At 35.6% G+C, this 144,179-nt stretch overlaps 2 protein-coding genes across 6 annotated transcripts in view; one reads left to right on the plus strand and one right to left on the minus strand.

The window, feature by feature from the left end:
• Window positions 1-29,090: 29,090 nt before the first annotated feature.
• Window positions 29,091-91,219, minus strand: LOC127873707 (exocyst complex component 5-like). Of its 3 annotated transcripts, XM_052417659.1 has the most exons (20): window positions 91,072-91,219; window positions 77,873-78,115; window positions 77,093-77,290; window positions 76,557-76,624; window positions 75,970-75,998; window positions 75,165-75,274; window positions 74,142-74,186; window positions 73,740-73,880; window positions 72,601-72,677; window positions 65,476-65,586; window positions 59,609-59,704; window positions 58,598-58,763; window positions 56,413-56,521; window positions 54,551-54,674; window positions 51,160-51,180; window positions 50,735-50,773; window positions 42,080-42,275; window positions 35,817-35,973; window positions 35,317-35,477; window positions 29,091-30,111 (listed from the first exon to the last, which is right to left on the minus strand). In XM_052417659.1, exons 1-20 carry the CDS (start codon window positions 91,099-91,101, stop codon window positions 30,025-30,027), a joined length of 2,208 nt encoding a protein of 735 aa, XP_052273619.1. In that variant the 5' UTR covers window positions 91,102-91,219; the 3' UTR covers window positions 29,091-30,024. The 3 variants fall into 3 exon arrangements, with proteins under 3 accessions (XP_052273619.1, XP_052273620.1, XP_052273621.1); XM_052417660.1 differs by lacking the exon at window positions 51,160-51,180; XM_052417661.1 differs by lacking the exons at window positions 50,735-50,773; window positions 51,160-51,180.
• Window positions 91,220-101,452: 10,233 nt separating this feature from the next.
• The window catches only part of LOC127873695 (pneumococcal serine-rich repeat protein-like), a 48,136-nt gene continuing 5,409 nt past the window's right edge, over window positions 101,453-144,179 (plus strand). The window contains exons 1-5 of one of the 3 annotated variants that reach the window (XM_052417632.1): window positions 101,453-101,570; window positions 131,050-134,080; window positions 135,337-136,133; window positions 138,468-138,630; window positions 142,179-142,347. In XM_052417632.1, coding sequence (XP_052273592.1) covers window positions 101,499-101,570; window positions 131,050-134,080; window positions 135,337-136,133; window positions 138,468-138,630; window positions 142,179-142,347 — 4,232 coding nt within the window. In that variant the 5' untranslated portion in view covers window positions 101,453-101,498. Of the gene's footprint in view, window positions 101,571-115,484; window positions 115,781-124,539; window positions 124,975-131,049; window positions 134,081-135,336; window positions 136,134-138,467; window positions 138,631-142,178; window positions 142,348-144,179 lie in introns of those variants that run through there. The other 2 variants (XM_052417633.1, XM_052417634.1) reach the window with 2 other exon arrangements.

The following is a 144,179-nucleotide window of genomic DNA, read 5'->3' on the forward strand; positions in this document are numbered from 1 at the left end:
AGTAAATGTCTACCACTAAAATCACTCGGCCATACGTGCTCATACAATGTAGGGTGTATTTTATGCTAAATATAAGCAATCCTCGTAGTTTCACAAAACATAACGACAACAACAGAACTCTCCAAGTTATTCAATCGTTTCGCGTTGGAACGCTTTATAATTTTCAAGTTTTTAAAAGGTCAAAAGCATCTTATAGCTTTTTACAGCATGGTAAAATGTTCAGTATTACTATTTCCTCACTAATATCATAACTAAAATGAAAATTTGCGATTCTGAAACAACTTTTTCTTATTTTGTCAATTTACCAAAGCGTGAAAAGGCCCATTCAAATAAATGTAAAGTAACTGTTTATTCTATGTAAATACTAATCACATATTGAGGTATGTTGGCAAATGACTAAGTTCCTGTCATTCGAATTGCAGGAATGTATCTTTTGTGTCAAGAAGCGCTATCAGCATCATAAGCTTTGTAAATGTAGAATGTGCATGCGTTCTAAAACACATGCACATCAGAAACTATTGGTTATCGGGTTGTTTACAGTTTATTTAAGTCTTTGGTTGCCGTCATTGAGGTGTATATGAACCAATATGACCAATACGGTAAAATATTTTTAGTAAAAGATTTGACTCATTAAAAACAACAACTGAGATGTGATAAACTATCAAGCAACATTTCGGTAAAATGTATGATATTTTTTTCAAAACATCGACTGTGTTATACAAATATGCCATCGAAACCTTAAACGTCAACCAAAAAATAAACAAAACAGAACAAAAAGTTTATTAATATAACTTGAACAAGTCCAGTTCATCGTTATATATACACAACTTACGATATACCATCAATAAACACATGCATAGCAATGTGAAAGTAATATACGTTTTTCTAACAGTTATACATTTTGTAATTGAATCTTTGAATCTCCAAAGCTTAAAAGTATGATAACCGATAAATAACGAATATGAGTGAACAGACTATAACTTTTCAAAGTCTTAAAAACATGTAGAAAAAGGATAATGTAATATTCTTGTGTAATGTAGAAACTATAATATATTCAGGGACATAGGTAACACAAACAGGATCGATGTCATTTAAGCTATATACATTTGATAGTGATTGGAATACTGATGCAAGTCCAAGAGATACACACTATACAAATTCGCAATGTGTTAAGGGAATTCAAATAGCAACATGACATGTTTCAAACAAAATGTGAATACGTTTACATGTTAACTTAATTATACGAAAGTGGTTAGAACAACCTAATAGCTAATAATGTGTGTACCATTTAATAAAAAATATCTAACTGATCATACGTATTCTTGAAGACATCATGTAGAGTCGATAAAAGCAATTCATATATTAGCTCTTCTGTTGACAGTATTACAAAAGACCATACGCAACGATGCACAAAGACGTAAATACAACCTAAGAAAGATATACATACTACCATAATATTCCATAGATAACGAACATATACGCCTTCAACATGCTATTAGGAAATATCCCTCTGCACAACTTAACACGACAAAAAATGACAAGAGCTTTCACGAAGCATAATCATTTGTCATCGAACATCCTGTGAATCGCTGGATTTACTGAAGATTTACGTAATACATGTCATGGAAGATGAAAATGTAGTACCATGACTACTTTTTGGAACAAAATAAATCAAAGCATTTACTTTTTTACCAATCATATATTCATTCATTAAAATAAGTGTGTGTAGACGATTGTCAACGCATATTTACTCGATGTATCCGGGGCTAAGCTTACAAACTTACGCTTGAAGATGCACTTTCAAGGCCTTATATTTAAAGAAATTCAACATTGTTTATTTGACGTAAAATATTTTTTACATGTAAACCACACTCAATGCGAAACACTGATTTAAAGTAATCCAGAACAAAATAATGCACATGTTAAGAATAACTTAAAGTTTAATACGAGAAATATGCGATTTGTAAAACTAACACACACCAGGAGCGACTAATTGAAAACGTGTTTGCTAAAAGAACTCTGTCCAAGTTAACATTTACTTCGAAGCCGGTAATCAGGCACGTTTTCATAAAAAGAGAGTATATAACAAATGATTTTGCATAAGTACAATACACGAATTGTATTATTAACAACCTCCTTAAATGTTTTTCGAAAAAGAAACCCGTTTTGATTTAATCCTAAGACAATGACGCAGTTACTGAATAAATGTCATTTATTGACTAAATAAAATCAAAACAAATGGAACGGGAATATTAATGCGAAACATCTCGTAGACATAGATCATATGAGATATATAGGGACATGTAACTACTTGAAAGAAATTGTCTGCCAAGATCTCTGAGGAATTTCATCATAAGCAGTGTTTTTCATTTTTCCGCCAGAGTGGGTTCATATACAAAGAAATAATGTGCAGAAAGCTGGCAGTTCCTTTTATTATCGAAAATGGCATATTGACGACATGCACTTTCTGTCAGATAAACTTACGATATGTATACAAGTAAACGCAAGACATAAATAACTATAAATAATACGTGATTATGCATTATTGATTTGGCAGTTATTATGTATGTTCATTGCCAATTACTGTTATTAAATGTGATGTTGCATGTTTGTGCACATGTTTATCGCATGTTCTAGTTAAGGAAGAACATTCTAGGTAAATCAATAGTTTTTATACAAACGTATTTATGACAATAATCGTAAATTAAAGTACGAAAATCAAGTATTAGAAATTCAAAAAATGGCTACATGATAGGGGCGTCCTGTAGATCTCCTCCACAGACTCCAAGTACTAGTTCTAGTCCCCAAAAAACCGGGCTCGAGAGCGTTTCAAATACGCCTAGGATTTCTATGCAATCGAGCTCAAATTAATAGATTTAAACGAACCATTTACATATTGCATTTATCAAGCTTATGATATGTAGACAACAAGTTAAACGCGCGTATGAAAATCCCAACATCTGAGTAGAATAACATATTTGGTGTTTGTTCAGTTTTATTTTAACCATATATGCAATAAATAATTCCTTATACATTAATTACAATGGAGCTTAATATTATGAATGATATGCGTCTTGTCAGTGGTGAAATATTGATTCATTATCGTTGTGTTATTATAACATTGGTTCCTTACTCATAACTTGTACTGCTAGCTTCTAGGTTCGTTATTTTTATATGTTTTGACGACCGATCATATCAGCAATGACAACTCTCGATAATCAATTTAAATTGCGTCAACACATAATTTACTGTACGTATAATGAGCTTAATATTATCTGTATTAGCAGTGTATTTGTATTTGGCCATAGTGTGACAGAGGGTCTGTAAGCACTTGTTTCATTGTAGATCATCGAGGTTTGTTGTGTTTCTTGAACACATTAAAGGACTGTACTCAGGGAAAGATCTTATAAACAAATTAATTTGTTTCTGATGCTTGTAAACATATGGCTTTGTTTTTTATTTAAGCTTCCCCATTTTTGAACAGTAACATTTACCATATACTACTATTTCGTATTGATTTTTTTATTATGTTTTAAGATTAATCTATTAAAGAAGTTATCTGCAAATTGTTAACGATATGCACAATAACACAGAAATATACACGTGAAAACAAGTATCTATGTATTGAGTAATTGATTCATTTAACATACATTTAATATAATGAGAACATCTCGGACAATACACAATTAAGGCACAGATTCTTCTATCGATTACACGTACTTTAAAATGTCTAAATGCCACACATACCGGGTCTACAAAACAATAGTAGTCAATGGATATCCATGAAACAGACAATTTAATCTCCAATTGTATACACATTACTAAAAATGTGTGGAAAACCGATACAGTACCGCTGATAGATTACGGTAAAAACAATATAGGACGTTTTGTTAAATATAAAGGCGTTCAGTTAGCAATGCCCTCAGAAGGTTTACTTTAACACACAAAAGCAAACGTTTTAGGCCTCATGTAAGCAAAATTTAATACTTTATTAATATTTACGAAATGGTAAGTTGTATAAATAATAAATATTGTATTTAGTTTTTATTTATTTACCCCAAATTTTGAGTGTTTTCGTGTTCTTCACACGTGTGATTTTTTTGTTCACATTTACGTTAATATCTAAGAGTAAATTTAAACTAGTCTTTACACTAGTTGAAGCCACAACTGTTTCGCATTGAACGTTAAACAAACAGACGTGTTGACTTCACCGACCAGATAAATATGAGATAATTTAACGATAATTTAAGATATTTTCTTAATAGTCATTTTAAATATACATATTCCTAAAGGAATGCGTTTGTTTGCAAAGTGGACTTTTTAAAACTCAGCATCTTTATCAAAAGCTATCATCCTTGAGATAAATGGGTGTTAACGATTATTAAAACCCAGAACTTAATGCATTTCTTGGAAAACAGCGTGAAACCTCGACACGACTTCATACTATTGCGTAAACAATATACGTACTTAAATAATTGGTCACTTCTTATATATAAACATCAGTTGAATGCCATAATACATGTATGCCAATGCCGACACCGTTCTTTTCACAAGCCAATATGGGCTCAAGCCTATTTTAAAGGTTCCATCTATATAAACGTAAACATGTGTGGCGGTTATGAACAATAGTTAGGCGCAGATTTGATATTAACTGTATGGTTTAAAATGACCATGGGTAAGAGTTTTGAAATCACGCCAGCTCTTAAACATGGGTAACGCCAACAATATTATACGGCATGAAAACAGGTTGAAATATGTACTGTTCTTACGGTGTTATTTTGCTACTTTCACAATGTTTATAGTCTTTATTTGATTGCTTTGTATGAATTAAATAAGCTAGACGGGTCTTCGATTTTTCTGACGCAATTCACACATACTGATCTATACTCAACATGGGCATATACGTCACCAAGAAAATGATGTTATAAATGAGTAAGTGGTTCCAACGGGCAATTAGAGGCCAGCTTATCACCTGAATCATTGGTTGAGAAGACAATAAAAGCGTAGCACGATGAAGACTGAATATATTCAATACATAGTTTCTTCTATTTCATAGACCTGCTTTATGTTCTTAAGGTTTACCTCATTAGTTTTTTCGAATCCTAACTAAACATTTTCGATAACAAGCGGTCGCTATTGATAAGTAATCCAATTTTCGTTTCGTCGGAAATACATTGCTCTTAAATATATTTTAAAAAAAAACAAATATCACATCAACGTGTCTCTTTTTCCGACCTCAAACAGTTACATAAAAACTGTCGTTATACAATAGAAATAAACATGTGTTGCTGTTTAATGTTATTTTCGTGTACTTTTGAAATTTGTTTGTGAAATTAGTCACTTATCTGAAATAAAAGACTATCAGATGGTTACTATTCTTTCTCTCTTAGTACTTATTCTTGAGTTTCATTTTTTTTTTGTATTCTTTATACGGATTGTGGAACTTGCACTTGAAGTTTAATTCAGCGTTAGAATATATCATAATGAGCCATGCGCACTGACTGTATTTTAAAAACTCGAAAACAGAACTATGTAAAAAAAATCAGGTGGAATTGCGTTGTTTGTAAGAAATTCAATAAGTGAGTACTTAACCTAAGTATATACTGAAAGTGAATATGTTCAGTTGGGAAAATTAAATAAAATTATTTTTAAAACAGACGAAGATGTCATATTTGGAGCTATATATGTACCGCCCGAAAATTCTAAATATTTTCAGCAGGAACTGTATGACGAATTTTTGACCGAATATGAAATTATGAAAGTATGTAATAACTATGGGGGATATAAATGCGGGAACGGGAAATCTCGATGATATAACATATGTCGATGATAACATTTATGATTTTATTGATGTTAACACGGATAACCTATTTGATGTTGATTTAATTAACGAAATCAATACTTACCGTTTTTTAGTTACGCGGAACTCGAAAGATAAATTTATAAATAAGGCCGGCAGAGATATTGTCAATTTTTGTAAAAGTAATGACTGTGTAATTTTGAATGGGCGAGCTTTTGAGGATAAGGTATGGGTGAATTTACTTGTCATGAAACCTCTGTTATTGATTATGTTATTTCTTCATCATACTCACTAAGACTTTTCAGCTCTTTTAAAATTGACACTTTTAATGAGTTGCTATCTGATGTTCAATGCCCCCTTATTTTCACTTTAAAGGTGCAAGATATTTGCAACAATGTCAATGTAAACCCCAAAAATGAAAAGATTAGACCATGGAATGATGGTAAGGCCAATATGTTTGAATTTAATGTTGATGATGACAATATACGAAGGGTTGTTTCAAAAATGAATGATTGTGAAAAATCAGAAAAAAAATGTTTATTAACGAAATATCTAAAGATGTAGAAAATATACTTATACATTCAGCGAAAAAAACGTTCGGCACACAAAATCGTACGAATTCTTATCATACGAAACCAAATACACGTAAGCCTTGGTTCAATGACAAGTGCAAAGACGCGCGTAAAACATATCATAATTGCAAACGAAATTATCACTTCACTAAAAATCAGGCAAACAAATCTGATCTAAACAAAGCAAGCAGGCATTATTAAAGAACATTACGCAACGAATTGTTAGTTTTTAAAAAAGAGTTTCGTAAAAAATGGAAAAGTATGAAATCTTCTAAACCGAAAGATTATTGGAATTATATAAATAGCATTAATAAGAAACAACGAATACCGGACGTTGATATAAACGTGTTTTATGATTTCTATAAGAACCTCAATGCTGATGAAACTGATAACAGTGCCGAACCAAATGTGGAATATCCCAGTATTGATTTCCAAAATAATCTTAATGCCGAAATATCAGTAGAAGAAATCCATAAAGCCGTCCGGTCCCTTAAAAATGGAAATACATCGGGATTCGATCTCATCATTAATGAATATATTAAAAACAGTATAGATAAATTAACAGATTTATATTACAAATTATTTAACATGATTCTGACAACAGGTTATCTGCAAGAATCCTGGGGTCGTATTCCAGAAGCATCTTAAGTTAAAAAAAATTCTTATACTTAAATAGGGAAATTTTCCTTAGTGGTTCATTTCCTATTGCAATAGTTTGTCATCAAGAGATACATCAAAATAACATCATTATGTCATTGTTATTTTAGGAATACCAACAGAAACACGTGATTCCTTATCTAGTAAAGAAAAACAGAACATTGTAATTTTGAACTTAAGTGAAATTATTTAAGAAATGACTTAAGATGTTTCTGGAATATATAAAAATATAAAAATAAAGGTGACGTGCATCTGCCAGAAAATTATCGCCCAATAACACTGCTGAGCTGTTTAGGTAAACTGTTCACCTGTATTTTTAAGAATAACAAACTTACTGAATATATTGAAACTGTTAATGCTTTAAACGTTAATCAAGCGGGCTTTCGAAATAAATACAGCACCATTGATAATATTTTTGTATTACACATGATTGCCGAGTATATAAAAGTTAGAAAGAATAAATTGTTCTGCGCATTCGTTGACTTTAAAAAGGCCTTTGATTCTGTATGGAGGGCAGGTTTGTGGTCAAAATTGATAAGATATAATATATGTGGTAACTTCCTAAATATTATTAAAAATATGTATAGCTCCATAAAATCATGTGTTAAAATATCTGGTAAGTGTTTTGAACTCTTTGTGTGTAGCAGAACCCTCCGTCAAGGGAAAAATTTATCCCCTCTACTGTTTTCCTTATACCTAAATGACCTTGAACATTTTATTACTACACGTAATGATAAAAGTATAGAGATATACGATGCAGATTTAGATATACTCGTCAAAATGCTTGTACTACTTTACGCCGATGATACAGTTATATTTGCAACTTCGGAAGAAAACCTGGTGTCTGTTTTGAACACTTTTTACTCGTATTGTTGCCAATGGAAATTAGATATCAATTATGATAAAACTAAAGTTATTGTTTTGGGTGATAAAATGAAACGAAAAAGGAATATAAAAATACATGAATACTCATTAGAGATAGTTGATTATTTTAAATATTTAGGTTTGATGCTCTATAAAAACAGACGATTTTTCTTAGCAAAAAAGCATGTAGTAGAACAGGCAAGAAAAGCCATGTTTAGTATATATAAAAAAGTAAGAAACCTCGATTTATCTATTGAATGTCAATTGAAACTGTTCGACAATACTATTGTTCCAATTTTAACATACGGGTGCGAAGTATGGGGTTACGGAGACTTATCAATTATTGAAAAGGTTCACACAGTTTTTTTTTAAACATATTCTTGGTGTTAAAAAAGGTTCGCCACATGTCATGATTTATGGAGATCTTGGTCGTTATCCACTATCAATTGTTATTAAAAAGCGAGTGGTCGGATTTTGGTATGACCTTGTTACAAAAGATCAAAATAAGCTCAGCGTAATAATGTATATGTTAACATTTTCTCATGCAAGTATATACGATGTTAAGTTCAAATGGATCGATAACATGAAATGTATCTTTGATGTGTGTGGAATGAGCTACGTCTGGAATAATCAATATTTTACTGGCACCAAACGTTTATTATTGGCAAAATAAAATAAAGTTCTCTTTGATCAATATATACAGCAATGGTCATCCGATATAAATTCAATGCATAAATGTCTCAACTATCGACTTTTTAAAGATACGTTTGGACTGGAAAATTATTTGAGTTTTTACCTGATTATTATTAACCTTATTTTATAAAGTTCCGTATGTGTAACCACCATCTGCCAATTGAAAAGGGCCGTTGGCAAAATATTGAACGTAACCTAAGAAAGTGTCAACTGTGTAATGTAAATGACATTGGTGATGATTTCCATTACATTTTGAACTGTCCTTTCTTTGCAAACCAACGACAACAACTACTCCCATACATTAGACATAATACCAAAAAATGCAATACTATATATATTTTTATATATGTATATATTGTTGATAATATACCGAATGTCGTTGTACCCTTATTTTCTTGCTGCATCTGTATTTGTATTTATATACAAATATTATCTGGATTTGATCTAGTACTATGCTATTTGTTAATATTATCATAGTAACTGTGTTGTACAATAATATTGTATGTGTTACCTTACCCAGACAGCTTGACCTATACTTGAATTATTTTGTAACTCACCTTTATACCTCTTGTTCACATTGTAACAAATGTGCTGAGCGTATTAATAAACGAAACGAAAAAACGAATAATAAGAACTATTTATGCCTCAAATTACAGAATGTATTAGCGTGATTTCGTGTATTTGTTGTGAGACCTCTTGACATGAAAATATCAAAATAACAAGATAGAAGTACAACATTGACGTAGTACATCGCGCAAAACATGATACTTGCTAGTCACCATATGCGCAAAAATCTCATTAATATAGCAAATAATCGCCTATTATTTAGAAATATACTCATTTCCGTAAGAATTACGATCCTATTTACAATTATATGTGCTTCTAGACGAGAAAGGAATCGCAAAACAAAAACATAGTATTAGTTTACACGTTTACAAGTTGGTGTTATTATACAATCGTACGCAAAGGATAGATACTATTAAAACGATACATCCTTTGTGGAAATCCTAGACGTAATGCACGAACGCCTGCATAGAAAAGAGAAAACGCTGATTAATAGCGTTCGAACAAATCATTTAGTGCAAGCAATAAAATATATATATTACACACAATAGAGTTCTTGCAGAACGCTTAGCTATAAATTGCAACTCTTACAGGTGGTTATACATTTATAACATATTGTCCTCTTTGATAATCCTAGAAATAATAATTTGATGTATCTTAATTACAAACGATTTATTTACGTGGTGAATCGGTAAAAATAATATTGTTAGAACCGAAGGCTATTTTTTAACTTTATAACGGGTGTATTGATAAGATAAATGACATGAAGATTTTGGTATCTTATATCTCGTCCGTGTTTTTATTCCATAGCAAGATGCAGTTTTGTAGGTAAATGCATCATTACTTCTTTCTGCTCTGAATCGGTACGTATCATTAATAAATATGCCGGGCAGTTTGCATGCTCCATTTGTCACGCTTAGATAATGCAGAAATTATGCACGCGTATCGTACATCTAAAACTCGCAATGCATAAGCTGAATGAAATATTCGATTTTTGATTGTGGTATTTAACCGATGTATGCAATATGCATATTTTAAAGTAATATGTCTTTCAGCATCACTTAACAATTATTTGAAACATATATCCACACAATGCAAAAACCATACATGTACTTGTAAATATCAATCTTATTTCCATCGCGCAATGCAGCGGAGATCAGTATATTACAAAAGAAAGCAGGACGCAGAGTAGAGCAAATCAGAGGTGAAATCTGCGGATTTATGATGATCGTTTTATAAAGCCGTTTAAAGGATTCTGGCAATAACAGACCAATAAATGGTTATGAAACTGATGATCTGAACACTGTAGCATGTGTATGTTTTTTTCAGGAAATGGTTAACCTAAGACTTGCTTGACAAACGTTATTTCATATTCTATTTATATGACAACATTGACCTTTTCGCACGTATAGCGTAAATATAAGGACCTCATTCAGAATAATTTATTTTTAAAAAATACTGTTCTGTTTCTTATACCATACTTTTTCCTTACGAATAATCCCTTCCATTTGCTATATACCGTTGAATTTATTTCATAGTTATTATGTATGTATACTTATCGCTAGAATTAAACACTTAACTGGCTTTAAATCTGTCACTGCGAATGAACGAGTATCTCTTACTATTGTTAGACTAGAAACAGGCATACATTTCTTTAAAATGCTTATGATAACCATTATGTTGTTGCTGTTTTGTTTAAAATATGTAAACAGTTTTATCCAGCGGTCAGCAAGTATATTGGTTGAATACTTCATACTGTTATTATACAAGTGTTGACTTTTCTATTTTAATTTGCTTTAGTAATTTAACACTTCACTATTGATTTCAACATGTTTACAGGGGTCATTACGTTCTTGGAATGTCTCGGAAAATTAATTTACTGATTGCTAGATATCTCTCCAACACATATATATAAACCCTAATGAGATATGTGTTTGTACTCAACACATTTAGTAAAGTAAGAAAATAGTATATTTGTCAACGAAAAAAGAAGTACTTATTGATTCAAAATGCGCTTTAAACAGTTTACAGTTTATTAACATTTGCAAACAATTACCCACCTTTGTGTGTAAATTTTCTTCCTTCTCGAAGAACAATCTTCCACGCGGGTCTACCATTGAAATTTCACATTAATATTGTATACCTTCAATCAAGTTTGTCTTCATAATCTACAAAGTACGATGTTATTAATGATTACAAGAAAGTTGCACAACACGTATTCACTTCGAGTACTTACGAAATAAGATGATGACATAGCTATCAGATAAATTGGCATTAATCTTATTGTAGCAGCTAGCAAGTTGATGGCGTTAATTACTGAAGCATAATTTACTAGGGGATTTATCCAACTCAAAAAACATGTACCTTGTTAATCCGATTTAACGCTTTACCACATAAATACGTATTTTGACGCATTTGTAGTCCCTTAGAAATTTACATTAAATTAAAAACCTTCTTTTACTAGATTCAAATCTTAAATGCCTCATTGCCATCGTTACTCGCAGGCTGTTCTGTTTTATGCTGTTTGCCATTTTAACCTTGCTTCTGAGTGGGAAAGGGTTTAGTAAATACAAATTACAATTTCATCCAAACTGACGTTTGGTGTAACATGTGTGATACATGTACTTTTAACATATTTAAAGTGATATCAAACATGATTTAAAGACAAATATTAAAATAATATCTGCATAACAACCCACTTTCGTTATTTAGCAAGATTCCAACCCCACCAAGAAAAAAAACATATTCAGCTTAAGACATTTACTCAAAGCAAAATTGTTTAACCTACAAATACAGCCATAAAAAAACAGACCAAATCCTCCGTGACAGGACACAATATAACGACCAATAAATATGAGGTAGTAATCCAATCACAAACCATTCATTCGAGTGACATGTGTTTCATAGAACTCATAAATATAATACCCACATTGAACAAAATGTCATTTCGTGTGTCCTTATGGATAAAACTGTCCCCTGACAATTTCCCGACGACAAAACGTTATTACCAAATAAAACGTCTCCGTAAATAATGGATTTAGCAAGTATTTGTGTTTTTCGCGTGCTATTAAAGACCAATTGTTGTTGAAAATGGACTGATTAAGTTGCAATGTCCCCTGCCGAAAAGCAAAACGTTACCAACAAATAAAAAGTCTTCCTCAATGATAAAGTTAGCATGTACATGTGCTTTTATTTTTTATATAATATGAACAATGGACTTACGCAGGCGTTTCATTGGTAAAAAAAGGTGTCGCCACTGAAATTCGTTGCTTGAAATAACTTGCACCCAATGATTGTCAACTGTAATAACATAAAGAAAAACAATTATGCATAACGACACACTGTAGGTCTTAACAAACATCAATGTCACTTTGAAGCAGCATTAACTCCATTATGGTGAATAAAATGTATCATAATTATTGTTCGTTCTGTGAGACATCTTTTTTAAACCACTTTATTTCAACTCATATTTTATAATTCTTGACATTGGGTCGCGAAAATATATGATATTATCTTCATAACATTTTACTTGCAGAGTGCTTAATCCTCCTTTCAAACAAGATCGTTATTTATTGAAATTACAACTGTCTACCACTATTAATATGTTAAAATTAATCATTATTGAAGACATGCGGTGTTTTAAGTCCAGAAATCAAAACAAGACGTATAGCTCTACATAGGGCTGCTTTTAACCTCGATTTGGAATAAAGGGAACCCGCAAGTAAGTTACTTATTGTAAATATACTGTGTGTTAAGATACATATATTACATAATAGTTCTTTACTTACGAGTATAGATACTGTTCATTTGTAAAATTATTGACATAGCGCGCTTGCATTTGTTAAATAATACATTTTAAAATGAGCATGAACACAACGACAGTAGAAGATAGTACGACATTTCTATTATGGAGTACTTTAACACAACACAACACAATGCCTTACAACCGAGGATATTTTAAATTTGCAAAAAAGATCCAATAATGATTTGACTTCGAAAACCAAACATTTTAACGCAAATTTATTAAGGAGGATTAATAACGCAATAGTCAGAGCATGTGGATAATTTAGTCAAACGAACTGTCTTAAGATAGGACCTTCGAAAATTGTATATATGGCGCTCGCATCAAGTGCAAGAGTAAATGGCTAAACAGGGGAAAGTTGTTCCCACATGAATTTGCTAGGAACTGAAAAGCCAATTTAAAAGTCACTCAACAACAAACAATATACATTGTTTATTTCAACAATATGTATTTTTCAAATAGCGAAGTGAGGAGAGGCGTATAAGACATTGCGGAAAGAAATGAAATTTATAAGTACAATTATTTGTATTAAATATGACTATGACAGCTTTCACTTTATTTAAGAATTTCTAAATCTCGGCCACGGTGCAAAAAATACTCATATTACGGGGAAGTCCATTTGTCTGTCACGATGCTTTATATAAACATCTGGACCATTCAATCACAAGAAGTCCAAATAAATAAAAAATAAAAAAACGGTTTGCATACATTTTGCATACAGTTTAACACGTTGCTCTGGATATGAATAGGCTGAACATTCATGCGTTTCATGTTTAGCATAAGTTAACATCTCTTTTAGTCAGTTGGAAGTGTTCAGTTTTGCAGCAGGAATTATTATGCATAATATATCTAGATATAACATGCATCAGGAACTAATGAATGAGGCTTGATTTACTGACGCATTTAGAATTCAGTTACCATGACAGCTTTTGTTGACATTTTACATTCTAAAAACATTTTTCGATGTCGATGCCCTGGCGACCAGATGGTCATGTGTTCAATCCTCTGTCGGGGAGCGTTCTCAAAATAATTCCATAGTCAATAATATTTCATTTGAAACAGCGGTAACCATGACACAAAATGCAACTCCATAAAACTGACAGCATGATTACTGGTTCGTGTGCGATATCGCGTCGAATACATAGAACGGAATAGTTGAAAGTTCACATTGCCCTGGCAGACTGTGTGTGTGTCATGAATCTTCTGGGACGAGAATATGTCTTACGGAGAAACAATCAGCTTGTGTGATTCTGGGACGAGAATCTGTCTACAGGAGAAACAATCAGCTTGGGTGATTCTGGTTGACGTTTGTAGTTATATTTATCTGTTAACTTTATCCCAATCGATTATTTTATTGTTTTAACTCACCATATACTATTTAACTCTATCCATACTTTCATTTAATCGCTTTTTGTTGCACGCTTTGTTGACGTCACAGTAAATCTTTTAAACAAAACATCCGGCGATGTATTGGTAAGTAAATTTTATTTTTTTCAAAAGCTTTATCCCGGAATAAACTTGATTTTCGGAGAACAACGAACTAATATGTGGGTACAATAAACAAGAGGGCCAAGATGGCCCTAGTTCGCTCACCTGAGAAGAGTCAGTTCATTCAATCTTTACCAAACATCAAACTTGACCTAGATATTGTCCAGACGAACATCCTGGTCAAGTTTCATCATTATTGAACAAAAACTCTGGTATATGGAGTGTTTTTGTTTTTGTAAGATTTGACCCGGTGGCCTATATTTTGAGTTGACCTCCTTTCCAAACATCAAACTTTGCTTACAAAAATAAATATTATGACCAAAATTCATAAAATCTGACACAAAATTGTGACCTCTAGAGTGTTTACAAGGATTTTGTATATTATAATGAAAATTTGGACAATCTAAATGCAATAATTATGGCATTAATTATGTTATATATATAAAACCAATCTTTTCACCAAGTTTCATGATGACTGGGCAAAAAATGTGATTTCTAGAGTGTTCACAAGCTTTTATATAAATATTAAAAAAACTGCCCCCCCCCCCCGCCGGCCATGTTATTCAACTGACCGGAACCATTTTCAAACTCAACTCTCATATCAAAGAAACAAATTTTCTGACCAAATTTCATGAAAATTGGGCCAAAGATGTGGGTGTTCACATGTTTTCGCTATGTACATATAGAGAAAAATGCCCCGCCCTCTGGCGGCCATGTTTTTTCACCGATCTGGACCATTTTCGAACTCGTCCGAGATATCAATAAAACCAATGTTTTAACCAACTTTCATGATGGTTGGGCAAAAATTGTGACTTTTATAGTGTTTACAAGGTGTCTCTATAGCCAAATAAGGAAAACTGCCCCCCCCCCCCGGCAGCCATGTTATTGAACTGACCTGAACCATTTTCGAACTCAATCATAGAAACAATTGTTCTGACCAAATTTCATGAAAATTGGGCCAAAAATGTGACTTCTAGAGTGTTCACATGTTTTCACTATATACATATATGAAAAATGCCTCGCCCACTGGCGGTCGTGTTTTTTTACCGATCTGGACCATTTTCGAACTCGTCCGAGATATCAATACAACCAATGTTTTGACCAACGTTCATGATGATTGGGCAAAAATTGTGACTTCTACAGTGTTTACAAGGTTTCTCTATAGCCAAATAAGGAAAACTGCCCCGCCCACTGGCGGCCATGTTTTTCAACGGACCGGAACCACTTTTAAACTCAACTAACATATTATTAAGACAAACATTTTGACAAAGTTACATAAAGATTGGGCATGAAATGTGACTTCTACAGTGTTTACAAGTTTTTTTGTGTTTTTTTTTTACCTAGTGACCTAGCTTTTGAACCGGCACGACCCAATTTCGAACTCGACCGAGATTTCATTGGGACAAAGCTTCTTACCAAGTTTCATGAAGATCGGACAATAAATGTGGCCTCTAGAGTGTTTACGAACAAATGTGGACGGACGGACGGACGGACGGACAGACGACGGACAAAGACCGGTCACAAAAGCTCAAAGCAATTAGGTGAGCTAAAATGATGCAATGATTATAATGCACACATGTCAGATGGAAAACAAAGTTATTAGGTGTTCAAAAAATCTACATGATAAATTCCATTTTTGATTGATTTAATAAGAAAATTCTATCAACTTGACCATTATATTGTTTCATGATCCTAGGCGTAAGCTTTCTTGAGTTATCATCCAAAAAACCATTTTACTGTGTCAAGTTACAGTGACCTTGACCTAGTGACCTGAAAGTCAATACGGGTCATCTGCAAGTCAAGATCAATGTACCTATAAAGTTTCATGATCCGAGGCATAAGCCTTCTTGAGTTATCATCTGGAAACCATTTTTCTAAGTTTAAACACCGTGACCTTGACCTTTGAACTAGTGACCTGAAAATCAATAGGGGTCATCTGCGAGTCATGATCAATGTACCTATGAAGTTTCATCATCCTAGGCATAAGCGTTCTTAAGTAAAACAATTTTACTATTTTGGGTCACCTCAATGTACCTATGAAGTTTCATGATCCTAGGCGTAAGCATTCTTGAGTTATCATCCAGAAGCCATTTTACTTTTTCGGGTCACCGTGACCTTCCCCTTTGACCTAGTGACCTGAAAATCAATAGGGGTCATCTGCGAGTCATGATCAATGTACCTATGAAGTTTCCTGATCCTAGGCGTAAGCGTTCTTGGGTTATCATCCGGAAACCATTTAACTATTTCGGGTCACCGTGACCTTGACCTTTGACCTAGTGACCTCAAAATAAAAAGGTTTTATCTGCGAGTCATGATCAATGTACCTATGAAGTTTCATCATCCTAGGCCTAAGCGTTCTTGACTTATCATTCGGAAACCATCTGGTGGACAGACATACGGACCCACATGAGAAAAACAATATACCTCCTCTTCTGCGAAGGGGGGAATAAAAAAGTGACTTCCATAGTGTTCGATCACAAGGTTTGACCGAAACCATTTTTAAACTCACCTCGTATCAAAGAAACAAATGTTCTGACCAAATTTCATGAAAATTGGGCCAAAAATGTGACTTCTAGAGTGTTAACATGTTTTCACTATATACATATAGAGAAAAAGCCCCGCCCACTGGCGGCCATGTTTTTCACCGATCCGAACCATTGTCAAACTCGTCCCAGATATTAATAAAACCAATGTTTTGACCAACTTTTATGATGATTGGGCAAAAATTGTGACTTCTAGAGTGTTTACAAGGTTTCTCTATAGCAAAAAAGGGAAAACTGCCACTATATACATATAAAGAAAAATGCCCCGCCCACTGGCGGCCATGTTTTTTCACCGATCTGGACCATTTTCGAACTCGTCTGAGATATCAATAAAACCAATGTTTTGACCAACTTTCATGATGATTGGACAAAAATTGTGACTTCTAGAGTGTTTACAAGGTTTCTCTTTAGCCAAATAGGGAAAACTGCCACTATATACATATAGAGAAAAATGCCCCGCCCACTGGCGGCCATGTCTTTTCACCGATCTGGAGCATTTTCGAACTCGTCCGAGATATCAATTGAATCAATGTTTTGACCACCTTTCATGATGAATGGGCAAAAATTGTGAATTCTACAGTGTTTACAAGGTTTCTCTATAGCCAAATAAGGAAAACTGCCCCGCCAACTGGCGGCCATGTTTTTCGACAGGCCGGAACCACTTTTAAACTCAATCAAGATATTATTAAGACAAACATTTTGACAAAGTTACATGAAGATTGAACATAAAATGTGGCTTCTACAGTGTTTACAAGGTTTTTCTTTTCTTTTTTTACCTTGTGACCTAGTTTTTGACCCGGCACAACCCAGTTTCAAACTCGGCCGAGATTTTATTAGGGCAAAGCTTCTGACCAAGTTTCATGAAGATGGGGCAATAAATGTGGCATCTAGAGTGTTTACGAGCGAATGTTAACGGACGGACGTACGACGGACAAAGACCGGTCAGGAAAGCTCACCTGAGCAATCAGGTGAGCTAAAAAGCTAACGTGGTTGAAATCAATTCAGAATCAAATACCGTATTTAAATAATTTTCAAATGCAACTGTTATTTGTGGAAAAACAGATTTGCTGGCGTTGTGTGTATATTATATGAGATTAGTTTTTTCTTCAAATTGTGAACATCCGGATGTTTATACCGTTGTATAATTCATGATAACAGAATGATGATAAATTAAAATTTAGTTGAATAGTTGATTAACGTAAAGTTTATCATAATCGGCACAAACATTAGAGTGCTCGATAAACCTCTTGCCCATCTGTTTCTAAACACCGCGTGATAAACTCATCGCTATAGAAGAATATTATAATCAGGGTTCAAAATATACCATACATAACCACGCCCCTTTAAAAGATTCAGAAAATGAACTCCGTTTAAACAAATGTTTCTGTATCGCTTTTTGAACTATATCGAAGATGCTTAAAATAAACTATGTTATCTAGTTTTTTAAGATATTTAGCGTACTAAGATGCTTACCATTTTTACATAAAAATTAGGCCTTTCAATATCGCTTTTTTAGCAGGATACTCGAAAAATTCCCTAAATATATTCGCAAATCCATACAAAATTTAACTTGATGTATGTGAATTTTTGTGCAGATCGCTCTACTAAGTCAAAAAAAAACACCGTTAAAATACCTTCCAAATATGGTGGATTTAGGAACAACTGCCGTTAAAATACCTTCCAAATATGGCGGATTTAGGCACAACTGCCGTTAAAATACCTTCCAAATATGGCGGATTTAGGAACAACTGCACTAGTATGTTAATATGTAAGAGCATAGTTCAAACAAAGTTTGCATCACTCCATGTGTTGTGGGACTCATATTAAGGAGGATAATCAAAAGAGCCTATTGTAATCGAGCACATAGTTCACAATATATCTCCGGACGTTTTCACAACTGCACTATTCTGGTTTCAAATATAAAATGCGATGTTCGTGCTGAATTTTTTCCTCTAAATTACCAAGTCGTATTGCTATGTATAGCACAAAGCCTTATAAATATATAGGTCAATACACAGCTACTTTGATGGAGAAATCGTTTTTATTTTTCAAAACCCGTTATACTTCCGAAAACCCAAGTAAGTAACGTTATGCAATCTCGCTTTTACATCAATAAGTCCATTATGGGACAGATGCTATGATTTACATGATATTCTTACCAGATTAGCAACACTGATGGGACCCCGGACGGGAGGCACAGTAAATGTAAAAAAAGCTCTACTGCTCTCTGACGCCACTGCTCTTCTTAGCTAACATATTATTTGACTAGCTATTTATGCTGAACGCCAGAAGGAATTACACTTGCAATGTCGTCTTATATGGCAAACTAAACAGGAAGAATCATCTAAGTTAAAACAGCATGTACAAAAAAGTCATCAAGATACCATACATCGTCAACAGAAATATAAACAGGAAGCCAATATTAATTTATCATATGGCACGCGCTATCTCATGTCCTACGTGACATTGTACTCATATATCAAATTCAAAAGACGCTTTTGATGATGTTGGACGTTTTATAAAGAATAGACTGCTGTGAACAACGATGTTAAATTCATGCAAATATATAGACGAAAAAATACAGCACATAGGAAATTGTTCGAATGATAAATACATTGTGCCAATAATATATACCAAATGTCTCCACAACATCCCCATAGACTTTCTTTAGTACCTCCAGGAATATCGGATAGACTGCTAGATTAAGAGGCATATGTATCATATTATAGAAGAAAGCGAATCAAACATTTCAATCGGATCCGAATTCGAATCCAAAGGCCCGGATATCGAGTATCGATTCGAATCCTAATTTGAAAGTAAAAATACGCAAAATAAATTATCATTTATATTGCTGTAACCAAAATTATGTTTTGAAAAACCAGAACTTAAATATTTCTTATGAAAACAAAAGTAATTAACTTGTATTAGTATTATAAACTTTATTACTCCAAACAGAGAACAATAATCAAGTTACAGTTTAAGAAGCCTCAAAAACCTTTTAAATAAACAAAACAATCTGCAGTATAACTAGATTAAAGTTGCTTCCAAATCAAAAGTCTTGTCAAGTTACATGTCTCTTAAAGTACCTCAAAAATACTGAAAAATATAAGTTCCTGTATCTCAAAAATCTAAACAAAGTTAACAAGTTTTTTAATTTCAAAAATACTTTTTTATCAACACATAATATTTAATATTTAGGTTGGAGGTTGTTCCGGTTCTGTATACAATGGGAACCTTACATATATGTACTTTGCAAATGGCGTTTGCTTTGTCAAGTTCTGTTGAATGAGTATGCTGATAAAACCCAATATGCTTCCACAACGAGTAATTTAATTGTTTACGTGCATCGTGAATTTTCTTCTGCGCCATTTTGCACCATCGAAAATTAAAGTAGACTGTGTACCACGTTTTAGGCAAAAAATAGCGATAATCGTGACAAACTACCTACCAGTCAGCCTTTCAAACAGAAAGAAACCATTAAACGAAAAGTATTAGGGCGAAAAAAACAATTACCGCAAAGGAAAGGTTAAACTCAAACAAGATCCGGATTCGAAACCGATTTTACTTATCACGGTTAGATCCGCGAATCCTCGTTTGGATCCGCGAATCTCGGATATTTGGGATATCCGTTGCAGCCCTAATAACAATTATCGAGCATAATATTTGGAGATTATTTGCGGCTTGTTGTTAATATCTTTCTTATTATTATATATACAACTAAAGTTTATATTTAATTACATTTAAGAGTTGTTCGTATGTATGATAAGATTGCTGTTGCTTTCATTTTCTGACGGCACAGATACATTGACATATATTAATTATCTTTTTTACTTTTTTAATACACTAATGATTTCATCACAATAACAAATATAACCGATGTAATTATTTTTGACCACATATTTTGAAATTTGTCTCATATTAAGAATGATGTTTTGTGTTTTGTTCATTAAGATAATTGTCGTAAAATATTATCAACATATCAACATTTAGCAGGTGTTTGTATTTCCTTGATATGTTCATTGTTCTGCAGCTATTTGTTATGTTGTTGGGGTTATCCGTAAAGTACGGCATGCTCCAGGGGGGAGGGGAGCGGAGGGAGAAAAGTGTGACATATTGTGACAGTGAAGGGGATGTCGCCATTTGTGGCGTCACACATGTTTTGTATTATTATTTCTTATTATTTTATTCGTAAATACAATTAGATGCAATAACAAGAGATGAAAGAGACAGAAACTCCTTGCTATAAAAAGTGATTGAAGTTGCAATCCATCACTTCGTTAAAAACGGCCTATATACCTTATTCATTGCAGCCAATGCACTGGATAAGTTGTTAAATTGCCCAAAATATCGAAAACCTCCGTTGAGCAGATAACTATCTGGTGTCATATTGACACATACAATTATGCCAGTCACCTTGATTCGCATTGCAGCAAAATCCATAAGGCTATGGAAAAAAAACACTTCAAGTACGCAGGTGAAACGTTTGCTGAAATCTGGCCACATGTGATTGTAGAATAATTTCAAATAGTTGCAGAATGCATCAACACTTATAAATCTGAATTTGATGCAGCATTACTGATATCGAATGCAATGTCATGACATAAACAGTTGCGACAAACTACGAGGCTCATATTTCTAGGTTTTACCTGCGAATATTTTCTCCTCAAATCCCAACCAACCAAACAACTGATGGACTCAAATCTACAGAAAGAGCACATGCAGATTCTCATAAATTTCCATGATTGTTTGTGGCATAAACTCTCAATTTTTATGACATTATGCCAAGATAAACAAGAGTTTTGAAGTACAACTATGTGATCTGTATTGTCCATCTTTGTAGACCAGCTTACTTGTTCGAATTAGTAACTTACACTTTTCCTCATAAACAATGTTGAAGAAATATGCAGAAAAACACAACCCTCGGGCTCGGGAGGATGTGCAAACTCAAACTGTTCCAAAATCAACTCCGATAAAACGCATCCGTGACTTCAGAATCGCTTCTAGAAGGCGAAGATAACTCATGACAGTTATTGCTAGTATAGAAAATGCACATTCAAATGATGTTGAGTCGCAAGTTGAGGATAAAGTTGATCTCTCTGCAATTATCCGTCCAAAAAACAATGATAATGAAAGATTGATGCCAGTCACTATGTTTGAACATTTCACTTAGATGGATGATAACCAGTGAATAGTTCGTATTATGAAAATTGTACGAAAGTGTGACGTACTTAAAGCGGGCGAGATTTGTTACAGTTTGTGACAGGGGGATAAGCGAGGGGTAAAAATGGTCAAAAATAGCATGACGTAATTAATGAGAAGCCCCTTGCTCGAGTTACAAAAAAAGATCATTTTGTATTTTAACTAGTTATATTACAATTCCTTGTCAAGTCTGTAAAATTTAAAGTACAATTAATAAGTGTATGTTTTATTTAAGCTTGTGTATTGCGAACAATTTTGGGTCAAGTTTAGGCGCTGTTTTCTGTTGTAACCGGTGTACAATGCTCATGCATGGCTTCATTACAGCCCTACCAGTTTCACCGAGGATGTAGGTATATCCTTCTTCCAGCATGTCTGTCCGTTCATGCTTCATTCCGACAGTCCGCAAAACTTGTTCTTGCGATTTCTAAACATTTATAGGCGATTCTTGAATGAAAGTGTATACAGGTCTATGTGAAGAATATTATCTACCCGTTTTCACCAAACTTAAATAGTCCGATCGCTGTAACAAAACAAGAAGTAAAACAAAACCTAAAATTGTAATATTCAAACTTAAAAAGAACATAAAATATTATCACGAAGCTTGGCATACACATACAGTAAAAGGTTTGCCATATGGCGATTCGAGAATTTCTGTTTACCAGTGCAAGAACTGAACGATTGAGATAAAATATTATTGTTCAGATACAGGGCAATTTCATGTTCATGCATATTTTTATTGATTTTAACCAAACCGATAGGGGACTCCTGTATTAAATGCAATTCTGTCAAAGCTGTGTAACAGTTATCTTTCCAAGGAATATCCATAGTGTTCCCCATATTTTGTTTCCTGTTTTATGTCGCGTAACTTACAGGTGATTGGTACATAAAGCATAAAGCACCAACGGATGGTAACAAGAATTTTACCGCTGATAATTCTTGAGTTTCATTATTCCAACACTAAAAAACCGTACAGGAATTGCCCATCCTGACAAAACTAATTACTAGCATTACTTTAAGTCCAGACAAAAATTGTTACGTGTACTTTGGTTTCTTTAAATTATCATAAATACTAAATAATTATTTTAATCATGTAAATACAAATAATTATTGGCAACTGCATTATGTATAAACAAAACAATTATGAATTACCACAATTATTAGGTGCATTATTCTGCAATTATTTTCTAAATAATACGATTTAGTTGTGAGCGTGATTATTTTATGCATTATATTTCCACATGATGAAATATGAGCACAGAACAATAAGTATGAACATGCGTTATTAACAAACCAAACACCATGGCAAATTAATAATTACATTACTTATACATACTCATTTGTTTTGTTTTCCTTATTTAACTATTTGATTTTATTATAATTGGAGAAAAATCACTTTGATTAGGAAATACTATAGTTTTGTCGTTTTTTTGTTGTTGTTTCATTTGTGTGTTACAATCATTTAAATGTATTAAGTAAATCCACTGGGAAAATCAAATACTATTATTACATTTATCTAGTTTTTATGTATTGAAGGATATTTTGCATCAGAAAAATACAGCGCCTTGTCTGGATGGTGAAATAACTACAGTACATGTCTTATTTAATAAAGAGTATGGGCATTTTAACCACCAAACAGCATTGGTCTAACACTTACTCAATTGCTGTGTTCGATATGTTCCTGCTGGCAGTTCTGCGTTCGGTTCTAGTGTAAATTAAACAGCATTATTCCGACTTCAAAAAATAAAACGCTCTTGATATTCATATTGAACACGAAGCAATTATTGTCAGAATGACCACAAGCAACATATAATTTGGTTTTTCAAAATGTATCAACTTCATTATTAATGGTTGTCATGTGCTGATTCCACACCTGCCAATAGCAAGTAAAAGCTTGATCGTCTGAGCTATAGCTCAAGTACCGAGTGTAGCATAGAACTATATAATGTAGGTTCAGTAAAATTGAAAATGACTTTATACTTTAATTGTAATGGTTTGTTTCAATTCTAATTGAAATTAAATTAAAGATCGACATGCGAAGATATTTGTTTTCATTATTTCCTAGACAAGTTGTATGGGCCTGTGTAACCTGTTTGGAAGACAATCAAGATACTTTATACTTAGCAGAATGCTGTTAGGTCTTACAAAATGTTTTTTTTAAATTGTTGCTTACTATCCTTCAACTAAGTTTAAGTAAATATAAGTTTGTCCTATGCACAATTTACAGTCGTAGAGCAGTTGCATTCTTTCATTGGCCAATGTTGAATACCTCCGTCGAACCCGACTAGCGTTCTGACTGCGTACTTACGGCTACCCATGACATGGTAGAATCGCAAAGGGCACCGCGGGATCGTCGTGAAGACTCATTATGTCGTCCAAAAGCTTGCGACCTTCCGGTGACTTTTTAAGACATTATCAAAGGAAATGCAGAGATTCGGCGTATTTATGAATTCCTTTATAGAATGCCGTGGCATCGCCCTTAAGACGTAATTAACGCAAAAGCAACGCGATAGAAATGCGACGAACGTGATAGGGGTGTTGTAAAAGTTGTTTTAGGTTCGCCATGGAGACGCAAAGAAATGGATCGCATACGCCCAGATACTCCACTGCGTTCCATGTACGTCTTATGACATTTCCTTTACGACCATGTCGCGTTCTCAGTAGTAATACAAACGCTAAGGATTGAATACACACACAAACGTAGCCAGCAAACTATGAAGATGCTAATGATCGCCCCACAAACGCTGAAAGATCGCAATAAACATAGTAAAAACACTTGGTGAGAACGCAACATACACTTAAAAAGAGGCCCATGAGGGCCTGAATCGTTCTACTGCTATAAACACTGTGCAAGTTTGGAAAGAATAAGATGGAAACTTAAGTACTTAACCGCGCAAACAAGGAGAATTTTCTCAAAATCAAGGGGAGATTATTGTGTACTTATTACTCCGATACTGCTCATATTCAATAGGGTTCAGTCCTCATTGATATAAAGATACAGTGCAAATTTGATAATAATTGGATGAAAACTGTTTAATTAATTGCGTAAACAAGCGGGATTTCAAAATTTTCTCATATTCAAGGGGAAGTCATTATGGACTTATTGCTTCGATATTGCTCTTTTTAAACAAGGGCTGTTAGTAAAACATGCCCCATATGGGCTGTCAGTTGTAGTGGCAGCCATTGTGTGAATACGTTTTTTGTCACTGTGACCTTGACCTTTGACCTAGTGACCTGAAAATCATTAGGGGTCATCTGCCAGTCATGATCAATGTACCTATAAAGTTTCATGATCCTAGGCCTTATTATTATCGAGTTATCATCCAGAAACCATTTTACTGTTTTGAGTCACTGTGACCTTGACCTATGACCTGAAAATTAATAGGGGCCATCTACCAGTCATGATCAATGTATCTATGAAGTTTCATGATCCCAGGCGTAAGCATACTTGAGTTATTATCCGAAAACCATTTTACTGTTTTGAGGTACTTAGACCTTGACCTTTGACCTAGTGACCTGAAAATCAATAGGGGTCATCTGCCAGTCATTATCAATGTACCTATAAAGTTTCATGATCCTAGGCCTAAGCATTCTTGAGTTATCATCCAGAAACCATTTTACTATTTCGAGTCACTGTGACCTTGGCCTTTGACCCAGTGACCTGAAAATCAGAAGGGTTTGGGTCCTCATTAATAAAAAGACACTGAACAAGTTTGAAAAGAATCGGGTGAAAACTGTGGACTTAATCGGATAAGCAAGAAAAAGTAACCATTTTACTATTTTGAGTCACTGTGACCTTGACCTTTGACCTAGTGACCCGAAAATCAATAGGGATCATCAGCAAGTCATGATCCATGTACCTATGAAGTTTCATGATCCTAGGCCTAAGCATTCTTGAGTTATCATCTGGAAACCATTTTACTATTTCGAGTAACTGTGACCTTGACCTTTGACCCAGTGACCTGAAAATCAATAGGGTTTGAGTCCTCATTAATATAAAGACACTGAACAAGTTTGAAAAGAATCGGATGAAAACTGTGGACTTTATCGGATAAACAAGAAAAGGCTAACACACAAACCGACAGACAGACACCATGCTATCCCATAATAAAAACTGTTTCCCGGACCTATCTAGTAACATTGTTAAAATGTATATATAGAAGTTGCTAGGGAACAGTCTACGTGTTGCTATGAAAAGGTGTGGTATTTGCTAGACAATATAGCCAGTACATTATTATCATGTAGCGAAATTACAGACGAAAGCAGTCGCATTCCTTCCTTAGAGAATGTTTAAGTTAGTTTGCGACACAGATACCATTAGCAATTCTATTAGCTTTGCACTCAAATATAAAACATGCATTATTCATCGGCAAACATTGTATCAATCCTACATACCATGAGCTTTATACTCGTATGGAAGTATGTCGTATGATAAATTAAAACAAGAGGACCATGATAGTTCTTAAGCACTAAACTTAATTCACTTACAACAATTGATGAAGACTTATCTTTTGATCTAAATGTTGATCCCACCTGACCCAGTTTCAAGCATGGTCTTAATATTGTAAATGTAAACATTATGATCATTTTTCATCAATATTGAGTCATAAATCTCCCCTCTAGATGGTTATCGAGGTTTTCTTTTAAGATTTTACCTGGTCGCCTACTTTTTTTTGGACAAACTTTACTTAGATTCAAACTGGGCCTTTATTTGTAAAGATATACATTCTGAAAGTTTCATAAAGAGCCATTAATATTGCTCCTAGCGTTGAAAGCACATAACCCATAATCAACTTTTGCCTAGACTTTGTCAAGACCAATTTTTATTAAGATAGATTTATACATATATATATATGTGGCTTCAAGATAGGTACCAAAGCTATTTCTAAGATTTGGCCTTGTTATCTAATTTTTGGACACACGTGACTAAGATTCTAAAAAGGCTCACATAATATCAAGATACACATTTAGACCAAGTTTAACCAAGATTGAGTCATACAATGTTGGCTCTAGGAAAGTGACAAGGTTTTTCTAAAATTTGAGCTTGTGACATCTTTTTGGACGCTTATGACCAAATTTTGAATTTGTACTATATACTGTCCATATAAACATTCTGACCAAATAAAGACTTAGTCATAAATGTTACCTAATGAATAATTACAATTAAAAAAAAAAATAGATTTGACAACAAGACCTAGTTTTTGGAGGTACATGACTCAGATTCAAATTCTGCAATGACTTTGCCCAGATAAACATTCTAACCTTCTAACAAAGTTTCATTAAGAGTGAGTCATGAAAGTGTTTTCTTGCGTGGTATTACAGGCTTTTTCTCAGATTTGAAATGGTATTCAACGCTTATCATTATATTCTATTTATCCCATTTGATTTTTTGACATTTAACATAAATAGATCTAATAACCTTAGCCTAACAATTATTTTAATTCATTCTTAAAAGCGCAGAACGTGTTTTTTATATAATGTTATGGGTATGCCGTGTGTGATCGGATGCATCAATGGCGCCCATGTTTTGTTAAAATCATTTCCCCGAGAACAGGGAACGACAAAGTACAAACAAAAACAAAAACACGTTCGAACTAGTATCTTACCTTTCATTATCCTTTAAAATCCATCTAATAATCCATTTAACTCAATAATTGACGATTTTTGCATCTAGGGTCTTTAATAATAATTTTAGCATAGTTAAATAAAGACCCTTATGCCATCCTATCACTAAATTCAAATGAGTTTATGAACTCAATAAACTTTCTTCTTCGTAACACGCTACATCATGTACTCTACGTACATTACTGCTGTTAAAATGAACCGGAGCAGTTTATCAAATAATAGCTGTTGGTAAACTCGGATGCATTTGCAGATTCTGCATACAAACATAATTATGTTTAAACTTGCACAATATTATTTATCTATGGTAAATGTCCTTATTGTACAAGAAAATAATTTAATATATAAATACACAAACAATGGAAAACATTCCATTACACAAAAGATAAATCAGTGGATAATACCCGTGTACAAAATGGGACATTCCGAATTCCAGTGTGGTGCTATTTTTACCATCTACTTTACACAGCTCTATCCCTAACGTGAATTAAATCGGAAAGCAAATATTGCAGATTATTTATGAATTGTGCGATATTTGTATGGCTTGTTGTACATTCTTAAATGTCAAAAGTATATGCATGGATTATAAACAATGCACATTACACGAAATAAGGAAAATGTGATAAATTGACAATTCAAATACTGTACGTCGATATACAGTACATGTACATGCGAAATAAGTCGCGTTTATAATAAATCGTCAATTTTTTTTTTTGGAAAATGACGCAATAAGTGTCATTTTTTGACGCCATCAATCAGCTGATTCATTATACTGATGGCGAAAAATTATGTCATATTACTAGATTTAAAGGTTGAAGGTCGTAGAATTTTGAAGCTAAAGTTTTCTCGACTTTATTTCTTATGAAAAATCATTCAGTGGTAAAGTAAAAAGTAGTCCGTGCACGCGGCAGGTAAATCCCACAAGGTTGAATACAGGCTAGTATATTCCAAAAGGTGTTATACCATCAATGTCGCGTTGAAAATGGGATAAAAGGTGTTATTCAACTTCAACAATATATGACCTTAGTAACTTATATGCAAACTTATTAATAAGTGCTTCCTCCAGTAATGACAGCTTTCTGACTTCTCCACGACCCCTATTCCTGTTACTGTTGTAATTAATTATAATATTCAGTCAAATCTATAATATTATATGTCTGCATTTTACAAAAGACTAAAACCAAGCTTACAAGAAATAATACCAGATAATTAATTTCCGAACTATTTCAATACGTAAAGACTTATAAGAACATGAAATTATCAATAAACCACAGAAGAGGAAAATACAATACTGTTATCAATATTTATTTATATGGCAAACCATTTATACAACATAAGCATGCAAGTCTTGCTATAACTTAAACAACTAATAAATCTAATATTGCACGTGGCAAGTTTGTTTAATACAATGAATACAGCTCATGATCCAGGATATATCAACAAACTTGAGGAATTCCAATTTACAAATAAGCTCCCTATTAAATATTGGAGTATTGATATTTCCTTCTTGAAATCTGCAAAGATTCATATGAAGCATTCAATTTTTACTTCATTTATTATGTATCCAACATAAAACTCATCAACAACCACTGTATTATAAGAAATTGGAATGAGACCTCAAACTTGGAATGGATGTCATTTTGGTGATTTTCCTAATCAAAACTGATCATTTAATATTCTAAATATTTTTTGTAATATTCTGTCAATACTCTTAATAAGACTTAAATTTACAGTTTTTGTATTTTTTACCATTGCAACTGAATTTCTATACTGTCTTTAAGTTTCCATATACAGTTTCATTTTTTATGTATTTTGTTGAAAAAAAAGTCCAATTTAACAGCCTGATTTGTAGTAAATTCAATTTATACAATCCAGTTATACATAAAAATGTATAGAATTAAATTTGTCAAAATTAATACCGGTAAATACGACAGGGAAAACTGCAAATTATGTTGTTGAAAAAACAAACAGTTTATTCCAAGATTAATGTCTTTTTCAACTGCATATAAAAGTGCTAACAAATTAAACATGGCAAACATATTGTCAAAGCTCTGATCACATGTGTGAATAAAGCATTCCATAATAACGTTCAGAATCACAGCACATCTTATATGGTATATACACCAAAACTCAATATACCTAACACATATAAGCATTGCCTAATAGCACAAAAGAAATCTGAATATCTCGTTATAACAATCTTTACAAACCTACACAAAAGTTTCATTTCATTAGCGTTGCTAGTTTTGCCGTTTTGTAATCCGATCGTAACTGTACGAATGAGAGTAACACGCTCTTGTCCAATCCTGCCTGCAAACCAGAAACATATTCATTGTCATAGGGAATGGTTCACAGATGTTTGCATTTTTTATTATTTCAACACATCCGTTTACTAACAAATCTATGTTGTTTGAATGGTCAAAACTAACTATCATAGGAAGAATTAAAAATTGCACCAACAAAAAATTGCCTTCGCAAGGATTCGAACCCGAGACCTCTTGGACGCAAGGGTGCTACCACCACCTTACAGAGGCTTTAGTATTCATCAACCAAACATTTATGCTATGTCAAAATATTCTCCAAATTGTCGGGGAAAATAAAAACTACAATTTAACAAACATTATTATTTTACTGATTTAGAATGATGATAATCAATTAATTAACCCCTGTTTTTTTTTTACATTTTTCTTAGTTGATTTTTATTTTGCTTGTTTTAACAAAAAAAATTTACTTTCATTTTTTTCATCTTATATGACAATGATTTTTAAAATTGCCATTTAACCAAACTGTGAAAAAGTTCCATTTTACAGCAAATATCTGGTAATTGTATGGTAAATATAAAGGCTAATTTAAGTGTGCCAAGTGTACTGTATTTTGAAATTTTAAATTCTTTGACACTTTGTTTTCCCTTTTGATGTGTTCTTGTTTATTCCTATTATACAACTAAATGTCCTTTCTTGATATAAAATACATTTTTAAAAAGCTAGTTTCTCTATAAACTCTGCTTAAGAAATTTAAAAAACAAAATGTTTTTAAAATCATAACAATAACTTGACTGTAAAATTCACAATAAAAGACAACCATTCCTAATACTAATAGACTTTTACCAATTGAATATTGATTGTTATGCATAAACCATTAATAGAATACTAGTGACCATATTGCATCTCTTAATGTGTTTCTATTGTCAATTGGGAAATCATAATTCTCTAGGAACATTTCTCTTGCAGATAAGCTAAAACAAGAGGGCCTCAAAGGCCCAAAGTCGCTCACCTGAGATAAAAAAGAAATGACCTGTTCTTTGCAGCCCAAGATAGCAATGGAACAAATGTTCTAACCAAGTATCATGAAGAATGAACAACAAATGGCCCCTTGGCGGCCATGATTTTTAACAGACTTGAACTCTTCCAAGATATGTCCAAATTTAATGAAGATTGGGAAAAAAATATGTCTTCTAGACTGTTCACATGTTGTCACTATATACATATAAAGAAAACTGCCCCACTCCCTGGCGGTCATGTTTTTTCACTGATCACGACCATTTACAAACTCGTCCGAGACATCCACATAACTAATGTTTTGACAAAATTTCATGATGATTAGGCTAAACATGTGACTTCTAGAGTGTTCACAAGCTTTTTTACTATATAAATATAAGGAAAAAGACCCCCCCCCTGGCTGCAATGTTTTTTTACCGATCCAAACCATTATCGAACTAAACTGCCCTATCCAGGTGTGGTAATGCGGTCTCCTTTGCTTACACAAATGAACCTGTCACAGGACGGTTACAAGTTATGTAACTTTGTAAGCACTTATGTAATGCGGAAATATTTATTTGACAAACTCTTATTTCCGGTCACGATGACTATACTGACTGGTTGTAATTCAATTAACTAAAGACGTTCAGTCAGGGACGCCTAAATACACTCAAAGAATTTATTTATAAGTGAAACCCAAGGCAGCTTTAACAAAAATAACTAATGTTTATTCCAAGCACTCGGAAAATGAAGAACAATGACAGAAAATTAAGAACAGGTACAAGCCAAGTCTAAAGAATCTAAGTATCGTTACAAAAATGAACAACATACAGTATATACCTTAATGAATGTAAAAATAAGTTCAAAATCTGTCAAAAAAACTGATATAAATATAAGTTACTGTTAGTCTAGAAAGTGCTTCAAAAATCTAGTTTACAAAATAGGTCTAATTTAATCTAAAGAACAATATTTATGAAGATTAGGAAACTTCAGTGAATCAAATGTAAAAATAAGAAAAATTTACTAGATTTATTGACATAGAATAGAGTCTTTCTAATTTAGAAAATGCCAAACAAAAATAATATAAATTATAAGAATAATTTATAAAATAATGCCAAAATGTCTTGATGCTGGTGTTAAAAATAATTTAGAGTTTAATTATTACAAAATTCCAACCTTTTTCAAGAGCTGTTAACTTTTCAAGAAAGCATCAAGAGGTGTTTAAATCAGCCCAAACAGCTTATTTTATACAGTTCAGAAGAGATCAATGGCAGAGTAGTCAATTTTCCCTCAGAACAGTGCAATGATCAATATCTTCCCAAATTCCAGAGCAGAACTAAAAATAGATTACTGAACCAGGTTAAACAAGGGAGATAAATACTGCATAAATAATGCAAAATCATGTACATGTTGTCTTTCTTTCAGTTATCTCTCAGTTGAAAGGCTTATCATAAGTGTTATGACTAAAACAGTTATGTTAACTATGAAAATTCTGTGTTATGAAAAATTACATAACACAGTTAATGTCACATAATATTGACATAATAAAACCAAACTTTACTACACAGGAAACCAATGTTCTGACCAAATTTCATGAAGATTGAGCAAACTAGAAAGTTAACAAGATTTTACTATAGCCATATATAGCCATATAAGGAAAAATGCCCCGCCCCTTGGCAGCCATGTTTTTCAAGCCAAGGTTACCATTTTTGAACTCATCCAAGATATCATTGGGACAAATCATCTGAGCAAGTTTCATGAAGATCGGAAAAAAAATGTGGCCTCTATAGTGTTAACAAGGTTTTACTATAGCCATATAAGGAAAAATGCCCCGCCCCCTGGCGGCCATGTTTTTCAACCAACGGACATCATCGTCCAAGATATCATGGGGATGATTCTTCTGACCAAGTTTTATGAGGATCGGACAATAAATGTGGCCTCTAGAGTGTTAACAAGATTTTGCAATAGCCATATATAGCCATATACGGAAAAATGCCCCGCCCCTTGGCAGCCATGTTTTTCAAGCAAACATAACCGTTTTTGAACTCATCCAAGATATCATTGAAACCAATCTTCTGACCAAATTTCATGAAGATTGGACAATAAATGTGGCCTCTAGAGAGTGAACAAGGCAAATGTTGACGTCGCACAACGCACGACGGACAACGGACGACGGACAAAAGGCGATCACAAAAGCTCACCATGAGCACGTTGTGCTTAGGTGAGCTAAAAAGGTGACATAATAACTATCAAGTAATATGTCATTGTCAAGACTGGAATATTTATTTCCAGTATAGATCATTTATCAGGAGTAATGTGTTTGTTAAAGTAACACTTGATTTTTGATGATGATATTAATAAAACTATTGGCTTTTATCACACATTACTTTTTTATACTCCATCAGCTTGCAATGTCCTTTAAAGATGCTGCATTTAAAGTTTTCAATTTGTTAATATGCATTAAACAATATTCGTATTTTAAGAAGATCAAATACATTTACAGATATCTAAAATACACTTTGAAGTTAAAAGTTTGTGTTAACAAAAGCACTTAACATTCTGCATGTTTGTCAAGTTATGAAATTAAGTTATGTATTTACTTATAATTTCTAAATCATATTTAAAAGTTTTGTAATTAAACTTAAAAGAAAATAAATGTACTTTTTCAAGTAGATTTTCTCATAAACACGTATGTGCTTGATTAACAATCCATTAAACATCCTTTTTAACCAGGTTGCCCTTAAAGTTTTCCAATGTGATTAACAGTATTGTATAATTGTACAGTATGATAGCATAATTTTAATATCAGGGGAATACTACTTAACCATGTGACTGTGCAAGTAATTCTGTTATGGTGATCAGTAGAATACATTGGACTCACATCATGCAAAAGTGGGTCTTATGCAATATGGACGCACCTTAAATGACTTATGCAGACATGGTAGCTTATGACCAGACTGCACGGATGCGCAGGTTAGTCTGGGGCTACACTTGCCATATAGCGGAAAACACCATTTTTGCATTATCAGGCTCATTTCATCGCTGTGTAAGAAAATCCCATTCTTATAATTAAGCAATTATTGTAAAAAACATTTGGCAAACAATTTGTTTAATAAGCTCTATTATTACGCCAAAACCTACACAGAAAAGCCATTTTTGTACAAAATAATTAATGTTTCTTGATATTTCAACTAAATAACTATAAGTATAATGATAAAAAAAGTCATCTTGAGACAGTCCTGTTATATGTTTTTGTTCAAATGACAGCTTTGCAAAATGTTAGACTTTTCAAACTGCAAAAAGACCATTAAATCAAATACATTGGGTACTGAAAGCTGATATGAGGCAGCATCTGTGGAATTACGCCATATCATAAATCTTCAATGTCTACCAAACATCCCCATAATATATATTCATTTTTATTTCCAAGAATTTCACAGCATTTGAAACTTTCAGTTTTTGTAGGATGCTGTAGACAGCGACAGAGAGTATCAACAATAATGAATTGTCAGCATATTGCATTTATATAGGTTTCTTAGGAAAATATTTCCATGGCTATTCCATCAAAATGAAATGATTTGGCATTAAGTTCATTTGCAAAGAAAACAAAGAATTTGTTCTTAATTAAACAGAAAAAAAATAAAATATAGGTGAAATATTCATCAAATAAAAAATAATAATAACTAAGATAAAAAAACTAAACATTTATATGTAAAAAGAAAATAATTCATGCAATCTATAAATATTTCCAACAAACACCATTTTAATGCTCATACAATATAAAAAAACAACAGATCAGGTACATGTAAAAGTGACACTGCATTTTCAAAATTATATCAGCCAAATTCTGTCCGCATTGGCTAATCCGGACACTTTCCCCCCTTAAATGGATTTTTGCTATGAAGAGACTTCCATAAAAGGGTTGAATTACGTCCCTGATCTGCACAGGCTAATCTCAGGCGGCACTTTATGCACATGCATTAAGAACCGTTTTCCCAGAACGCAGATCATACTTATGCAATCATGTAATCCTGATGACCCTTTCCCTACTCACCAACTGATCCCCTGATGACACTTCCCCTACTCACCAGCTGATCTCCTGATGACCCTTCCCCTACTCACCAGATGATCTTATGATGACCCTTCCCCTACTCACCAGATGATCTCCTGATGACCCTGTCCCTACTCACCAGCTGATCTCCTGATGATCCTTCCCCTACTCACCAGCTGATCTCCTGATGACCCTGTCCCTACTCACCAGTTGTTCTCCTCCACAGACTTGCTTCAGGTTCTCAGGTACCACCACTAGCAGGTTACAGAGTGCATGCAGCTTCTCAAAGAGCTGGGAGATCAGTGGAAGTCCAAACTCCTTCACACATTTACGGTACTCATTGACATCACATATCACGAGCATAGCGCCTGCAATTAAGGTTGTCTTTGTTATTGAATTTTGAATATATGTATTTATAGTGATGATGACAATGGTGGTGGTGGTGTTGGTGGTGGTTGGCAGCAGTGGTGGTGATGATCATGATGATGATTTTGATGATGACGGCAACAACAACAATGACTACGTCCACTACAAAGATCATCATAATAATTACAATAATCAAGTCAAGTGCCAGTTGAAATTTGTCAAAGTCTTGATAACTTAGACACATGACAAGAAAATATGATGCCTCAAAAAAGATATACATTACCAAGATGATTCATCTCCTTCCAAATTCTAAATGATAACCACAAGCAGACTGTGTATACCTAGAGAGTTGTAGGTGAACTGGCACAGATGGTCATAGATGATCCTGTGCAGCCTGGTCCCCAGCTCCAGAAGCACGGCCTCCACATTCTTGCCATCCATATTGTTTCTCACCGTCTGGTGCTGTTGGGTGACGAACTTCACCACCTTTGCTGAGGCCTATAATAAAACATGTACATTGCCATCAGTGCTTCTCCTGGCTAAAAATTTTCTACAGCCAAACTGACCATAGAACATAGAAATCCAGCTCATTTGGTTGTTTTATAGGTATTCTTGTGGAAAAAGTTGTAACCAACTACAATTTTCTTTTGCCATATAAGTTTTTTTGTATAAATTGGTTTATTTTCAGAAAGGTCGAGACCTTTATAACAACATGTACATCACCACCTGGTTGCAGCCTCTAGTAACACATGTACATTACCAACTTGGCTGCTGCCATTAGTAACAAATGTACACCACCAACCTTGCTGCGGCCTTTAGTTATACAAGTACATCACCAACTTGGCTGGGGCTTTAGTTATAAGTGTACATCACCACCTTGACCATGGTCTTTAGTAATATATGTACATCATCACCTTGACCATGGCTTTAGTGATACACCTACATCATCACCTTGACCATGGCCTTTAGTGATACATGTACATCACCACCTTGACAATTGCCTTTGTTGATACACGTACATCATCACCTTGACAATTGCCTTTAGTAATACATGTACATCACCACCTTAATCATGGCCTTTAGTGATACACGTACATCATCACCTTGACCATGGCCTTTAGTGATACATGTACATCAACACCTTGACCATGGCCTTGAGTAATACATGTACATCACCACCTTGACCATGGCCTTTAGTTATACATGTACATCATCGCCTTTACCATGGCCTTTAGTAATACATGTACATCACCACCTTGACAATTGCCTTTAGTGATAATACATGTACATCACCACCTTGACCATGGCCTTTAGTAATACATGTACATCATCACCTTGACCATGGCCTTTAGTAATACATGTTCATCAGCACCTTGACCATGGTCTTTAGTAATACATTTACATCATCACCTTGACCATGGCCTTTAGTGATTCATGTATATCACCAACTTGGCCAAGGCCTTAAATAATGCATGTACATCCCCACCTTGACCATGGCCTTTAGTAATACATGTACATCACCACCTTGACCATGGCTTTTAGTAAGACATGTACATCATCACCTTGGCCATGGCCTTTAGTAAAACATGTACATCACCACCTTGAAAATTGCCTTTAATGATACATGTTCATCAACACCTTGACCATGGCCTTTAGTAATACATGTACATCATCACCTTGACAATTGCCTTTAGTGAAACATGTACATCAACACCTTGACCATGGCCTTTAGTAATACATGTACATCACCACCTTGACAATTGCCTTTAGTGATACATGTTCATCAACACCTTGACCATGGCCTTTAGTAATACATGTACATCACCACCTTAATCATGGCAATTAGTAATACATGTACATCAACAACTTGACCATGGCCTTTAGTGATACATGTACATTGCCACCTTGACCATGGCATTTAGTAATACATGAACATCACCACCTTGACCATGGCTTTTAGTAATACATGTACATCATCACCTTGACCATGGCCTTTAGTAATACATGTACATCACCACCTTGACAATTGCCTTTAGTGATACATGTACATCAACACCTTGACCATGGCCTTTAGTTATACATGTACATCACCACCTTGACAATTGCCTTTAGTGATACATGTACATCAACACCTTGACCAAGGCCTTTAGTAATACATGAACATCACCACCTTGACAATTGCCTTTAGTGATACATGTACATCAACACCTTGACCATGGCCTTTAGTAATATATGTACATCACCATCTTGACAATTGCCTTTAGTGATACATGTTCATCAATACCTTGACCATGGCCTTTAGTAATACATGTACATCATCACCTTGACAATTGCCTTTAGTGATACATGTACATCAACACCTTGACCATGGCCTTTAGTAATACATGTACATCAACACCTTGACAATTGCCTCTAGTGATTCATGTATATCACCAACTTGGCCAAGGCCTTAAATAATACATGTACATCACCACCTTGGCAACAGCCTTTTGGAATACATGTATATTACCACCTTGGTTGCTGCGTTTAGTAATACATATACATCACCTCATTGAATGAGGCCTTTAGTGATACATGTATAAGCATTGATCTGAACAATGAGTAGTTTTGAGCTCATTAAAAGTATACTCTGTGCAAAATAAGGTCATTTTGCCATGGACTTTAGGAACAAAATTATGTGCATGAACTCTGAATAGCTTTGAGCTCATTAACAATATTTTTTTAACTAACAATATAATGACAGCATGTAAAATATATATTCGTGCCAAAGTTAGGTCATAATTTATTCACATGTACTTAAATAAAATACTTTTTTTGCACATCTAGATCAGTCTAAAGAATAAAATTTTATGAATTTCTAACAAGAGGGCCAAAATGGCCCTAGTTGGCTCACCTGAGAGGAGTCGGTTCATTCAATCTTTACCTAATGTCAAACATTACCTAGCTATTGACCAGACAAACATCCTGGTCAAGTTTCTGCACAATCTAAGGGCAATAATTATGTCATTAATTATATAATTTTGCTCAACATCAAACTTGACTGAGATCTTTCAGCAACTTTGATAAAGAATGCTTGAGAAATGTGAATGCTAGAGTGTTTACAAACCAAATGTGGACGGACGGACAGCGGACAAAGACCAATCCTAAAAAATCACCTGAGCAATCAGGTGAGCTAAAAAGTGTGTTTCACCGATCTGAGCCATTTTCCAACTTGTCCAAGAAATCAATAAAACCAATGTATCGACTAAGTTTCACGATGATTAGGCAAAAAATGAGACTTCTATAGTGTTCGATCACAAGGTTTCTCTCTATATTGTCACATAAGGAAAACTGCCCCACCCCCCCTGGCAGCCATGTTTATTGACCCATCGGGACCATTTGCAAATCTATTCACCAAGTTTCATGATGATTGGGCAAAAAATGTGACTTCTAGAGTGTTCACAAGCTTTTTTTTACTATATAAATATAAGAAAACTGCCCCCCCCCCCCCGGCAGCCATGTTATTCAACTGACCGGAACCATTTTCCAACTCAACTCTCGTATCAAGGAAACAAATGTTCTGACCAAATTTCATGAAAATTGGGCAAAAAATGTGACTTCTAGAGAGTTTCACCAAATATGATGGTTATATCTCAAGGGACATAGAAGTTATAAGCATTTTACAAAACATAAACGCAGATTTCGAAACCTAAAGGCGGACCCTAACTTCAAGGTCAAGGTCACAGGGGTAAAAAATTGTGTGCGTATGGAAAGGCCTTGTCCATATACACATGCATACCAATTATTAAGGTTATATCTCAAGGTACATAGAATTTATGAGCATTTTTCAAAACCTAAACGCAGATTTTGAAACCTAAACGTGGACCCTAAGTTCAAGGTCAAGGTCACAGTGGTAAAAAATTGTGTGCGTATGGAAAGGCCTTGTCCATATACACATGCATACCAAATATGAAGGTTATATCTCAAGGGACATAGAAGTTATGAGCATTTTTCGAAACCTAAACACAGATTTCGAAACCTAAACGCGGACCCTAAGTTCAACGTCAAGGTCACAGGGGTAAAAAATTGTGTTCATATGGAAAGGCCTTGTCCATATACACATGCATACCAAATATGAAGGTTATATCTCAAGGGACATAGAAGTTATGAGCATTTTTCGAAACCTTAACACAGATTTTGAAACCTAAACGCAGACCATAAGTTCAAGGTCAAGGTCACAGGGGTTAAAAATTGTGTGCGTATGGAAAGGCCTTGTCCATATACACATGCATAGCAAATATGAAGGTTATATCTCAAGGGACATAGAAGTAATGAGCATTTTTCGAAACCTACACGCAGATTTCGAAACCTAAACGCGGACCCTTAGTTCAAGGTCAAGGTCACAGGGGTACAAAGTTTTGTGCGTATGGAAAGGCCTTGTCCATAAACACATGCATACCAAATATGAAGGTTATATCTCAAGGGACATACAAGTTATGAGCATTTTTCGAAACCTAAATGCAGATTTTGAAACCTAAACGCAGACCCTAAGTTCAAGGTCAAGGTCACAGGGCTAAAAAATTGTGTTCGTATGGAAAGGCCTTGTCCATATACACATGCATACCAAATATGAAGGTTATATCTCAAGGGACATAGAAGTTATGAGCATTTTTGGAAACCTAAATGCAAAGTGTGACGGAAAGACGGACAGACGGACAGACAGACAGACAGACAGACAGACAGACAGACAGACAGACAGACAGACAGACAGACAGACAGACAGACAGACAGACAGACAGACAGATGGACCGACGGACAGTCTGATCACTATATGCCCCCTTTTCTTCGAAAGGGGGCATAAAAACATCCAACCTTGAATAACAATTAACACATAAATGAAACACAACTACACTGTATTATTATGAAAACATTAATAATCAAAGGGGAGTAACTACTGTAAACTTAAATGCAATATTTAGAAGTGTTGTCTCACATGTTACATGACCTTAATTCATGATTGTTTGCAAGCCTTTTTACTATATAAATAAAAGGAAAGCTGCCCCGTCCCCCTGGCAACCATGTTTTTCAACAGACCGGAACCATTTTCAAACTTAACTCACGTATCTAGGAAACAAAAGTTCTGACAAAATGTCATGAAAATTGGGCCAAAAATGTGACTTCTTGAGTGTTCACATATTTTCACTATATACATATAGAGAAAAATGCCCCACCCACTGGCGGCCATGTTTTTTCACTGATCTGGACCATTTTAAAACTCGTCCGAGAAATCAATAAAACCAATGTTTTGACCAACTTTCATGATGATTGGGCAAAAACTGTGACTTCTAGAGTGTTTACAAGGTTTCTCTATAGCCAAATAAGAAAAACCGCCCCGCCCACTGGCGGCCATGTATTTCAACGGACCAGAACCACTTTTGAACTCAACCAACATATCATTAAGACATTTTGACAAAGTTACATGAAGATTGGGCATGAAATGTGACTTCTACAGTGTTTACAAGTTTTTCCTTTTTTTTGACCTAGTGACCTAGTTTTTGACCCAGCACAACCCAGTTTCGAACTCAACCGAGATTTCATTGAGACGAAGCTTCTGACCAAGTTTCATGAAGATCGGACAATAAATGTGGCCTCTAGAGTATTTACGAACAAATATTGACGGACGGAAGGACGTATGACAGACAAAGACCGGTCACAAAAGCTAACCTGAGCAATTAGGTGAGCTAAAAAGAAATTAAAATCAAATAATATTAAAATATATCAACAAAGAGAATGTTAACAAGATGGCAAATATTAAAAGAATTATTTACTTGTACAGACTCTCCAAAATGACCAGAGATAGACCAACTAACATTTCCATAAAAAATTGTTTCGAAAATAAAGACTATGCAGCTTTACTTTTAAACACTTTTCCAAATGTTATTGCAAAATGTTTTCCCAGTCCTAGCACCATAAGTAACCTAAGCCCCAGAAATTAATCCCTTTATCTTGTTAACGAGCAATCTGCCAAGCAAATAAACAATAAGAGCCCAATCCATACAATTTTAGAAATATATACTTAAAAGTAGAAACAATACATTTTATTTTTTAATCCATCAATATATGACAAAGTTATAGCTGAGACAAGAGTTTTTAAAAGGACATCTGGAAACTTGTACAGACAGACAGTGCAACTGCTATAGGCCACCTTCTGCAAAAAGGCATACACATGACAAAAGACAGCAATTATGTACAGAATTAGTTGCATCCAAACTTATTTGTCCCATACCAAGCAAATAAAGAGGAGCCGAGTGCAAGCAATCTTGGTAAGTAAATATGAAACTGAATCCCTCTGACTTTGTGGGTGCAAAAACAAATATTGTCTGTATGTATTAACCCATTTATGCCTAGTGGACTCTCCCATCCTTCTAAATTGGATCAATTTATTTCCAAAATTGGGTATGTCTAGTATATTTATTTCTATATTTAGAATATTTCTTACAGTAATTTTCCTTTAAGCAAACAGCGCAGACCCTGATGAGACGCCGCATCATGCAGCGTCTCATCTGGGTCTACGCTGTTTGCCAAGGCCTTTTTTCTAGATGCTAGGCATAAATGGGTTCATTACCTGTGTACCCATCTGTGCCAGCACAGAGTCATCATCAGGCTTGAAGTCATTCTTCTTCTGCTCAGTGGACAGGATGTTTCGAACCCAGCCACAGATTGAGGTCACTGCACGGTCAAGGCCGGTGTCGATCTTGGCCTCAAGGTGCTCACGCAGGTCACGCTTCTTGTGCAGGCAATCTGCATACAGTGGTGTTGACCTGAAAATGGTAGAATTATTTTTATTATATGCGAGTCATAAAGAAAGATCTAGAACAAATTTACTTAGTACTTCACTATTTTCCTCTCCTTCTATTGGGTGGTTAAGACAGAAGTGTTCAGTACCTTTTGATGTGTTATTTATTTCATTATTATATGTCAATATCAAAATGAGGTCAAATGATATGAGTGTGCTTGTTGGTTGAAAGAATCAAAGCCTCTAAGTAAGTAGAATTGATGTTAATAAGCCAGTCAATTTGGGTCAACCAAGTCCATAAAAAAAATAAAAAATAAGTCCATGAGAAGGTCAAGGTCAAGGTCAGGAGATGCTGATGAGTTGAGAATGTTTATATATTCAATGCGGGGAATCACGTGGTCAGATTTGAGAATAAATGGCCGCCGATGCTTCGATTTGATGGAGAAATTGAGTCTTCAAACAGGTACATCTACCTTATTACTTACTTGTTTTTATTCAGATAACGCCTATCATAGGGCCAACCGGAAGCGGTTTCAGCGAGTATCAACTGTTTTCCGCTGGTTGGTCTGAGTGTGGAGATTACTCATGGAATATTTCGTGATTTCCTGAACCGTCAAACAGTTGATGCTCGCTGAAACCGCTTCCGGTTGGCCCTACGTTATCCGAATAAAATCAAGTAAGTAATAAGGTAGATGCACCTGTTTGAAGACTCAATTTCTCCATCGAATAGAGGCATAGGCGGCCATTTTTTCTTAAATCTGACCACGTGATTCCCCGCATTGATATTACATCCATTCAAATGAAAAGCTTTGTACCGTGCAGTAATGATTTTAGAGGAAATTTGGGGTTAACTATGAATATGGCTCTTCTGAATATCCACAAGTCCAAAAGTAGGTCAAGGTCAAAGTAAGGTAATGCAGGTGTATTCAAAGTTGAACAAGATGCGTTTGTGAAACACAATGTCCCCCTATATGATGTTTGACCTTGAAGGATGACCTTGACCTTGTGAAGGATGACCTTGACCTTGACCTTTCACCACTCAAAATGTGCAGCTCCATGAGATACACATGCATGCCAAATATCAAGTTGCTATCTTCAATATTGCAAAGAATTCATAAAATAAGCGATTTGGGTCACATATATTTGACCTCTGACCTTGAAGGATGACCTTGACCTTGACCTTTCACCACTCAAAATGTGCAGCTCCATGAGATGCACATGCATGCCAAATATCAAGTTGCTATCTTCAATATTGCAAAAGTATTTATAAAATAAGTGATTTGGGCCACATATATTTTACCTCTGACCTTGAAGGATGACCTTGACCTTGACCTTTCACCACTCAAAATGTGCAGCTCCATGAGATACACATGCATGCCAAATATCAAGTTGCTATCTTCAATATTGCAAAAGTATTCATAAAATGAGCAATTTTGGCCACATATATTTGACCTCTGACCTTGAAGGATGACCTTGACCTTGATCTTTCACCACTCAAAATGTGCAGCTTCATGAGATACATATGCATGCCAAATATGAAGTTGCTATCTTCAATATAGCAAAAGTTATTGCAAAATGTTAAAGTTGGCGCAAACAGACCAACAGACCAGCGGACCAACAGACCAACAGACAGACAGGGCAAAAACAATATGTCCCCCACTACTATAGTGGGGTACATAAAAAGACGTCATTCATGTAAGTTTAAAAGCTTTGTAGGAAGCATCATTTATGTAAGACAAAAAACTTTATTTTGGGCTAACAAGAATTGTGACCTTCTGATACCAAAACAAGTAGATCAATGTCACGGTTCACATGAGCTTAGTGTGAAAGGGGTGTGTTAATACCTAGTTGTTATAAATAACTAAGAATTTGAAAATTATGTATTATTAAAAATGTAGATAAATGTCAAGGCCAAAATGTTATCAAAGAGTGTGGAGTGTGGGTGTGTTGAGAAGTATCAAAGCTTTGGGGAAAGCCCATGTTAAACAGCACCCTGTACTCTTTTTATCTAAATAACTGATTCCCACAACCACGAGAAGTCTTGAATATATGCATACTTAAATCTCATCTCAAACTAATCTCACACTGTAATTTAAAATTAAACAAGAGCAACGCATAACGGGTGCCATGCTCTGCTGCAAAAGCTTGTCAGAATTTTTTTTTTTTTTTTTTTTTTTTTTAGAGGTCACAGTGACCTGGACCTTTGACCTAGCGACCCAAAATGGGTGTGGCGTGTAGAACTCATCAAGGTGCATCTATATATGAAGATTCAAATTGTAGGTGGAAGCACTTTGATTTTAGAGCGAATGTAGAGGTTTATGTTAAAGTTTTATATTAGAGGTCACAGTGACCTTGACCTTTGACCTAGTAACCCAAAAATGGGTGTGGTGTGTAGAACTCATCAAGGTGCATCTACATATGAAGTTTCAAAGTTGTAGGTGGAAGCACTTTGATTTTGGAGCCAATGTTAAGGTTTTAGCACGACGCCTATGGCGGACGGCGGACGACGAGCTGGCTATCACAATACCTTGGGTTTTTCTCCGAAAACAGCTAAAAATTCAAAGTTGATAACAAATAACTGTTTTCTGCGGTCACTTTGTTGACATGATCACTTAAGTTGCAGTTCGAGTTGCTCATCGGCATGGGCAAACATTTAATATGAATTCAAACAATTAATTGAACATTATACAATTTCAAGTTAAGGCACAAGCTCATTTCACAAGCTCATAAAGAACAGATTTAGACTGATGAAAAAAAACAATTAAAATGCATCAAGGCCATGTCCTTGACTTAGAACTTCCATCCATAGGCCTTAACCAGGTGCTGTTCTTTAAAAATCAAGAGAAGATCTCTTCTAATGTTAGACAACAATTATTTCAATCATTCAGCAAATCTGAATATGCAATATTCTATTGATAGCTAAAATAATCACATAGAAGATGCAAAGCTATTAAGCAATGTTGTTATAACTAACAGGGGAGGCAATCAATTTAAAATATACTGCAAACTGTCCAGTTATTGGATTAATGACAATTATATAATATCTGTAGAAAATCTATTAATAATCTCTGTGACCTTGACCCAAGTGACCTCAAACCTCATCAAAAGGTAGATGTCCATGCAAGGTACCTACATGCCAAATATGTAAGAGATTGGTAAAATATTGAAGGCGCTATGAGAAACTGTTACAAAAAAAGACTGAAAAGTGTGACGGAAGGAAGGACAAACTGGCAACTATATGCTCCCTGAAAATATTCAAAACAAAAACAACAAAATTTACCAAAATTTAAAAGAATGTTCCATAGTTCAAGACTACAACAAGACCTGTGTTTGGGAAAACACAGTGCCCGCTGCTGCGCTTTGAAGCCGCGAAGCAGCTTTTTATGGAAAAGTCTGAGTCCCGGAATGAAACTCACACTTCATCTGTCATCTGTTAATCATGTAGATGGACTCACATACCAAAAAATCAGCTCAATATCTTATAGAATTGTGTAAAAACAGGACAGTGCCATGCTATATGCCACCCAACCAGTGGCATAAATATGTGCAAGCATTGTTAGTTTTCAGATCCACCATAATAGCATGTTAATTATATCTTACATAGCAATTTCATTTAATTCTAAAATTACAAAGCACATTATTAACTTGCGAAAAAATGTGGCAATCATAGTTAACAGTTAGTTTGCAGAATGCAAACTTTGGCATTGGTTACATGCTACCAAAAATTCAATCACAGCAAACATGGCAATACAAAACATCATCAACAAATGCAAGAAAATGAAAACTGTGTCATTTAGTGAGAACCTACAAGAAAAGCTAGCAAAGTCCAATAATATGCGTAAGTTTCTAAACTACCAGGTCTGGCTCTAAATACATTTCAGTACTCCTGTTTAAATAACCTTACAACTTTTTTATGAATTTTAGTATGTTCGCAAGATAATGCTGTGGCCAATTAAATCCCAAATAACATAGCTCTGGGTTTTGTCCTTGAAGAGAAGACTAAGTTATTTTCCTATATTAGTCTTTATAAATCATGTGACAGTTGGGAAATGGCCATTGAGTAATCCATGTGCTAGATTTGAACAAACTTAGTAGAGGTTCACCATGCAGATGCTTCATACCAAATAACAAACCCCTGATACTTGTGGTTGCAGAGGTTTTTGAAATGTTCATTTTAAAAATCAATGTTCAGCTCAGAAGGCGTTAAAAAAGTTTAAGTATATATGCATGTACTAACAGGCAACATGGCAATTAAAAAGCTCCCCATGAGCACTATGAGTTCAGGTGAGCTAAAGAACAGCTTTATTTCATTGAACAACAACAGCAAACAGTTCAAAGTCAAATGCAACAAGAAATTTTGAAATAAATTTGAACATAAGCTGTCTTCATTATGCTTGGTACACTAAAAATCCCAAAACTTCAAATGCATGTTAACCATTTGGAATGGTAGGCTACAAGCACACAGTTATTAACATTCACAAGCAAATACAGAAGAATTTAGCACTACAGAATTATGTTATAGCTAAACATGTTTTATAACAAACTAAAGGCTGCATTTAACTCATTTAACTAATACATGAATATGGTTAAATATTTTTTTTTAACTATAGCTCATAGATTTTAGCCTCAACATGATCATTTTCATTTGAATACTTAGACAGAACTGTTAAAACTTATACTTTAGTTTCTGGACTCAACTCCACATAAATGATGAAAAAAAGATCTACTGTATATAATTTAACTTTTGAAATCTGTGCGTGTCCTTCACCAAGTAAAAATTAAGAAAACCATTCTAGCATTAAAGCGGGACTGCATGATTTTTATATGTGTTAAATTGTAATATATTGATAAAACTATGTTACAATAACACAAAATGGGCAAGAAAATATATATTGAAGATGAATTTCATAAAATGCAGCAAAGACAAATATGCGCAACTAGCCGATTATGACCAAGCTATTTCGTACATATTTTCCTACAATAACCGAAGCATTCGTCTTTTTATAAGGATTGGAGTTAGTGTTTGTGTGTCGTATGAATAGATATCGTTGCAGGAAATTAAAATGATCTGTAAAACTAAATTTAGATTCACATCGTACATGCATGATATACATGCTGGCGAATTCGACTGTACAGACATTTTCTATTTCAGAATTAAATATCTGGCTTATTTCGCATTTTTCGACACATGTTCTTCTTTACTTTTATTTTAATTTATATTGAAATATATGTATAATAAGTTTTGTACACATTTGATATAAATTCATAAATATTTGACAAAATCGTGCAGTCCCGCATTAAGTTTATGCTCATTTTAGTAAAATGTGCCAGGCTATTATTTTAGAGCCATACATGTATATAAAGTAAAACAAAGAATGGGTATACATGTAGACACTGATGCCACAGCAATTCACGTTTGGACAAATCTACAATTAAATTTAACGATGGCATAAGAACAAAGAGCAAAATCTGATTGCAAAATTCCTTATATTGCCATCATCTAAACATTCATCATTGAAACTTTGTGCAAAATCTACCAGTTAGAAAATGTAAAAACACATTTTTTTAAATAAATATTCTATAGTAAAAAAGCAGACAAAAAGCATAAATCAGCAACAACTAATCAAAGGCCAAATTCTTTTCTAACAATCTACTACGCATTAAGATCATGCAGCTGTGATAGTTTTAGTTAAAAATACAAAATTTTGGGACAAAATATTTAATAATGGAAACACAAAGGGCCATAGTTATGCCAAAACTTGTTGCAGCCCAAAGTCCTTTTTCAAAATCATCTATATCATAATATGTATCTGTATTTGTATGATTGTCATTCATATTTCACTTGTAAATGTGCTGAGTGTCATAATAAAATGGTAAACTGGTACACTGGTACACATAAGATCATTTAACTATGACATTTTGAGCAAATTTTTCCCAGTAGTTAAAGAGGTTTGAAAGCATGAAATTTCCTATAGTTACAAAAATAGACAGAAGGCCATGCTTTTGGCAAAAATCGTTACAGCCATAGAAAACAAGAGCACCGCCTTGCGGGTGCAGACCGCTCATCTATTTTTCTTTTTAAAGGTGTAGGGACCTATCTCAATTTCAAACACAAAGGAGGGAGGGGTGGAGTGGAGAGGGGTGTATAGTGTGGAGGTGTGGTCATTTATTAAATTTTCTTCAGAAAATGCAACAAAAAAAAATATTTATTATCCCCATGCTTTTTGAAAAGGGTGGGGATATTGTGGTTATCTCCGCCGTCTGTCCAGTTGTCCGTCTGTCTGTCCGTCCAGCCTGGCCACTATCTCCTCCTATGCTATTAGCACTAGAACCTTGAAACTTACAAACATGGCAGCTATGAGCATATGAGCGACCCTGCACTATTTGGAATTTTGATCTGACCCCTGGGTCAAAAGTTATGGGGGTTGGGGTGGGGCCAGGTCAGAGATTTTTACACATTTTTTTAGGTTATTTTACTATAATTTCTTCATTTCTACACCGATTCACTTCAAATTGATACTGAACCTCTCTTATGACAATACGGTTAATCTCAACTATGCATGGCCCCATTACCAACCCTGGGGCGCCCCGCCAACATAGGCCACGCCCACCCAAAATTGCCTTTTACTATAATTTCTTCATTTCTACACAGATTCACTTCAAAATGATACTGAACCTCTCTTATGACAATACAGTCATACTCAACTATGCATTGCCCCATTATCAACCCTGGGGCGCCCCGCCCACATAGGCCACGCCCACCCAAAATTGCCTTTTACTATAATTTCTTCATTTCTACACGGATTCACTTCAAATTGATACTGAACCTCTCTTATGACAATACGGTCAATCTCAACTATATATGGCCCCATTACCAACCCTGGTGCGCCCCGCCCACCCAAAATTGCCTTTTACTATAATTTCTTAATTTCTACACAGATTCACTTCTTATTGATACTGATCTTCTCTTATGACAATATGGTCAATCTCAACTATGCATGGCCCCATTACCAACCCTGGGGCGCCCCTGGGTCAAACATGCGGCGTGGGGATACGCGTCGGCCTCTGCCGCGCCATTTCTAGTTATTTTGTTTTTAGGGGGGGGGGGGGGGATTCTTGGATGGGATGGTTGGACGGTATTTCAAAAATAAAACAATAAAAATAAATATTGTGTTTTTTAACCATGTTTGAAAAAAAAATTGGGGGTGGGGTGTGGGGGGGTATAGTGTAAGGGTGTGATGGTCATTTATTAGATGATCTTTACAAAAAAAATAAAAAAAATGGGGGGGGGATTCGGGGGGGTGGGGGGGATGGTTTGGGTGGAGTCTATTGTGGTATGTCAGGTAAGAGTTGTTTTGTCAAAGTATCAATCAAATCTAATCATAAATAAGAAGTTATGGCAATTTTAGCAAAATTTAATCATTTGACCTTGAGAGTCAAGGTCATTCAAAGGTCAAGGTAAAATTTGACTTGCCAGGTACAGTACCCTCATGATAGCATGAAAGTATTTGAAGTTTGAAAGCAATAGCCTTGATACGTTAGAAGTAAAGTGGATCTAAACACAAAATGTAACCATATATTCAAAGTTACTAAGTAAAAAAAGGGCCATAATTCCGTAAAAATGACAACCAGAGTTATGCAACTTGTCTTTTACTGTCCCCTTATGATAGTTTTGGAGTGTTCCAAGTATGAAAGCAATATCTATGATACTTAAGGGGTAAAGTGGACCAAAACACAAAACTTAACAAAATTTTCAAGTATAAAGGGCCCATAATTCCGTCAAAATGCCAGTCAGAAATACATAACGTTGCCTGCACAGTCCCCTTATGATAGTTAGTAAGTGTTGCAAGTATGAAAGCAATAGCTTTGATACTTTAGGAATAAAGTGGATCTAAACACAAAACTTAAACAATTTTTCAATTTTCTAAGTATAAAATAGCTTTGATACTTTAGGAATAAAGTGGATCTAAACACAAAACTTAAACAATTTTTCAATTTTCTAAGTATAAAAAAGGCACAAAATTCTGTCAAAATGCCAGTCAGAGTTACATAACTTTGCCTGCACAGTCCCCTTATGATAGTTAGTAAGTGTTGCAAGTATGAAAGCAATAGCTTTGATACTTAAGGAATAAAATGCTGCTGTTATAGAGGAAGCTTAATGCTGTCTGTGAGGGCATAAGAGAACTATATAAAATCATAAAATAATCAGTAATTAATGTAAACTAGATAAATACAAATTTCGGTTAATATTACTAAGTATGGTGAAATTCATAAAATAAAATCAACATGAAAATAATCTAACAAATTGATATTATGGAGAAAACTGTTATGCTGTACAACAGTGAACGACATGTGTTTCAAGGTAGGTTTATGCCAATATCGTTATGTCAATATCGCCAATATCATTTTGTAATTGTATTTCCCATTTGTGATGAAATAAGACATCCAAAGGCTTGCAGCACGCAGAAACAGGGTTCAACTTACGCTTTTTCCTTTCCCTGTCCGTTTTTGGCTACAGCTTTACTGATAAAATTATCATTCATGATTTTAAACATTCAGAAAAGGTGAATTCTGCCTATGACAAAGCCAAGAGTTAAAATCAATTAAATTGATTCAAACGAGTTGTTAATGAAAAATATTAACAGTACATTAATTGCAGCAGAAAATGAAATTCAAGTTACTTACTATTCATACAAAAGAGGACATTGTTATGAGTGAAACAAAATTAAGACATTTTCAAATTCTCCCCTGATTATTGACATTATAGATCATTATAACTCATTTATTACTGCCTCATGGTTCTTAATGAAAGAATGAAACATTCTAAAATGCAGGTTGATGTAATGTCTAAATACTTTCAGGCTAGGATTATCAAGCATGTAACACACAGTGAAAGTGTTGCAACTTACGGTGGTTCGTTTCCTTTAATACTGATAAAAAAACGTCAAAGAACAAATTCAACATTCATGCGGTTATTGCAATATCATATTACTCTGTACATAACCCTTTTCATGCTGGGAAATTTGTCGTCTGCTAAAATGTCGTCTGCTGAATTTCTAAAATTAGCATTTTCTTCGTTTTTTTTCCAATGAATACTATCAGAATAGCAAACAGTTTGGATCCTGATGAGACGCCACGTTCTGTGGCGTCTCATCTGGATCCAAACTGTTTGCAAAGGCCTTTAAAATTCGGTTCCCGCACTGAAAGGGATAATTATTTCTACTGATAGCTGAGCATGCTATGTATGTGTGCATAATAAAATAAGAAAGTGATGTATGTTAACTTTATCAACACTTATCAGAAAGTAATAGTACAACACCACATCATACGAGTATCTACAAAACAAGCACAACAAATTATATGTTTTAACAAAAAGAAGCCTTTGAATAATTGTTTAAAGCATTATAAACAAACTCACAACTAGTGTGCTCTGGCTGCATTTGTGTTGAAAATCATTACCCTCAAAAAACAATTATCTTTTTAAAATTAATCTTCCGTGAAATATTCCGTCAATCAACACAGCATTAATCAAACCACGTTACGATAAATTCTGATCATTAATACAGTATACAGATAAGCAAATGCAGGTACTTTTATCAGCATGGTAGAAGAAAATTTACTGTTTACCACACAATAAAAATATTTTATAATTTGAAAAGGCAGTCCAAGTGACAGCTACATCCCCTGCTGAGATTCTGGTGAATTTGACATTGAGGCACCACGACTGACTGATGATTTCAGGTCACCTTCTGAATGACATTAACCTTTAACCTTACTATGCATGTGCTTATTGCTTATATATTGTTAGTTTTGAACTATATTGTTAGCTTTGTACATAAAACGATGAACTGGAATTGTTCAAGTTATATGAATAAACTTTCTGTTCTGTTCTGTTTTATGAAAATCATTCAATTTGTATAAGAGATATATAGCCTGTACGGAAAAATATGAAGGCTAAACTATTGACTTTCAAGTGTTACCTTAAACCAATGTGACTGATTCATGCCTTCTTCACATTGTTTCAATAACCTTTACATTGTAACCAAGTTTCATGAAAGCCTTTCAACGTGTATAGGAGAATTTGAGCAGACACAATAATAAATGGTTAAAGCGGGTATATACGATTTTTATATGTGCTGAATTGTAAAATATCGATACAAATATGTTATAATAACACACAATATGCAAGAAAAATGATACATTTAAGACGAATTTCATAAAATGCAGCAAATACAAATTAGCGCCCCGAGCCGATTGTTACGAAGATAATTCGTAATTATTTTCCTACAATAACCGATGCATTCGTCTTTTTAGTAAGTGTTCCTGTGTCGTATGAATCGATATCGCTGCAGGAAATTAAAATGATCCGTAAAACTAAATTTATATTCACATCGTGCATGCATGATATACGTGCTGGCGAATTCGACTGTACAGCCTTTTTGATTTCAGAATTAAATATCTGGCTTATTTAGCATTTTTCGACACATGTTCTTCTTAACTTTTATTTTAGTTTATATTGAAATATATGTATAATAAGTTTTTCACACATTTTATATTAATTAATAAATATTTGACAAGATCATATATACCCGCTTTAAGGTTTTTACCATAAAGATATAGTATGACCTTTTATGTGAGTTCGCGTAACTGACTCTTTCCTATTTAATATTGTATAAATCACTTATACATTTAAGCCATGTTTTATGAAAATCCTTCAATTGGTATATGAGATATGTATTTGTCACTAAAATAAATGCTCTAACTTTTGACTGCGTAGAATGGCCTTGACCTTGAGTCAGTGCATCTAACTCATGTCTTCTGCATATCGTCTAAGCAAGCTAAACATTTCACCAAAGTTTCAGTATAATCCTTCAAATGGTATAAGAGACATGGAGCAGACACAAAAGTGTAACAGACAGCTTTGCTGACTTAAGGATGGCAACAAATGACATTTATACTGTTTCATAGCATTTCCTGGTCTTTATTAACAAGCACCAGCTGCTACACTCAAACGCACATTAGCACACGCAATAAACTTTAAAGATACAAAACAACATAAAGAATCGACAAATGCTGATAACAACAGTCATTATATTCACACCACCTGAAATTGCAAGCACATTTTCAAGTACAGTGATAATGACAGCATGACTTAGTTCCAACAGGTTAAACATGCAGCACATTTCTTGTGACCTCTACAAAAACTCTACAAAACATACATTCTTCAACCTTAGGATGAAGAACATTTCTGCATAAAAGGCAATGTCAAATAACATACTACATGTGTGAGGCAACATATTGAACTAATTTCTGGGAACATATCTTTTATTTTTGAATTTCTAAGAAGACCACAGGTGTGTTAAGAAAAGAAACGTGTCACATACAATGTGGATATTTTTGTAACTAACGCATACAATCAAACAAAGAAATAACAGAATTTAATGTTCATAAAAAGGTTTGGTATATAACTTAAAATACCCATCCTCCACAAGAATTTAAATGACTTGTATCAAGATCCAAAATGGTCTTCTAATCATAATTTACTTTATGCTAAAAAATCTAATCGTACTGAATACCCTTGATGATCTGATAATATCCAATGCACCAATAGTAGAAAGCATTACACTGGTAAAAGGGACATAAGCTTTATTAAACTTGTTACAGAATAAAATGCACATAGTTGTCCATGACTGAATGCTGCATTGCAAGAAATTCACAAAGAGGGATGAACTGTTGACAGCTCCATGTTTCATCATGATATTGGGTCATATTGGTAAACTTTGTCAAACAATCTTAACATCAACAAAACAATTAAAGGGAATGTTAACTGTTAGCACAAATGTGACATCAACCAAAGACATACTAGGTGTATTTTGTGGGTAAAACCAGTACTAAAGGATATATTCAAAATGTTCACTTCAATTCCACTAGATCAGATTAGCTTATGTTTTCCATTTTAAATTGTACATAGGCCCCATGCCAATCTCGAGTGGCATATTGATTGCTATACAAAGAAAGAAAAAAAGGAATCTTCATAAGAGCCGCTCTATGAAAAAACGGGCTTTAATGCAAGTGCGTTAAGTGTTGTCCCAGACTAATCAAGGACGCCACTTTCCTCATAAACCGGATTTTTGAAAGAGATCTCCTTTAAACAATAAAAACCATACAAGCCAAGAGTGTTTTCCCTGATAAGGCTGTGTGGATGCACAGGCTAATCTGTGACAACACTTTACACACATGCATTTAACCCTATTTTCTCAAAGCGAGGCACCTACATTTGAAGCTGTGCTCTGGACTTACATTAACAGCGGCACAGCACTGTCCATGAACTGCTTCTCAAACAAGTGGAATAGGGTGTTTGCCTGCTGGACCGTGTCAAAAAAGTAGATCTGAGGCGGGGTCTTGGGCTCCCCAACAGGAATGCCTGCAATGAAGTGGAAAGGTAAGGGGCCTGCAATGAAGTGGAAAGGTCAGGGGCCTGCAAAGTAGGGGAAAGGTCAGGGGCCTGCAATGTAGAGGAAAGGTCAGGGATCTGCAATTAGGAGAAAGGTCAGGGACCTGCAATGTAGGGAACAGGTCAGGGGCCTGCAATGTAGGGGAAAGGTCAGGGGCCTGCAATGTAGGGGAAAGGTAAGGGGCCTGCAATGTAGGGGAAAGGTCAGTGGCCTGCAATTTAGGGGAAAGGTCAGGGACCTGCAATGTAGGGAAAATGTTGGGGGCTTGCAATGTAGGGAAAAGGTGAGGGGCCTGCAATGTAGGGGAAAGGTCAGGGGCCTGCAATGTATGGGAAAGGTCAGGGGCTTGCAATGTATGGGAAAGGTCAGGGGACTGGAAATGTAGGGGAAAGGTCAGGGGCTTGTAATGTAGGGAAACTGTCAGGGGCCTGCAATGTAGGGGAACTGTCAGGGGCCTGCATTGTTAGGGGAAAGGTCAGGGGCCTGCAATTTTGGGGGAAAGGTCAGGGGCCTGCAATGTTGGGGGAAAGGTCAGGGGTCTGCAATTTTGGGGGAAAGGTCAGGGGCCTGCAATGTAGGGGAACTGTCAGGGGCCTGCAATGTAGGGGAACTGTCAGGGGCCTGCAATGTTAGGGGAAAGGTCAGGGGCCTGCAATTTTGGGGGTGAGGTCAGGGGCCTGCAATGTTGGGGGAAAGGTCAGGGGCCTGCAATGTAGAGGAACTGTCAGGGACCTGCAATGTTGGGGGAAAAGTCTAGGGCCTGCAATGTAGGGGAAAGGTCAGGGGCTTGCAATGTAGGGGAACTGTCAGGGGCCTGCAATGTTAGGGGAAAGGTCAGGGGCCTGCAATGTTGGGGAACTGTCAGTGGCCTGCAATGTTGGGGGAAAGGTCAGGGGCCTGCAATGTTGGGGGAACTGTCAGGGGCCTGCAATGTAGGGGAACTGTCAGGGGCCTGCAATCTAGGAGAACTGTCAGGAACTGTCAGGGGCCTGCAATCTAGGGGAACTGTCAGGGGCCTGCAATGTTAGGGGAAAGATCAAGGGCCTGTAATGTAGGGGAACTGTCAGGGGCCTGCAATATTGGGGGAAAGGTCAGGGGACTGCAATGTTGGGGGAAATGTCAGGGGCCTGCAATATAGGGGAAAGGTCAGGAGCCTGACAGCCTGCAATGTAAGCAAAAGGTAAGGGGACTGCCATGTAGGGGATACGTCAGGGGCCAATAATCACAAAGTATACTGGGAAAACATCTGTTAAGATTTACTAAGAAAGCTTTCAAACATGGTCTCCATGTGGCATTGTTTTTGTATATTAATAAAACTTCACCAGAACTGTAACATATCTTTATCAACAAGCTCAGTAATAATAAGCAGCATACTTAAGCACGTACTTATTTCAATTGTTCTCAATCTAAACACAGTGAAACCTGTTGTTTTTTTAATAAATTACATGATTATGCTTAATGCCTGTGCGTCAGGTGTTGTCCAATATTAGCCTGTGCAGTCCTCAGAGGCTAATCAGAAACACTTTGTGTCTTAACTTGACATTCCCTATGAAGAGACTTCATTGAAACAAATAATACCATTAAAGCAGAAAGTGTCATCCCTGATTAGCCTGTAAAGAATGCACAGGCTAATCTGGGATGACATTTAACACACATGCATTAAGCCCTATTTTCTCAGACGGCGGCTAAAATCAACTAGAGACATACCTTGTAAGCCCACCTCCACAGCGTAGTCAATGTGTTCTACCACCAGATACTTTATCAGAATATCTAGAATCTTTACAGCATTGCCAGAAACATCCGAACTAACTGACAACTGAAAGATACATCCAGAAACAAGTGTAAAACTGTGGTATCTATTAACCCAGTTATGCCTAGTGGACTATCCCATTCTTCTAAATTGGATCAATTTGTTTCCAAATTAGGAATGTCTAGTATATTTATTTCTATATTTAGAATATTTCTTACAGAAATTCCTTTAAGCAAACAGTGAAGACCCAGATGAGACGCCGCATCATGCGGTGTCTCATCTGGGTCTACGCTGTTTGCCAAGTCCTGTTTTCTAGACACTAGGCATAAATGGGTTAATGTTTTTTTTGTCACACACAATAGTTTCAAATTAAGTAAGAACTAAAGTATTACTTCATTAACTCTAGCATCTATAATTCAAATACTTATTGTACTTAAAACAAATCACACAGTTCCTTCAAAATGATAAATGCTGCAATAAGAATTCGCCACCTTTTACTCAAAACTTTATAACTTGATAACTCTGGCATGTTTGGTCACCTTCTCCAACGCGATATTGAAATTTATCCTCCATAACTATCCTTGATAGTACAGAGCAATTGACAGCCGCTACATGTTTATTTAATTGATTATCTTAATTATGAATATTGGTTAACACATAAACATAAATGATACCAGGTGAATGGCATATTTCTTGTTTAAACAAGTTTAATTATAGTTAAATATATATATATCTATGTGCATGAACTTAAATTTCTCTCATAGTCTCTGACATTTGAGTTACTCTTTTCAACTTAGGATTAGGGTAAGAAAATATCATATGAAAAATTCGTTAACTTGAGACCTTTGATAACTTGAGACCTTTGATAACTCAAGATCTTCTACAACTCTAGACCTTCAATAACAAGAGACCTTCAATAACTAGAGACCTTCAATAACTAGAGACCTTCAATAATTAGAGACCTTCAATAACTAGAAACCTTCAATAACTAGAGACCTTCAATAACTAGAGACCTTCAATAACTAGAGACATTCAATAACTAGAGACCTTCAATAACTAGAAACCTTCAATAACTAGAAACCTTCAATAACTAGAGACCTTCAATAACTAAAGACCTTCAATAACAAGTGACCTTCAATAACTAGAAACCTTCAATAACTAGAGACCTTCAATAACTAGAGACATTCAATAACTAGAGACCTTCAATAACTAGAGACCTTCAATAACTAGAAACCTTCAATAACTAGAGACCTTCAATTACTAGAGACCTTCAATAACTAAAGACCTTCAATAACAAGTGACCTTCAATAACTAGAGACCTTCAATAACTAGAGACCTTCAATAACTAGAGACCTTCAATAACTAGAGACCTTCAATAACAAGTGACCTTCAATAACAAGTGACCTTCAATAACTAGAGACCTTCAATAACTGGAGACCTTCAATAACTAGAGACCTTCAATAACAAGTGACCTTCAATAACAAGTGACCTTCAATAACAAGTGACCTTCAATAACTAGAGACCTTCAATAACTAGAGACCTTCAATAACTGGAGACCTTCAATAACTAGAGACCTTCAATAACTTTTGCATTTTTGTCATCCAGGTGCGACCTTCCATTAAACAGTTTTAATCATTTTCAATTTCAAATGACACAGTGCATGTCTAAATTTTACACTTTTTGACAAATATGTTTAAACATGGATTTGATATAAACAAACTACGCCAAAAACGAATATGAAGGAAAATATCAAACCCTTGCTAGGTTCATAAAAAGTTGAACAGATCGATTATAGTTAAAATCTAGCAATCTTTACAATCAAAAGGGTGAAAGTAGTGCAATTCACACCTCTGAATTTATGAGACACATTCTGAGAAAACTGGGATTAATGAATGTGCATAAAGTGTCACCCTGATTAGCCTGTGTAGTACACATATCTGGGACAACACTTTCCTTCTACACTGAATTTCCATTTACAAGAGAACTCCTTAAAACAAAAATTTCATAGCAGCGGAAAGTGTCATCTCTTATTAGCCTGTGTGGACTGCACTTGCTAGTCTGGGACGACACTTTACACACATGCATTAAACCCAGTTTTCACAGAATACATCTCTCATGATATTTAAACTGGCTGCTACACACTTGCTGGCATCGTTTGAAGGCCAGTTTTGTCTCCTGCAGGATGTTGATGGAGACCTCCTGTGACAGGAATGTCTCTCCTCCATAGTTCTCCACCGTGGGGCCGATGTTGATGTTCATGTTCACGGTAGCCATCTTGGCCTGCAGGTGGCTACGCAGCTCTGACAGCCTGCAGAAAAGAATCCGATAGACAAGTTGGAGTCAATGAATACAAAAATTTATTTTTATAGCAATAATGACTAAATTTCAAAAGTAAATTTTACTCTGGCTTGTAAAAAATCCAATATTACTGGTTTGAGACTAAAACTATCAACAAGGATGCAAGTCTATGACTGAATACAAGGACTAAAGACTTTGATCCAAGACTATGACGCAGGACTAGGACCTAATAGTGGGCCAAAAGACAAGCATGCAGGACTATGACCCATGACTATGAATTAAGGCTAATAAATAAGACTTCAACTAAAGAATATATGAATCAAGGCAGGACCCAAGACTATGAATCAAGGCTAGAATCCAAGGCTATGACCCAAGAAAAGGAATCAAGGCTAGACCCAAAGACAATGACCAATACTATGCATCAAGGCTGGAACACAATACTATGACTCATGACTATGAATCAAGGCTAGGAACCAAGACTATGAATCAAGACTAGAACACAATACTATAAATCAAGGCTAGGACCCAATACTATGAATCAAGGCTAGAACCCAACACTATGACCCATGACTATGAAACAAGGCTAGAACACACGACAATGAATCAAGACTAGAACACAATACTGCGACCCAATACTATGAATCAAGGCAAAGACTCAATGTTATGTTATGAATCAAGGCTAGAACCCAACACTATGCCCAAAGACTATGAATCAAGGCTATGACCAAAGACTTTTACTCAAGACTATTACCCACAACTAGACCACAACTATGACTCAACTGTATGACTCAAGAAAAGGGCCCAAGACTATGAACCAAGACAACCCCCCCCCCAAGACTAGACCAGTGTGCGTACCCTCCAGACTGTATCTGCTTCTTGTGGTGGTCCTTCCCCTCATAGTACCTCTGTAGAATGGCCCCACATCTCTCGTTCAGGTATTTGATCTCAAAACTGAAATACAGTAGCGTCTAGTTAGTTGGATGAAACAGTCTGACTGGTGTTATTATTGACATTAAACTCTCAAGAATGTAGATTTAGACTTTGTAAAAAGCTTCGGCTGCACACCACACTTTTTAGCCACCAATGCGAATTGGCCCCGGTCAAATTTCTCAATAAAAAGAACATTGCTCAAGTAAGCACCATTTTGAGTGTCTAAATAATAATGAATGTCAGGTTTGAGTTGAAGTGATTTTTCTTGGATGTTTGTAAATTACCAAAACATTGGTATTGTAACTGTAGCTGCATACAGGAAGTAGAATTAATGCAATTCGAAAACAGGTGTAAAGCTGGCTCCGGACAGTATTTCTGTTAGAAATTTGAAAGGGCGTACAGACATTTAACTATTACAAAAAATCTAATCCTTTGACCCCCAATTTTCTCCATTGCTGTTTAGTACTTGGTAAGTTACCAATGTAAACACATGGTTTCCAGGCACCTTGCTTCTGCAGGAAAGTGGCAGTTTGCTGTTGAAACTGGCTTAAAAAGGCTCGGAAACACAGAATTCTGATGTTTTGATTTGAAATAATCAATACTAAAACATTTTGCCCCAACTCATTTGATTTGAATATTACTGATTTTTCAGAAGGCACAGCCTCAACCATTCTGGAAATGTGCTTGGTTTATTTTCAGATTTGCAAGGTGACCAGTTTCCAGACATTGGTTTGCTCCTGCTTGTGTACGAGATTGGCCGAGACTTAAAAAACTGCAGTGTGCCACCTTAAGGTAAAACGACAAATTTCCAAAATGATCAAATACCCATAAAACATGCTTTTGCATAATTAAATATTCCTAAGGTTTTGTTTTTTAACAGAGTGTTTGCCCATAACACTAATGTATGACCAATATTGTTCATAAATCAAGGGAGGTATTTCAGAATCATGTTTACTGGTTTCTGCAATTCTCAAACAGTTCTGTATAAAGAATGTGTTCAATTTGTAGCCGGGATGGAAAATGTACTACTCTGTGGTGAAGAAGGGCTTTATTTTCATATAATGTCAAAAATTATAGCAAAAAATATAAGAATCCAATCAAAACAATGATTCAAAATGGCCGTTTGGACAGAATTTAGTACTGTTTAGGACCTATGGCCAGGTAACAATCTTGTTAACATTGTTTCCATGTTAACATTGCACATGCTTTCGCATTGAAATCAGTGTGGAATGTCGTTTATTTCAGGTTTTAGTCGTTTGCTTGTAAGGCAAGATAGTCCCTGGAGAAGAACTAAAGTACATCAACAGCCTTGTCAGCGGAAGGACACTCCGTTGCAGTTACTGAAGGTACAGCGACATCTTCAGTGGGGTTAGGTAAATGTTGGCATGTTTGTCGGAATGTGTGTTCCTTATGTTTACCAAAATGTCCTGCGTGCTTTATTTAATCTATAACTGCGCCGTAACTTACTTTTCGCCATTGTGCGCAATTCACTGATGTTATTTATAAGCAAATAAAAAGTTATTGTGAAGAAGTGACTCTTGCAAGTGCCTCACATTGTTGTATGCCTTTTAACAATGATCTGAGCTTACTAGAAGTTTTACTTTTTCTGTTTCCAAGAAATATGGATTCATATTTATCTCAGATGTCAATTTTTAGGCAGTCATTAGTGTAATATCAGGGGTATTTCCTCAATATGTCAGCCACTATTATGTATGCTATGATTGGGTTATCTCCCTTGCATGGGCCTGTTTAAGGGATTACTACACAGGGGCCTTAAATGTTGTGTTTTTACAACAGATTACAGGTACAAATGCTTAACTTGCCTTTCAAGATCATGCTAAGCATGCAATTTATTTATATTTTTATTATTTTAAGCAAAAACAGGTGCATTTGTTGTGAGAGCTGTAAAAATCTAAGCAACGCCAAGTATTTATTGGCCCAAAACTGTGTGTTTTTGTGTTGCTTCTTTGATAAAGTTATGATTTAAAGGCTGACCAAGTCACCTGCACTACTATTAGTCATCTCATTGTGATTAAGACTTCATTTAATTGTTGCAATATGTTTCTGTGAGGTAGCTTATCACTACCATGACTTCTACAATGACCCAGAAAAAGGCATAGAAAAAAAAGGGAAAACCGGGGTTGGATTAAACGCTTTATAAATAACAAACAATCCTTCAGACTTGGTCAAGAATGTATTATATTTACTTGTTTTTGTCCAAATTTCAAGAAAACAAATCCATATTCTGCAGTTCTAAGACTTTGCTGGCCCTTAAAGCCGCACACCACACTTTTTAGCCACCAATGCGAATTGGCCCTGGTCAAATTTCTAAATAAAGAGAACATTGCTCAAGTTAGCACCATTTTGAGTGTCTAAATAATAATGAATATCAGGTTTGAGTTGTGGTAATTTTTCTTGGATGTTTGTAAGTTACCAAAACATTGGTATTGTAACTGTAGCTGCATACAGGAAGTAGAATTAATGCAATTCGAAAACAGGTGTAATGCTGGCTCCGGTCAGTATTTCTGTTGGAAATTTGAGAGGGCGTACGGACATTTAACTATTACAAAAAATCTAATCCTTAACCCCCAATTTTCTCCATTGCTGTTTAGTACTTGGTAAGTAACCAATGTAAACACATGGTTTCCAGGCACCTTGCTTCTGCAGGAAAGTGGCAGTTTGCTGTTGAAACTGGCTTAAAAAGGCTCGGAAACACACAGAATTCTGATGTTTTGTTTTGAAATAATCAATACTAAAACATTTTGCCCCAACTCATTTGATTTGAATGTTACTGATTTTTCAGAATGCACAGCCTCAACCATTCTGGAAATATGCTTGGTTTATTTTCAGATTTGCAAGGTGACCAGTTTCCAGACATTGGTTTGCTCCTGCTTGTGTATGAGATTGGCCGAGACTTAAAAAACTGTAGTGTGCCACCTTCCCTATACAGATTCATCAAAGTAAACAAAATGGTTCAGATAAAAAAATACACATGCATGAGATTATTTCTGACAATTATGTACTTTCATTAGTTTTGTCATTCAATTGATAATTCTGAATTGTGATCTCAAACTCACTTAAGCTGAACTTCCTGATAAACAAATATCATCAATAATTCCAAATGGTATCCGTTTTTATTATTAAAAAAATAATTCATTTCTTATCCCAAAGGTCTATTGGCTATGAAATATTGTCCCAACGAGAGTTTCTACAAGTATTGTTATCTATTAAACTCAAAATGTTGACAGCTGTGTTACATGTTACAAGATGCTAACTCCACTTTTTTGTGTGTTTTATTTAATTAAATACATGACTGGTTGCAGAAAAATTTAAACATACACATCCTCTATTCATATAGTAATTTGTATATAATCATAAGTATATTAGATGAAATTTTCCAATAAAGTCTACATGCAGTTGAACCAAACCACAGATATCTCAAAGCATTTGTAAACTACAAGTGACTTCAAGATAACAAAGCTATAAGCATTTATTAACCCCTGTAAGAAAATATACTAAGTGTTCCTTCAAAGCGTTAGCCCTATGCAAGCTTTCATGCACAATCAACAAAGGAGCTGTGCTCTAGAAAAACTGAACATGAAGTGAGCACAGGCTAATGAGGGACACCACTTTCAGCTTTTATTGTATTTTTCGTTTTTTCGTTTCGTAAAGTGTCTTTTCTTCACAGCAAAATTTAAATTTAGACAGAACAAGGGCTGTTTGTAAAACATGCATGCCCCCCATATGGGCTGTCCATTGTAGTGGCAGCCATTGTGTGAGTACGATTTTTGTCACTGTGCCCTTGACCTTTGACCTAGTGACCTGAAAATCAATAGGGGTCATCTGCGAGTCACGATCAATGTACCTATGAAGTGTCATGATCCTAGGCAAAAGCGTTCTTGAGTTATTATCCGAAAATCATTTTACTATTTCGGGTCACCGTGACCTTGACCTTTGACCTTGTGACCTCAAAATCAATAGGGGTCATCTGCGAGTCATGATCAATCTACCTATGAAGTTTCATGATCCTATGCGTATGCATTCTTGAGTTATCATCCGAAAACCATTTTACTATTTCAGGTCACCGTGACCTTGACCCTTGACCTAGTGACCTCAAAAACAATAGGGGTCATCTGCAAGTCATGATCAATCTACCCATGAAGTTTCATGATCCTAGGCGTATGCCTTCTTGAGTTATCATCCGGAAACCATTTTACTATTTCGGGTCACCGTGACCTTGACCTTTGACCTAGTGACCTCAAAATTGATAGGGGTCATCTGCGAGTCATGATCAATCTACCCATGAAGTTTCATGATCCTAGGTGTATGCGTTCTTGAGTTATCATCCGGAAACCATTTTACTATTTCGGGTCACCGTGACCTTGACCTTTGACCTAGTGACCTCAAAATTGATAGGGGTCATCTGCGAGTCATGATCAATCTACCCATGAAGTTTCATGATCCTAGGCGTATGCGTTCTTGAGTTATCATCCGGAAACCATTTTACTATTTCGGGTCACCGTGACCTTGACCTTTGACATAGTGACCTCAAAATCAATAGGGGTCATCTGCGAGTCATGATCAATCTACCCATGAAGTTTCATGATTCTTAGCGTATGCGTTCTTGAGTTATCATCCGGAAACCATTTTACTATTTCGGGTCACCGTGACCTTGACCTTTGACCTAGTGACCTCAAAATCAATAGGGGTCATCTGCGAGTCATGATCAATGTACCTATGAAGTTTCATGATCCTAGCCCCAAGCGTTCTTGAGTTATCATACGACAACCACCTGGTGGACGGACCGACCGACCGACCTACCGACTGACCGACCGACCGACCGACCGACATGAGCAAAGCAATATACCCCCTCTTCTTCGAAGGGGGGCATAAATATAGGATCTGGCACGAGTTGTCATATCATACCATATTTTATTAAACGAGTTCAGGAATTTTGTTAGTAGGCAAGCCTTTGGTGGGCGATGAGTTTTATCAAATATAGTATGAAATGACAATAAGTGTCAGATCTTTTTTATCACATGCTTTCAAATGAGCACATTAAATAAATATTTACGCAAACAAAATGATACATCCCGAAAGTTGTTTACATTTTGTGACGTCATTCGATGTTGCAACGTCATTTCAGCAAAATAACAAAATGCGATTGGTCAATGGAACGAAAACTAAGCCAATGAAAATGCTTAAAAAGTAAATTACACATGTGTAAGATACAAATATTCGCAATGGTTATATTACATGGGAAACAAGGTATGGCATGTAATAAAGTGCAATCCCTGATTAGCCTGTGCAGATATTCAGGCTTATCTGGGACAACACTTTACGCACATGCATTAAACCCTGTTTTCCCTAAGCAAGGTTCAAATGATACAGGCTTAACCCTTTGCATGCTGGGAAATTTGTCGTCTGCTAAAATGTCGTCTGCTGTATTTCTAAAATTAGCATTTTGTTTGATTTTTTTTTCAAAGAATACTATCAGAATAGCAAACAGTTTGGATCCTGATGAGACGTCACGTTCTGTGGCATCTCATCTGGATCCAAACTGTTTGCAAAGGCCTTCAAAATTCGGTTCCAGCACTGAAAGAGTTAAACTAAAAATCATAAATGGTCCGGTACACCAAATAAGATGTTTATTTGACATGAAACAGTTGGCCAATTATTTTAAATCAATATAGATAATTGACTCCAATTCTAAATGTAAACGACTGTCCCAAGATCAACATGGTGTTATAGATCAAGCATGATTTTTTGATCAAGCAAACAATTCAACCAACCTGATATAGTTGTCAAGGTGATTCTGAAAGATGGTCTTGGTCAATTTAGCAGCTGATGAGCTGTCAGTGCCAATCTTGAATTGCGCCAATTCGCTTGACAGCTTTGTGGTCCTGTGCAAAGGAACAAAAGGTTAAGATGGTTACTAAATTGCACATTAAATCTATTACAATCAAGGCAAACATAATACATCATCTGTGGAATCCTTTCAGGTGTTTTGTGTGAGATTAAATTCTAATCAACTGTGGCCTTACAGATAAGTCTAGCTTAATCAAACAATTGAGGGTTACTCTCTATCAATGGGGCTTAATGCATGTGTGTAAAGTGTCCACCCAGATAAGACGATGCAGGCTAATCATGGACAACACTTAAAGCACAGACATCTGACGCTGTTTTCCTCCTGCGACCTTCAATAAACTGACAGTAAGTTCAGAATGTTTACAGGAGAGCTTGTAAGGTCTTTTTTCATGTCTTGTGGCTTTTATCATAAATGCAAGAGCTACAGCTAAAACAAATTTTCTTAAGTAAAATTCATTTTAATTATTAAATACTTACCTGTTATCTCTAGCTTACCCCTTTCCCAGGGAGTTATTTCATCTGGAAAATATTCAAGCGCTGGGAATCGTCCACCTCTATAAGAATCCAAATCAGGTCAAACATAGTACAATGCAACCTAACAGGAAATCAAGAACCACAACTCATCTTTCCTTTACGCAAACATAAAAAGGCGATGAGCGGGGTGGGAGGTGGGACTTACCGATAACAGGTAAGTATTTAATAATTAAAATGAATTTTACTTAAGAAAATTTGTTTTAATATCATAAATACGTTACCTGTTATCTCTAGCTGATTTTGCAGCTGCGGCGGGAAGGTTCGCATATTTTTTCCCATCACAGCACAACCCATATAGAGGGTTTACAGCCAGAGATAGTAGAATCAAGTCCTCTTATAATCTTTGTTAGTACAGTATAGTACTTAATTCTCGGATGGCACCAGTGTACTTACGCCATAGAAGAAACTACAGTTTGAGCCACTACAAGAGGACCCAACTTATACAAATTGTCTTGTTGGCACTCAAGAGAACGAAGATAAAAAGAGGAGAAGGTGGTCGGATTCCTCCAGAAAGCAGCTTGAAGCACTTCAGATAGTGGGGTCTGATTAATATAAGCCCACGAAGCCGAAAGAGCTCTTAATTCATGCGGTCTTATCTTAAACAGGGATAAATCCCTCGATGAAAGAGAAGAATAAGCTTTCCTTATAGTCGAGGCTATCCAACGAGAAATAGAAGCTGCAGACACATCGCCCCCCCCCCCTTTTAATGGAATGAAAAGTCTCTTGCGAGAACCTCGAATAGATTTTACCTTTTTAAGGTAGAACTTCAAAGCCCTGACCGGGCAAAGGAGTCTATCATCATCTTCATGTCCACAAGTTCTAGATAGACTTGGAACTTTGAAGGGTTTGGAAGCCATAGAGGGGAGTTGATTTTTAGCAAGGAATCCTGACTGACATAACAATGTAACGGATCCATCAGAAGAGTCAAAACGAAGATGACTATCCTCGATAGAAAGAGCATGAATTTCACTTCTCCGTTTGGCTGAAGCCATAGTAAGAAGGAAAACGGTCTTCCATGTTAGGAATTGTAATGAAGCCTGATCAAGAGGTTCATAGGGAGCCTTAATAAGGGAACCAAGCACACAAGCTAAATCCCATTTAGGAGCAAGTGTACGAGATACAGGACGACTAAGTTCCATAGCTCGAACAAGTTCTGAAATAGCTGGATCAGCACAGACTTGTGAAGACTTAGTGAAAGCCAATGTATGCGAAATCATAGATCTGTATCCTTTGATGGAACTAAGAGAAAGTTTCTTATCATCAAAAAGATAAATGAGAAAATCCGCTATTCGTCTAGCAGAGGGATTGAGGGGATTAATTTTCCCTCGAAAACACCAATTGGAGAAGAGTTTCCAACGAGCATCATAGACTGCTCTGGTGGATTTTCTCCTTGCCGAAGCAACGAGGGTTGAAGCCCTGACAGAAAAACATTTCTTCTGCAAAGATTGCCTGATAACGGCCAGACGTGTAAGTGGAACATTTTTGGGTCCGCATGTAGTCTGCCGCTTTGAGACAGAAGATATGACCTGTGAGGAAGATTCCTGGGATAATCGTACAGGAGACTGAGAAGATCGTTGAACCAAGATCTTCTGGGCCACCAAGGGGCAATCAGGAGTATCCTGCAAGAGCTCACCCTGATTTTCCCCAATATTTGGGGAATTAGAATGGGTGGGGGATAGGCGTAAGCGTCCAGTTGGTCCCATGCGAACGAAAGCGCGTCGATTGCCCACGCTGCTGGATCGTAAACTGGACTCACATACAGAGGAAGTCTGTGATTGTGTCTGGTTGCAAATAGATCGACCAGGGGATAACCGAACTTGAAAAAGATCTGGTTGGTCACTTCTTAATGAAGTGTCCACTCCGATGGAAGTAACTGGTGTTTGCGAGACAAACCATCCGCCAGGGCGTTGAGGCGACCTGGTATATATTTTGCCAGCAGATGAATGTTGAGTGTTTTGCAAAGAACAAGTGATTTTCTGGTTTCCAGATACAGGGATTGAGAATGTGTTTCCCCCTGTGCCTGGATGTAAGCCACCACAGATGTGTTGTCTGTTGACACCATCACACAAGAGTCTCGAAGATGTGATTGGAAATGAGATACAGCTAGAAATACTGCTCGCATTTCTAGATTGTTGATATGAAGGTGAGATTCCTGATGAGACCACAACCCTGAAATTATCAGACTGAGAGGTTCCAGGTGAGCACCCCACCCTTCCTTGCTCGCATCCGTTATTAGATATAATGACGGTTGCGGGGGAAGAAGGGGTACTCCTGCCAACAGAGTCTCCTCGTCTAGCCACCACTGAAGATGAGACCTTAAGGAGGGAAGGATTGGAATCTGTGTTAATAGATTGCCTGGAGACCATTTCCAACAAGCTGAGAGATAGTGCTGAAGAGGACGTAGGAAGAGACGTCCCAACTGCACAAAGTCTGCTACTGAGCTCAGGATACCGTTGAGAGAGAGGAATTCTTGAGCTGTTATATGAGATTGGGACAAAACCCAGTTGACCTTCATCAGAAGGTCTGATATACGTTGAATAGACACTCTGACCCGATTGATGTGGGTCAAGAAATTCATTCCCACAAACGTAAAGTCCTGTGAAGGAATGAGGTCTGATTTGTCTGCATTGAGAAGGAGCCCTAACGAGAGGAGCTCCTTCCAAGAGAATTCTAGGTTGTACAGAAGCAATTGACGATCGAGCTGGTGTAAGAGCCAGTCGTCGAAATACTGAAGAAGAATAATCCCGTGAACTCTGAGGTGTGATCCGACTGCCGACATAAGTTTGGTAAAAACTCGTGGGGCTGTCGCCAACCCGAAAGGCATAGACCGGAACTGGTAGACTTGGCCTTGAAAGGCGAATCGCAAGTACTTTCGGTAGTTGGGATGTATAGGAACATGGAAGTAAGCATCTTCCAGATCCAAAGACACCCCCCAGTGCAGGGGTTTGATGGATTCCCGTATGAAAGAAGGAGTCTCCATTTTGAAAGTTGGTTTGAGGAGATACATGTTGAACACTTTTAAATCTATTACTGGTCTCCAGGAACCATTTTTCTTTTGAACAAGAAAAAGACGACTGTAAAATCCTGGAGAATAAGGATCTTGAACCCTTTCTACCGCCTGTTTTTCCAAGAGCCCGAGAATGGACTCTGGAATATGTGGATGCCGAGATACCAGCTCTATAGGGACGCGAGAAAGTGGAGGCCTTTTTTCGAATTGAAAAGTCAGGCCTTTTGTCACAAGAGAATGAACCCATGCGTCTGAAGTAATTTGAAGCCATCGATTTGAGAAGTGGAAAAGTCTGGCCCCGACTGGTATTTCCGGCATCGGAGGTTGTGGCGGTAGAAAGGGAAGGGACCTAGGGCTGATAAGCAGGAGGTGCGCCCCTGCCGGTAGAAGGTTTGAAATTCCTCTGTCCCGGCTTGGGTTTGCCCTTTTTCCCAGAATCTTTATTAGAAGACTTGTGTGACAAAGAAGGTCTGTTATAGGAAGACTGCCTATTAGGACCTGACCGTGGATTAAAAGAAGGCTTTTTAGAGAAAAGGTTATTTCTCTTAGCCGTCTTGAATGCTGGAACTGCTGGTGGCCTAGAAGCAGGATGCTTAAAGACCCCTTGGCGTTGTCCAGAGTTGTTTTTAGCTAAAGAAGCATGAAGTTGGTCATCCTTGTCAGCTGTGATTGCTTCTTGTATCCTTCCACCAAAAAGAAACCCTGATGTGAGAGGAGCTGTTCTGAGCGAGTTCATACCAGGTTCCAACAGAAAATCTTTAGGTAAAGAAGTAAGGATAAGATCTCTACGAATCCTTAGCATCTCGGACATTGAAGAAGCAGAAGTGTGAGATAAGGCCAGTGTGGTCCGTGAGAGATGAATTAACAAATCACGGAGTTCCTCCGGAACAGATTCCTACCAATCACACACCATTTGTAAAATTGTCGCTAGCATGAAGTCAATTTGGTTAGTCAAACCTAATGATCTACGTTCCCTCATTTCCCAAGTTTCCAACATTGAAAACGGAACAGAAACTGAATTGGAACCACTTGGCATTACAAGAGATAGCTTGCTTATGTCCGGATCTGGAACCGGAAGTTTTGAAAAATCCAACCCAGATGTTGCATGTGGTACAGGAGGTTTGTAACTTTTACTACCTTCCTGGTGTTTTGGATCAGCTAGTTCCTTAGGAATTTTCCATGTTTCTCCTCGTTTTGGAATAGTCTTATTAGCTGATTCCAATGATTGAAGAACAGATAGAACAGTAGAACCAATGGGAAGTCGTGGGTCAGGACGAGCCGTCGACTTAATAACCCTGTTGGGATCAAATGTACGAAAAATTTGTTCTGTCACAGAAATCGTCGCATTTGAAGACAGTTCAGCAGGTCTTGGACAGTAATCTTCACCAAGAGTATGAAACATCAGTTCATAGATCTGACCAATCGGAGCTAAATATTGATCCGTCTCAACATTAGATTCTGCATCTGAATCAGCCTCACTCTCTACAACACCAGCGGTTTGTATAGAATCAGCAGGAACAGAAGTGAGAATATCTTGTACCGGATTGTAATTGTCTGGTAACAGCGAATGATCATCCCCGACGTCAGTAAACTGATAATGTAAACCGGAAGAAGGTAAATTATCAGCATTGACCGGTACAAAATGTCCCGCCGAATTCTGTATCCATAGTGTATCAGCGTTCGACAGGGTAGCTGTAGGGGGTACACGACTAGATACTGTAGATGATACCCGTAGTAGTGAGATGAGCTCCTGAAGATGCAATACGTGTGGCAGTCAACGTTGGAACCGACACATTTGGCATGGAAACATGCGATTCCATAACGGAACACGATGGTGAACGACTATACGTATGGTAAGTCCGATGCTGTCTACGTGAACGTTGCCGACGTCCTCGTTTCCTGCAATGTCGAGATCTGGATCGGCTGCGCTGTCGAGATGTGGATCGGCTGCGATGAGATCGAGATTTTTTGGAATACCGTCTCCGTGAGTGACGACGTGATCGCTTATGAGCGCCGCGACGATGATAACTGCTCGACGAAGAAGAGCGTGTCCGATGTCCACTCCTTGATGAAGACGATGTATTCGACGACGAATCGGATGTAGAAGAATACGCCGATGATGAAGACCGAGTTCTTCTTGACCGGCGATTGGTGTTATCGGTGGCAGGCCCAACTGATGACTGTTGACCGGTGACCGGACCGGACCGGACCGGTGACCGGACCGGTGATCAATGACCGGACCGGTGATCAATGACCGGACCGGACCGGTGACCGGACCGGACCGGTGACCGGACCGTTGACCGGACCGGACCGGTGACCGGACCGGTGACATGACCGGACCGGACCGGACCAGTGACCGGACCGGACCGGTGACCGGCCGTTCATATTATGACCGGTTACGTCACCGGACAAAGACCGTAGAATGGCGGCTGCCATGTGGTCTGACAGTGATCCAGTAGTTCCATGATCAATGTCGCCGGTATGCATGGTGTGAGTCATAAGATCTGATGACGATCGACTGACAACAACACCATCTTGCCCGGTACCCAGTGACTGACAAAACCGCTGGTCATCCTTGACCAGTGGAGTCACCGGGTAATCAACGTCGGATGGAGGTTCGTTGCGTTTGCGGCTGATCGACGTCCTCCGGCGACCTGCTTTTGTCCATACGTCGTAAGCCCACAAATCGCAAACCGCACATTTGTTATTAAATGTGCAACCGGTACATGCCAAGCAAGTATCGTGGGAATCCCACCTTGCTTTGATATGACCACAAGAACCTCTATCCTGTAAGTTCATTCTGAAATAAAAGAAACAGAAAGAACCTACAAAAGACAAATTAATGATTATAAATTCAAATAAAAAGTTAAACCACAAAATGTAAACACAAAGAACGCTGTCCAATTGACCTCAATTACTTATTGGGGAATAGGCACGAATTCCTCGTGGTTCACGTGCTCATGACGTCATGTACATGAGCGACGATGCAAACAAAGAAACCCAGCAAAAGCAGAAATATGACAATTACTGCAACAAAAAGTATAGAAATATAAACCGAATGATACAAATAAAAGATAAATAAACTTTATCCTTTTAAACTCCGCCAAAAACACAGTGAAAAGAACACATAAGTCCTGAGCCTAAAATAGGCGTGCACATGGTTTTATCCGGAAAGGAAAGATGAGTTGTGGTTCTTGATTTCCTGTTAGGTTGCATTGTACTATGTTTGACCTGATTTGGATTCTTATAGAGGTGGACGATTCCCAGCGCTTGAATATTTTCCGGATGAAATAACTCCCTTGGAAAAAGGTAAGCTAGAGATAACAGGTAACGTATTTATGATATTAAAACAGTTCATAATTATTCAGGTTACAATGTACCAAAGAAACACACAGCATAGCAACACATAATACAGAGTTTTATCAATTACTTAAGTTAAAACGTCTAGTGAACATATACATGTACCGGTAGTATGGATAAACAATAAATGAAATTTGAAGCTACCAACCTGGTATAAATATCATGGAAGTCCTTTAGGTATTGCTCTGGGTCGTCTTTCTTGTTCAATTTATTCTGTATACAAACCTGAAATAAATATGTCAAGATTAAAACTGTACATTCCTGATCTTGCAAGATCTTTTGGCCAATATCATAGATATGTAAATGGCCTTTAAGGAGTGAAAATAGTATGCATGACTGAAGAAGACAGGTAGTTTTTTCTTTCTGACAAGTACACATAATAAAAAAAACTGCCTTTATGATAATTATAACCAATTTTTAAGATAATTTATAAATGATCGATGCTATTCCTCATTCACATTCCTTTATTATTGGCTCAAACTCTGTATTGTGAAACTAAAAAGAAATGTAACCGTTTAACCTACCATAAAAGTTATAATTTATCCTTTAATGCAATGACAACAAAGCTGAACTGCAATCACACAATATTAGCCTTATTTATGGAAATTTGGGCTCAATGCCGTTTTAGATTAGCCTGTGCCATCCTCACAGGCTAATCAGGGATGCCACTTTCCGCCTACACTAGATTTACGATAAGAAGAGACCTCCTGTAAACAAAAAATTCCATAAAAGCGCAAGTGTTGTCCCTCATGATCATTTGCTAAGGCTTATTTTCCACAACACTTTACACACTTAAGCCCAGTTTTCCTAGAACAACGCTTTTTTTCACCAACTATTAGAGTCAGTGTCTGTTCTGTCTGTTATGTTTGTGGGTTCTTAATAGGGGAGAGATGTTATATCATGGTTAGGTTTATTTGACTTCTAACGTACAACTGACAGCGGGGATAATGCAACTCAAGTAGGCATGCCTTATCATACTCAGATAGCGATGACATGGACGACACTTTTTGCACATGCATTAAGCCCAGTTTTTCCAGAACACAGCTCGTAAGATAGGCTTAGCAAATGTTCAGTCGGGTTTTCTTCCCCATCTATAAGCAACAGTACTATAATCCAAAGTACCTGGTAACTGCTGGCTGGAAGTGTTGTAATTGTTTTCACCAATTATTAGAGCAAGCGTTTGCCCTATTATTCAATGTAAACATTTCATACTGGCAATTCTGTGATCATTTACACCAACAAATTTGACAATCTTTCAATCATATAATGCAGATTCCCAATTCTGACCTGCAGTTTTGTTATGTATATGTTCTGTACCAACTTCCCCATCACAGCCTCCGGGTTGGTGAACACTTCCTGTATGAGCTCGTTGCTACGGGTACACAAGGGTAACACCTCACTAAATGGGTCTGCACTTAAGAACTTTCCCTGTAAACAAAAGGCTGCATGAAGTGGCACAATGATTTTGGTTCATCATATTAAAAAAAATTCAACAAAAAAATTGTACTTTGATAGATGTATAGGGCTTAGTAAAGTTCACAAAGGGTATAGATAAGAAACATTTAATATTTATCTAAATATTTTTTTTATAATTGAATTGTGCATCTTTTGGAAAAGAGAATTTTCAAGATCATCTTTAAAAAAAACTCTTTGTCTTGGACAAATTATATGGTATTAACATGTGATCACCTTTTGTGTTTCTTCGATGAACGTGTCAATGCATCTTCCAAGACCCTGAAATAAATAATATTTTCAGTTAACAAAAACATTGAACACTTCATTCCATCATATGCTTTAAGATATACATACTAGGAAATAAATGATAAGCATTGGTCTATTTCAATATTAAAATAACCTATAAAGACACTTGCACAATTAGGAGCAAAACAGAATCTAAAGATGGGAATATATTATAGTCTGTATGACCAAATTTCTAACTAGGTGTGAATAAAAACCAGACCTGTTTGTCTTTGTTCAAAACTTTATAGAGACTGATTGAGCGGAAACAGGCAGAAATGTGAATTTCAACTCGATTAAATTCACTTAGATCTGTAGTGTTTTGGGAAATTTTACTGACAAGTCAATATATTGTGAACAGAAACAATTTTTTATGATGTCATGCTTCAAAAAAGGTTTTATTGTCTATGTATATATTCAGATGAAAGCCACAAATTCAGTGTGATTTCCTGTTGGATTTACTTATTTCGCACAACAAATTAAGATGGTGTTCATATATTAACTATGATTGTTTTATAATTTGTAATAAAAACAAATGTTTGCAAATCTGTGTATGCTAATAATCAATGGTGTACTGACCCTGGGATAGCTTGTTTACCAATAGAAAGTGTACGTTCTATTGCCAGTAAATGCTTGAATCAGAGGTAGGGGGATAATGGTGGTAGAAAGGATTTCATGACCAGTCCCCCACACAATTTATGTGGCCAGGCTGATCCCCCACACAATTTATGAGGCCAGGCTGGTCCCCCACACAATTTATGTGGCCAGGCTGGTCCCCCCCACAATTTATGAGGCCAGGCTGGTCCCCCACACAATTTATGTTACCAGGCTGGGATTTAAACCTGCGATCTACAGATTTGTATTCCAGTCGGACTGTCCACTACCAAGTGAGCCAGCAGGCCTAACTAAAGTAATAAAGAACATACATAGTAAGTCACTTATCCCTAAATGCTTCACAAACTACTGACCACTAACCTTGAAGTTGGAGAGAACAGAGGCACACCTCTTCATCTTGCGCTTGTCCCCAGAGTGGTGTGCTATACGGAACTCTTCTATGAGTTCATTCTCGATCTGGTCATACTTATCTGCAGCCACACATACATTTATAGGGTGGCTTGAAAATACAAATGATCCTCATTCTGGGAAAATGGGGCTTAATGCATTTGGGACAAAACTTTCCGACTAGACTGAATTTTTGTTAAGAAAATACTTTCTTTATAAGAAGAACTCCATAAAGTAGAAAGTGTCGTCCGAGAATAATCCTGTGCTGACTGCACAGGCTTATCTGGGACATTTTTATGCACATGTATTAAGCTCTCTTTACCCTTAGTGTGGCTCAAATAGTGCTCTCTCAGTGTCACCAGTAATAAGAAAATAATTTGCAAATGATAAATATTCTCCTTTTTTTAATAGGTAACATTCCAAAATTGCATGTTTGTTACAGATCAGAACAAATGGCTGGACAAAGTTTGTTACCACAGACTGAAAACATCATTTCCTCATTGATTTTGTGAGCATACACAATTAAACAAGTGGCATAAGATTGTAATGTGATTTTTAAAGGTAATATCATGTGTAGCATGTTACCCCAGAATACCTACAGAATGACATCGTTAATATGAAAAGAACAGTTAATATGAGTTTAAACGTCTGTAAGTTTACATTTGAAAGGTTAATTATAAATTGTCTAACTTTAAAACACATTTCAACTTTAAGTTCCTGCAAGACATGCTTTACGTAAATGTGCAAAATTACCTGATCCTTATGATGTACAACTTACCTGCTATCTTTTTTCTTGCTTTTGAAAACCTGAAAGAAAATGAAGACCATTACATGTACAACCAAGTGAACTCTATCATGTTTGATCTATTATTTCAAATTTATAGCAGAAACCTAAGATGGAAGGTCGAATACTGAAATATTGAAAACAAGTACATGTTCTGTCTAAACAGGACATAACTCTGATATGTCTCACTGCACCTGTCTCCATGAGCTCCTTTGCCTTTGTAACACAAATGGCACGGTCAATGACTTACTTGCACTTAGTTTGTCTACATAAAGGGGCATTGTTATTCATTGTAAAATAGTAACAAAGGTAACTAGTTACCATGGATGTTAATGATATAAGCAAGATTGGGGCCTACACATTTACAGATATGCAAGTTTGTTTGTCTTAAGTCTGATTTGTTTTATGAAAGTCTAGGAATGTGTTGTAAATACATGATATTCAAGAAAGGAATTAACTGCACATGTTAGAGTCCAAAATAGGGAAGAGCCTAAAACTGACAGAGCAGTTAGTGGCACCATGTTATTTTGATGTGGTACTGTTCAAATAATAGGTGGATAAATGCCACTTAAAATACTTACTTTTCATTACTTGGAAGTTCTAAAGCAATCATGTGCAGCTTTTGTATTATTTCAGCAGCAAGTTGCAACTGAAAAGAAAGACATCTTGCCTACAACTCTAAATCTTTTACAAAGTTAGAAAAAGACAATTCTAGCCTCTGCATGTTCTATGCATAATCAAATGTATAACGGGTTGCTCAACTAAGGATTCAATTTTTATAATTTTACTTGTATTTTAAGTCATAAAAACAGTTGACATGTAAATAAATAAACACAAAAAAACTAGTAAATCCAAATAGCAGTCAATAATATTAAAGATACTTTCAACAATCAGGCTTTCAAAATTTCCTTTCTTTGTGATGGAAACATTAGCTCCATTTTAAGATAAACAAGCAGCCAGTAAAAATGTACATATGAGAAGTATGAACAAATGATTATCACGGGTTCACGGGTTGACAATTCTAACACCCCCCCCCCCCAGTAATAAAGGAAAAAGGACTAGTTAGTTAAATGAAAAATGGTTAATGTGCCACACACACACAAGTTAACTGACCAACCTGAAAGGGGTCCGTAAATATGGCTGATTTTGGAGGTTCGTCTGTAAGGAACTCTGAGAGGTAGTTCATTAGTTTCTGAGCCTCAACTGCCCGAGCCCTTGGGGTGTTGACACCCTCCAGCTGGTCTCCTAGGTGAACTACCTTCGTAGCAACCACGTTGATACGCTCTGCCAGGCCCTCAAAGTTTGAATTGGCAGCCTGAAAGCAACAACATTGGAAAAAAACATTTCTTGCTAAACCATATATAAAAATCAAAATTATTTAAGACATGCATAAATATAATCATAAAGTTAACCACATTAAGCAAGTTTCTGATTACCTAATATTTTTCACCATGACTTTGAGAAAGCTTGAGGCATTTTCTTGTTCTATGCTTTCTCCTACTCAACACCAACCAATCCTTCTCTATACAAATCTTATAAGCAATCAATTCCACAATGTCTCAAAAATCAAAAATCGTACAAAAATTATTGTAAGATAATAGAGTCTCACTCTGGTGAAAAAGGGCTAAATGAACACGCGTAAAGCGTCGCCCAAGATAAGCCTATGCAGGCTTATCAGGCTCGTCACTTCGCTTTTATGGAATTTTCCATTTATAGGAAGTCTCTAGTTAATGAAAATCCAGTTGAGGCAGAAAGTGGGTTATCTGGAACGACACTTTACGCACATGCATAAACCTCAGTTTTCCCAGAGAGGCTCATATTGTGACATAGAGCCATAGAGCCATGTCTCAATTGATCATTCCTCTGCAAGTTTCCAATGTCAGAACCCAAGTCTCACCTGATTATTCCTCTGCAGGTCGCCAATGCGTGACCAGAGTTTCCTCTCCTCATCCTTACAATCGACCTCCAGCTTGTCAATGCCCGCCTGTACCTTCTTGTTCATCACCTTCAGTTCACTGATCATCTTCTCAAAGGCCCCCAACAGCAACATCGGATCAAACTCGTCATGCTGGCTGCGTGCCTTGGTGCCCATTGTGCGCCATGCCAGCCGCTCAACAAACTCATGGGTATCGAACGGATCCTAAAATTAGACTCAGTGTACACCAAAATTCTGCATATTTCAATGCCCTATATGTAACTTAATACATGTTTGCCAAGATGGCCTGAAACGGTAGGTCTTTTTCAACCATATGCCCTAAAACGGTATGTCTATATCAACCATATGCCCAAAAATGGTAAGTCTATATCAACCATATGCCCTAAAGTGGTAGGTCTATATCAACCATATGCACTAAAACAGTAGGTCTATATCAGCCATGTGCCACCTGATTAAGGATAGTTCTTTATTCTAATTTTATATTTAACCACGTTTTCGAAGAAATGCAACAAACCAAACTTTTTCTTTAAATAAAATGCATTTAACTTAATATAATGACAAAAGTAACGATATTAGTTTTGTTTTAAAGTCAAAGTTTTTTTTTTTATGTTATTTTTATTAATGTTTTCAACAAACAATGCAGCCAACATCAAAAAGTGTGCACTTTTGTCATATTGCTAACTTTGAAAAAAAAAAATAACAAAAATATTCTCCGTTTAATAAAAGCTGATGACCAAGGTGGATTACTTACCTACTGGCTCTCAATTGGTCATTGTCAACTCGGGTACAACTTAAATGTACCCGAGGTACTCTTAAGTGTACTTAAATTCTAATACTAATTGGTTATTGTTGGCTACTTTTTTTCAAATTTATTATGTTCAGGATTAATGTCAATATTTTATTAAATGGCCTCTATAATATCATAACTCATAATCAAATAAGCAAGCTAAAGCAGGTTTTGTTAAAAAAAGAATATTGTTTTGAATTTCGTAGCACGTTTTCGTAATCAAAATGCACTCTAAATTGGCAGGGTATGCTTTAGTATATGCTTTTTATGTTCCCAAGGTACATTTTAGTATACTTAAGAGTACCCAGGGTACATGTACATTTGAGTAGTACCTGAGCCAACAATAACCAATAGAGCCTTACAGGCCCATTTGAATACATGTATGTCTTTGTCGAAAATTATGCGAACATAAAAATGACCTAAGGTTAATGTGGCTCTTTTGATAGTGTTCCCAAAAACCACAATGCAATTATCAAAAATGTGTAGAAAGCATTATAAATGTTATACAAAACGTGTTATTTCGGTAGACCTTGTAGGTACAGACTAACCCAAAGGCGCTCCCTATATGGGACTTGCATCAGTTCATGCTTGGGGCAAAAATAAATTTAAACACTATAAGAATATGTTTTATTGCAAAAAAATTGTATTCAAGTCTTATTTGCGTTTGCAAATATAATCATCAAATAATTTAGCAAAAACATGTATGGTAGAGTGCCGTCATTCCAGGGGGACCTAATTCAATTGATCTTTGTTTATCTAGCGTATTACGGAAAGGATGTCATCAAATGCATGCACTGACTGGTCTTCTTATGTCTTTCTATCAACATTACTACAAAAAAGAATAGTTTCCCTTACTTACCATACCAATTACTCTTAAGTTTTCGAACACAAAAAAATAATATAAAACATTTATTTTCGAAATTTAGATACGAAAAATAAAGGTGTCTGAAAATTATAATTATATCGAGATAAATGCAATAAATCAATGTACAATAATTGTGTTGCAATTAACTTTTCTTTTTCTGCTTAACACTTTCACCATCAGATTCAGAAGCATGTGCTTTTCAGAGCTCTCGGAAACGCTTAATCAAGCACATTTGTAAGCATAAATTTGAAAATGATGCTCATTGGAAACCAATTAAGAGTCCCTAAGATGTGCTTTTTGCATAACTGGGCTTTTCAAGTTAATCCATTAACATAAAAAAGCTATAAAGCAACCTCCTACATGTATATGAATTCAAGCCCACACAATTTTTTTCCTCACACAGGGGTTTTTCTAGTGGTAAAAGTTGCAAATTTGGGAATATTTTATCGACAAAAACGACCAAATTGGGATTTTTTTATCAACAAATATTGACACAATTATAATTAACAGGTCCTTTCTTGGCCATTTTGGGAAAAAAATCATATAAATCATAGTAATATAGTTTGTAGGATGTTTACAAAATAAAATTGAGATTAGAGTCTAATAATCATAAATCAAAAGACACTTCTCGCTTAAAAAAAATATTTTTTTGGGGGAATTGGGAAGTTTTGTTATAATTTTGTTATGGGATCGGGTCCATTTGCTTTGGGAGCGGGTGCGTTTTACGGCCTTATTTAAATAGCAGAAAAACCTCTGTCACACCTGATTGAAATCCAATTAAGCCAATTCAGTAATTTTTCATAAATGTCCGATAGTTTTCTTACATCCCATCTTCTATGGAGCTAAGCATTAATACTGTATCAGACAGTGTGAGCATGCTTCCAGTAATGTTGTATTGTTTAATGCTGTTTGAGATGGACACATTTACAGTTTTAACTTCCTAGAAAGTGGTCCCATGTCGGCATTTACATCAAAGACCTTTGATGTCTGTCAACACCATTCACAACTTGCAGGGTTTTTTAGACATAGGTTTAATTGATGTCATCAGACAAAATTGTTGTGATTGTCAATTGTGTAATTGAGTGGTTTTATTGTACAGTCAATCTTGTGCTTGCGACCACTTGAATTAAGCGACCTTTGTCTTATGCGACCATTTAGAATCCCGCCCGCGCGTTTTTACTACATTTTCATATTGAATTAAGCGACTTTTGTCAGACGCGACCAGCGCCCGCTGATTTTAGTGTATTTTGATGTCCAAGTCTTGAAATAAGCAACCGCTTTGCGGTAAAAGTGGTAAATCTGTTGACCATTCAGGTACAAATCAGTGTTAATTGTTTATCTAAGCCGATAAGATGATCAATTACATCTTTATTTTGATTTCACACCAGCCATTTTCCTTTGTCTCCATGACCGGTTCTGACCGGTGTTAATGCTGACTGTGTATCAATTTGTAGTGTTGAATAATACAGTGATGTATTGCCAACAGTCTACGGATTAAAGAGGTTATTATCTGGGACGTTAAGTGACAAATTTGATCGCGGATTTTATTGCAGAAACAATGCGCCAACGCGTCAAACATTTTCACAGAGTTCTGGAGAGGTGTAAAAAATAAACTAATAAACTATTAATCTGTAATATGTGTTGAAATCCGTTCATTAAAAAATTGTAATTGTTATTATGCTAATAAGTTTGTGTTAGTAAATTTTCCAATCAGGTCTGTAGATTTAGTTTTCAATCGAGGTGTTTTATTTATTTCCCTATGTACCATAATCGAGTAATATATATATATATATATATATTCTTAAATGCAGAAATTAAAATGTCAAAACGGAAAGTGTTAACGTTAAATGAGAAAATTCGGGTATTGGAAGTGTCGAAGAGTAAAAGTGCATGTTAATTTATCGCGAATGAGTTTGGAGTCGGAAAAACCCATTCTCTGCAGTGCAAACCGTTTACATTGTATTTAGAATTAAAGAGAACAAATAAAACTAATTTTAAGTAAAACTTTCTTTTATTCATTTTATTTATATTTAGATTCATTTGATTACACAAGCTGACATCATTGTGTCAAAAGGAGATAATCCTGCATCTGGATTTAAAATAAAAGGTCCGCATTTATCCAAAATGGCCTTTTTAATTTAGAGACCATTTTATTAAGAGACCAAGATTGACTGTAGTTTCAAATGGAAATATGATTGCATGCTAATGATAGTGTTTTGTTTAGAAAAAAGTAAATAAAAGTGTATGTAAATATATTAAGCATTTTTATGCACACTTGCATTAAGAGAGTTGTTTATTTTATTTGTCTACATGATTTTTGTATAAACAATAAAAAAAAACATAATGAGTGTGATTCCTAATGCACATTTAGTATTTGGGTTTTTAATAATGAAACCAACAATTATATTGTGTATTATTTTATATTCAATCATTCTTTATTTAAATGATTTTTTGCTGCAAACATATGAAATACTCAATGGGACTCCTATTTTTTCCTTTTGGATTCCTACTTTTTCCTAATTAGGAGTAAAAGGAGTCCTGTTTTAAAATCCTAGTGAGACCCCTGCTTTTGCAGCCAGCATAAAACCAGAACAGCCTGCGAGAAACTTACAGTCTGTTCAGATTTTATGCTGTTTGCTACTCACCATTATCTTAGGGTTGGTAATGAAGCCTTTCAAACTTTAATATATTTAGAAAGGACTTAATTTCAATTTGATATTCTAAAGGACTTCAAATGTGTCAAAGTGCTTTTATTAGGGGTAAAGGGTTAATAAAATAGATGCAACTTTACAGCTTTGCTAACTCTTGCCTGAAATGATATAAAACAAAGAAGAAAACACACATTAAACATTCTGCTTCCTTAAAGGGCACAATGTTGCAAATGATGTTGAGTGAATCCATTATTTTCAACAGGTATGCATGCTTATTTATCCAATTACGAGAATGTAATGGTTGATTGCCCTCAGGCATGCATCTGCCAGGTTTTATGACCTTAATCCACTTGTAAAAATCCATGATTGAAGTCTCACAAGAACAAAAACAGGGCTGAAATCTGTATGATAAGCGGGATAAAATATACTGTCAGAAAATTAACAGACATTAATTATGGATGAAAACCTGTGTGTCCGAAAATTAAGTCCCAAAAAATTTCTTTACAAAAAAGGGGGGGGAAGAAAACTTAGACAATTACAGTATAATCTTTTGGAGATATTCTACAGTTTCAATGTTTGAATCTTGAAATTTAAGGCATTAATTGACACAAATCAAAAGATGCCCTAAAACAAAAGTGCCTCTGAGTCTGATTGTGTCTAATTTGTGAACGAGTTCTTTTTTATATTGAATACAATTTACAGTTACACACAATCACGCATTTTCAATAAGAAAAGGCCGATATCATATTCGCCTGTCGCGGTAATTGATAACCAATACACACAGTAAATTGGGGTTAAATGTGTATTCCATCTATTGCATAAATAGCCATGGATGTCTAGACATTTAATTAGTCTTCGTATCTCATACGTGTAGTTGGGCACACAATTTTAAATAACGCGTTTTGTCAGGTTTGTTACTGTCGCCGTCACCAATCCAAAATCCGCAAGAGTTTCTAAACGCAAGTTAAGCTGCTAATGCATGTTATTTTGTTCATTTCAGTTAGTGTTAACATTGTTTGTTGAGCATCAGCAGTCAAACTACTTGTTGCCTAAGATTTGCGGAGCAGCTCTGCTAATATATTGAGTATCGCCGAATATGACAAACTAAAACAGCTGTAAACATTCTATAGCATTTTTGTCAGATTAAGGTGTTATATCAGGTAAAATATATAACTGAAATAACGTTAACACTTAAGAAAATTGGAATATTAAAGCATTTTCCACACCATTGAGTTTTTCTGCTTTAAAATGAAGAACTCTAATCATATTTTTACGCGTCAACTTAAGCGTGCAAGGATCGTTACAGTTGTAAACTGCTCAAAATGATAAATATAACCAATCATTTGTCTTAATAATATAAAGTAACACTAGTAAATAAATTGTGTGAAACACCTATTCATTTATCGGCACTAATATTCTTCAATGCAATCAAAAAAATCGTTTTGTAAGGTTCGTTCTGTAAGGTTCGTGTTCACAAATTTTGAAACAGACTATAATGATACATACTGAAGACTATACATGTTATGTGACATCATTCGAGGTGGTTATGACGTAATTTGTCCACGAATATTCTCTTTCGCCATATTTTCGATGTCAACAAGACGTGGCAGCGCGTTGATGTACAGAATTAATAGCTTGGTACACAGAGGTAAGAAAAGTTTGTTATGTGTTTTTGCAAAAGATTAAATGCTTACTAAATGCAAGTGTTTTATGTTGAGTGACTTTACAGTTTACCTTTCTTCCATAATAGATGCACATATTTACGTTCATTTGTGCACGAAGGCAAAGTAAGGTTCGTTACCTTCGGTAACGATCCTTACATACATTTAAATGATATTTATGTTTATATAATTGAACGTATAAACTAGTTTTTTATTTTTATATAGCTACTTACCTGATTTTACCAACCTTTAGTAAAGGTGCACCATTGAAACACATTTGTTAATCGCTTGTAAAATAAACTCGTTTGGATCATCTTTTATTATGTACACTTCACACCATTCGCATGTGTTTTAAATATTTACATATAGCTATGGAAACTATTGGCACATGCCTTGGCAAACATCAAACATAGTTTTCTTAAATGAGGTGTGTGCTTAACGGTAGCAGATATATTTTACAAGATATTCTATTCAGTATTGATGGTAAGGTTCGTTGTGTGTGGTAACGAACCTTACACTTTCAGTATTTGACATTGAATGTACATTTTCAGGGTTTTCTTAAATCTCATTGTTGCAGATGGGGAAGTCTGCGGCTGAAAAGATGCGAGAGTATCGTCAGCGGCTGAAAGATAATGCTGAAAAGTACGAGGCGTACCTGACAAAAGCAAAGCAGCGAAAGAAAAGAAACTATGTTCCGGTTAATCAGTTGTCATCCACAGAGAAGAAAAGACGCCTCGAGAAAAACAGAAATGATGTGCGTGCGCACAGGATTTAAAAAAGGATAGAGAGAGTGGAGATACCACAGCCATGTACATCTTTATCGAAAAGCGGATACGAGACGCCAGAATCAGCTGATAGATTGATTGTGAATATGTCTTTTCCAAATAGACGAAACGGGCCCAGGAAACGAGTTCAACGGGCGCTATCAAAGAAAAACAGAGAATATAAAGAGTTGAAGTTGAAGTTTGAGAATATAAGAAAGAAATACAGAACAAACTTGAGAAGATTGCAGCGCATTAAGAAGAAACAGCGAAACGAAACACAGCAGGGCCAAATACAAAATGAAAAACAGTTAGCGGAAAGTAACACACATAGGCGGCAGACAGATGAACTAATACGTAGTGCCGGCTTCACTAAACAACAAAGCAGAAGAGTGAGAAAGCAGCTGTTATTTGCTAATGTTGTCCAGTCAGAACTCCAAAAAAGCTGACAAAGAATTAAACGAGGAGAAAGAAGGATTCTTGGCGGTCTCATAGGCGGAAAGATCATAAGCAAGTACAGACTAGCAAGGTCAGTAAACAAATCAACGGGTCTCGGAAGAAATACACTAAGCGGCGGGCGCAGTTCATGCCTAGCGTTCGGCAAGCTACAAAAAAGAAGAAGAGAGGTTGAAAGACACAAATCACTTGTTATAGAATTCCTTACACGAGATGACAACTCCAGATGTAATCCAGGCAAACAAGATAAACTCAAAGTGAATGGATCAACGCAGCAAACTAGACTTCTAACTGACTACTTAAGAAATTTGTACGCAAAATTTATGAGCGAAAATCCAGGAATAACATTGTCGTTCACATCGTTTACTCGCATTCGCCCTGCTTATGTAAAGCTTACAAGGTTTATTTCACGAAGTTGCTGTCTTTGCACAAAACATCAGGACTTTGCTCTTTGCACATCAGCGCTGCGAAAGTGTCAAATTAATGTGCCTCTTAACCCAGAAAGGTTCATTGAAGATGCCAACAACATAGAGAAAATAAAAGCTGAAATTCCCAACGAAATCGAACTTGGTCAATGGAAAAGAGTAGCAGTTGACGACAAGGGAAAAAAGAAGATGGTGGTGGCAAGTACATTGAAGAAAGAGGACTTTTTAAAGCAGATGGAACAGCAGATAGTGGATTTCTCAGCTCATGTTGGAAGGGTGAGACGGCAATATGAACAATCTCTGAACATTAAACATAAGTTACCTGAAAATGAAGTGATTGTACATATAGATTTTTCAGAGAACTACAGCTGCCGAAGCGTAAATGAAATCCAGTCAGCATATTGGAACCAGAGCGCCGTAACTTTACAGCCTGTAGTGATTTACTATAAGACCGAGCCGGATAAGTTACAACACAAGAGCGTGGTAATAGTTTCTGACGAACTTGGACATAACGCAAGTACAGTGGTTTCATTTATTGATAACATTGTACCTGAAGTGAAGAAACTGGTCCAGTCAGTCAAGAAAATTCACTATTACACTGACAGTCCGACATCACAATACAGGAATTAAACAATATTTAGAGTTGTGGCAAATCATGAAAACATATTTGGATGCAAAGCCGTCTGGAATTACTTTGAAGCCGTCCACGGTAAAGGCCCCTGCGACGGATTGGGCGGCTCAACAAAACGTATGGCTGATGAAGCTGTCAATGCAGGAAAAGTTGCCATACAAGATGCTGATGACTTTTATAGTTGGACGCAGTCGCAAAAGTGTTCAATGAGAAACGTGCAATTCCTTTATGTTTCTTCAGTTGAGAGCCAAACAAAAGCCAAAGAAATTAATCGTCAGGAAATAAAGGCAGTAAAGGGTACAATGAAAATTCATGCCGTGATCGGAAAAGGAAACAACATCATTATGACATCACATGTAAGCTGTTATTGTGACACCTGCATGAAAGGTGAATGTTGTTCGTCAAATCAGTGGACCGAGGTGTCAATTATAGTTCACGATAAAAAAGATCAAGAGAACATGCATGTAAATCCGAATGAGATTCCTGTAGATCACACCCACGCAAATGAACATGATGAGATCCTTGAAGGACCCAGCATGACTGAAAATGAAAATGAGATCCCCAAAGATAGCCAGACACGTGATGTTGCAATTGGGACATTTGTTGCTGCAATGTATGAAAGAAAAGTTTATATAGGAAAAGTTGTACAGGTCGATGGAGATGACAACGAAGTTGAGATTACATTCATGAAAAACATGAGAAGTCTGTTGCAGTGGCCATCGAGTGAGGACAGGATATGGGTTGATAGAACAGCAATCGTTTGTACAGTTGCAGAACCTATACCAGCCGGAGAATCCAAATCAAAGCTGAGCTTTAAGCTTAGTTCGTCCGATCTCGTCACAATTGAAGCGTATAAAAATATGCAAAAAAAAAGTATAATACTGTACATTTGTGTTACATTCGTCTGTCGACTTCAAGTATACCGATATTGCATTTGTAAATACACTGTATTTTTTACGTGTATAATGCGTATATATGTGAAGTACAATGCGCAATTGATTGTATCATAATAGTGTAACGAACCTTACATTGATAAATCAATTAAGTAAACCTACGCATAATGTTCTTACTGAATTTTAAATCGCCCTACTGCATGTTGCGGTTGTTATTTTGATGAACGTGTTCAATGAGCAATAATGAACAACATGTGTGTTTAAATATGTTTTTGTGTGTTCACGTATGTCTGAAATCGCAATCATAACTTGCATGTAACATTATTAATTGAATGCACTACAAAGTTAAAAATTATCAAGTGCGTATATGTGTTCGAGTTTACTTGGTGTTAATAAAAGCATTTGAGAGTTTATTTTGCGTTATATATTTCTCATTATCTATTACACAAACTTGATGAAATTTAGTAAGGTTCGTTATTTAAAAAGCCCTGTATTCGACAAGCTTATGTGTGTTAACCTGTGTGCCTGAGTAAGCACTTGAACTTTTTTTAGCCATCAATTCCCTCATGGGTCCAATCAATGATAAATAAAGAGTAAACAAGAGTCACAGATATAAATGCAAACGTCATTAATGATGCATAATAAATAAATCCGTTTTATTTTCGAAAAGTTACAAACAACAACACGTTTTTCAATTGCTACAGTAGCGTTTAAACATAGTGTACAATATTTACAATAACTAAATCAATTATGAAAACATAGTTATAAACATTATTGGTGATATTATTCGTCTTATTTGATAATATGCTGGTTCTATTTCAATTTAAAGTTTAGTATATCCCGACAAACGAACCTTACATGCCAGACTGAACGGCTTTTTTGTCAACAGCGATATCTCATTAACCAATAGCGTCATGATGGAAATACTTGGCAACATACTCCAATACACTATTTCAAACAACAAAATGACCATTTAACGTTTATTTTTTAAACATCATATTTGTTTGATTTTGCACGGACTCTAGATTACACGGATATGAAACGGGACCGTTACGCCAAATATCTTGTTGTGTCTAAGTCACGTGACCGTGTCGTATCTGTCGATCTTTTATCGAAGCACCGATGTTATACATTTGATGTACCCACTCACGTATTTTGTTAAATTATAGTTTCATTTCTAGGCCGATTTTGACAAATTATATATCATTAGAAAGCTTACGTAATGTAGTTTTCAGATATATAAATATATATTAAGTTTCTCTTCTGATTTTGGCAGCTCGGCGAGTTATAACTTTAACTTTTGCAAATATCATACCGTTTTGGAGTTTTAGAATCTAGATTTACGGTTGACATGTTCGTACTTTATACCGATTTGTAGCGTTTATATTTGGAGTTCAGTTTAAAAAATAACATCTTGCTTAGGAGAATAGAATTCTGTATATGATAGAAAAAAAATTGGTTTAAAAATGAAAGCAAGTAAGGAATGAAGGCGGAAATAAGTAGCGCGCGGTCCTAACGAACCGAACTGATGGCGATTATGCTTTTGTTTAGATACCGGCCATTGAATTTCCTTTGCCACGATTATTATATTTTTTATGGAATATATTGAAATATTTTGTTCTAGAGACATATCCATAAAGCTAAGTATTAATGAAGCTTAATAAATTTACGATTTCAGCTCTTGATTATAACACAGAAAGGGTGTTAATTTTATGATGAAACAGCGTATACAAATGTATAGCGGACCCTCTTGATATTTTTCGGCTTTGCATACTTCAAATATAATGGGTGTCAAAACATTCATCGTTTGTTGTTTATTATCAAAAAGGTAATTATGTAAAATTATATGAAAGGTTATTAACCATAAATTATCAATTAATTAAAATTATTTAAAGATTCTTGAAAATCACGGTCAACTGTCTATGCATGTATATTGAAATATCTTTATAAGTTAACAGAGTTATAAATATATAGAATTCTAAATTAAAACTCTGTATTATTTGTATTTTTCGGAAAGATTATTTAACCCCGTTGTGGTCAAATGAGAATGCTGTTTTTAATTATGTTGTTCCGTACACTACCATACACTCTTTATAGGACTACGAAATGACGGAGTTTTTTTACCGGTACCCGCTAAATACGTTAAATGTTAAGTATTAGATTTTTTTATTAATTTATTAATTAAAAACTTAATATATATTGATATAATTATTGTGATTTAGCTGGCTGACATCTATACAGTATTTAGTTTATGGCAATCTGTATGGGCAGATGACTATAAATGTTTTCAATACGCTACATATCTTATAAACGCAAAATTGAGTATTTGGCCTTACATTCAAGAAATGACCACTAATACCACGAGAAGACATGGAGGTATCATAAAAAGTGTAATCTGACCAGACATTGCCACCTGTGGTTAGGGACCAATATACAAGTATAGGTCCCTGCTGTGGCGTATGACACCATAGTGTTATTTAGTATTGGTCGGCACAGTTTCTGATCATAACGAGATAAATGGTTTGTGCTGAACACAGGGGCAATAAAACCACAGATCTATCAATAAACAAGATTATTGAGATATCTTTTTTTGAACACCGCGATAAAAATGCTCAAACCATGGACTCTAGATTACACGGATAAGAAACATGGCAACATTCTCAGAATCATCACTGCTATATGTGTAATCACCTAACAATTCGTCTAAAAATAATTTATATATTTGAGTTGAAGACGATGTACTGTTGTTTAAGTCTGAATAAACTATCTGTCTGCCTGTCTAAATCCAAGCCGTCATCGTCCCGGTGAAAAAAAATCTGATTTTCAATAGTTGGACATGATGCCCTGATGTCAAAATACGAAATGACCCGCGTAACACGGACCGTGATTTTCAAGAATCTTTAATAAATTGATAATTTAAGGTAAATAACATTTCAAATAATTATACATAATTACCTTGTTGATTATAAATAGCAAACGATGAATGTTTTTGACACCCATTTTATTTCAAGTATGCATGCAAAGCCGAATAATATCGAGAGGGTCCGCTATATACGCTGTTTCATCATAAATTTTACACCCTTTCTGTGTTATAAACAAGAGCTGAAATCGTTAATTTATTAAGATTCATTTATAATAAGCTTTATTGATATGTTTCGTGAACAAAATACTACAATATATTCCATAAAAAATATAATAAGATGGCAAAAGAAATTCAATGGCCGGTTTCTAAACAAAAGCATAATCGCCAAGACCGTAGCATCAGTTCAGTGCGTTAGGAACGCGCGCTACATTTTCCCGCCTTCATTCCTTAATTACTTTCGTTTTTAAACAATTTTTTTTCTATCGTATACAGAATTCTATTCTCCTAAGCAAGATGTAATTTTTAAAACTGAACTCCAAATATAAACGCTACAAATTGGTATTAAGTACGAACATGTCAACCGTAAATCTAGATTCTAAAACTCCAAAACGGTATGATATTTGCAAAAGTTAAAGTTATAACTCGCCGGGCTGTCGAAATCAGAAGAAAAACTTAATATATATTGATATATCTGTTTACTACGTAACGTAAGCTTTCTAATGATATATAATTTGTCAAAATCGGCCGAGAAATGAAACTATAATTTAACAATAGACGTGAGTGGGTACATCAAAATGTATAACCTCGGCGCTTCGCTGTACGCTAATCGTAAAAGATCGATAGCCACAACACGTTAAAACGCGCTGTGGTAAAACATAAAATGTGTATTTCTTGTGTTTTACTCGCTATAAATCCATTAATAACAACGGGAATATACTAAAAGTTATATTTTTTTGAAAGAGGAATAAATAAGCAACAAGATAACGTATAAACCAATAAAATCGGATGAATAGTTTTTGCATAAGATTGAATTTACTACAGTAAGGGTCAAATACTCGATTCATCTCCTGTCAATATACACTCCGTGGATTTTGTAAATGCAATTGGCCTCTTCTTATTGAAAATGCGTGAATACGACTTTTGATGCTGAAGTCTGCATTATCACACCTGTTTTAATTCCTCAAGCGTCAGCGACATTCTAGATGTTTTTCGCTTCGTGCACAAGTAAGAACAGCAATTGCTACTGTTTACAGTTTATTTCTGCATTTTCATTTTGTACGGAAGTAAACATAAGTTAAGATTTGACAGGGGAGACAATACATCGTAATGAACCTAAAGAAAATATGTAAGCGTAGTCAAAGCGCTGAAGGCACTAAAGTTGTTCGCTGTTCCAACATGTATAATCTTAGACGCAACTCAGTTTTCAAAATTATGTTATAGCTTTTTATATCGCAAGTTTGAAATGAACACAACCCATTCAAATTTATAAAGAGTGTGTCTTAAAGCACAGGTCGAGATGTGTGTGTTTTTTTAAATCATTAACAACAAGAAATATCTTTAAAAATGATATACGGCGTTGATAGTTCAATGAATAAGATCAAGGATAGCGAATGTCTTTTTCTGTGCAGTTCTTAGCAGCATCACACGCAGTTCGGGATGTTACGCGGGGTTTTCGCGGCTTATTTTACATTATTATATATTGCTGGTCATAAACCTATAGATACAAAACAGAAAACCAGGTATGTGTATCGTATACACATACCTGAGAAAACCAAAAGAAGAATGGAAGTGAAATTAAAACATACGAGTCAACCGACCACACGCGAAGTATCCGTATTTATAGTCGCGTTCTTCGAACAAATCTGTTTTAGTGGTTTGTCGGTCATTGCTAATTGATTCGATTATTAACAGTATCGAGAATCATCGCGCTCATGCTTAATACATTAGTCAATATGGTGGAATAATTATTGTTAAGTTAATCAAAAATAATAAGTATCATTGTATGGTTGAAAACACATTAAGAATCAATTATTGACATACCATTATTATATTGCTGAATATCTTCATTTAACATATTTCTGGTCTAAAGAAAATTTCAGGTTATTGTTGAAAACACATTAAGAATCTATTATTGACATACCATAATTATGTTGCTGAATATCTTCATTTAACATATTTCTGGTCTAAAGAAAATTCCAGGTCACCTAGTTCACGGATAGCGTATTTATTATATAACGATTATTTTACTGGCCGCGAACTCCGGTGATGACCTGTATATAAACTCTGACATTCACACACTGGACGCGAATTGACCCGATACCTCGCGGGTTGAAATGCAATGCATTAAAGTGAGGCGTCGCTTCCACTGCTCTTTATACTTTTGCATGTTAACATGTTGACAGGAATATGGACGTAAGTACTAAGTATGAGAACATAGCCTTTAAGTATAAACGCTTTTGCGCTGACAATCCTCTGAAAATAAAAGGTTTCACGCACAAACTGTATTGATGTCGAGAAATGAGTGTAAAACTGTTCTATCTATTGAGCCTTTTCATTAGAGATAAAATTGTTTCATGCAGTAAACAGTGTCACAAAGACGCGGATATGTTTCCAATGCTCTGGTGGTATACTCAAATCAGCCAATGGAATAAATTAAGTGTATTCATTCGTACCTAGCCGCGGGAAATTTTATTTGAATTTTATTGGACACTTACAAAGGCCAGGTAAGGTGAAAAGCTGGCTTAATACAGCTATGCCGAAAAAAAGATAATTTTAGCTTTATTTTTGGAAAACAGGGCTTAATGCATATGCATTAATTGTCATCCCAGTACCAGAGACTCTCTTTGGACGAAAAACACCATAACATCAGAAACTGCCGTCCTTTATTAGCTTGTGCGGATTGCACAGGCTAATCAGTGTGCACATGCTAATCTTAAGTGACATGCATTAAGCCCCGTTTTCCCTGAAAGTAGCCAATATGTACAGATTTCAATGATAAACACTAGACTGGCAAATGTCGTCTTACAAGCTGTTAAATATTATTGATTTCATGCACACACTGCAGTGTGCCAGTGGTGAACTATAAACAGGTGGTGGTAATCGTTCCTAGCGTAGTAGAGCATGTTGTTTTGCATTTTGACAATTTGTTTTCATTCTTAACATGTTTAAAATGCTTACTCCGTGTCGGTCCACTCCACAACACACGGTGTGGTGTCCGTTGCGGAATAGGCACAACATTAGCATCGCAGAAGGGACAATCTTCCACAGTTACAGGAGTAGTGAAATCGTTAAGAGTATTTCTAACTTTAAATGGAGAATTGTGATGCATAATAAGAAGGGATATCTATATTCAAAATTTCACCTTATTTACAAAATAATTTATTCGCAAAATAAGGCAAGGCCTGAAGAAGAAGAAGAATTTGTTGTTTAAATCGATATTGATGCCATAGAAAATGGATCATTAATACATTAACACCAATGTAATAATTAAAGATTTAATTCTATGTTAAATGTACAAATTATTCTCAAATCAAATATTCGTCTTGTGTAAGTAAAAATGATCATCATCATAATCATCAGACTTACATTTAAACTCATGTCGACCTTTTAAGAGTGCCATCAAATGTTTGTCAACTTCCTAACCATTTAACACGATTCGCATGTGAGCTTGCGATGGCTTGGTGGAAGTCGCGTTCAAAATCGCTCAGGGTTCTTTCCCCACTCAGTGAGCATTCTCAAAAGAGTCTTCGCCGCAAAACTCAAAGAGTCTTCGCCGCAAAACTCAAATAGAGATGACGAAGAAGGGCGTTCGCCGCTAAACTCAAATAGAGATGACGAAGAAGGGCGTTCGCCGCTAAACTCAAATAGAGATGACGAAGAAGGGCGTTCGCCGCTTAAGTCAAATAGAGATGACGAAGGGCGTAATAATGAGAAAGTGCATTTTAGAATGAAAGCTTTACTCTGCAGGCTGAATTTATGAAATCGTCAAAATAGGTGTTGTATGGTCTAATAGTATTGATAAGTTTCTCATAGCTAGCGTCGCTGATAGCTATTGTTTTGTAGTCAATACATTATCTTAAAAATCGTCATCGATGTCATAAAGCTATTCCTCAACTTGTATGCCGTTGTATATGCGAGATTTTGTTATTTTGTGCAAGAATTCAATCAAGTGATCTCCAGATTGTCCAGCTACTTCGAGCATAGTCGACGAACGAAGTATGACCTCCATCGCAGACATTATGTTTGTGTTTATTTATTGCACGCTCATAAACCGTCACTGTCTTTATTTTAAATTAACAATGAATGAAACTGGGATCGCTGCCTCAGAATGGCCGAAATGACTTGGCTGAAATTACTACATTGTATCCGTTTGAAATAAAAAATGAATTTCAGTTATATAATTTGATCTGAAATATTAACTTTAGTACAACGTTAGTTGATTTTTCCGTAATAAATGCTGTGTATACGGGCCCAGAGCAACAGAATTGTATCTTTCTGAGGAACGATACAATGAAAATAAAACAATTACCAAGTACATCTTGTCTTTGATTAAAAATCAGAATGCCTTTGTGTTAGTATATGTAACAACAGTTTGTGTTTGTGTGTGTGTGTGTGGTTTCTTTGCTATTACATAAGGAATTGTACAACTAATTAAGTTGCTTTTAATTGTGATCTGTATTGAGTCTCTGGATTTACCAAACCATTTCTAATAAAATCGACACCAGTTCTCACAAGAAAGTTGGAAAATAGTTTCTCTCATCGGATATTCTCAGCTGCTGTGTAAAAGGTGACCAATGGCTAATGGGATCGACCTAAGCCATCGGCGATGCGCTTAAAAACGGAATCTCCGTTCTTCTTGCCAGTGCGAGCTATGTATGTGCTTTTATATGCAGTCTGATTGCACACATTGAAAACGAGGTATATAAAAACATTTTATAAGGCGGCTTCGAAATGCATGGATTCCGTTTGAAAGCTTGAGCAAAAATTACTTTGTTTCGCCGGTGCGCAATTTGACGTTACGCTGTGACAGGTTGCCACACAGAATCAACAATATGTGAATCCGTAAACAGTTTTCTTTTAAATAAATACTAAATGAGTATTGAGGACATGCTTGTAACAGTGTTCGATTGTGTTACATAACGCTGAAGATAGATCATTTATTGGTGAATTTTATTGGCTTAGTTGACATTTCAAGTTGGCATAATGCTGGTGACATTGTTTGACCATATATCATTGTTGACGGGAAAGATGCGCTTGGCATTGCGAAATGAGTTACACATATATGTTACTTTTATTAGCTAAACAGAATCCTTAAAGTGACCGAGCAGTCACGTTAACAATCGATTGAATAAATAAAAACACACACCATAGTACTTAATTACATTTAATGTAATTAAGTACTATGGTGTGTGTTTTTTAGATAAGAAATAGAACCTGCGAAGTTTTCATTCAATATGTGATCTGTTATATTGATTCAATGATCGATAAATATGAATTGATCTATTGATTAGAACGTCTTCACGAGTTTTCTTTAAATCCTTGTCACTCATATAGTATAGCACAAAACTAAAATGTGCCGTGTCCGTGGTAACATTTTTTAAGCGGCTTCCTCGTGATGTCATGCACTAGGTTGACAGCACGTTGTCGACGTGGAAGCTCATGAATATCGCATCTGTTTGCATGGTCGTCTAAATTGGTCTTTCACATTTTAAATGTGAATATCGACGGCTTATTCGGTAATATAATTTTAAAAGCCTTTGTTAGTGTTTTGAAATGGCATATCTGATATAGTATAAACTCTTTAGTAGAGTAATTATTTATTTTGATAAATGTCCAGGGCCGTCGTGGGCCGTCGGCCGGTCAGGCTAAAGCCTGACCACTTTTTGACAAAAAAAAAGTGAAAAGAAGGCTGAGCTATGAGATGAATTGCGTTATCACTCTGGATCAGACGTATTTAATAATGCTTTATTATTTAAAAAAAAACACGCCGATTTTAAATACAAAACTGATGCTGTTGCAAAAGTGATAAAATCCCGGTAGTTCTATCTGTTTTCTAACTTCGTTGTTTTCCGATGTTACAAACTTGCCACCGTACACTCCATTTTGCCCGGATGTTAATACCGGAAAATGCATACGATTTTTTTTCAAAGAAACGAGAAAAGACATCAAAAGAAGTAAAATGATAACCATCGCTATGTTGCAATAATCTAAATAAACGAAAAATGAAAATGCCCTTCGTTAACATATTGAAGGAAATGAAAAGTCCAAGAAACCCCTACTTTAAAGGGGCCTTTTCACAGATTTTGGCATTTTTTAATTCATTCATTAAATGCTTTATATTGATAAATGTAAACATTGGATCGTAAAGGCTTCAGTAAAAAATCAAGAATAAAAATAAAAAAAGGAAAAGAAAATTGCCCGGAGCAGGTTTCGAACCAGTGACCCCTGGAGTCCTGAAGTAAAAACGCTCTAGCCTACTGAGCTATTCCGCCGAGTTCACATACTTGACGTAATTTATACCTTATATAAGCAATCTTCGTAGTTTCACAAAATTTAACGACAAAAACAGAACTCTCCAAATTATTCAATCGTTTCGCGTTGCAACGCTTTATAGTTTTTAGGTTTTAAAATCGTCAAAAGATGCATATAATGGCTATATTAGACCATGGTAAATGTTCAGTATTACTGTTTCCTCACAAATATCATTACTAAAACGAAAATTTGCGAATCTGAAACAACTTTTTTCAATTTTGTCAATTTACCAAAGCGTGAAAAGATCCCTTTAAGCTGAACCTAAGAAAAGCAATATTGTACCGTAACTAGGACGGCACTGCTTGTGCAGATGTTGATTTCTGCCTGACGTTCAATTGAAGGTATGAGGCAGATCATCTTGAATAAAAATTCTTTGAACCTGTCTCTTCAAATTAAAAAATACGAAAAAGGACTATATCATGGTGTTCCCTCTGCACAACATATAAAACTACGGAGGCCCATTCGGACATACCTATCTTGTTATAAATCCAATCTGCTCATTTCTACTATGCATTAATGTTATATTATACTGCAAATGAATCCCAAAATTGGCAGATATTACCACAGAAATTGCCAACCTAAGTTGGCTTACCGATATTTAAAGAAAGCCGAAGGATTTATTTGAGCCAATACATGTTCCTGGGATATCAAAAAAATACTTAAAGAGGATAAATGAGTTAAGATCTATATCATCTATTAAATTCGTGGCCATTACAGCGTACAGAGCCAGGAGACAGGGGGTGTACGGTCAATCTTTCGTATATACACTTTGCCCCCCCTTCCTCAATATTAGTGGCAGAAATTGTCGTCCCTCTATGCAAAGTCTTTGTCAAAGTGTTTCCCTCGGAATATTGAAGCTTCTATCCATGAAATTTGATACTGTGGTTGACTTCATATTTCGTTTTGTTCTGGCAATATATTAAGATTTTTTAAAATTGTTTAACCCTTTCCAGAAGTTTTTTTCAAACTGAACATACCAGATGATGTCAAGCTGAACATAAAGAAAGTAAATTGGTGCAACCAGAAATTCCAACAGGGTGAACCAAGGGCCACTTGATCAGGCTAGTTAAAATAAATAGTTCTCTGAGCGTCGGAGAATTACGAAATATCTGAGAAGCACAATGTCCCAAACTAGACTCAACAACCTTATTTCTTTGCACGTTCATAAGCAAAGAACGGACGCTCTTGACTTAACTAAAATTGCAGAGGAGTTCGTTGCTCGAAGAAAAAAGGCGCAGCTGTGTATATGGAAAATTTTAAAGGTGTTATAGCACTGCAACTAGGCAAATTAACAAACTATTTTCAAACTATTTTTCCTAGTTAATCGCATTTGCAAATGATATGGTGCGGCGCCATGTAACTTAGTAATATTGTGCACTTTGGCTTCAAAACCGCCCAGATGTCACGATTTAGCCTTTATGTTTCAACATTTTTTCACGGGGAGCATGCCCCCGGACCCCCCTATTAAGTTCGCGCCTACGGCGCTCGCAGGCCTCCGGCACTTAGAGCCTGACCACTTTGAAAAGTCCGACGACGGCCCTGATGTCCCGAGACAACATTTCTGTACGAAGCAGTTTGGATGTATAATTGTAACTAGATACACATATGCGTGATAAAAGGGACGATGCTTTGGTTTGATACGTATAATTATTTGTGCCTCTTAAACGCCACTGATAATGTCTGTAGCAGTGATTTCAATAGAAAGTATGGTCCAACGTGCGATGTACGCACGCATTTGCCAAACAATTAAACGCACGATCGGCACAGTCTGGTTTTGACCTGAGGGTTTACAGTATGGCACAACGTGCGATGTATGCACGCATTTGCCAAACAATTAAACGCACGATCGGCACAGTTTGGTTTTGACCTGAGGGTTTACAGTATGGCACAACGTGCGATGTATGCACGCATTTGCCAAACAATTAAACGCACGATCGGCACAGTCTGGTTTTGACCTGAGGGTTTACAGTATGGCACAACGTGCGATGTACGCACGCATCTGCCAAACAATTAAACGCACGATCGGCACAGTCTGGTTTTGACCTTAGGGTTTACAGTATGGCACAACGTGCGATATACGCACGCATCTGCCAAACAATTAAACGCACGATCGGCACAGTCTGGTTTTGACCTGAGGGTTTACAGTATGGCACAACGTGCGATGTACGCACGCATCTGCCAAACAATTAAACGCACGATCGGCACAGTTTGGTTTTGACCTGAGGGTTTACAAAGTCGCGTATACTTTAAATAAAAAAGTCAATGACTTATACGACTTCTGATCTTATCCATTAATTTAGGTTATGTTGAATGTTGTCGGTTATAAATACAAATATAAATACATATACCGATACATGTTATTCTTACTTGACATTGTTTGAGATTGCCATGTTCGGCTGCTCACACGAGAAGTTACCATATCATAAAAAGTATATAATCACGGATTGAAAATCGGATTACCAAAATGCAAATTTTCCCATTCAACAACATTATTCAGCAACAACCCCGCCTTTAGTCGGTCGCGCATTATAGCACGGTATTACTACAATATCAGAGCTAGTATCGATCCGCCATAATGTCACTTGATGTATTTATCGGAAGAAACTCTGTTTAATACGTCCAAACTTGTCTTTGGGAAACATTAGCAGAGACTTTCACACTAGCAGTATTAATAAGTCATGTTGCTCAATTTGTGTAGAGATAAAGAGGAATTGTCGGTTATTTCGTGAGTAGTTTTATATACATATATTGATATGTTTACGGATTTTTTGTATGAGTGACTGACGTTTTGTAGCGTTTGTAGTTCCAATACAGTATTTACTCTATCAGGAACCATAGACATAATTGTGCTTCAAGCAAACGTGTGTGTCACACTGATTGCATCGAAGCTTGACGCATCTCTGATGTGTTGCTTTAGTTTCGTGTTTTTGTTGAATACTCGCAATAAGCAAGTGTAAAAGCAACAGTTTGTAATAAATGTTTACAACATCGTGATTAAAATCATCGTTAAAATGCCCTCTCATTGTGATGGTTGAATCCGTAAAATTTAGGAACATTTATATACATTCCGTGGTAAATAAGTTAACCTACGCACGAAATAATGGGTCGGCGTTTTTACGAGTCACAACAGGGTCATACAAAGAGTAACAGAACTGAACAGCGTGGCACCTTAAATTAATAAAGGTCAGATAGCCGCTTATAATCAGACGTGTTATCGTAATATTGACATGTGATGTAAAAAAAACAGCACGTGAAAAGCGTGAATCAGGAAATTTTACGTCGGAAATGTCTTAAGTAAAATCTAAAGGGGCCTTTTCACAGTTTTCGGCATGTTTTGAAATAAGTCATTAAATGCTTTATATTGATAAATGTAAACATTGGATCCTAAAAGCTCCAGTAAACAAATCAAGAATACAATTTAAAAAAGGAAAAAAGTAGCCACAGATGGACTCGAACCGGTGACCCCCGGAGTCCTGGAGTAACCTGGAATAAAAACGCAATAGCCCGCTCGGCTATTCTGCCAAGCATACTAAATTGAAGTATTTTATGCATTATATGAACAATCTTCGTAGTTTCACAAAATTTAACGACAACGACAGAACTCTCCAAATTATTCAATCGTTTCGCGTTGCAACGCTTTATAATTTTTAGGTTTTTAAATCGTCAAAAGATGCATATATTGGCTATATTAGACCATGGTAAATGTTCAGTAATACTGTTTCCTCACAAATATCATAACTAAAACGAAAATTTGCGGATCTGAAACAACTTTTTTCAATTTTGTCAATTTACCAAACCGTGAAAAGATACAGTGGAATGTCGGCTCTCATTTTATGTGTCCACGTGCTCTGTGAATGAAACAGTACACAGCGCATCACAAAACGACACCATGGCCGCATATGCATTACATATGACCCTTTTTCGCTCGACGCGACTTATGTGTTCGTCACAAAAGTACTTGCGCTCAAGAAATAGCGTTAACATTTATTTCTTTTCTTTTTTGATGTCGTTGCCACAGTCAATCATGCGCATCCGCGAATAAGATCATCAAACCTTAAGTGACTAGAAAGCTTGTCGCATATCAAAGCATAATTTTGATCCATTTTCGCATGGCGGGTGAAATGTGTGAAACCGCAACGCGGGCGTCTTAATCAAAACCGAATCTGGGATGCGCTATACCTATGGTTTGGGATAGAATGGGTGGTGTTGAATACCGGTAGGTCCACTCCTGAATAACTTATGTGTTTGTATTTATAAGGGCGCGACGCATCTTGTAGAGTACGCCTTTAGACATGTTAGTGTGCAGTGCATTATAAAAATGTAGCTTTGGGCGGACATGAGCAATTATGAAAGTAAAAGAATACAAGTATTTTCCTGGTTGGTGAATATATTGGTCATTTGAATGGAATTTCACTTTTTCATTCCAGTAAATCACTTTCCGTTTCGCACGTGCGTTCCCGCACGTAAGCTTGTGTACTCACATAACATCCTCGTTATGTATATGTCAAATTGATTGAAATCAAAACTACATGTTTTTTTTTAAATACACTGATTGAGAACATAGCTGGGGAAGTTAAGATTTGTCATAAAGAATATAATATATTATAATATAATATATTAGATTTAGACTTGCACCGAGCGAGTCATGCATTGACGCGAGACCTATACAATTAATATATCATCGATCTGTTGATATTGCATATTACTTACAACTCACTTGACATCCTTCACCATGCTATTTTAGAGAAACAGAAATGCAGAAGATGTGTGCATGGTTCAATCTAAAAATTGAATGAAACAGTACGTCTACAGCAGTCTACTTTAAAAATGTAATAAACTTAAAATAATGAATCAATGACAGATTGAATAGACTAATAATACTAGACTTAAATAAATCAAAATAATACAAATAAACGCATATAAACAAAAATATTCGTATTTTAACAAATAAACAAAGATTTAATTTAATCGAGCCCATCAACTGACGGAGAATGGAAACATTGTTTGTTTACATGCAAACACGTGTATTACAACGCCATCTGTTGTCGTTCATATTCCGCAAAATGGCGACCCGTGACGGGTCGGATGTTCGCAGGAAACCACAAGATATTTCTAACCAAAATACAAATCTGATGGTAAGATGATGCATCCAGTTTGACAATATTTACCTTTTTGTTGTGTTTTATTGATGCGCTGTAATCGTCAGTAGCTTAGTACTTAAATTGTTGAAGATAGTACGTGTGTGTGTGTGTGTGTTATTGTTATTGAAGCTTTGAAAAAAGCTGTCAGTTGGCCTATCGTTAAATGTGACCAGAGACATAGATCTCTCTCCGATGTGACCAGACAAGACAAGACAATTTATTTCGTAATTAAAGGCCACCGGCCCAAAATACAATATACAGACATTTTACATTATACATACATGAGTTGTGAATAGTTTTATGTGTGTGCTTTGCCCATAAAGAAATATATGAAAATCGCTATTTTCTTCAATTTTAGATCATTTTTCGTTTTTATCAGATTAATAAAATCGATTTCTTCTCTGTTTCCAGAAAAAAGGTACATGTTACGTTCTTTGTGGAATTTAGAACAATGAAAAAATACATGAAATTCGTTTTCAATAGCAAAAGTGTTTTCTACATTTAGACAATGTGTACAATACAGCGATTTTTTTTTGTCCAATTGGGAAAAGTACCCGTAAGGGTCCAATTGGGAAAAATTGAGTCTTGAAAACCCTCAAATTGGGAAAAATTGAGTCGTGAAACCCTCAAATTGGGAAAATGGTGTATTTGATTTTATGCTCCCAAATACTTTAAAATTGATAACTAAGTGTTTTCAAGCTGTCAATATTATAATTACCTAGATTCAAACCATAGAGCTGCACAGGGAAACTAACAAAATGTTGCATTTAAAAAAAAAAAAAAAATTTTTTGTTTACCTTAAATTGGGAATATTTTGCCAGCAATTGGGAAATTTGTAGTTTTTTCGTAATTGGGAAAGTGTCGTTTACCGGTACTTTATGAAGAAGGAAAAAAATTGCTGCAATATCTAAGATCATGATTGTGCTATACCAACATGTGGTCCAGTTTCAATAAGAAACTTATGGTTGGAACATCTAAACTTTGCAAGTGCTTTTCTATAGTAGAATGGTATTTTAAGCGAAATATATTTTTTCTGGTTCGAGCAATGATTGATACATTCTATATGTTTCGCATCTTGACGAGTCGAATAAACTTCCTGACCATTTTTGCCTGTTACAACAAATAAGGCGATCTTTAAAAAGTTGTAAAAATACATCAACATTACCAACATCCTGATAACCCAGATATAACCAAAACCATAGTTAAATAACAGATTTTTAACAGAAGTAACCCAATTGGTTCTTCCGATTTCATCCTGGCGTTTCAACATATTTTAACAGTTTTGGGGTATCTATGTAATGGCATGTGAATTAGTTTGCACCAGTATTTAATACACTTAAAATGATAATCTACACATAATTCTAATCTACCAACCTCCCCTAGAGCCATACAATTGTTGGTTTACTTATTTAGACCAAGAAAATCTTTGCAAAACTGAGTCTTAATTTGTTCTATGTTTTCAGAAATGGTATGGCCCCAAATTTCCGCCCCGTATGTAAGGATTGGCTTTGCTATTGAGTCAAAAAGTTTGAAATATTCTTGAATGTCAAATTTTCCAAAATATCCTTGGTAGCTTTTTATCGCATTAATGGATTTTTTCGCTTGCATTGCCAACTTAGCTTTATCCTTGGACAAACTTAATTTAGGAGTAAACAATAATCCCATGTATTTGTACACTGAGGTAACATTTACACGATTTCCATTATAGAACCAATTTTCATATGACCGTAATGGGCTACCATTTCTAAATACAATTATTTCGGTTTTCTTTTCATTTACAGTCATGCCACTAATTTGACACAAATCAAAAATACTACTCAATTGACGCTGTAGTTCTATAGCGGTTTCAGAGCAACTCGCTACATCATCCGCAAATAATATACACTGTATTTTTGGAATATCTTCAGTAATGAAAATTCCTTGATGGCCTCGGTCATGTAGGTAAAGGGATAACTCATTTATGAATAAATTAAAAATGATCGTGCTAGTTACGTCCACTTGCCTTGCCACTTAAAGTCAGTAGTGACATTGTTATTTATGACACGCACACGACTCCGCAAATTTGAGTACATAGAGACAAGGACCTTATATATTTTTCCTTTTAAACCTATTTTCTGCTTTATATCAAATAGTTTATAGTGCAATATCCCATCGTAGGCCTTTTGAAAATCAACGTATAAGACATAAAATCTTCCTCCTGGCCTAGTTATATATTTTTGAACCATGCTTTGTAAGACGAAAATGTTATCCATTGTAGAATAACCTTTACGAAAACCTGATTGCGAATCGTCTACTTTACCAAATTCTTCGGACCCTTTGGTATTCATTGGGTGTAAATGCAAAAATTACAAAATTTATTGATAGTATTTCATAATTGTAACAAGATATACAAGCAGAGATAAATATGATTTATTTAAAATACCTTTAAGTTATAAAACAAGATGTATGTTTATGTCATTGTCTGATAATATATTATATTATTGTTTATTACCTGGTATTAACTACTCTATTTAAAGGGGTATCTTGACAGTTAATATTTTTTGAAAAACAAGAAATACCTTTTAAAAAGATATTTGGTGTATAAATATTGTACACAATGATGGTAAAGAACATTTAACCATAAATATCACAGTGAGTATCACAAATATATTTATATAGGATAATACATAACTCAAAAGCTTATGAGCTATTGGGAAACTATTATCCGCTGGTTACCCTGTATCAAGCAGTTTATAAGGAGACAAGCAACATAATTTCTGAACGAATGCAAACAATTCAAACATTAACAATTTACCTTCATAGATTCATTTAATTTTTGTTTAATTCATGTTACAATTGTTAATTTACAGCGTGTTATACCACGCAAAGCTGATAATGCCATACACGCCTGCAATAAAATTCACTACCTGCATCTTAACCTCCTATCGAGAAATCCCACCCAAAAAGGAGAGTACTTGATTGCAATAGGCATTAAGCCAACATCAATTTTGGCATATATGTAACTATAACAAGACTTGATAAAATTAGGAATTTCAATTCAGGAAAGCGTATTTCCACTGAACATGTGTATATCACCTGTCACACACAAGAGTGTGTGCAGAGTTCTTAAAACGAAAGTGTTGATAAACTACGGATTCATCCTTCCAAACTTTTAGATCTACTGATTTTCAGAGGAATACATTTGTAATTGATTTATTGTTTTCAAGTCCGTATTTATTTGTTAAATGAACAACAAAATGTGTAGGGATTCGTGATAGTGGATATAATTCCAATTTTCAGAATTTCAAAAAGCAGATTTGAAATTATAATGAATAAAATTTTTAAATGAAAAATCATTGATAATTTTTAGCAGCAAGCGTGTGTTATTAGTTTTATTAATCAAAACTAAATGCTTAATCCATAATGGGCATCCAAAATGTTGAATTTCTGCACATATGCACTAATGTAAACAGAGATCCCCAGCCAATGATGACATGATAACACTAGTCATGTAAATAAAAGCAATTCATAGCTGCAATTTTATAAATACTTATTAGAAATAGTTTGAAATTTATTGAACTCATGTGAATATGTTTTTGGAATAAATTGTGTTCTCCTTTGGCAAGATTGAAAAGTTTTTATTAAATTATGCTGATTTTTCAGTCATTGGTCCTCTTCAGCTATTCATCCCTGACCACTACCCATAAGTATTTTATATAAGATAACAAATATATATGTTTTAAACATCAACATGTTTGTATTATATAATAAAAATTTATCTAAATAAGAACAAATTGATATACTTGAAAAATTGAAAATTTGGTTAAGTTTTGTGTTTAGGTCCACTTTTTTCCTTAAGTATCAAAGCCATTGCTTTCATACTTGCAACACTTACTAACTATCGTAAGGGGACTGTGCAGGCAAAGTTATGTAACTCTGACTGGCATTTTGACGGAATTATGGGCTCTTTATACTTGAAAATTTGATTAAGTTTTGTGTTTTGGTCCACTTTACCCCTAAAGTATCATAGATATTGCTTTCATACTTGGAACACTCGCAAACTATCATAAGGGGACAGTAAAGGACAAGTTGCATAACTCTGGTTGTCATTTTTACCGAATTATGGCCCTTTTTTGACTTAGTAACTTTGAATATATGGTTACATTTTGTGTTTTGATTCACTTTACTTCTAAAGTATCAAGGCTATTGCTTTTAAACTTTAAATACTTTCATGCTATCATGAGGGTACTGTACCTGGCAAATTGAATTTTACCTTGACCTTTGAACGACCTTGACTCTCAAGGTCAAATTATTAAATTTTGCTAAAATTGCCATAACTTCTTTATTTATGAATAGATTTGATTGATACTTTGACAAAACAACTCTTACCTGACATACCACAATTGACTCCGTCCAAACCGTCCCCCACGCCCCCCCCCCCAAATCCCCCCCCCCCCCCAATCCCCCCCCCCCCCATTATTTTTATTTAAATTATAGATCATCTAATAAATGACCACCACATCCTCACACTATACTGCCCCCCACCCCCACCCCAAAAAAATAATTTTTATGCCCCAGGTAGGGTGGCATATAGCAGTTAAACTGTCCGTCAGTATGTCAGTCAGTCTGTCTGTCAGTCCGAAAAAAACTTTAACATTGGCCATAACTTTTTCACTTTTTAAGATAGCAACTTGATATTTGGCATGCATGTGTATCTCATGGAGCTGCACATTTTGAGTGGTGAAAGGTCAAGGTCATCCTTCAATGTAAAATGTCAAATTTATGGTGTCTGTCTGTCCGAAAACTTTAACATTTGCCATAACTTTTTCAATATTGAAGATAGCAACTTGATATTTGGCATGCATGTGTATCTCATGGAGCTGAACATTTTGAGTGGTGAAAGGTGAAGGTCATCCTTCAAGGTCAAATGTCAAATAAATGGAATCTGTCCGTCCGAAAACTTAAACATTGGCCATAACTTTTTTAATATTGAAGATAGCAACTTGATATTTGGCATGCATGTGTATCTCATGAAGCTGCACATTTTGAGTGGTGGAAGTTCAAGGTCAAGGTCATTCTTCAAGGTCAAGGTCATCATTCAAGGTCAAAGGTAAAAAAAAATCATCAAAGCGGCGATATCATGAAGCTGCACATTTTGAGTGGTGTAGGTTCAAGGTCAAGGTCATCCTTCAAGGTCAAGGTCATCCTTCAAGGTCAAAGGTAAAAAATAAAATAAAATCAAAGCGGTGTTATCATGAAGCTGCACATTTTGAGTGGTTGAAGTTCAAGGTCAATGTCATCCTTCAAGGTAAAAAAATATATATAAAAAATTTCAAAGCGGCGTTCTCATGAAGTTGCACAATTTGAGTGGTGGAAGTTCAAGGTCAAGGTCATTCTTCAAGGTCATCCTTCAAGGTCAAAGGTCAAAAAAAATAATAATTTCAAAGCGGCGTTATCATGAAGCTGCACATTTTGAGTGGTGGAAGTTCAATGTCATCCTTCAAGGTCAAGGTCATCCTTCAAGGTCAAACGTAAAAAAATAAATATTTAAAAGCGGCCTTCTCATAAAGCTGCACATTTTGAGTGGTGGAAGTTCAAGGTAAAGGTCATCCTTCAAGGTCAAAGGTAAAAAAAATAAAAAAAAATAAAAATTTCAAAGCGGCGCAATAGGGGGCATTGTGTTTCTGACAAACACATCTCTTGTTTTTTTCAAACATGGTTAAAAAACACAAATATTTATTTTTATTATTTTATTTTTAAAATACAGTCCAACCATCCCACCCAAGAATCCCCCCCCCCCAAAAAAAAATAATTTTTTTTGCATTTTTTTTGCATTTTTGGAAGATAATGTAATAAATGACCACACCCCCACACTATACACCCCTCTCCACTCCACCTCTCCATCCTTTGTGATTGAAATTGAGATAGGTCCCTACACCTTTAAAAAGAAAATAAGATGAGCGGTCTGCACCCGCAAGGCGGTGCTCTTGTTACAATAGTGCTTCAATTTTTTATTGAAGTGCATGATGTTAGAATTCCACTGTAAGTGTATTTAAAAAACACAGATATTTGTTAGCAGTGTATACACATTTTCCTTACAATTTCATAAATATATAGAGGATATTTGTTTGTTCATCTCAGTGTAAGATTGTTTGTTATTTCACGAGTGATCATAGAAAATATATTTTCACAAGTGGCGCAGCCACGAGTGAAAATATTATTTTTCTATGATCACGAGTGAAATAACAAACGATTTTACACTGACATGAACAAATTTTCTGTTTCTTTTATGCCCCCTTTTCAAGAAAATATTTAACAGCTGTTTCCCTTACGCTGAAAAGTTACCCTTTCTTGGAGTTTCTCCCGCGGCGTGCCTCAATACATCTCAAAACACAAAATGACGTCATAAGTTTGACATAATGACGTCATTATACCATTAAAATTCTCAAGTTTAACTCTTTTACAATGTAAATAAACGGTGAAAAAGCATAAATAAAAAGAAAATTTGTTGGATTCGCTAGTATGTCGATTTTAATTCACTCGTGATCATAGAAAAAAAATATATAATTATTTATGATAATCTAAAAATAGAAAAAGGAGTTTAGAAAATGTGTTATTTTCACCGGTTCAAATAACAATTTGTTTATTTTCACTGCTGTTATTTCACTGCAGAAATGTCATATTTTATCATTAGGTATAAAAGAAATCATTGTTACTTGATAAAGGTATGCATCGTGAAAGGGAGTATGCATTGTTTTTTACATTGTGTCTGTATAGTATATTAAGGCTTAAAACTCTTGTCGATATGCCCTTTTTAACTTTTAAATAATTGTTTTCTCTCTCTTAATTCAATAAGTTAAGACAATTCCAATATGACATATTTAAGCTGTGCATTAATACAAGGCCTAATGGCAGCTTACTATTTAAAGCAAAGCCAAAATAATGTAATAATGTCCTTTATGATTGTTATTTATAAATTCTTCACAGCAGTTGTCAAATTAATAAAAGCTCAGAAACACATAAAAATTTGATGAAAAAAATGAGTATTTTTTGTACAGCATGTTTAGATTTCACATTCTTAATTTTGTCCCTTTTCATTTTTCAATTTTCTTTCTGAGTGAAACAACATTGTGTTATTATGGTTAGTTGGTACTACACAGTATCATCATATTAATGATTAAATAATTAAATGTATTGATAATTCTAATATATCTTGCAAACATTAGTATGTATTTTAATGTTTTGGTTGGACAATCCTTTGTATTATTTGCCATAGTGAAAATGTATACATGTATAAAATGGGTATTTGGTATTTTATGAATTCACAAGCAAAATTTGATAACAATAGCACTAGGTTGGCGCTAAGGAAAAAAACTTAGTCGCCAAATCTAGGGGTGTCTGCCCCCCAGCCCCCCCCCCCCCCCCCCCCCCCGAAAATGTTTTGATCCTAGATTGTCTGTGGTGCGTTTTGGGGTTATTTCCTGAGCAAAATTAAGACCTTTGTTTCTGAAATTTGCCCTTTTTTGCTTGAAAATTTTTCTTTGCTGGTGAGCCACTTACTGACACTTTGCAGCCAATTTATTTGTTTAAAAAGACACCGGTGGCGTAGTGATAATTATACATTAACACCGTTAAACATTTCGGTACATGTGGTATTTAGGTTTGAAACCACTAAAACAGCCCGCCCGTCTCGGTAGTAATTATACGACATTTTATGAAATCCAAACATTACTTTTGTTCATTTTTTTTTGTTTTTGAAGAAATGCGCAGGAAATTACTAAGTCAGCATGAGACGGTCATAGCATGTCATAAAACCGTGAGACTCCCGACGAAACCGTGAGACTTGACAGGTATGGACGTTTCCGATTCTGCATTCATGTCTGCACTTTTTTAGATGCCCTCCGATCGCGAACCTAACATTTGGTCATTTCCTGAGTTTACATTATTCTGTCCGCTTTCTTTTCTAAAGAATTGTGTTAATTTCTGTTGCTTCGACTTTTACATTTCGCTTGCAGCATCCATTTTTCCCTAGAATCTGCAACCCACTTTGTAATCGGTCTTTCAAGTCGCATAGCGACCGTAAAGGGAAGTAACTCTTATCTACTTTTTTAGCCAATCAAAATCGTTGTGTCTTGGGAAATTAGTTTATAGTGGCAATGTCAATGCCATAACTCCGCCCATCTGATTAAATGACAATTCCGTACTGGTCGATTCGATAACGTTGAATCATAACATCTATAGCATAGGTCATTACACAGCACGCTTTAGAGATTCAGTCATCACGTAAATCCCCAAGTAACCCAAATGTTCAAAAAGTCTGGTCGCAGTGTAAAGCGTGACCAATTATGACATTAGCCATGTGGATTATCGACCTAGGCGGTCGTCATTATCCCCTTTGGCCTTTCCGGTAGGGGTGTTATCTGTGTAATCTTAGCGATGTTTCTGGCGATTTTTACGGCTTGAAAACAGGCACTTAGACTGTGCATTTGTAAAGCATAGGGTCTATTTTTTCCAATCGCCAATTTCATAAAAATCTTATTTTTAATCGCCAGCTAAGAATTGTAATCGCCAATGGCGATTTCGGCGATCGGTAACGCTAACGTAGCAATAGCATCTTAAGGACACTTATGGATGTGCAATTCACTTTCACATGTCTGGTATGATTCAAAATCCATTAATTTGTTTTTTAATGGCCACCAATAGCAGCTATATGAACTATTAACAGCAATGTCAGTCCATAAACTGACAGCTCATACCACTATCAGTGCATGATTTTCATCAGGCAATCTGTAAATAAATGATGCGTGAGCGAGCCATTGCCTGTCAGATCCTATTTATTGGTTTTTCTCCAAACCATAAGTTAGTTAAGAAACTAAGACTGTATTGATCCTCAGTATAGTAAGGTGATTGTATTGACTCAGTTGGTGAGCAAAGCCTACATGTCAATGAAATTTGGTAATCAAGAAGTATAGGCCTTTTTGTTTAACTACTTGGCAAGTGTTTGAGGTATTCAGATTTTTGTTAGGAAAATAGGATTGCTTTAAAGATACATTTGAATAAATTACTTGATAAAAGTGGGTGTTAATAAAAGTGGGTGTTAAGACAGTTCTGTCTAAGTGTGCTTTTGTGTTGAACACTTCAATTTAATAGTTTAGATATGATCATTCACATTTCTTGCTAAGTGTTTAAGGTTGAACAATGATGTGAAGGCAGTTTAATATGAATTGTTATGTAGTGCAATTAAACAAATGAGGGAAAAATTATAGATAAAAGTATAAAAGCTCTTCTTTTACAATCTCAGCATGTTTTACAGCTGAAGAGCATCATAGTGCATAAAACCCTTATTAATCTGATCAATTAGTGTGTTTCTAAAATGATAAGTTTGCAGATATCCGATATTGACGTAAACTGAATGATCCTGTTTTCATGAAAACCTGACTTCAAAAAGGGAAATAGTAAAAGAGACAAATTTTTTCTATGAATCTTTTCTCAGCACATTATATATTTTTTTTTTTTTACTTAGAAGTGGACAAGCTGCATATTAGTTTAACACTATCCTTATAATTCCTTCAATTGGTGTGAGGCAAGCAATATGGTTTATATATTCATGTGTAGTAAAATGGGTTCAATAGAGGAATAGTGTTTTCTTCTCTGTCACGTGTAAATGCATCAGGGATTTCAGTGGCTTAAACACATTTGTCATCACTTATTTGTCGACGTAAAACACTTAATCTTATATGTCAGTTTACACTTTCATTTAAAAAAGTTCCATTCTGTCATTAAGTCTGATTTTAGACACTCAATATTTTAGAAAGTCTCACTTTTTACCGTCTCTAGTTAACATTCTAATCATTGGTCTTTGTGACAATTTGTTCAAGGACATGTCGATGTTATTGTACATTATCACATACTGTGACAGTTAATCCAATATTTACACCCAAAAAAGTCAGTTGCAGTACAAACATCATTCTTTATTCAGTTACACTGTGAGATGAATGTCACTTATGATAATTAATTATTATTTGTAACTGACAAGCACTGGTCCCTTATGTTCATCAGCTTGGTTTTTATTTGATGTAGATTTCATATGGGGTTGTGTAGCCAGTTTATATTAAAAAATTGAAACTTTTGCAAATGTCTGCAATTGCATTGACAGTGAAACTCGTGATATATGTCTGAAGTCATCTCCATACCCAGAGGCTGATTTCTCCTCTAGATCTAGATAATCTTTATCTTAATTAGGCTGAACTTTCAGTTTAAATCTACATAATATATACAAATGTATCGAGTGGTGTATGAACTTCATAGTGATTTGTCACTAATACAAAAAATTCTACTCCAGAACTTGATTTGATATCCATATCACTGTCTCTACTATAGGTTTTCAAATAATTTGGAAACTTCGCTCATGAGTTCAAGTGTGCGTGGGTCTACCAAATTAGACAGTAAAACTGAAATCTACCATCAAAATATGTTTCTAATGAAATATATTGAACCAAGTAAATATTTAAGTAAATAGCTTTATATTTATTTTATCTAGACCAAGCATATAATACCGGTCAAGATGCAGATTGTCTAAAATAATGTAGACATTAAAACAATATTGTTGAAACACCACCTGAATAACTTGTTTTTTTTAGGTACAAGTGTATAAAACTTTTGTTATTAAAGGCAATAAATTATATCATTAGACTTACAATAAAGCAACTTTAATTTCTACCTTAAGATATGTGTTTAGGTCTTTTCCTGGCGTATAATTACCTGTCTTTTAAACGGACCCATTCCCAAAGTGAAATTGAAAATAAACATTGAAAATAAGATTCCCAATCCCAAATTTATAATGATATATTTTTAGTAAAAAAGAAGTGTCTTATATTTATTATATCTCAACTGTATTTCAATTACTTTTAACAGCATCTAACTATAAGTTTAAATTATATGATTTTGTTTATTCATTTGAATGATAATGAAGAGTTATATTGGATTACATTTTCTTAAATCAGATAAACTTTTTGTGTGAAAAATGTCTCAATCCGAAATTTGCATTTTCCCCAAAATGGCCAGGAAAAGGCCCAGTGTTGATCAGCATGGTTTCAACATTGTAATATAGTTTTGAACTTGTCATTGATATGTTTATATATCTACATGTACAAGGAAACAGACAGCAATCAGTGCTTACAGACAGCATAAACATGGTTAAGTAGGTATGTACCAAACAATCAATTAAGAAAATTCAAATGAGTATCATGTACTAAATATTATTTTCATAGTAAAGTACATATATAATCAATAATTAACTAATACAATGTACTATTTCTTAAGAAAGCAAATTGTAATGAAAATGCTCAAATCTTAAACCCAATACCGGATATATTTAAGCACTGTAATCTTGTTCATTTTTATTCTGTTATCACACATTTAGCTTTTTGTTTAAAGATTGCATCCAGTATTTTTTATCACCATTTTGGGGATGGGGTCTTTGGATTGGGAAAATTTACAGCATTTTGACTAACATTGGGAAATTAGTTTTGTTGTTGTTTTGCTAAAAAATGCTTCACAATTGAGAATAAAAGTGTTTTCAGTATTATATTTACTAAGGTTTTTTTGAAACCTTCTATTGGAAATTCTTGGATCCCATTAGGGAGAAATATATACTGGTACTATTTTCCATGGGAATGGGGCCTATTACTGGAACGTTTTTGAATTAAAAAAAACACTGGCATTATTATTTTATTGTAATAATTGCTCGAGAAAATTTAAAGAAATACTATTTAAAGCAATGGAAGTTATAAAACATTTAATAAATTAAGATTTGACCAGAGTTGACTTTGGCTGGAAATCTTAAATAAGATATGAGAAAACAATTAAATAACACAATAATTTATACTTTATTTCAATATAAATCTTTGTTTTGGATATTTAATCAGTGAGTTAATTGTGTCATAATTCAACCTGATTTTCACTTTGATTCAAGTTTCACATTATTTCGTTTGGAAATCTATAAATGGCTTATTACATCCTTTAGTTATGTTCATATGTAAATTCAGACAGCTGTGTAGAAATGCTCCACTAATGAAGTTGTATTTGCTTCCATGTGGTGAATGGCATCATGTATTAGTGTATTATGAGTGACTGACCATTTCCAAAAATATTTTAATTATTATGTAAATGGTAAAGCAATGTACAGTGATGCAGGTTAACAACAAGTGTCAGCCTATCAAACACTAGACCCTGGTTGGATCCCATTGTGTCTAGTTTTATAGTTAAAACCAATCACACACGGTACATATCCCGACTTAAATTTTACCACTGCATGCATTTTTATCCCCCGCCAGAGGCGGAGGGATATTGTTTTGGCGTTGTCCGTCCGTCCGGCACTTTTGTGTCCGGAGCCATATCTTGGAAGTGCTTTGGCAGATTTCATTGAAACTTCGTATGAGTATATATATGCATAAGAGGATGATGCACGCCAAATGGCATTGTACACCATTTGTTAAAAACAGAGTTATGGCCCTTTGTATCTTGAAAAAATGCTTTTTTACTATAGGCACTTTTGTGTCCGGAGCCATATCTTGGAAGAGCTTTGGCGGATTTCATTGAAACTTGGTATGAGTATATATATGCATAAGAGGATGATGCACGCCAAATGGCATTGTTAAAAACAGAGTTATGGCCCTTTGTATCTTGAAAAAATGCTTTTTACTATAGGATCTTTTGTGTCCGGAGCCATATCTTGGAAGTGCTTTGGCGGATTTCATTGAAACTTGGTATGAGTATATATATGGATAAGAGGATGATGCACACCAAATGGCATTGTATACCATCTGTTAAAAACAGAGTTATGGCCCTTTGTATCATGAAAAAATGCTTTTTACTATAGGCACTTTTGTGTCCGGAGCCATATCTTGGAAGTGCTTTGGCGGATTTCATTGAAACTTGGTATGAGTATATATATGGATAAGAGGATGATGCACGCCAAATGACATTGTACACCATCTGTTAATAACAGAGTTATGGCCCTTTGTATCTTGAAAAATGCTTTTTTCAGTGTCAAATATAACCCTTTTGTGTCAAGAAGCATATGGGCGGGGGATATCAATTCAACGAATTTGCTTGTTTAAAAATAGCGAACAAAACATGCATTAACAAACGATTAGATAATTGCATTTGTTCATTGTTTTTAATCAAACCCTTCAAGTAGCTTCATCATTTTCAAGTCTTTATTGATGTGGCAAAAAACGTGACAGCTTCTCGTCTCATCAATGCAGCTTTGTGAGAAAGCTGTCAATAACGTAGGGTTTTGGTGAAAGGGCCAAAGTGGTTTTGATACATGGAGGCTTTGGTGTTGACATTTCAAACCTAATTTAACGCTAAATAAAGGTTATTATTCTTGTCTGCAAAACTTATTGAGTTGAAAGGGGTTTTACAAAGATCAATAGGATCCAATTATCTCAGCTAAAAATTCCCCATATAGAAAAATGCCTTAAAATTGCATGTTCTGTCAGTCTTTTTGGTTGTTACTGACTGAAAAGATGTTTTTAGTAGTCACTTTTTATTTAATATGATTAAAATATGTTTCATTTCCTATTTTATTAAAAAATTGTTTTCATAAACACACTATTCTTTGGTCTACATTTTTGAGATTTTTTGTGGACAGAGACTCTTTCAAAATATCAGGAAATGTGAAACAGAAATGAATTTACATTCTGTGGAAAGAATATTTCCCTTCATCTCCTAAACGCTCAGGTAAGATTTTTGTAATAACAACACAGCTGGTATCTTCTCAGATGATATTTGGGGAGAGTGGATTTTGTTGGAGCAGAAATAATGATATCAATCAGTATTGCTGAAGCTTTATTATCCATATGTAAATGTCAAGTCTGCAGGGAAAGAAAGGGTCTCCCAATACAAGAGGGATTTTCTTAAATTAACATAATTAATTGAAAATTCTTTGCTAAGTAGTGACAGGATTTTTGCCAATTCAGTTTCTTATATTTTATTGGTGAGCAGAGTGTTATCTCACTCGATTTGAACTCTTCTGTTGGAGTGTTTTGAATCTGGTTTATTGGCAGTGGTGGAAATTGATACCAGGATGTTATTTCTATATAACTTGCCAGCTTAGCTTGTTATACATTGAGAAAGTAACAAAATTTGTGGGGAAATATGGACCAGTTATTGCTGTGTAATTTCTGGACTCTTAATACAAATAGTGGATTACAAAATCAGTGGGTTTGAAGACAATAATTTGTAATTGTGTTCTCTGTTTTTAGATGTTAGAAGCTTGTTTATTTTAAGTGTAAACTTGTATACGAAATCAATGGTTTCATTAACTAAAAACATATGTTGAGGATTTGCATACTTCTTTTAGGATGAAACGGCTGATGTTCAACATTATTTCTGAGACAATTTGAATGATGAATTGACCTGCCAAGTATTTAATTTACTTGTTTAGAAAACATTTTGTTTCTGAAATTCTTAGTTGCAAAACTCTAGCAGTGAACAAACAGTTTCTATTGATCTGATGCTGAGATTAGTTCTTCTTCAATGCTTTTGAGCTTTTATGAGTCCAAACGTTACAGCTCCCATGGGCTGATAGATTGTTAATTGCATGTACATGTTGTATGCGAACAGTTTTTTTTATAGGTCAAGAAGCCTAATCTTCAAGCAAACATTATTATAAATATGAGAAATCTATCATGATCTAAAAAATGCTTTGTGTATTAGCAAGAAGTTACATGGATGATAATCATTTAATCATTTATTTTTTCTACCAAATGTCAGTTTTATTTCAAAGAGTAATGATTTTACCCAAGTCTAAAGTGTCAAAGAAAAAAGTTAAACAATCAGGTAAAAAGACATGGTTTTATACCAGAAACAAATCAATTAATATATCAGATTTCCCTGTGAAATAAATTGCTCAGGGGTTGTAACTGGACTTTTATTAGCTCACCTGAGCATTTGAGTGCTCAAGGTGAGCTGTTGTTATCAGTCTATTTCTAGCATGGTGTGTCTTGTGCCTTGTCTCTGGTCAGCTGTTGTTATCAGTCTATTTCTAGCACGGTGTGTCTTGTGCCTTGTCTCTGGTGAGCTGTTGTTATCAGTCTATTTCTAGCATGGTGTGTCTTGTGCCTTATCTCTGGTCAGCTGTTGTTATCAGTCTATTTCTAGCATGGTGTGTCTTGTGCCTTGTCTCTGGTGAGCTGTTGTTATCAGTCTATTTCTAGCATGGTGTGTCTTGTGCCTTGTCTCTGGTGAGCTGTTGTTATCAGTCTATTTCTAGCATGGTGTGTCTTGTGCCTTGTCTCTGGTGAGCTGTTGTTATCAGTCTATTTCTAGCATGGTGTGTCTTGTGCCTTGTCTCTGGTGAGCTGTTGTTATCAGTCTATTTCTAGCATGGTGTGTCTTGTGCCTTATCTCTGGTCAGCTGTTGTTATCAGTCTATTTCTAGCATGGTGTGTCTTGTGCCTTGTCTCTGGTGAGCTGTTGTTATCAGTCTATTTCTAGCATGGTGTGTCTTGTGCCTTGTCTCTGGTGAGCTGTTGTTATCAGTCTATTTCTAGCATGGTGTGTCTTGTGCCTTGTCTCTTGTCAGCTGTTGTTATCAGTCTATTTCTAGCATGGTGTGTCTTGTGCCTTATCTCTGGTCAGCTGTTGTTATCAGTCTATTTCTAGCATGGTGTGTCTTGTGCCTTGTCTCTGGTGAGCTGTTGTTATCAGTCTATTTCTATCATGGTGTGTCTTGTGCCTTGTCTCTGGTGAGCTGTTGTTATCAGTCTATTTCTAGCATGGTGTGTCTTGTGCCTTGTCTCTGGTGAGCTGTTGTTATCAGTCTATTTCTAGCATGGTGTGTCTTGTGCCTTGTCTCTTGTCAGCTGTTGTTATCAGTCTATTTCTAGCATGGTGTGTCTTGTGCCTTATCTCTGGTCAGCTGTTGTTATCAGTCTTTTTCTAGCATGGTGTGTCTTGTGCCTTGTCTCTGGTCAGCTGTTGTTATCAGTCTATTTCTAGCATGGTGTGTCTTGTGCCTTATCTCTGGTCAGCTGTTGTTATCAGTCTATTTCTAGCATGGTGTGTCTTGTGCCTTGTCTCTGGTCAGCTGTTGTTATCAGTCTATTTCTAGCATGGTGTGTCTTGTGCTTTATCTCTGGTCAGCTGTTGTTATCAGTCTATTTCTAGCATGGTGTGTCTTGTGCCTTGTCTCTGGTGAGCTGTTGTTATCAGTCTATTTCTAGCATGGTGTGTCTTGTGCCTTGTCTCTGGTGAGCTGTTGTTATCAGTCTATTTCTAGCATGGTGTGTCTTGTGCCTTGTCTCTGGTGAGCTGTTGTTATCAGTCTATTTCTAGCATGGTGTGTCTTGTGCCTTGTCTCTGGTGAGCTGTTGTTATCAGTCTATTTCTAGCATGGTGTGTCTTGTGCCTTATCTCTGGTCAGCTGTTGTTATCAGTCTATTTCTAGCATGGTGTGTCTTGTGCCTTGTCTCTGGTCAGCTGTTGTTATCAGTCTATTTCTAGCATGGTGTGTCTTGTGCCTTATCTGTGGTCAGCTGTTGTTATCAGTCTATTTCTAGCATGGTGTGTCTTGTGCCTTATCTCTGGTCAGCTGTTGTTCTCAGTCTATTTCTAGCATGGTGTGTCTTGTGCCTTGTCTCTGGTCAGCTGTTGTTCTCAGTCTATTTCTAGCATGGTGTGTCTTGTGCCTTATCTCTGGTCAGCTGTTGTTATCAGTCTATTTCTAGCATGGTGTGTCTTGTGCCTTGTCTCTGGTCAGCTGTTGTTATCAGTCTATTTCTAGCATGGTGTGTCTTGTGCCTTGCCTCTTGTCAGCTGTTGTTATCAGTCTATTTCTAGCATGGTGTGTCTTGTGCCTTATCTCTGGTCAGCTGTTGTTATCAGTCTATTTCTAGCATGGTGTGTCTTGTGCCTTGTCTCTGGTGAGCTGTTGTTATCAGTCTATTTCTAGCATGGTGTGTCTTGTGCCTTATCTCTGGTCAGCTGTTGTTATCAGTCTATTTCTAGCATGGTGTGTCTTGTGCCTTGTCTCTGGTCAACTTAAGCTTGATACTAATCTGGAGACCACAATTTTCATCCAATTTTGATAAAACTTTGTCAAAATAACCTTATAACCCCTCCAGAAGCTACGTTTATGACTCAATCTTGATGAAACTTGATCAGAATTTGTATCTACCGGTATACATTACAATAAATATTCTGAGTTTGAGTTTGGGTCATCTTCATCCAAAAACTGGGATACCAGGTCTACTCTTGAAAAAATATTTTTTACCGCTCTAGAGGCCACATATATGACCCAATCTTGCAGAAACTTAGTCAGAATGTTAATCTTGACAATATCTATTCCAAGTTTAAATCAGTTTCATGTGAGTCCACAAGCTAGGTCATCAGGTAATACCTTAGATATTATTTTGTCACCCTTCTAGGTGCGACATTTATTAATCAATCTTCACAAACGTTGGTCAGAATGTTTATCTTGACAATATCTAGACCAAGTTTGTATCTGTTTAGTGCTCCCAAAAACTAGGTCACCAGGTAAAAAACCTTCTTCCCCTAGACGCCACTTTTTTTTCAATCTGGATAAAACTTAGTCAAAATCTTTGTCTTGAGGAAATCAATACCATGTTAGATGGGTCGGAATGTGTTTGAAACTCGGTCACAAGGTATAATCTTTGAAAATTTGTATTCCTTTTCAGGAAAGCGATTCATGGCCATCACAGCCTACTTGTATATTTGCAACTACCATTCTACATTCAACCTTCATACGAATTTTTAAGTAGATTTTTTTTTAATGGCAGCAAAATAAAAAAAATCTTTGAGTAGCACTCTTCAGTTCTTTTAAAATCCCTTTCTTTTTCATGTTTGTACCTATGCCTATAAAAAAGACTTTAAAGATGCACTATTATATGTAATTGTGAGTGATTTAACAGGTGTGTGAATCAATGGTTACTTAAGTGGGTTAATTACAACTGCATTAAACAAAAAAGAGGGGACTTAGCATTTTATGCAATTTAAAAAAAAAGTGGTTTTTCATTAAATTTATCTGGAAATCAATTTTATGAAACACTATGAAATATTTACAGCAAATGTACTTTAAGTGTTCATACAGTTGATAATGATTGTTTATTCCAATTATTATCTTCATATGCTTAGCAAAATTCATATGTGATGTGTTAATAAAGATTCATTGTTTAAATTTAGGGGTTTCAGACTGCCTTAATAAATGCCCCAAAAGGGCAGTAGTGTCAGTATTATGTGAATATTGATGAATGAAAAATACACAAAAATGTGAGACTTTTCAAAAAGGTTAAGCATAAAAATTGGGAGGGGTTAGTAATATATTTTAAATTGCTGGTCATAACAAGGAGGCCCCTCTTCTTTACAGTTTTAATTGTGTCTTGTTCTTTCTGCTTAAACTAGATTTTCGGTAAAAAAGGTACTTCCTTTAAACGAAAAATACCATTAAAACGAAAAGTGTCGTCCCTGATTAGCCTGTGTGGACTGCACAGGCTAATCTGGGACAACACTTTACCCAAATGCATTTTGCCCAATTTTCACAGAAAAAGGCTCAATTTATCAAAATCCATAGATTAATATGGCTTATACATTAAAATATTTATAATGATTTATGATAACAATTGTAAGCAATCACATTACTAACCTATGCAATTGTATAGTATGTTTTTGCCTTAACATGTTTTTAAGTATTTAATTATTGCTGATTGTTGGTTGAACATCTGTTTTAAGTTTTTGTATAAGGCCACGACTTTTATATTTCTTGGTTTACAAAACCGCCGACCCTAATTTTTGGAAAATGGGAAAAAAAATAAAATCGGAAAATCGTCTTTTTTTTATATATTTTATTCCCGACCGCACTGAAAAACGAGCGAAACGAGAAAAAAAACCGATCCGGTTTGAGTACGGTTGCGAATAAAATCAAGTAAGTACAATCAACGATTGGTTCACATATATTACAGAGATCGGGATATTTTTCAATGTGACACAGTATGTACCAGTCCTTTTATGGGCACTTCTCAAAATTTATTTAATTACAGACAATAGGAAAATCAGCGTCAGTAAAATGTCGACCGCATCAAAATTTATTTCCGAGTCTGTGACGCAACTATATTGTTTAACATGTTTATTATATTAAACATACCCGATATTATAGTAGATAAAAAGTATTACCTTGCAATTTGATAATTAGTATAAATAATCCAATAAAACACTGCCATTATTTACGATATATGTGTTTAGGAATTTTGTAAACACGTCCGCCATAGTTTATAGGAACTGTACAGAAAGTTTGGAAATCGGAACAAATCGGTATATCTCGGAAAATCATTGATAAATGTATTTGTCGTTTTAATGCTTAGGGCCGAGTAATTTCGGCAAATCGGAACTCAACTTGCGTATTAAAAATACTAGCTCAATTAGCCGTTAAACTCCGCCTCCGTTCTCTGCAAAAGATTCGAAGGCGGAGCTATGCACGTGCTATTATTAAATTGGAGGATTGCAATTGAGAAACAAACGCACGATTGGTTCGGCATGTTGATTGCTAGACAAAGGAAGCCAATTTTGTCGGCGCGAAATTTGTCGCTTTATTGCTTCAGACAGCAAGCGGCTTTCCTTTGATGACGTCAAACTGTCAATTCACACAGACTGCACATTTTCGGAAGACTTCAACTGGCTCCTTGTTTACAATTCCAGTAAAAACACTTGCTAACATTAAACTTTGGATTAAATTATCAAAATAAAGCAAAAGCCAAGTTGACAAATATGATTGTATTAATTCGCGTCAGTTTAATAAAGACGTGTTGCGTTGTAAATCAACGAGTTTTCATGACAACAACAACTTTAACAAACATTACCGCGACGACGCGGGGATCGATCTACCTCGATTTTTTTCATGGACGATGTCATAAGTCCAATAAGAGCAAACACATACTTTGTGTATGAGTAGTTTATCTTATATAAGATTTATGCAACGGGCATCGCATTGCGTAATGGTGCGCATCGAATTACGGAAATGAAGCGCAGTTTTTCGTTTTAATGGGAGAAGAACGCATGTCATTTAATGGAGTGTTTAAAATTGCCTGATGTTACAAAAGGTGCTTTTAGGTGACTCATTTCATTTGAAGATATAGATGTGTTTCATTGCATAATTAGATTTTTCGTCTCTGTGTTAAGGTTATAAAAGATATGATGTCTTTGTTCTGATGTTATTAGTATTAACTTATTTTTCCAATGTTTTTTTTTTTTTTTTTTTTTCGACCGCCCGATGGACCATTTTCAAAATTATTTTTGTAAACCAATAAAAAAAAAAGTCGTGGCCTAATGCATGTTGAATGTAATTGCCTATGTTTTGAATTATGTAAGATTCACATTGGTAGCCTAGAGCCAATTGTATAAATATGGATAACTCTTATCCAGCAGATAACTTTTGGTTATCTTATATTTTAGGATATCTTATTTGGTTAGCAATTGTATAAAAAAAATAGTTACCCGATCAGGTGCACGTTTTGGCTACCGTAAGTTTTGGATTAGATTTAGCCAAGGTTGTTGACTTCGGTTATCTTTTGGATTGGCTAAAGTTATCCATATTTATACAATTGGCTTTTTAATTTAGGGGAACAGAATTGGATGTGCATTGACATTCTATTGTGTTAAAAATCCAGGCCAATATTTTGATGAAATTGTACAAGACAATTGTAGATTGGCAGTCTTCAAGTTTATGCTAACTCTTATGCCAAATGCCTGGGGCAGATCAATTTAAAGTTGCGAAAGTATATATTTTTAATTGATACAGCAGGAAAAGGAGCTGATTTCATTTTGTTCAACTTTAAGACTACATAAAAGGATTATTCTGGCCATTGCTCCCAAAAACGTTAGGGTGATGACTGCTTTATTGGGGTTTAATTCTAGAGGAATAATCAAATCTAGCCTGGTTAAAGCAAGCAAATGTTGTTGAGAATTGAACTTATTTACACATGGGATTCTGTATTATTAGTGAGCATCTAGTTTTTACATGCAAAGTGCCGATACTCCATAATTTTTACCAGATACTGAACTTGGTCCTATGCTATGGAAATTCCAGATTGTCATATTCATGGATCTAAAATGTCATTTGCACTTTTAATACATGAAAACAGAACATTCCTGCATTCTTTCACATTATGTGACATTATAGCACATTGAAGGTCATGTGTGGGTATTTAATGTTAACAGTGTAGGGTTACAATCAATCTGGAGTGGTATGGGCATAACCAATCATGAGCATGATATTAGTGCTTTCTGACTTGTCTGTATATGTCTGTATACCATTATGTCTCAAATGTAAGATTAACTGTAACTATATATTGATAAACTTAAAAACACACACAACCTAAATCAGATAAAAATGTTGTCAGCGTTTTTTTTCCCCAAAGGGGAAAGGTAGCTGTACCCCTACAATTGGGAATTTTTCGAGTCGTGAAATCTTCAAATTGGGAAAAAAACGAGTCGCGAAATCAATGAATTGGGAAAAATTTGAGTCGCAAAATTGATGAATTGGGAACCTTTAAAATGCATGTAATCTATCATTAGGGGCTATATTCTGCATCACAAAGCATTTTAAACTCTAGGTTGTGACAGAAAAACTACAGTACGGTGATGATATTTTGACTATCGTTTCATGTCATGTGAAAATTGTGTTATTGCCACTTCAGTTAGAATGTGCCCGTCAATTGGAAAAAAATATCTTCCAGTGATAGGCATAAGCACTGAGGTTGCATAAAAGATAATATTAATAATTTTGTTTTAGCCCTTAAAGGGATCTTTTCACGCTTTGGTAAATTGACAAAATTGAAAAAAGTTGTTTCAGATTCGCACATTTTCGTTTTAGTTATGATATTTGTGAGGAAACAGTAATACTGAACATTTACCATGGTCTAATATAGCCATTATATGCATCTTTTGACGATTTTAAAACCTAAAAATTATAAAGCGTTGCAACGCGAAACGATTGAATAATTTGGAGAGTTCTGTTTTTGTCGTTAAATTTTGTGAAACTACGAAGATTGCTTATATAACGTATAAAATACGTCAAGTTTGTGTACTCGGCGGAATAGCTCAGTAGGCTAAAGCGTTTTTACTTCAGGACTCTGGCAGGACTCCAGGGGTCACTGGTTCGAAACCTGCTCCGGGCAATGTTCTTTTCCTTTTTTTAATCTTATTCTTGATTTTTTACTGGAGCTTTTACGTTCCAATGTTTACATTTATCAATATAAAGCATTTAATGAATAAGTTAAAAAATGCCAAAATCTGTGAAAAGGCCCCTTTAAAAGTCTTACAAGCCCTGCAATGTTTCATGTGAGTTAAATTAAAAACTTAAAAACTAAACAAAAACAACAACAATGGATCTTGTACTGGTTTGACATCTTTTAACAATAGACAGTGAGAATAGTCACACGTAACCAAAATGAGTTTTTAGAGTGGAATGCTTTAACAATAATTTTCAAAGGTAAGTCTTATATTTTGTTTTGATTTTTTTTCAAATCATCAAATAAGATATTAAGATCATCTGCCATTAAATGCTTATGTATATGTTGTAAATAACTATAGGATTTTACACCCATGTCTCATCATTTTTAATTTTATGTTAAACTTTTATTTGTTTATATCCGTATCCGAATAGTTACTGTCCGGATTTGACACTTAAAAAACTATACATAGAAGTAATATGCGCATTTAACTCAATACAGTTACGTTTTTTTTTAATGTCAACGAAAAATTAGTGTTGAGAAAGTTTATTGATGTAAGGAAGACTGGTCTTAGCGATGGAATTCTTTCACGGGAAATATCGATCACTCGTCGCGGTTATGTAATCCATTCACATTTTACACAGCGGTTAGAGTTGCGCCCCATTTGAAAAGTTTTGTTTACTTTCTACGCAACAATGTCCGGCGAAAATTAATGGCCGAAAATGAAAGGCTCGACAATATCAAAAGATATTTCCAGCGAAAATAAAAGGCACTGGCTATTGGGAACTGCACCTAAAATCGTTCGGAAAGGTAGATATCGAGATTGGGAAAGGTCCGGTGCTAAAATTGGGAAGCCTCCGGTAGGCTTTGGGAAAGGTACCGTTCCCCGGCTGTAGTTAAAGAAGGAAAAAAAACGCTGGCTGTATATTATGAATTTGCATTATGGATTAAAGCTCACTTTCTGCCACACTGTCTCAACAATTTTCATAATCAATTATGGCATGCAATTATTATATGAAGCCTATTAACAACAGTGTTCAAGTGAATAATTAGTAAGAATTGGTTTAAAACAGGCAAATGGTAAGAAATACTGTTAAAATAAGGATGATTTAAGGCAGAAAATGGTAGCAGTTGGAGGATAGACTGATATAAGAGCTGAACAATCTTAGGTAATTATTCTGATTTTTGAATATTTATAGCCATAGTTGAATCCTTTTCTAGTCGTATAAATGCAAGTGTAAAGTCAGTATTTATAGTTAGTCAGCCACTAGTAGTGATTTTGCCAGTCACTATTATGACATGACTCACATAACAACTCTAGTGTTGTTTTTGTGTTAACTATTATTCAGGATAATAAAATAAAGCTCAGTAATAATTATTTTTATTAGCGAGGCTGTTTTCGGAGAAAACCCGAGGTATTGTCAGAGCCTGCTCCTCGTCCACCGTCCGACGTCTGCCGTCCCCCGGCGTCGTGATAAAACCTTTACATTGGCTCTAAAATCAAAGTGCTTCCACCTACAACTTAAAATCAAAGTGCTTCCACCTACAACTTTGAAACTTCATATGTAGATGCACCTTGATGAATTCTACACGCCACACCCATTTTGGGTCACTAGGTCAAAGGTCAAGGTCACTGTGACCTCGAAAAAAAATAATAAAAAAATTCTAACAAGCTTTCGCAGCCGAGCGTGGCACCTGTTATGCGGTGCTCTTGTTTTTTTAAGATTGGTTAAAAGAAAATCAGAACAGTTAATCAGTATAATATACAACATTCATACTTTCTTTGGTAACTGATACTTTGTAGTCTAGTCCAGAATTCGCGCAATGCAAATTGTAAATCAAATCACTGCAATACAAACAATTGGTTTGTTTTGATAAATTCTTAGAGTGTTATTATGCCCCTCTTCGAAGGAGTATATTGTTTTGCTGCCTGTCTGTCTGTAGATGTCAGTAGACCAGTAATGTCAGAAATGTAGGTAGACCAGTTTGTTTCCGATCAATAACTTGTCAATGAATTGACCAATTGGCTTGAAACATCACATGTGCATTGGCCTTTGACAGTAGATGACCCCTATTGAAATTGGGGTCACTAGGTCAAAGGTCAAGGTCACTATCACACTAAGTGTTAAAATCATTTCCAATCAATAACTTGTCAACAATTTGACGGATTTGCTTGATACTTCACATGTGCATATGCCTTACACAGTAGATGACCCCTATTGAAATTGGGGTCACTAGGTCAAAGATCAAGGTCACTATCACACTAAGTGTGAAAAATGTTTCCGATCAGTAACTCGTCAACGAATTGACCAATTGACTTGATACTTAACAATTGCAACGGCCTTGGACTGTAGATGACCTTTAAAGAAATTGGGGTCACTAGGTCAAAGGTCAAGGTCACTATCACACTAAGTGTGAAAAAAGTTTCTGATCAATAACTCGTAAACCAATTGACTGATTGGCTTAATACTTCATGTGTTTATTGGCCTTTGACTGTAGATGACCTTAAAAGAAATTGGGGTCACTAGGTCAAAGGTCAAGGTCACTATCACAATAAGTGTGAAAAAAGTTTCGGATAAATAACTCATTAACGAATTGACTGATTGGCTTGATACTTCACATGCCCATTGGCCTTGGACAGTAGATGACCCACTATTGAAATTTGGGTCACTAGTACAAAGCCCTGTTTGAAGGGGCATATGTCTCGGACCGCGGAACACTTCTCTTTTCTTTCAATTTTATATATGTGTGTTTTTTTATTTGTAGGTATACTTGAGTAGAAATTGGGTGATTAACACATTTTTAACCAGGTTTTCCGAAGGAAAAAACTGGTTATTAGATTGGCGAATGCTGGCGGGCTGGCGGAATAAGCTTGTCCGGGCCATAACTATGTCGTTCATTGTCAGATTTTAAAATCATTTGGCACATTTGTTCACCATCATTGGACGGTGTGTCGCGCGAAATAATTACGTCGATATCTTCAAGGTCAAGGTCACACTTTGAGTTCAAAGGTCAAAAATGGCCATAAATGAGCTTGTCCGAGCCATAACTATGTCGTTCATCGTCAGATTTTAAAATCATTTGGCACATTTGTTCACCATTATTGGACGGTGTGTCGCGCGAAATAATTACGTCGATATCTCCAAGGTCAAGGTCACACTTTGAGTTCAAAGGTCAAAAATGGCCATAAATGAGCTTGTCCTGGCCATAACTATGTCATTCATTGTGAGATTTTAAAATCATTTGGCACATTTGTTCACCATCATGGGACGGTGTGTCCCACGAAAGAATCACGTCAATATCTCCAATGTCAAGGTCGCCACGACTAAAAATAGATTTAAAAAAAAAAAAAAACTTACAAAGGGGGTTAATTTTTTTTGGTCATTTCAAAAGTTCAGTTTGAGTTTTCTCCCTTTATCAGATTTTTTTTTCACAATGAAAACCTGGTTTTGTGACAATTTTGTCCCTTGTTCCATTAAGAATTGAAGGTTATACAGAAGACATTTATTGTCCTCCTCATTTATATTTTTTGCCATCCCCTTTTATTATTGTATTTCTTAGTTTTTAAGTAGTCTGACTGAAGGGCCTAAAAAAAGCCAAGAAATTTAAGAACACAATAATACAAGGTAATGTATTAAGAGCAGTTAAATCCAAGGAAAATAATTGAAATGGATATAAAATCTCAGTACTGAAAGAATTATTCACCAGAAATCATATAATAAACAATATAAGCAATATGTAGGATGGGTTGTACTCGTTATCGTTATCGTTAATTTGTTGTATGCTGTATGCTTTATGCTAAATGTCAATTGTTAAGGGAGAAGACATTTTCTCAGAAAACTGATTATTGGAGTTGGTCATGTGAGGAGATGCTGTAGAGAAAATATTCATGCAAGCTATGTGGGTTTTGTTTGAGCTGTTACATTTAATGGATTTTTAAAACAGTGGGTAGGTGATGAATGTATTGGTGAGAATATTTGCGTTGTAGTTACAACTTAATGTAGTTGACTGAATATGTTCTTGTTGTTTTATTTGCATTGAGTATACAAAATTACTGTTACAGTGGGACATGTATTTGTTTAGGTTGCTGTCGTGATTTTTTATGCCCCCTTTCGAAGAAGAGGGGGTATATTGTTTTCACATGTCGGTCGGTCGGTCCTTCTGTCCGTCGGTCCGTCCACCGAATGATTTCCAGATGATAACTCGAGAACGCTTACGCCTAGGATCATGAAACTTCATAGGTACATACATGTAGATCATGACTGGCAAATGACCCCTATTGATTTTGAGGTCACTAGGTCAAAGGTCAAGGTCACAATGACTCGTTCTTTGATGCAATTTAGGACCACATTTGCAGATTATATTATGTACTGGTGTCGTGGGGTCTCCGTCCGTCCACCAGATGGTTTCCGAATGATAACTCAAGAACGCTTATGCCTAGGATCATGAAACTTCATAGGTACATTGATCATGACTGGCAGATGACCCCTTTTGATTTTGAGGTCACTAGGTCAAAGGTCAAGGTCACAGTGACTCGTTCTTGGATGCAGTTTAGAACCACATTTGCAGATTATATTATGTACTGGTGTAGTGTGGTCTATCTACCAGGGCTAGTGCTGTCCCTAATTTTTTTTGAGCCAACCAGTTTTTATGCCCCCCTTCGAAGATGAGGGGGTATATTGTTTTGCTCATGTCAGTCGGTCAGTCCGACCGTCCGTACGTCCGTCGGTCTGTCCACCAGATGGTTTCTGGATGATAACTTAAGAACGCTTAGGCCTAGGATCATGAAACTTCATAGGTACATTGATCATGACTGGCAAATGACCCTTATTGATTTTCAGGTCACTAGGTCAAAGGTCAAGGTCACAGTGACTCGAAACAGTAAAATGGTTTCCGGATGATAACTCAAGAATGCTTACGCCTAGGATCATTAAACTTCATAGGTACATTGATCATGACTGGCAGATGACCCCTATTGATTTTCAGGTCACTAGGTTAAAGGTCAAGGTCACAGTGATTCATTAATTGTGTTTGTCCAAAACTTTAACCTTGGTTAAAGTTTTGCAATATCTAAAATGGTTTCCGGATGATAACTCAAGAATGCTTGCGCTGGGATCATGAAACTTCATAGTTACATTGATCATGACTGGCAGATGACCCCTATTGATTTTCAGGTCACTATGTCAAAGGTCAAGGTCACAGTGACTCGAAACCGTAAAATGATTTCCTGATGATAACTCAAGAATAATAAGGATTAGGATCATGAAACTTCATAGGTACATTGATCATGACTGGCAGATGACCCCTATTGATTTTCAGGTCACTAGGTCAAAGGTCAATGTCACAGTGACAAAAAACGTATTCACACAATGGCTGCCACTACAACTAACAGCCCATATGGGGGGCATGCATGTTTTACAAACAGCCCTTGTTTTATAAAGACTTCTCTAAGAAAAGTCTGTGTAAGTGCACATGTTTGTATATTATCTTTTAATTTTGTCAAGGCAAGTTTTTGCTTGTTGATATAAATCTCCTTTTATAGCAAACTTAGTGGGAAAAGTGAATGATTATTGAAATTAAGCCAAGGCATAATTTTACCCCCATTACCATTTGTAATGAGGGCTATATAGGAGTCACTTTGTCGGTCGGTTTGTCGGTCTGTCTGTCCCGAAACTTTCATCCGATCTTCACCAAACTTGGTCAGAAGCTGTATCTAGATGATTTCAAGGTCATGTTTGAATATGGGTCATGCCGGGTAAAAAACTAGGTCACGGGGTCACTTAGTGCGATTTAAACCGAAAGTTTGTCTGGATCATAACTATGAAATTTATCGTTAGATTTTAAAATGATTTGGTATATTTGTTCACCATCATGGGACGGTGTTTCATGCGAAAGAAGTAAGTTGATATCTCCAAGGTCAAGGTCACACTTGGAGTTGCCCATAAATGAGCTTGTCCAAGCCATTACTTTGTCATTTATTGTGAGACTTTAAAATCATTTGGCACATTTGTTAACCATCAGTGGGTGATGTGTCATCAAAATGAATTACGTCGATATCTCCAAGGTCAAGGTCACACTTTGATTTCAAAGGTCAAAAATGGCCATAAATGAGCTTGTCCGGGCCATAACTATGTCGTTCACTGTGAGATTTGAAAATCATTGGGCACATTTGTACACCATCATTGGACGGTGTGTCATGGGAAAGAATTACGTTGAAATCTGCAAGGTCGAGGTCACACTTTGAGTTCAAAGGTCAAAAATGGCCATAAATGAGCTTGTCCGGGCCATTACTATGATGTTCATTGTGAGATTTTAAAATCACTTGGCACATTCGTTCACCATCATTGGACAGTGTGTCATGCGAAAGAATTACGTCGATATCTGCAACATCAAGGTCACACTTTGAGTTCAAAGGTCAAAAATGGCCATAAATGATCTTGTCAAGGCCTTAAGTATGTCGTTCATTGTAAGATTTTAAAATTACTCAGTACACATATTCACAATCATTGGACGGTGTGTCATGCGAAAGCATTATGTTGATATCTCCATGTTCAAGGTCACACATTGAGTTCAAATGTCATAAATGGCCATAAATGATCTTGTCCGTGCCATAACTATGTCATTCATTGTGAGATTTAAAAATTACTCAGTGCATTTGTTCACAATGATTGGACGATGTGTCATGCAAAAGAATAACGTTGATATCTCCAAGGTGAAGGTCGCACTTGGAGTTCAAAAGTCAAAAATGGCCATAAATGAGCTTGTCAGGGCCATAGCTATGTCCTTCATTGTGAGTTTTTAAAATGACTGTACATTAATTTGGTTCACAGTTATTGGACAGTGTGCCATTCGAAAGAATTCAAGAGTTAAAAGATCAAAATGGCCATAAATGATAATGGCATAATAATTCTTAAAAATCGCCATAAATTAGCTTCTTTTGTTTTGTGAAGACAGCATTCAAAATATTCTGTGTCAATGCAGTATGTGGGGGTATGCGTCACGTCTGTGACAAAGCTCTTGTTTTAGTACTGGCATAACTACTTTAACTATTATTTCGATTCAATTTCTCTCACTTAATTTGACTTATCTGATTTTCATCTTTATGATATAGACATATATGTCTACAGAAATGTAATCAATCTGCATGACTTTCATACTGCTGGTCAACTTTGTTGTGCAAAGACCAGTACAACCTCCATAATATTAAGATAATGAAAATAATGCAAAAGTTGTTATATTTTCAGACAGCACCAGATACCAAGTATTCAGAACAGGATATTTCTCCGACTGTATCATCTGAATCTCAAACTAGCTCACCAGGCATCCAAACAGTAAACACATCAACACATGGCAATGAAGTGACTACAGCTACAGCATCTGCATTGGTTCCCACTAGGGATTCAATGCAGTCATCGAGATTGCCAGTTGTTTCATCTTCATCCTCTGCATCATCAACTTCAGCTTCATCTTGCACATCCTCTAAAATAACTACAAAGTCTGCTGGGATTGACTCAAAATCAACTACTCAGTCAAGCCAGAAAAGCGCTTGTTTATCAACCCACTCCGCTGCCATAGGTGCAATATCTTTTAAACTACAGGAATCAGAATCTCCTGATGTCCCTCTTGACTTGAGCAAAAATGTGACAAGACCAGATTTTCACAAAAGATTGCCTTCGAGATTTAGTTTGTTATCCACTCTGAAATCAGCTGAATTAGACCAGGATTTTACTTGCGATGGAAATAATGATAATTTTGGATTTATGAATTTGTTACATGATGACAAACAACCAGTTAGTGCATTAGAAACATCATTAACAGAGTCCTTCACTGATGCACAATTTCAAAATTCTAATCAAAGTATGGCTAAGAGAAAAACTGCTGAGATGGAATCACTTGGGACACCTGATTCAAAAAAGCAGAACAGTTTTGCAAATTACTCTGCTTCAAGTAGTCCCAGTGTAGGGTCATCAAGAAAGTCTAGCAGTAAGAAGAAATGCTCAATTGAAAATATTGTAGCTCGCATTCGCATAGAAAAAACAGGTATGGAGACTAGCAGTTCTAAAGTTATCAAATGCTTAGACATAAGTGCAAACAATGATAAAGCTGTGGAGATTAAAGAGGAGCCAACTTGTGAAAAAGCTATTGAAAACCCAGTGGACCTCTTAAGACAGCATTCACAAAATATTGAAAATGATTTGCCAAAAGCTGACAAATGTGAAGACATAACTGATGAACAAGGCAGTGATATTGATACACATGCAAATAACATAGTAGCATTTACTAATATTAAAGAAGAATTCAAGGTTAACAATGTTAACACTTCCAAAAATAGTTCTGAAAATGGTGATTTAGAAAATTCAGATAGAAGTATCAATTTAGATCCCAATCAAACTATTGTAACAAAGTTGGATAGTAGGGTCAAATCTTTGGACAAATTGCAGAATAAATCAAATGAGGCAACAGTTAATGATTTAAAAGTAAATAATCCTAAAAAGCGTTCAAATAGTTCTAGAACTGAAACGGATGAATTGTTGCCAAAAAAGAAGCAGAAGCTTCAGCATGTGACAAAAACTAAGAGCACAGAAGAAGATAACAAGCGAAAGATCTCCCAATCTGACACTAAAGGTACAAGCATTTCAAAAACAGGAAATATTGGTTCGGTCAATAAAAGTACAATGAAATCAAAAACAGAGAGTAAATGCTCTTCTGACAGTAAAAGTGGTGCAAGCAAATCAAAAACAGGAAATATTAGTCCTTCTGGCAGTAAAAGTAAAAACAAATGGAAAACAGAAATAAATGACCCAATGCCGGAAAGTCCTACAAAGAAATCAATGAATCATGAAAATTCAGAAAAATTAAGTCCTAAAAAGAAAACAGTTGTTGATAAATCTGATAAACCTTGCAATGATGCAAACAAAACAACAAAAGGAAGTGTGAATTCAAACAGTGACAAGGAAACCAAATTGTGTCCTGACTCAAAACAAAAAAAGAAAAATGTTAAAAAGACTATGTCAAAGAAGAGCAAACTGTCAATTGCATGTGGCAGAGTTAAACGTGAGGCAAGCTTAAATGCAGCTACTCTAGTGAACATTTTGTGTGAGAAAGCACCCAGAAATATAAAACTTGCCTCAAAAAGATCAAAATCTGAGTCTGATATTAGTAAGACTCCAGATGCCAAACTGTTGCAAACAGTTAGCATCAGTGATATTGGGTTTGCAGGAAATCTTTTGGGTAAGGAAAGAGCTTTTAAAAGTCCGAAGATAACTAAAAGTGGTAAGATTTTGAAAGATAATCTGAGTAAATACGGAAGTCCAACCAGAAAGGTTAGTTTTACTGATGATATTTTTGATGAGGTGTTTGAAGCAGTTATTCAGAGAGGTCTTATAGAGGGTGTCTATAATAATAAAGAATCTAAAAAGATGAAAAGCAGCATGTCTAAACAGAAACACGTTTCATTAATTAAGACAAATACAAAATCAGGTGAAGAGTCATTATTGAGAAAAAGAAAGGGTACAATTCTTGAAAAAACTTGTGTGAAAGACAAGACATTACGCTTAGAAAAAATTAGGAAAGCAATAAAGCTGACAGTTAACACAAGATCACCTGAAGAAAAGGAAGAAGTCAAACGAAAAGCAAGTCTTGCTAGGTTAGCAAGAGCAAAAGAATTATTGAAAACAAAGAAAAAGCTGTCTGCAGAATATTCAGACAAAAGCGTTGACTCTGATTCTGAATTTGAATCCAGTGAATCAAGTGAAACAGTTGATGTGGAAGGGGAAACGAGCACGGACGCTGAAACAATCCAGCGGTCTAAAGCAAAGAAAGGTGCCTTGTGCAGATCTGCCCGGACCCATGTTTCAGTTGAATCCAAGAGTGTTGTTGAAAATACCATGCCTTCCCCTAGGTGGTGCGAGTGCTGTCAGTCAACGTATTACCCAAGCCAGCCAACCCATGGCACTCAAGTGTGGAGAATCAAGCAGCTTGTTGATAAAGGAACGTCAAAATCTCCGGAACCCATCCAGACATCTAGTCATCATTTCATTGCTGCTCATGCCAGCTGTGAGGTTCGGCCTTACACGTCACCCTCGCACGTATCCATGCTCGACTCTGGGCCCTATATGGGTCAGATTGTACCCCACAGCCATATCCAGTGTTCTGCATGTCACTCTGGGATATTTCACGCTTCCTGTCAGAACTGTCCTTTGATGTCATGTCAGCGCTATGGCAACACTTACTCTGTGTCCTACCCACACAGCCATGGATCATATATACACTGCGGTAACTGCCATTTGTTAAATACATTACGTTTAAGAATTGGATAAGCAGAAACTATTCATGGAATGGTCTAAAGTTAATATTATTTATTCAAGTAGTATTTTTTAAATTTCATTTTCTGTTTGACAGTAATTGAACAATTGTCTCATATTATACTGACCATTCAATATAAAAACAAACAAGATGTACTGAATTTATTCTTTGTTTTCAGGTTTTTAATGATATTTGTGTTTTGTTCTGTCACACAAAATGTTTGTTTTTCAATATGTCCAAACTCAGCATCTACAATATAGCATCATTGGTTTTTCCATTGGTTGGTTGCTGTCGGTCTGTCCGCTTGTGGACTAAACTACTTTTACATTTCTTAAGCGATTTAATTGAAATTTAACAATTGAAACTTAACGTTTGTCATCACCATGAAAGTGTTGATTTGCAGAACATCTTTTTCATGTCCAAATATCCACACATTCCCTTGAATTTGGCCATTTTTATGTAATAAATGTTGTAAGTTTGTGGAGCTTTCTTAAGCTTTTTAAGTTTCCGAATTGCCCATGCCATTGAATTGAAACTTTAAAAATGCCATCACCATAAATTGTACATGTGCACGACACACTTTTTCATGACAAGATATCCACACAAATCTTCGTTATGTGCCCTTGAATTGTTATATCATTTATGGCAGAATCATACAATTTTCTAAGTTTGTGGAGCAAGGTACTTCTCCAGTGATTTAATTGAAACTTCGAGTATGACATAACCATTAAGTGAAAATGATAGGAAAGACACCTTTTTTCATGCTCAGTGATCCACATGATCCTGAGTTATGTGCCCTTGAACAAAGCCTGATATGCCTTTGACAAAGCGGTGTTGGGGTATTTTTAGTCTCTTTTGTGACAAAACTCTATTTTTCTTCAATAGTGATTCTCTTTACTGCATAAAAATGGTACATACCAACGAATGAAAACATACAAAGAAGCAAGCAAAAGCTTGTGAGATTAATGGGTTTTAACCACTAAATTATATCCAATAAACAAATTACTGGGATTGTGGACATCTATTTCTTATTGTGGTAGTGGGAAGTAGCTAGCCCAACCAGCTTTCAACCCTTAAAGGATATTTCATCTCTGCCAATGGCCATTTTTAAAGAAAATATTATATTACAGGCAGCGGTAACCATTGCTTGTCTTACAAGCTGTAAACTCTAAATGGATATTTTATCTCTACTAATGGCCAAGATAAAGAATACCATTGCATTACAGGCTGTGGTAGCTGTTACTCCAGTGGTTCCTACCACCACACGGTGGGCCAAGCGCTCATCCACCAGTCTGGCATGCCCATATCCACCGAGAGCTCACTTCTTCTGCACCACCCACTGCAACCTGCTGTATCCATAACAACACTCTCCCACAGTCACTCAGAGCCCCCTGGTATGGCCCATCCGATGTCGGTGGCACAGTCCCTAAATACCGATGGTGGTCGACTTCAGTCCAGTATTCCGGGTTCATTGCCACAGTGTTGTCAAGGTGATCACAATTCATTCTCCCGAATGTGTCAGCTGTCACAAGGGGAGGTCACTAACGTGTCTGTGCTTGCGTCCAGTTCGCCTACGCATTCGGATCATGAGTTTGTTGATGTGGGTTCTAGAGACGATTTCTTGAGATCAGTGTCTTCTGTCCACTTGGAACAAAAATCAGATCATAGTGCGGTACAGTCAATTAGCTTAATGAAAAAGAAAAAACATTCAGTTAAAGATCCTGCAAAGGTAAAGACAAACAAGAAGTTTGTCAAAACACTATCTAGTACTGATAAAGAGAAAAAGAGGAGGAAGTTGGAGATGTTAAAACTGAAGGCTGAGAATCTCCTATCACTAAAGAAGAAAGGAGAGAAAGTCAAAAGCAGCAAAGTAACTTCAGGGAAATCACTAAAGAGGAAAACCAACTTTAAAGTGCCAAAGGATGGAGAGAAGGAGACTTCTGAACAAACTAAGGAGGTGAAGCGACCATGGCATGGTTGGAGTTGGATGGGGGAAGGCGTTGTCAAGTCTGTCACGAACATCGTACGTAAACTATGACACAGTGCCCATATTCACCAACCCATTCCTAGACTTAAGTATAAAGAAAATATACCCAAGAAATATTTCTCCTTAATTCTAAGAAATGGTCTATAAGTATGGGCACTGTTGCAATATTTATCGCTGCAGGAAGAGGATTTAGGAGTCACTCTGTCCACTGGTAAATTGTGGGTTGGTTTGTTGGAAAAGATGGTGTAGCAAACTACTTCTATATTTGTTCATTTGATTGGATAAGAAATGTGTAATTATCATGAAAAGTTGATGTTGAATTTTAACACACAATGACTTACTTATTCCCGAGTTCTGTGCCCTTCAGCTGAAGCTTGGGCATTGCTGCCATGACTTTTACAAAGTTGTCAAGCAGAGGTCTCAATCTCCAATTTTTAGGGCCAAAATTCGGCCCCATTCCCCCTGTGAAAACATATAAATTTTTTACCCATCCCCAGTTAAGACTAAATTCCTCCAGAGAGTGATTAAAACCATGAACAGACTTTTGTGTATTTTTAGAATCTTTTTTTTCAGTCATGAACTTGAAGTGTTTTGATAAATAAAAGCTTAATTTTATAATGACATACAACTTACATGTGCTGATATACCAAGAAAAATATATATAATTGATTTAATTAAAAAGAATTTTTGGGCTTGTCTAAAGACAAACGACACTTTAATTCCCCCACTTGAGGGTACAGGTACTCTTCCCCCAAAGGAGAGAGAGAGACCCCTCTCAAGGTGTGTTAGTCACGTTTGTACATGTACCAAAGACTTCTAAAAATTTGTTTGGTTAGTAATATTGTAGGTTCTCAATACCCTGAGGCTATATTTATTCGGTTGTCATTATGAACAAATTGCAGATCAAATTCATCATTTAATATGATAAGAAATATTTTACCAATTACTTTAAAATGGTGATTGGTTTGGTTATATGACTGACATTACAGAGTGGGGGGGCCTCCTATAACGTGACTTATTCCCTTACATTTCTTAAATCTACGAAACTTACTTTATTATCAGACACAAAGGTTGTATTCTTAAGACAAAGAATGCAATTTTGAATTGGGTTTTTCTAAAATAATAATTGACATAGTTTTACATTTTTAGCTCACCTGTCACGAAGTGACATGGTGAGCTTATGTGACCGTGTGATGTACGGCGTCTGTATGTGTGTGCGTGTGTGCGTGCGTCCGTCAACAATTTGTTTGTGTAGACAGTAGAGGTCACAGTTTTCATCCAATCTTTATGAAATTTGGTCAGAATGTTCATCTTGATGAAATCTGGGTTGGGATTGTATTTGAGTAATCTGGGGTCAAAAACTAGGTCACTAGGTCAAAAACTAGGTCACATAATAGGTCAAATAATAGAGAAACCTTGTGTAGACAATAGAGGTCGCAGTTTTCATCCAATCTTTATGAAATTTGGTCAGAATGTTTATCTTGATGAAATCTGGGTTGGGATTGTATTTGGGTAATCTGGGGTCAAAGACTAGGTCACTGAGTCAAAAACTAGGTCACTAGGTCAAGTAATAGAAAAACCTTGTATAGACAATAGAGGTCACAGTTTTCATCTAATCTTTATGAAATTTGGTCAGAATGTTTATCTTTATGAAATCTGGGTTGGGATTGTATTTGGGTCATTGGGGTCAAAAACTAGGTCACTAGGTCAAATAATAGAAAAACCTTGTGTAGACAATAGAGGTAACAGTTTTCATCCAATCTTTATAAAATTTTATCAGAATGTTTATCTTGATGAAATCTGGGTTGGGATTGTATTTGGGTCACCTGGGGTCAAAAACTAGGTCACTAGGTAAAAAAAAGAAAACCCTTGTGTAGACAATAGAGGTCACAGTTTTCATCTAATCTTTATGAAATTTGGTCAGAATGTTTATCTTGATGAAATCTGGGTTGGGATTGTATTTGGTTAGTCAGGTGAGCGATTTAGGGCCATCATGGCCCTCTTGTTTAGAATATTGTATAAAATATATTTGGACATACATGTAGCGATATCAATTGTTGAAGATTTGATCTTACAGAGATCATGATGATAGTTACATCAAATTTTGTTGTAGCATGCATTCATTGAAATGTGCAGTTTGACCAAGCAGGCCCCAAGTTTAATATTATCCATTTGACCAAGAAATATTACAGGCCTGCTGAAATAAAACTGCAATTCTTAGCAAGCCTGCCTCAAAATTTACTAGTGTTAATTTTGGTCACTGATCATAAAAAATAGAGATTATAATAGTATTGAAATTCAATAATAAAAAATGATGATTTAAAGGATAGAAATAAGACATGAGAAAATGAGCTCTCTTTGTTGTTGCAGTTTGACGGTCAGCCGATCACAAGGAAGTGCTATACCGGGATAGTCCATGAGGACGGAGATATTGTGAAGGTCAAGGACTGCGTGCTGGTGTGTGCAGGGAGGCGAGACCGGGACCTGCCCTTTGTGGCCAAGATTACTGGCTTCTGGGAGGAACAGGGCTCAGGTATGGGGGCAGTTCAGATTTAAATAATTTGCTAAGGGTCATTGTGACAAGGCATTAGGCATGGCCCCTAAGTTTTGTTAGAAAACTCCCTATGTCCTTTTTACAAGACAAATTGAAAGACCACATGTTGGCAACTGTGATTCAACAGGTAGGTTTATGGTCCTTAAAAAGATATTAATTATTTAGGGCTTAGATTCAGTTTTCATTGTTGTGATAGTGCAATCAATGATCTTGAGATCATCTGCCGACCAGTGCTTTCCACAGGCAATTTAACGGTCCCTCAGCGGGCGCTTGATTTTCAAAATCAGAGTCCCCGGGAAGCCTGAAATTTTCCGATCAGTGTATTCTGACAGTTATTGCAGCTTAAGATCAAAGCGATATCGACTTCGCCAAAAATTTTGAAAGCCGATTTACGATCCTTTGTCGCTTTACCCAACTAAAGCCCGCCTAAAGGTGGAGCATCGCTGTATTAGAAAATCAATATTGGCCAATGAGAGTGCATGCTTTGTATGAGCTTCAGCAGTAGGCAGGCAATACCTGCAGTTAAGGTAGTGCACCTCTAATGATTTCCCGCGATTTATTTTACGATCATTGTCGATCTTCAATGATCGGTTATTTCCGAGAGATGCATTTTATTTTTTTCAAAGTTCGAATTTTGTTATATGTTTACGTAATTCCTTTAGAATACATTATTTTCACAATAAATATTGACTTTGATCCAAATATCATCTGAAAAAATACGATTTCGCGATTTCTTCAAAGATTGGCGAGCCTTTTTACCTGTTTACGTATGCATATCTAATTTAAGCTTGCGCAATTGTGAAGTTGTCGTGGCCTAGTGGTTAAGGCGATGGACTATAAATCTTTTGGGATCTTCCCGCGCAGGTTCGAATCCTACCGACATCGCATAGTTTTTGCGACACGTTTTATTTCTTTTCTAACGTAATTTGATTTAATGATGCATATATGCTATGTTTTGTTGTTAATATGTTGAAATTTTTATGCACATCCTTCAATTTTTTAAATTAAAACAACGTTATGGCTAAATTGGGTGATTTACTGCTGAAAATACGGATGATGCATGTTGAATTTTTATTTTTATTTCAAAAAGTAAACGGTAAATTTGTCTATTTCTTGCTATTTTTGCTGTATTTAGTGTTTCTATAAAAACTATGTTTAAAATATAACTTAAATGGTACTATTTTGAATTTTATGACACTTTGTTTTTAACCGACCCAATTTTTACTTGGCTGAAATCACTTACATTTCATGGCGCTCTTCCATAGATAAAAATTTGTAAAAAATAAATGTCTGTGAAAGAATACTTATTTAATCTTGTTTAAATTTTAAACACCTTTACTGCATCTATACACACCAACAGCATGCCCATATTTAGAAATTTGAATGAATTATGGAACTTTTATATACCCCAGGGGTGAAAATAAACTGTACAAAAGCTGAGCGTGGGGGTGGTTTTGAAAAAAACGGTATATTTTTTTAAAAAGCACGGAAAGCCTACCTACAAATTTGCATGTAGTTCAGTGAAATGATGCTGATTAAGAAAATAATTAATTAGATTATATTTGGATATGTGCCCATTAGAGGTGCACTACCTTAAATCATGCAGACGACTCGTGACGTACATGTAATTGCCACAGAAATCTTAGCCAGTTACTTAAAAGACTGATGAGGGCAACCAGCCGTAATCCTCGTGGACAACGTGAATTTCATGCATAATTCCGTCAAAACATTTATTGGACTTGTAAAGTGTTTAAACAAATTTTCGCTGAATTTGTAGCGCAACTGTTAATATTTGTTGAAATCTCAAATGGAAATAATTAAATTTGTAATCCGAAACCCATTCCCGTAAGTTGATGTTAATGCATTTTTAATCCGAAACACACTTAATCCGAAACACACTTCTGAATGTAAATGTTACCGCAACGTTGAAATATTCATGCTTCAAACTAGCAGTGCAAATTTATTTTGTGTCGAATCTTTTTCTCAATTTAAAAGAGCGCGAAAATTATGCAGCATGTACAAAGCTGCGTCATTTGCATATAAAGCATGGGTGTATTGAGCGTTTTAACAAGCACACAACACGTCAGGGGATTGACACTAGTTCAGAGACAATATTTCATCAAATCTATAAATAGTCACTTAAAATTTATTTGATACTTTAGAAAAATGGCAAGGTTTGTGTTGAAGATATAATTGAGAGCTTTTATCGTAAATATGTACCAGAAAGTGATTTATAAAAACGGAATAAACGGGATTTATATCGGGTAATATATAAATCCCTCCCAGTTATAGTCAGAATTGATTGCTCGGGAATAACATGAAGACATAAATAGAAACTTGAAAAGTAGTAAGTATATAGTAATAGAGTCGGGTTGAAATGGATGTATTGGGGTATTGTTCGAGTCGGGAATTTAATATCTATGCGGGAAAGTTTTAAAACAATTAAAAAATATATATTTTTAAATGACTTGGGGATTTTCTTGAACAGTCATAGTGCACCAAATAACGTCTTTTAACGCTGTTTTTCTTTGAGTTATAACGTACCACAGAACATCAATTGACACATTAATTTTTTTTTTAAATTAACGTCGGGAGGGGACCACCCCTATCAGCACCGGGGCGCCTGACAAAAATTCTGTGGAAAGCACTGCTGCCGACTTATAAACTTAAATGAGTTCCCTGGGATATGATCTTACTACCGTTTTTCAAAGCAGAATAAAACAACCCGGACGAATTAAAAATTATGGAAATCATATACAAATACAGTTTCATTGTTGTTAAATCCCCATTGTTTTGTGTCATATGTGCTCATAATGACAAATATACACAATCTGCAAACAAAAGTACAAGTAAACACGTAAGTATATTTATGAACTTAATTGTTTCATTAAAGTTAAAAGTATTTAATATATGGTATGATTGAGACATAATTAATTTTATTAACAATTTTGTTTATTGTTAATACATTAGTTATAGATTGTCACAATACAATGTTGATATAAAAATCATATGAGCCTTGCTCTGGAAAACTGGGCCCGCATTCACCGATTCTTAGACTTAAGAATAAAGAATAGACTTAGAACCAAGAAAAATGTGTTCAGTGTTTAAATATATACAGGCCTCCACTAGGTGATTATGTCATTAACAAAATGTTTTACATGAAGAATACTATAGAGAGAGATGTTTACTGCAGAGTTTGACTCAAAATTAAAGAAATTCTTGAATATTCTAGTTTAAAGAATTTTCTTTATTCTTAGACTTAAGTCTAAGAATTGTTTGGTGAATACGGGCCCTGGGCTGAATGCATTTGGGTTAATTGTCGCCCCAGATTAGACTGTGCAGCAGTTTGCACAGGCTTATCAGGGACAACACTTTCCACCTGAACTGGATTTTTTCTTAGTAGTGCCTTCCTCTTAAATACCAAATGCCATATAAGCAAAAAGTGTTGTCTCTGATTAGCCTGTGCATTAAGGCCCATTTTACCCAGAATGCAGTTCATATGTTATCATACTCCTTGCTTTTACCAGAGGAGATGATGATGTCAGTGCTGTGGTACTACCGCCCGGAGCATGCTGAGGGAGGGCGTCGGCCTGAGCACCTGGACAACGAGGTGTTTGCGGCCAAGCATCGGGACGAGACAGGGGTGGCCTGCATTGAGGACAAGGGATACGTGCTCACGTATAATGAATACTGCAGGTAATTGGGAAGGGAAACTTTACTTGAGCCGCAGCTCTGTGAAAAGGGGGTTTAATGCATGTGCATAAAGTTTCACCCCAGATAAGCCTGTGCGGTCCGCACAGGCTAATTAGTGACAACACTTTCTGGTTTAACTGGATTTTTGCTAAGAATAGACGTTATCACATGCTATCCCCTGTTACCTATGTAAAAAAACGTTACGAATATTTTTATCTTACACATGTGTAATATACTTTTTAAGTGTTTTCTTTGGCTTAGTTTTCGTTCGATTGACCAATCGCATTTTGTTATTTTGCTAAAATGACGTCGCATGGTCAAATGACGTCACGAAATGTAAACAACATTCGGGATTTATCATTATGTTTGCGTAAATGTTTATTTAATTTGCTCATTTAAAAGCATGTGATAAAAAAGATCTGACACTCATTGTCATATCATACCATATTTTATTAAACTCGTCCAGGAAATTCGTTAGTAAGCTCGCCAAAGGCTTGCTTACTAACAAAATTCCTGAACTTGTTTAATAAAATTTGGTATGATATGACAGCTTGTGCCAGATCCTTTATTTCTTTAAACAAAAAATATAAAAGCAGAAAGTGTTGTCCCTGATTAGCCTGTGCGGACTGCACAGGCTTATCTGGGACGACACTTTATGCACATGCATTAAACCCCCTTTTCACAGAGCGTGGCCCATTTAAATGATGCATTAGAATCATTCTCTTTTAGCTGATTTCATCTTATTTTTGCAAAAATTGATGGATTTTTTTCCAGATAGGTTGTTTCAGATGTGAATAAAACAAATTTTATTTTAAATGGGGGTCTTTATTAGTTGGGTTTTTCAAAATGTCCTTCCTCATACAGGGCTCCCCCTGGCTCTAAATTTGTTTTCGCCAAATTTATGGTAGAACACATACATTGTTCACATTTTAACAGTTTTACAGGGTTTTATGAAAAAAAATGTTACAGCCAAATGAAAATTTCTTAAGCAAAATTTTGTAATTTGTAGTCATTTGCTAATTTGGCAAATGGCAGAGCAGGCCCTGCTTATGTTAATTACCGGTATTAGTGTTTCCCAAACTCAGAGGCTTAATGGGACATCTTTCAGTCAGTTAGTCTGGGTAGAGCCAGTACCTATGTCTCTGTAAAAATCTTGTCTATGTGGATAACTATGACATCACTTTGACTTGAATATTAAAAGAACATTTTCTTGATAATTTTATTGCACCTTTTCCAGTAGCCTAAATAGCCAAATGCTAATTAAATTAGTTGAAATTGAAGCACTATTGCTTAATTGAATACCATCAACATCAAATGATTTTTCCTTTGTATAGCGCGCACCCATGTATAGCGCGCAGGCTGTTTTATTAATGCAAAAATGGAGACAAAAATATTTAAATACAATAAAACCACCAAATCGGACCGAAAATGGCCGCCATTTTACTATTGCGCAATCCAATAATCTGGGGCATTGGAAAGCTATATTAAGCATTCAAAATAGGAAGCGTCATTATGATTTGGAGCATGGGTTGCATAGCACTATACTTTTCTGACAATTTTGTTAATTTTCTAGCAACACATTTACAGTCCACATGCATTTCGTGTAAAACGTGAGAAAATAAGAATTCATGTACATCGTGTCATTCTTCCTCGGGGAAAGCATGGGCTTTAAATTTGAATGCCGAATAAAAAAACTTCGTGGCGCACTGGAGACAGGGCTCGGTTGTTGAGATATGTCAGTATTGACGTAAAACTGTTAATCCATTATGTTGGACAAGATGGGTTATTGTTTGTCGCACTACACAGGCGTGAATGTGATGAACAAAGAAGGTGTC

Source organism: Dreissena polymorpha, chromosome 3, assembly GCF_020536995.1.
Source record: "Dreissena polymorpha isolate Duluth1 chromosome 3, UMN_Dpol_1.0, whole genome shotgun sequence".
In the NCBI taxonomy this organism is placed as follows: Eukaryota; Metazoa; Mollusca; class Bivalvia; order Myida; family Dreissenidae; genus Dreissena; species Dreissena polymorpha.

Bases quoted from the DNA above. Each gene is read 5' to 3' on its own strand.
- LOC127873707 (XM_052417659.1), bottom strand. From the start codon at position 91,101: ATGTCGCTGACGCTTGAGGAATTAAAACAG. The intron at 54,675-56,412 runs GTATGTCTCTAG...ACTTCATTGCAG, and splicing joins TGTGGAGGTGGGCTTACAAG to GCATTCCTGTTGGGGAGCCC. The intron at 35,478-35,816 runs GTATACACAGTC...CCTTAATTGCAG, and splicing joins GTTCACCTACAACTCTCTAG to GCGCTATGCTCGTGATATGT.